Source organism: Girardinichthys multiradiatus, chromosome 12, assembly GCF_021462225.1.
Source record: "Girardinichthys multiradiatus isolate DD_20200921_A chromosome 12, DD_fGirMul_XY1, whole genome shotgun sequence".
In the NCBI taxonomy this organism is placed as follows: domain Eukaryota; kingdom Metazoa; phylum Chordata; class Actinopteri; order Cyprinodontiformes; family Goodeidae; genus Girardinichthys; species Girardinichthys multiradiatus.
In genome coordinates, this window is record NC_061805.1 from 19,464,705 (window position 1) to 19,586,600 (window position 121,896).

General features: G+C 39.3%; 1 protein-coding gene across 1 annotated transcript; it reads right to left on the bottom strand.

The window, feature by feature from the left end:
- Positions 1–50,442: 50,442 nt before the first annotated feature.
- Positions 50,443–121,342, bottom strand: tmem8b (transmembrane protein 8B). Its single transcript, XM_047382482.1, has 13 exons — positions 120,148–121,342; positions 112,807–112,996; positions 111,455–111,662; positions 107,967–108,100; positions 105,561–105,829; positions 101,609–101,991; positions 84,017–84,113; positions 83,600–83,723; positions 81,194–81,336; positions 77,565–77,743; positions 73,623–73,769; positions 64,260–64,376; positions 50,443–55,423 (listed from the first exon to the last, which is right to left on the bottom strand). The coding sequence occupies exons 1-13, from the start codon at positions 120,230–120,232 to the stop codon at positions 55,088–55,090; spliced, it is 2,412 nt and encodes an 803-aa protein (XP_047238438.1). The 5' UTR covers positions 120,233–121,342; the 3' UTR covers positions 50,443–55,087.
- Positions 121,343–121,896: the final 554 nt, after the last annotated feature.

The following is a 121,896-nucleotide window of genomic DNA, read 5'->3' on the forward strand; positions in this document are numbered from 1 at the left end:
TCATGCTTCATGTCTTTAAGGGCTATTGCCTTGGAGAGCTGCTTTTGTAATTGTTATAAATAATGTATGATCAATATGCCTGATTAAGCAGACTGGGAATCCTCTCCCTGTGGGCAACACTACATCTAGCAAAATAACAAAGATTACCTTGGAGCTTTCCGCTCTTGTCACATCATTGTCTGATAGAGAGTTCGACAGCCACTCCAGATCAAAGAGCACCTTTATGTAATTCATCTTTGCAAGTTTACTTTTATTCAGGTTGAAAGTCTTGACAATGTCGGAGGAGGTGAAATTTTTGGATGTGTAAGTCTTTCTTTCTTTCTGCATTGCATGCTAGGAATGTGTTGGTGGCGGTGTTGCTGCACGTGGTAAGTCTGACTGAAAGAGTGTACCTTTGGTTTCCTGCTGTTTCTTTTATGTCATTTTCCTAACTTTCCTTGGTTGACACTGGATTATAGTCGAGTTTGTAGTGTTTACAGCGCTGTCTGTTTGTGGGGATGGCGTCTCCATGGCGTCGCCCCTCTTAGAGGACTGGGATTAGTGTCCAGCCTGACCCGTCAGTCTCAGTTGAGACCGTTCTCCTAGCTGTCGGAGATATTGTTGGTCACAAAAATGTGGTTTATGCTTCCAGAATGAAGAAAGGAGTGGTGATATTCTTTAAAGAGGAGCGGTTTGTGACTGAACTCCTTGTTAGTGGGGTGACAACCAGTGGAGAGTACCTACAGGTGTCACCGCTTGCAGTCCCCTCCACTTGAGTTATTGTTTCAGGTGTCTTGCTGTTCATCCCTAATGAAGAGCTGGAGAAAGAGCTCCAATCTTTAAGGAGGCAGGTTTTTGTGCTTTTAAATTCCTCTACACAAACCCTGGAAGTCTCTTTCATTGTAAAACATGAAGATGGGTCCTATATGGTTAATGCGAGCTCTGGAAACATGAAGTATTTTGAGTGTGGGGATGTTGGGTATAAATGGGCTGCTTGCCCCCATAAAATCTCCGAGGCACAGGCTGAGATGCCAAACCGACATGCGGAGGCATCACACACTGTTGGTGCCCCTTTTGCTGCAGAGAAGAGGGCGTCTCCCCCTACAGTTGTTTCTGATGCCGCGGAGGGAAGCAGTGGACAGAAGAAAATACAGTCTGTTTAGTAAAGGCAATAAAAAAACTGGAATCTATGTTCCAAAATTTTCCTTGAATTGTGACATACAGGGGTTGGACAATGAAACTGAAACACCTGGTTTTAGACCACAATAATTTATTAATATGGTGTAGGGCCTCCTTTTGCGACCAATACAGCGTCAATTCGTCTTGGGAATGACATATACAAGTCCTGCACAGTGGTCAGAGGGATTTTAAGCCATTCTTCTTGCAGGATAGTGGCCAGGTCACTACGTGATACTGGTGGAGGAAAACGTTTCCTGACTCGCTCCTCCAAAACACCCCAAAGTGGCTCAATAATATTTAGATCTGGTGACTGTGCAGGCCATGGAAGATGTTCAACTTCACTTTCATGTTCATCAAACCAATCTTTCACCAGTCTTGTTGTGTGTATTGGTGCAGTGTCATCCTGATACACGGCACCGCCTTCAGGATACAATGTTTGAACCATTGGATGCACATGGTCCTCAAGAATGGTTCGGTAGTCCTTGGCAGTGACGCGCCCATCTAGCACAAGTATTGGGCCAAGGGAATGCCATGATATGGCAGCCCAAACCATCACTGATCCACCCCCATGCTTCACTCTGGGCATGCAACAGTCTGGGTGGTATGCTTCTTTGGGGCTTCCCCACTTCGTAACTCTCCCGGATGTGGGGAAAACAGTAAAGGTGGACTCATCAGAAAACAATACATGTTTCACATTGTCCACAGCCCAAGATTTGCGCTCCTTGCACCATTGAAACCGACGTTTGGCATTGGCATGAGCGACCAAAGGTTTGGCTATAGCAGCCCGGCCGTGTATATTGACCCTGTGGAGCTCCTGACGGACAGTTCTGGTGGAAACAGGAGAGTTGAGGTGCACATCTAATTCTGCTGTGATTTGGGGAGCCGTGGTTTTATGTTTTTTGGATACAATCCGGGTTAGTACCCAAACATCCCTTTCAGACAGCTTCCGCAGTTAATCCTGTTGGATGTGGTTCGTCCTTCTTGGTGGTATGCTGACATTACCCTGGATGCCGTGGCTCTTGATACATCCCAAAGACTTGCTGTCTTGGTCACAGACGCGCAAGCACCAACAATTTGTCCTCTTTTGAACTCTGGTATGTCACCCATAATGTGTGCATTTCAATATTTTGAGCAAAACTGTGCTCTTACCCTGCTTATTGAACCTTCACACTCTGCTCTTACTGGTGCAATGTGCAATCAATGAAGACTGGCTACCAGGCTGGTCCAATTTAGCCATGAAACCTCCCACACTAAAATGACAGGTGTTTCAGTTTCATTGTCCAACCCCTGTAGTTGGCACAGAATCAGATTAGATGGATGCTTCTAACTCTGTTACTTCTGAGGCAGCAGTACTGCCATCACCTGAGGTTCCAGAGGCACAGCCTGCTGCTGAAGCTGTGCAGGTAGAAAACCTGGATCCTCTGCACCTCTGAGATCTAAGATGAGAGAAGTGGGCTGTGTGAAACTGGACAATCTGATGAAGCCGTCTGTGTCTAACCTTGTTGAACATCTGGGTGTGCGCTCCAACAGGTTTATGTTAAGGCTTAAAGAAGAAGCTTGTGGTTCCCTGCCAGACCACATTAGAGTGTTTGCTGCTAACAGTACTCTGTCTGACCTGTAAGGAATATGATGATTGATTAATTAATATTCATCAAGAATCATAATTTAAAATAATAATTAGAAAAAGATTAATTTCTTAACCAAAAATCATCCCTTACGAATATAAATTAGAGATATCCTCTGGTGTTGTGATTATGGGCTCAAAGCTCTTTAATAATTACAAATTATTAACCAAAACCACAAACTGTCACTGTTTATTCAACCGCTTCACCGAAGGTGGGGGAACTTCGACCTTGTTTTGACAGATAAATCACTCTTGCACGAAATAAACACAAACGCTTCTCTTAATTATATATATGAAGATTTATTGAAGCCAAATAATCCTGATATACCATTATTCTGGTTCAAAACCTTCACCTAACTAACAAGCACCGTTCTACACAAAGGGAATAACAATGACTACCTAACAATAATAAGAGAAATATATATATATATGCATTTAGTGTCTATGAAGATCAAACCAGCAGTTTATGGACAAAATGTGTAATTTGGGTTAAATGGAAAGAAATCCTCCTGTCGTGTTGATGTCTCGATCGCAGCGATCAGCTGATGAAACGGTGGGGCCACGCCCCGTTAGCCACAACCAGCTGATCGCCCCAAATCTTGACAAAGGGTCATAAAACTCTTGAGGCGGGAACCCAGTGGAAAATTTCCAGCAATAAAACTGGAACAAAGAGTGGTTGGGCGAGGCCCAGACCGCAGCTGCCTTGAATGAAAAACTTTTAAAAGTCCAACTTCTAACTCCTGGCTGATTTGGGATCAGCCAGACAAAACATTAACCACACATGATTCAGCAGCGCTTGCGCAGCAAATAAAAATACAGCTCAGCAAAACATAATTCAATCAGTATTGCATGCAACAAGTTAATACCTTAGATTAACTACAGGTGATCCTACATCACCTTAACTGCCTCATCCTGCCCACACCTCTAAATGCACCTATCCGGTTTAATATGAAAAGAACGAAATTACTTTTAAGTTGATTTCTGCTCTCCACCGGTTGAGGATGGATCAGGTCTGAAGAAATTAAGAAAGAAAAAAACGGTAACTTCTCATCCGTCCACGAGGGGAAAAGATGAAGAACCTTTAGTCGACTGCATACACAAGGAGGAAACTCTTCTCCTTGGACATAGAACCTCTGTATGTTTTTCACCTGCGCCGGTTGTGGCGCGGTCTTCGATATGCAAATAAATCCTCTGATCTTCTCGTATCAGACAGATTTCAAGCTCTTCCGGGAATGGCCTTGTGGAGCAAAAGTTCGCCTGCGAGCTCTTGTCTCACCAGAAATGCGCCTCCTATACGCTGTCCTGCGACAGGCGGAAATGGCCCCGAGACTATGCATCTCAGCCGGTTTATACTTCCAGTGACGTCAGAGCTGCGACGTCTGTTGAGCTGCGACCAAATGGAGAGGTGAGGGTGTCGAACTGGACTGAGTTTCCTTACACCTGCCTCTAACCCAAGAGGCTGCTGGTGGTCCCTGTGCAACCCCCCTTCGAAAAACGAGTGGGTGACCTCCAGTGGCGGACAGGTTTGCCAGAAGCGATTCTGGCAAACCGTCCGGCGCCTCAGGAGGGGGAAGCAGTGCTTCGCCAACACTGTTTATAGTGGGGGTGGGAGACTGCTGACCACGACTGAGGACATTATCGGGCGGTGGAAGGAGTACTTCGAGGATCTCCTCAATCCTGCCATCACGCATTCCGTGGTGGAAACAGAGGCTGGGGACTTGAGGTTGGACTCTTTCATCACCCAGGTTGAAGTCACCGAGGTGTTTAAAAAGCTCCGCGGTGGCAAGGCTTCAGGGTTGGATGAGATCCGCCCTGAGTACCTCAAGTCTCTGGATGTTGTAGGGCTGTCATGGTTGACACGCCTCTTCAACATTGCGTGGCGGTCGGGGACAGTGCCTCCGGACTGGCAGACTGGGGTGGTGGTCCCCCTTCACAAGAAGGGGGTCCGGAGGGTGTGTTCCAACTACGGGGGGATCACACTCCTCAGCCTCCCTGGTAAGGCCTACGCCAGGGTATTGGAGAGGAGAGTCCGGCCGATAGTCGAACCTCGGCTTCAGGAGGAGCATTGTGGTTTTTGTCCCGGCCGTGGAACACTGGACCAGCTCTAGACCCTCTACAGGGTGCTCGAGGGTTCATGGGAGTTTGCCCAACCGGTTCACATGTGTTTTGTGGACCTGGAGAAGGCATTCGACTGTGTCCCTCGTGATGCCCTGTGGGGGGTGCTCCAGGAGTATGGAATCGGGGGCCCTTTATTAGGGGCCATCCGGTCCCTGTACGAGCGGAGCAGGAGTTTGGTCCGCATTGCCGGCACTAAGTCGGACCTGTTCCCGGTGCATGTTGGACTCCGGCAGGGCTGGCCTTTGTCACCGGTCCTGTTCATAACTTTTATGGACAGGATTTCTAGACGCAGCCAAGGGCCGGAGGGGGTCTGGTTTGGGGACCAGTGGATTTCGTCTCTTCTTTTTGCAGATGACATGGTCCTGCTGGCCCCCTCTAGCCAAGACCTACAGCATGCGCTGTGGCGGTTCGCAGCCGAGTGTGAAGCGGCTGGGATGAGGATCAGCTCCTCCAAGTCCGAGGCCATGGTACTCGACCGGAAAAGGGTGGCTTGTCCTCTTCAGGTTGGAGGGGAGTTCCTGCCTCAAGTGGAGGAGTTTAAGTATCTCGGGGTCTTGTCCACGAGTGAGGGAAGAATGGAGCGGGAGATCGACAGACGGATCGGTGCGGCTGCCACAGTAATGGGGGCACTGTGCCGGTCCATTGTGGTGAAGAGAGAGCTGAGTCGAAAAGCAAAGCTCTCAATTTACCGGTCGGTCTACGTTCCTACCCTCACCTATGGCCATGAACTTTGGGTCATGACCGAAAGAACGAGATCCCGGATACAAGCGGCGGAAATGAGCTTCCACCGTAGGGTGGCCGGGCTCTCCCTTAGAGATAGGGTGAGGAGCTCGGCCATCCGGGAGGGGCTCGGAGTAGAGCCGCTGCTCCTCCACATTGAAAGGAGCCAGTTGAGGTGGCTCGGGTATCTATACCGGATGCCTCCTGGACGCCTTCCTCGGGAGGTGTTCCAGGCATGTCCCACCGGGAGGAGGCCCAGGGGACGACCCAGAACACGCTGGAGGGACTATGTCTCTCGGCTGGCCTGGGAACGCCTTGGGCTCCCCCTGGAGGAGCTGGAGGAGGTGTCTGGAGAGAGGGACGTCTGGGCCTCTCTGCTGAGTCTGCTGCCCCCGCGACCCGGTCCCGGATAAGCGGAAGACGACGAGTACGAGGTTCTTGATTTATGCTCCCTGGCAGAGGTGAGGGTGTCGAACTGGACTGAGTTTCTTTACACCTGCCTCTAACCCAAGAGCCTGCTGGTGGTCCCTGTGCAACCCACCCCCCCTACGAAAAATTAGTGGGCCATAGATACAAACAGGTTTCTGTCACAAATTCTGACATTAATGCTACCTGTCCTTATTGTTCCCAAGAGGAAACATTGCATCACACTTTTATTAGGTGTTCCAGACTGAACCCTCTATTTGTTCTTTTACATTGTTTGTTTGGGGGATTTGTACAATTTCTAATTGTACTTTTTATGGTCCACAATACAAAGCAAAAAAATATGTATCTATTTTCACACTTTTTAATTTCATCTCAGGTACAGGAAAACGTTCGATATGGATAACAACAAATGGCCTCCATGCAGAAGATGCTGTTTTATTTCAGAGTTCATGTGGAATTTGAGTTTATTAAGTTTAAAAATATAGATGCTTCTGTAAGCAAGTGGGGTATTAATAATGTTTCTCTTTTTGATTTTTTTTTTTGTTTGTTTTGTGATGGTTTTATAACTGAAACGTGTAATAAAGAGCATTTTTAAATTCAATTTAAATTCTTTCTTTCTTTCTTTCTTTCTTTTCAGAAAATGCTTCTAATGGCTGTTATTAATTTACTGTTTGTACAGACTGTGAAGACAGTAAACATAAAAATGGCAAAGTATATATTTAAAAAAAAAAGTTTTTTTGCTTAATTTAAAGTAAATATTATTCATCAGAAAGTATAAACAGCAGTTAAAGTTGACCCAGTATAAACCCAACAAGATAATAAAATTGTGATAGGTTCATAAAATCAATGCCACATAAATGTTTCAAAACTGTTTAGCTTCAAAGTGCAGTAATATGACATTCTATTTTTCATTAGTATTACACTTAATACAATCACCGGTGACATCCAAAGATCTACAGTCTCTACTATTCTTCCTTTTCTTGACAGTGACAGATGTTTTATCCCAATCAGTTTTTGCAGGGCACCTTTGATATATTGCTCAAACAAAAGCTTTCTTAACCACATCAACAACAGGTTAATGTAGTTAAAAAAACTACTATAGTATTATTATCATTAAAGGGACATTAAAATAATACTATAGTATTATTTTAATGTCCCTTTAATGAAAGCTCAATTAATGAGTAATTAAATGACTACTCGAAATTCCATTTCAGGAAACAAAAAACAGTTCCAAATAGTTTTTCATTGATGTGTGTTAGGTATTATTTAGTCAACTCAGAGGTAAGAACGATACAGTCAGAGTTACTTGTGACAAGGGTAGCCCACTTTGCAGTGAAACTACAAAGTTTTGACACCCTATCTCTTTATTTATATACACAGTTCAACAGACAGTTCAGAAAGGGTGTATGTGTGTGAGACGGAAAGGAGGCTGGTTCACACAGAGATAACAATGATCTCACACACACAGGGAGGAAGGCATAGTGCAGGTGCCTTCCAACCCAAGGTTTTTACATGAGTGATAACAAGTTTTTGCACCCATCCAACAGTCCCTCCTTTTATCACAAGTAAAAACATTTAATATAAAAACGAGTAAGAAAAATACTTTGTATGAGCGAAAACCCACGGACGGTAAACAGATTATATTTTGTGGGAAATACTCATACGGCCCCGCCGCCCTCGGCGACCATTAAAAGTTAAATGTTGATTAATACTTGAAATCATAAAAATAAAAAAATAATACTTGAAATCATAAAAATAAAAGAATAATACTTGAAATCATAAAAATAAAAGAATAATACTTGAAATCATAAAAATAAAAGAATAATACTTGAAATCATAAAAATAAAAGAATAATACTTGAGATCATAAAAATAAAAGAATAATACTTGAAATCATAAAAATAAAAGAATAATACTTGAAATCATAAAAATAAAAGAATAATACTTGAAATCATAAAAATAAAAGAATAATACTTGAAATCATAAAAATAAAAGAATAATACTTGAAATCATAAAAATAAAAGAATAATACTTGAGATCATAAAAATAAAAGAATAATACTTGAAATCATAAAAATAAAAGAATAATACTTGAAATCATAAAAATAAAAGAATAATACTTGAAATCATAAAAATAAAAGAATAATACTTAATGAAAACAGTGAAACATAATAAAGGAATTTAAAAATCTGCCCTGTTTATGTCATCATTGTACTTTTTCTCATTTCACTTAAGCAACAACTTCTTTCGATTTTCTGCTGTAAGGTTATTTTATGAAATACAATGTATGAGTACACTCAGGCTTTTGATGTGATTTATTTACAACATGTCATCATAATCGTCCCCTTCATTTTCGTGCATTTCTACCTAGTTCAGTGTTGCATATGCCACCATGAACAATACCAGAAATTCTGTAGGAATGGATGTGCGTCATGTTCTTCCGTCAGTGTTCTGAGATGGGTCCCGTCTGATGTCCATCTCTTCTGGTTCGGTATCACCTCCTGTGGATCCTGCTTTAGATAGAGAAAGAGTCCTGCTACCAGAATTAAGCTCAGGCTTATCAGTCCTGTCCACATGTTACAGAGAGCCATTTTATAATTGGGCGCAGATCAGCTGTTTTCTTCACCGGTTTGAGACGCTGGGCCATCTTTGAACCCGGACTTCCTCTGCTACCCCGTCGGTTGGTTTGGCTCCTGTAACGGCAAAACTGGCTTACAGTGGCTTTTATGGATCCAGGAAGGCCTCTCTGCTATTTTCAGAACTGTGGGCGTTGTCAGGAGTATTTGAAACGGCCCTTTCCACCAAGGAGTGCTCCAATCCTTCCGGTGGAGTGTCTTAATCAGGACCAGGTCTCCAGGCCTCATTCTGTGGGATAGGAGCAGAGATTATCGGCAGACCACTGGACATTTGTTCTTCTTTTGTCTGCAACATTTTATTCATCCACTCAGCTAATGAAGGTTCCTGTTGTGCTTTCTCTATTTCATTCATGTCAGAGGGCAGAGAAAACGGTCTGCCATGTACTATTTCTTTGAGAATACAAATTCACATCAGCAACTTGGTGTCATGTGATCTCAGGCTCAGAACACAGTGGGTGGAGCCATACAATGATGTACAGTAGGTGGCAAATGGAGTAAGACCAGTTTGATTTGGAGTTATTCTCATCCATAATTAACCAGGGATAGGCATTCGGGCCATGGCCTCCCTGTTTCTTCCATTGTTTTCCTTAATCTTTAACTGAAACCCTAATGCATTAGAACTTAGTTCTATTAATTTATTTACAAAATGAGTTCCATTATCTGACCTTATAATCTGTGGGATACCATATGTGGGGAAGAAATGTGTCACTAGGTCCATCTATTACAACTAGGCAATATTTCTTCCCCCGTGTTTGCAACAAATTATGCATGATCTGCAAAAATGATTTGCATAGTCAGAAATATTTATAGTGTAGCATTAATGCTTTACCAGATGTGACATATTCCCCCCTTGACACGTGGATCTTCCCAATGTGTCACTGTAGCCGCTGTGTTGTATAAATATTTTGGGAGGATTGGTTTATCTTCTATCTGATAGATGTCATCTTTTTTCTGTGCTCCTCTCTTTAGCCAGGCCTTTATTTCTGTCTTGGTTGCTGACTGTTGGGCGTCTTTCAGCACGTCTGTGTCTATAAATAGCAGGTCTGACATTTTCTCTTTAATAGGTTGAAATGAGTTAGTTCTGTCCCTGATGATGTTTTAAAACCTCTATTTTGTCAAATCTTAGCATGGTGATGTACTGATCCGAAAACGTATTGGCTGTCTGTGTATATAGTAAGTATTTGTCCCTCATGTAATTCACATGCTCTTACTACAGCATATAATTCTGCTGTTTGGGCTGAGCATGTATTGGGTAGAGATTTAGCTTATATTATCCTATCGATGGTTGTTACTGCATAACCAACTCTATTCTTTCCATATTCATCTTTAGATGATGAGCCATCTACAAACACAACACATGAATCTGGTATAAGGGTTTGAGAAATGTCTTGTCTGGGTTTGGTGTCTTCTTCAACTTTTGCTTTATAAGAATGTGGTTTTCCATCTTCTGCAGTAGGTATTAGAGTACTTGGATTTAAAGGGCACATCTTTTTAGAGTTATGTTTGGCTGTGATAATAATAACGATGTCAGTGTGATATGCCTTGCATGTAGCGTCAGGTGCTTCTCTTAATATTCCTGACTTCAACATATCTTGTATTACTGGCTTAGTACCTTCTTCAGCTTCTGGCTTTAAGGGGTATTGACGGACTAATGGCCTTTTTTCAGATATTAGTTTAACCTTGTATGGTGGGAACCCCTTTATAAGTCCTACATCAGTTGATGATTGGGACCACAGTTCAGGTGGGACAGCAGATAGGGCAGGATGCATGTTGCTCTCAGCTAAGCCCTGTATTTGTCCCTCTGCCTCATCTAAATGTATCCTTGGATGGACTTTGACTATCCACGCCAGAATGAGCTTCCATATTCCTGTATTAGGATCCACTTTTGACAGTGTCAGTGCTATTCCTGCAGAGGTTTAAAGCCTCTGTTTTTCCAAATTCTTATTATTCTTTTTTACCATATTTTATAAAGTAAGTCCTTATTACATTTAAAAATGAGATCAATATTTTTGGTAGTTGCTATTATTATAAATAATGCTTGGTTTAGTTCTTATTAAAAATAAAAAATAAAAACTCACTCACTGATGAACACAAAAAATGAAGGGCATATTATATCTTATAATCTTAGTTTGTTTTACCCAGTTTTATAGATACAACATACACTTTCAGTCAGCTTTGTATTTAATTCAAGTAACTAAAGTTTGTTTCAATTAACTAAAGTTTTATCTATTTCAGTCCAGTCCAGTAATTCTGTTAAGGTTAATTTCATCTTATGTTAAGTTAGAGTCTAATTCAATCATTTTGAACCTGACTGGAAAAAGTCTAAACGTCTGTTAAAATCTTTTTGTTTTATCATAGAGAACTGACCTAATATTATTATGGTATGTTGAGGACTCTAATTTTTACATAACATGAAACAGACATTTATTTCACAAAAACAGAAAGTCAAACACAGACATTTGGCCACATGAAAGTTTAAATAACCTGTTTGTAAAAGAATTAGGAAAAATTCAAGACGGGTCTATGAACTTTCTTATGGTTATCAGTATTTTCAGTAGAGGTAGAACCTTTGCCATCTTTAAATGATTTTTTGAAAAAGATTCTGGAAACCTTATTAAGATATAAATTTGGCAAAGATCATCAGAACATCAGACCTTTATTAGCGCTTTTAATGTCCCTCAAAGATGCATTACAATGAAATCAGTCATTCCCATTCACACACATTCACACACTACTTACTTATTTTTCTGTCAGAGTAATTTTATTTGCAAAAATTTGAACATAATTTGACTTCTATTATTCTTAAAATGCACATTGTTTCCTCATAACCCCTTTTGTTTCCACAAGGTCTGTTTTGAACGCTTCAATTCTTTTTTTTATTCACCAAGAATCAATAAGGTGGTCTTAGTGGGTCCACCTTAAAGGTGTTATCTGTTGGGTGTCATGTTATCATTGTCAGGTCAGTGAGGTTCATAAGTCAGTCTGAACCTTGGTCATTTGTTCTGTGCACATAATGTTTCATAGATCCAGCCTATGATTAGTCAGCAAAACTTCCACCTATAGGAGAAAAATTGATTGTTAATGAATGAGCTGCATTTCCTAGGAACACTGTCTTCCTTCTGGATGAGCATCACCTGTTGAAAAACTTTCATCATTGTTTGTTTCACATATTCAATCAGATCTTTATATTATACCAGTAGGTGAAGTTGTTAGTATCTCATGTAGACTGACATATACTGTTGCATTTGGAGAGGATCTCAGATTAAATAAACATAGTTAGAGCTTCAATCCAGGTTCATTTTGTGTCTGCAGACTTTAGCCAATTTTTCTTTTTTTTTTTTTTATACATAAAGAGCAAGATTCAAAACATTTTCAAAAGGCAGATTGTGGCAGAATGTAGACAAAACTGCTTATTGATTGACAAAATAACATTCAAGCACACAATCACCATATTAAAAGGCTCTACTTCTAGAGAATCACTAAACTTCTGGGGTCCGGTTTTGGCCCGCGGACCTTGAGTTTGACACATGCAGGGTAGAGTTACAATTTTTTTTTTAGACCTTTCAGCAGAGACAGACGTCTGCTGTTTGCAGAAGTTTTATCTTTGTTTTCAGGCAGCTACATCTCTTTGTCAAGGTCGTTTCACAGAGCTGAAATTTAACTTCTCTCAAAGAGGAAAAATCAAGAATGCACACAATCTGAGCCAAATATGGAATTATTTCCCTGTAAAATGAATCTTTTGCATTTTATCATGATATTGTTGGTAGTATAACACCATAGAATGATTTTTAAAGCACCTGTTTCTCACTAATGCTTGCCTACAAAATCTTTTACTCTCAGATTACTTCTTTAACAACATTCTGTTCTCTCTTCTCTAGTCATTGTTCACTGGGTTGTCCAGTTGGACAGTTTCCATGTTGTCCACATTGTCACCTCCTCTTTTAACTTCTTTTACCACGTCCTCTAAAACCATCTCTTAGTCTTTATAATCTAAACTGGGATGGGTGGCGGTCCGCCCCCCCCCCTTTATTTGTTTTCAGTTAAGCTGAAAGTTTTTTCCTGTGCTTTTCTTAAGGCCTCAGTATTATGGCTATGTCAGTTAAAAGCTGCTCTTATTGTTGTTTTTTTAATTCATCTTTTTGTTTTAATCTGTTTATCAACTGTGAGCACTCAGGGACTGAAAAGTCCCCTTTGAAATTATAATCTGGCAAGGTTTTTTATTGTCTCTTGAATCTTTTGAATGCATAATCTCCAGTTTAAGATCCCCGTGTAGTTTTAGGATTTCAGTGATAATTAAGTTACCTGAAAATCCGTATTTTTATGCCATCGTGCACATATTTCTGTTAAATCAGAGCTTTTTCTCTGTTCTTCCCCCATTGTTCTTTGTTATTTTTCTCTTTTTAGTTTTCATTATTGCTAATTTTAGATCCCCTTGTAATTTTAAGACATCCTTTGTATCTAATTTGCCCAAAAACCCATGTTTTTTATTTTTTATTCCATCTATGACAGATCATACCTGCTCCTTTTACATAGTTCTCCATAAACTTTACCTCCCCTTCTAAGTCAATTAGTTTACTTTGTTTCTTCCCCATTATGTTTTATGTTAGTTTAATTATAGTATAAATGTCCCAGATAAAAGGTCACTGGCATGAGACTTATGGAGAGGACATTAACACGCCCTTCTACTGCGACTAATTCGCAGCGGTGTTAATTTTCTGGAATGAAATCCGACCTGAATCTCCAAAGTCACCAGTACGTAGTTTTAATCTGGGCAAAAGAAAACACAGGACTAGCAGAATCCTGCTATGATTCTATTAAAATGCTTAGTCCTCCATACACACACAACACAGTCACACAGTTAGTTTCAGGTACCTTGTAATTTTTCTAAGTTAACTTGGTGTTATTTTATGAGCTCAATTTACTCCGTTCTTTTTACTTTTATAGCGCTTATTCTATTCCCTCGCAGGGGAATAACCCTTAGTCGTTTTATTTGGCCCCCTTCTTGGCGGGGCCCTACCTTAATTTGTCACTATTCCTTTCACGGTGGAATAAAACCATCCCAATGCAGCGTCCTTACCGGCGACGCACTACCAACGACTTTTAAGTACTTTTCTTCTTTTATTTATATAGCGCTTACTCTATTCCCTCGCAGGGGAATAATCCTCAGTCGTTTTCTTTAATCCCCTTCACGGCGGAATTGTACCAAATTTGTCACTATTCCTTTCACGGTGGAATAAAACCATCCGAATGCAGCGTCCTTACCGGCGACGCACTACCAACGACTGTTAAGTACTTTTCCTATGAACTGTATTTTAAAACTGTCTCACCTCGGAGTTGACTTCTTGGTGACTCTTTGGACCCTGTGAGAGTCACCCCGTGTAGAGGAAGGCAATAACCCACTGGCCAGGTGTGAATTCACACACACCGGGACTTTCAGCCACTCCGGCTAAAGGAGGCTGTGCAGCGGTGCTTCGCTCGACGTCAGGCTTCCCCCACGGATCCCAGAGTCACTGTTAAAGCAAAGAGAAATAAGGTTATTGAATTAATCCGGCTTCGAAGGACCAATAAATGTTAGGTATTATTTAGTCAACTCAGAGGTAAGAACGATACAGTCAGAGTTACTTGTGACAAGGGTAGCCCACTTTGCAGTGAAACTACAAAGTTTTGACACCCTATCTCTTTATTTATATACACAGTTCAACAGACAGTTCAGAAAGGGTGTATGTGTGTGAGACGGAAAGGAGGCTGGTTCACACAGAGATAACAATGATCTCACACACACAGGGAGGAAGGCATAGTGCAGGTGCCTTCCAACCCAAGGTTTTTACATGAGTGATAACAAGTTTTTGCACCCATCCAACAATGTGTATAATAAATTCAACATGGCAAGAAGCCTTTTGCTGGAGAACACTCATTCTCCTCATTGTCCTCTGTCTCTGATCGTTTAAAAAAGTAAATAGGATGCTGATTACACAGAAATGATCGATCACTAGTCTTCATTGTTCGCAAAAGACATTGAATGCAAAAGACAACTTGTTTGGTTGATCTTAGCAGACACAACCCATGACTCGCACAAGATGAGTGGCGGCTTGGGTGTTTGGGTTGATAAGAAATGCAAGCCAGCTGGAGGGAGAGAGAAAACACCTTCTTTGAGCTGCAATTTACCTGTAGCATTGTTTTTTATAAATAAAGGTTTGTACTGAATTAAAAATATGGGTGCGACCATGCGACTATGTGCAGAGGCTATAGTCCTCGATGCGGTGCCAATCCTGGACCCTGCGACCTTTGCCAAATGTCTCCCCCTCTCTTTGCCCTCTTTCCAGTCTACCTACTGTCAAAAATTTAAAATAAAGGCCTCTAGTGCCGCAAAAAATATATATAAAAAAATAAAATATGGGAAAAAGTGCATCCTACATTAATTTAACATTGAATGCCTGTTTTGACTTAAAAATATAGAACAATTTGGATTTAAAGGAAAGGTTGGCAACCCTATCGACATTGGCAGGTATTCAAAGTAGTTGATGAATACTGAAGGCTTTTAACTTCCTGATTACTTAGTAGGTAATGACAAAGATTTAGTTCACTTTCTTTTTTTGTTAATACATTTAGCCAGTGGGTGCTAGCAACCCCAACATTAATGTACAACATAGTTTCCAACTCAGCAACCCTTGAATTTGTAGAGCACCACAAAGACCAACATAATTTAATTAAATAATTCATTTTGAAATATTTAAACATTCACACTGGAAGTGAAACCTTAAACATCATTATTTCCATCAAAAATATTTAGCATTCACTTTCTCTTTTAGTCTAGTTTATCGCTAAGCCCATAAGATCTCTACCACTTGCGGTTCAGTAATACTGCTGGAAATCCTTTTTTACACTCCTAATTTACTAAAATTACCTCCATTAACAAAATCACATGGCAAATTACATTTAGCCACTGCACTCCAAAGCTCACTGCTTCAAATCAGTCTCATCGTCCCTTCTACCCTCTACATCAGCAATTTCCTCTACCAGGTCATTATTACCTGCGCTTGTAGTAAATGTGAGTCTCCATTTTTCTATTTTTTTTAAAGACCTTTTGTCCCGTGCTCTCTAGACCTTCGGTGTCAGATGCTAAGCATGAAAAATTGCATTTCCTGCCTGCTGTTACTGATGCTGACAACACCAAAACTTTCTTGTTAGAAATTCACCTTATATATCTGGCTTCCTTGGATTTCAAGGTCAGAATTTTTGTCCACGCTGGGCTACTGATGTACGAAGAGCAGAATGTTATTAGGGACTCATCTACTTTTGAGGGACATGCTCTGTCCCTGCACTTCAGCTAATGTATCTGATGGGACCACCACCACAGGCGGTCAAGCGAATGAAAGAATGGCGTCTTTCTAATTTAACAGCCATTGTCTTTGACAGGCACTGACCTCTGGCAGACAGAGGTCCTTGAACACGATTACAGGGTTTGGGGAGAAATAGAAGTTGTTTAGTCTGATGTGTTGCAAAGGCACTCATGCAATCCAATAAAGCAGAGGGTTGTGGACTGTCTGGATAACTCTACAGCTTAACTGTTTAACTACCCCAGCTGCTCTGCTCATCTAGGCCCTTTTTAGGGTTTTCACTACCTCCTCTTTATTAGAGGAGAGTTGCAGGAATGAGGGGGGGATGGGAGGTGCTGTCTGTCTCAAACCTGGAGAAAAGGCATTTGAGGTTGGTGGGGAGGGCAGCATGGCTTTGGCCTCTCACCTACATGCTCCTTTAGATGGTGGGAGCAGTGTTCTTTATCCCTGCCAAGCTGAGGAGCAGACTCTTTGGGTGAATCTCTCCACCTTGTTCTCATACTTCAGCTGGGTACTTTAGTTGACACAATTGACTTATCTGTGCCTCCTTCTTTTCAGACTTGGTTCCAGTGAACACTTTCCTTTTATCATTTAGGATGTCATCCAGTTTTTTTGGTGATCCAGGGTTTTTTGTTGGGGAGGATGGCGATCTTGGATCTTGGAGTTGGGAAGAAGCTGTCCACACAGAAGATATGTAAGAGGACTGTGTCCACCTGCTTACTGACTTATTGCTGGAGGTGAAAAGGAGGTTGCTTCAGTTATGAAGCTGGAGTTCAGAAGTGTCTAGAAGTATTAGTAGTATGCTGAAGTATATAAAAAAATAAATGCCTCAAGTAGTATATTGCCCTTAGTAACATCAAGCCGGCAGTGTAAACAAAACAATGGTGGAGCTAGTGAGATGCTCACGCCACCAGGCATGGATAAGAAAAAGTTGCCAAACACCGGCTCAGAGGTCAGAAATGTACCCTGAGATATCTGCAAATCGACAAAAATACTTCTTGAAGAGCATCTTAAACTGTTGGCCACACAAGCATTGAATCTGACTCTGACACTTAAATTTGTGTTTTATTAGACCACAGGGCAGTGGTTTTTACAGTGTTATTGAATACCTGATTTCACCTGATTGGCATAAATCTGTCTGCTTAAATCGTATTATGAAATTCACATGCCGATGATCAATGAAATAATAGTGAGGCTGAAACTCCTGCTTTGGGAAAGGGTACTTTTTTTATTCACAAATGCCAAACCTTTTTATTTAACATACATTTTTCATCAGTCATTTCAGCTGTTCTTTTCTCCAGTTTCCTCTGTAGAAAAGATGTACCACAGTTATTATCCCTCACCATTTTCTGTGTGATGTACAGTTGCTTAAAATACTGTTTTGTTAGTTGTAATTGTTCTCCATAGACCCCTTCACCAACAGTGTTCTGCCCTCCAAAAAAAAAAAAGAAGTCACAAAAATAAAATATGTGCTTGTGGTCAACAAAACATGGAGTTGGAGGAATTCTAAATTTATCTATGTTTTAAGACTGAGGGAGTGTGAAAATAAATGCAAAAGCGCTGCAGATGCTTTTTCCATTTCATTCCAATAGAAAATGACAAGTGAATCACACAGTAAAAATGAAGGATGGCTGTTATGCTCTGACTGTGGTAAATCTTTCTATACTGTAAATTATTCATGGTCCTTCTTGTTTGCGATGGCTTGAAGTATATCTTAAAATACACCGGGCAGAGCACCAGATAATAATAGGGTTGGCACAGACTGACAGTCACTGAACTCTCACTTTTGGACCAAATGATGTTTCCAGTACAGTCGGACTGTGTTTGCTTGGACTGCATCCAAAAGATATCCACATAAAAATAGTACAAATATGTAAATGTGTGGAAAAAACCTTCCACCATCTACTCCAGTAGCCACTTAAGGTTTTGAGCAGTCTTTTTTTCCAACATCGACTCCTTTTAAAAAAGTGTTTATTTTGAAAAGAAAAGGACAGTAACAAGGTTAATGGTCTGACTTACTTTATGACCTAGGAGGATGATTACTTTTCGTTGTGATTTGTTATTTGTATAAATAGAAAAGCCAATAAATGGTACAGCCCTGCAGAGTGACAATGTGATTATAGCTGTGGCAACTTCAGATAAGCCAATCGTCTCGCTCTAGGTAAATGCTTTCCTGGGATTCACTTTCCTTGACCTAGAAAGTCCTGTCACTCCTACTCATCCACACTCTTAGCTTTGCTTAAGATAGTTTGAGTAACTTGCGCTCCGAGGTACTATAAGCTGCTAACAAGTAACCTGGCGTAGTCTTAACTACAGGATCCACCTTACATCCCCCAGGAGTCAGATTTCTGCTTAAGTTTGGGTACTGGAAACTCTGAGCTCTGTGCGGATTAGGAAACACTGCAGATCATCTCCGGGTGGGGTTGAAGGTGCCGAGAGTCATAAACAATGACCAGTCAGAATTTTAATGAACAGGGAAACCTTAAAACCTATTTAGCAAAGTTAGAAACAAAAAGTCTGCAAATCCTCCAAATATTTACTGATGTGCATTTATGAGGAATAAGTTAGTCTGTATAATCTAACGACCTTATCTGAGTTTTTCTTGTAAAACCTGAACACCAGTTCAGCTGAGGAAAAATAAAATTCTGTTTAATATTTAGTTGGTTTTCCTTATTGATTCTGCACCTGCAATATTCACTATGGCACTGAAAGGTTATTTTGCAAAAGACAATAAGTGCGTTTAGTTTGGTCAGGAAAGTGAATCTTTTTTAGTATTTGTATTTACCGTTAAGCCCCAGATTTGACATACACCTGGCGGATTTATATTTAAATACATTTTACCAACATGGTTCTTCTGAGTGGGAGAGTGTTAATGTTTTGGAGTGGCCCATATGGAACGCCAAAGTGTTCAAAATTAAATAAATAAATGAAATATTATAAAATAAGTACCTACATCAATAAATAATAGATAAACATATAATGTGACAATCTCGTACTCGTCATCTTCCGCTTATCCGGGACGGGGCCGCGGGGGCAGCAGACTCAGAGACACCCAGACGTCCCTCTCCCCAGACACCTCCTCCAGTTCCTCCAGGGGGAGCCCAAGGTGTTCCCAGGCCAGCTGAGAGACATAGTCCCTCCAGCGTGTCCTGGGCCGTCCCCTGGGCCTCCTCCCAGTGGGACGTGCCTGGAACACCTCCTGAGGAAGGCATCCAGGAGGTATCCGGTATAGATGCCCGAGCCACCTCAACTGGCTCCTCTTGATGTGGAGGAGCAGTGGCTCTACTCCGAGCCCCTCCTGGATGACCGAGCTCCTCACCCTATCTCTAAAGGAGTGCCCGGCCACCCTACGGAGGAAGCTCATTTCAGCCGCTTGTATCCGGGATCTCGTTCTTTCGGTCATGACCCAAAGTTCATGGCAATAGGTGAGGGTAGGAACGTAGACCGACCGGTAAATTGAGAGCTTTGCTTTTCGGCTCAGCTCTCTCTTCACCACAACGGACCGGCACAGTGCCCCCATTACTGTGGCAGCCGCACCGATCCGTCTGTCGATCTCCCGCTCCATTCTTCCCTCACTCGTGAACAAGACCCCGAGATACTTAAACTCCTCCACTTGAGGCAGGAACTCCCCTCCAACCTGAAGAGGACAAGCCACCCTTTTCCGGTCGAGAACCATGGCCTCGGACTTGGAGGAGCTGATCCTCATCCCAGCCGCTTCACACTCGGCTGCGAACCGCCACAGCGCATGCTGTAGGTCTTGGCTAGAGGGGTCCAGCAGGACCACGTCAACCGCAAAAAGAAGAGACGAAATCCACTGGTCCCCAAACCAGACCCCCTCCGGCCCTTGGCTGCGTCTAGAAATCCTGTCCATAAAAGTTATGAACAGGACCAATGTGACAATAAAATTGTGAAATAATGTAATGCATATTAAATTCTCAGGACATTATTATGAAATATGTTTCATTTTCCATTAAAAAAACAGCATTATATTACAAAATAATTTTCATATGAATTTTTTACCTAATAACTGAAATTATTGCTGAGGCTGTTTTTTTATTTATTTTCAAAAAGCCAGCTTTTATTTTATAAGGCTGATTTTTTTTTCCCATGGCCTATTTATTTCATAATGTCACTTCATTAAACCACCTTTGCTAATCCTTTTCTTCTCTCAGATGCCGATGAATCAGTTCCCCTGAAGCCAATCTCTTAGATTCTATTTGTTAATAAAACTTCAAACTATTTTGAGACCTGACTTGATTCTGCATGTCAAAAAACGTCCTAACTCTATGACACTATCTTCTATTGTGGTATTTTATTCATCTCCCCCCTAGTATCCATTATATGGTGTTCACAGCAGTTTTGTATCACTCACCTGTTTCTGTTCCATTGATCACCTCTCCTGTATTTATCTGCTTAATTGTTCGAACCATGTTTTTATTTTTTTTTCAGGCTAAAACGATGACACACTACCGGTGTCATTCTTAAACTTGAAACGTAGCTGCACAAGTTCACTTATGGGTTTTCTTAAAATTGTACATAGAGGCTCAAATATAACTATTGACCTTAAGTTTTAATAGTTGGTACTGAAGGTTCTGGATGGTTGTTTAATTTTATATGGCCAAGGCCTTTTAACTTGTATTTATTGACAGACTACATCTTGGGGTTACCAGTATGAAAACTCTTTGACAGCACTTCCTGGATTGACCAAAAGCACATAAAACAAAGTGAAGATCCAAGGTGTTGGTAAACTCTCTTGAAACCATTTCTAAACAACTGCAGACACAAATTATCTGTTCAAACACTTCATAATATGTTATGTAGAAATATCACCTCTTTCAAAGGTCTGTAAGAAACCCCAAACTGTCACCATTAGATAAAAAGGAAATGGAATATTCAGAAACAAATTTTAAAATTTGGCTTCAGTCTGGCCTGAACTATAAAGTGAAGCACACATCCACAGGATGTGAACTGTATGGCCTCGTAGGATCACAGGTTTGGTCAAAGCAAGTTGTTATTCAAACAAGTAGCAGCTCGATATTTCAAAGCAAGAGTGATGTATGCAATTGCTATTCTTCAGTTTATTTATCTGAATGCTAAACATTTTCTGTTATGTGAGACACAGTAAAGAGCTTTATCACAGTTCATGATCTTATTTAATCTTTAATTTTGAAAATAAGCTCATGAATGGATTTAGTCATGGTATGGTAATTATGGCTAAAATGACATATTGTTTTTTTTTTTGTTTGTTTGTTTTACTTTTGTGGAGTTTTGAAGAGTGTCTTTGAAACTGCTGGGAATGAGGACTATTTCCAGGTTCTCAGAACTTTACATCAAATGAATAGCTAGATGGTTGAACCAATGGGAATTGGGTGTTTGAACAGGATTACAATCCCAAAACACACATCGGAATTGGTTTTGGAATAGATAAAGCAGGAAAACGAGATGCTTCTAGAATTGCCTCCCCAGAAACCTGACCTCTAACCTGTTTAAAAACTGTGGACTTTGCCTAAAAGTCAAGTGTATGCCATTAAACCAACCATTTTAACTAGATTTGGCCGAGTTGAGTGAATATCTAGCCAGAATTTATGCCGGAACCTTTTTAATGACTACAGTATGCCTCTGGTCAAAGTACAACTTCTGAAGTTCATATAACCAAACATTGGTGGGGGTGTTTATACATATTTTTACCTGAATGCTTAATTTTGTCCCTGTAAGATTAGATAAATATTCCAAATGAATTCTAATTTGTGCCCCCTGCTTTTCATGTATGTGTTGAATAATGATTACACCTAAAAACAAGATTCAAATAAGTCCTTATAAAACAACTACAACAACAGAAACATTTATGCCCAAGATGAGGGCATATAAACTTATGAAGTGGTGCTTTGTGGTCCTTTTCTTTTGTGCATTCCAGAATGCTTTTACTACCCACATTCAATGATTGTCATTTTCTGATTTAAGACCTATGTTCTCAGTATTACTAACCAATATCCAGACGTACAACTGCTTCACTTTTCTTCAAAACAGCACAAGGTGAAATAGGAAAATTGACACATTCTCAACAGTTTTACAATTGAAATACATTTTCAGAACCATATGAACAATCCTGTGCACATCTGATGAGAAAAAGGCTTTTTATCACCATATAGTTTGAAACCCAGGTGTGTCCAACGGTCTGAGAGTATATTTGTGAATAAAGCACAAGGTCATGTGAACTTCTTGAGATTGGTTTTGCAATACTGAATGGAATTATGTAATTATGTTTTTGCCAATAAAGTTCTCCTTTTTCTTTTTCCTCAAGGTTTAAGTTGTTTTGTGAAGCAATTTAAAGGGATGGTTTCCAAGAAGGGGATGATTGGCTTTCACCCATTTATTTCTGACAGGTTGCAGAACTCACCACTAACCAGATTTGGCTCAATCTCCCTTCATCTAGAGCAGTCTCTTATGAAACTTGCAATATTTCTCATCATAAAAAGCAATATATGATGCCTCTCTGAAAAAAAAAAAGGTATGGGCTTGATTTGGTTAGTTAACAAACAAGGGATTAATATGCTGCATCATTCACACCCTGAATCTGTCTTTTAGTGAGCGCTTGCATCAATTTAATGCCTCTTGGCACAAGCTCAGACTTCTCGTTTATTGATCGTTGGAGATCTCCTATTGGTAATTGTTAATTTGGTACTGTGAACTGACTCTCATTTTGGGATTTGCCTGTTATCTGTCCTTGTTTATTCCGCCAAGTGTTGCAGGAGCAGTCGAGTCGATCGGAGCTCATTACTGAGCTGACTACATGGAGTATTACATGAAAGAGGGTGAACATGGCTTAGCTTTTACATTCAGTTCAGCTCCTTGGTTGAGAAACATGTCAAACCGGCTCATAGTGGGGCGAATTTATTAACTCAGCAGACGTGAGGCCTAATGAAGTGAATGATAGCTTTACTTTTTTTATACATGAATGCATCTGAATTCTTTTTTGTATTTCCATTGGTATATAAAAACACAAAGATGATGTTGTTGATGCTTTTATTCAGGTTGCCAATTTAATACATGTTTTATGTTTTTTCTTTAAAAGTGTTAGTTAGGAATTCCTCACCCTCATTTGAGACTGTCAACTGTATTTTGCAAAAAAGTGTTAATTAAAACCTGTAGATTAGCAGTCAGTCTGTATTTTGATAGATAGTTCAGAGAAAAGAAAGTCATGGATAAGAAGATAAGATTCGACATCCAGTTACCTCCATGTTGAGAAACGTGACTTTAGTCTCAACTTGCTTTTCAGAGCTTAGTGTGAACATTATTTATTTTTCAACCAGACTCTGCCCCAAGCACATCCCCATGCTGTCCAAAAGAGATTTCATCAAAAGAAAGTGAACAAACAAACAATAACCAGAGCTGAGGCAAAAGACCTGTTTGAAAAACGTGTTTAAACTTATAACTTTTTACTGGTTATACAGTACATTCTGCATTTATTGGCACCCCCTTGGTACAGATATATAAAGACCCTTTCATTGAAGTCAATTTTTTAGAATAACTAAACCTTTAATTATAACACATTCAGTGAGGGGAAAAGGCCATGTTAAGAAATAATTGTTTTCACCAATGCAGCAGTGAGCTTAATTATTTTTAGATGGTCTCACTTTTTTCTCAGGCCGTGATCTCTGATGGACGGTTTGAATTCTTAGTGGATTCTGTGATGTGAATTGGCTAGGTCCTGCTGCAGCAAAGTAACCACAAACCCTGACACATCCACTTCCACACTTCACAGTTGGTATGAGCTTCTTTTACTAGAATGTTGTTTTTAGTTCATGCCAAACCTGTTCTCTGTTTTGGTGAACAAATAATTTTGTTTTAGACACATCTGTCTAAAAAACATTATTTCAGTCCTGGTCTCTGGCAAACTTTCCATTTTTCTTTCATCTTAGCACACCTCCCAGGAAAGTTAAACGTGTGGAGTGTCTTCCTGATTGTCTTCTTTAAGCTTCTTGTGGTCTGCTTTCAAGGTGAACCTACATTTAGTTATTACATGTACATTGGAATGGCTGATTTAAAAATATCTTGCAACCTCTATAAATCCCTCACAGACTGATAAACTGTAATAGTCTTCTTTATGAAGGCCTCAGACAGCATTTTTAATCTCACCATGCCGTAAACTCTCACTTCAAACAGTCAGGAGTACAACAAACTAAATGTCTGAGGTTTAAACAAGGCAAACCTCCTGCAAAATGCTTAGTAAAGACATTCTAATTATGTGCGCCTGATGTGATTTACCTTTGTGTGCGTGTAATTCTTAATACAGGCATGTTAACTTAAACATAATTGTGGAGGTGTATTACTTTATTCCTGAGCAGAAATTGCATTATTTATTACAACTTAACGACATATTTAAATAGTATTTTAAGTTTACATTATTTACCTATAATACTTGAATTTGTATCGTTGAAATTGATGTTAAGGTCCCAAATGTCCAGATAGGCCTATGTCAAAAAATTGGATGTCATAATTTTTATTACATTCAGGCAGCTCTTTGAGGTCATTGAAACAACAAAAAACATTTGTGAAAGATTTAGGATGCCATCTGCTTGGGATTAGAATGTTGTTATGAGTAAATCTAAAAGGTCCAGCAAGGACATTTTGAAAGTAGTTGGTGAAAAGAAATGAAAAAAAAAAAATGAATAAAAAAACTTCCAATGTTAGCTGTCACATTTAAAGACATTAGCAGACAAAACTAAAAAAATAGATGTCATGTGTCTTAGGGAAAGATGCACGTAACAAAAAAAGAGTAAAACTGATCTTTTAAATGTAAATGTTCACCAGCTCGTTATCTGTAGGTAATATGCTGCAGCAAACCTAAAAGCTGTTCAGTGTGGGTGTAAAATTGTCTAAATGTGCTTCAAACTACTTGTATTTCAGCGCGCGTGACTCTCCCAGTAATGGCACACCCTGATGAGAGAGAGGTGATCAGCCTGTCATCATGTTGGTTTTGCATCTGTGACCGCCTCCCTATCACTGCGCCTAAATGGCACCCACAGATGGCAGCTGAGTTCCACAGCTGGTAAATGGGCTGTTCTTACAAAGCCGTGGTCCTCATCAGTACAGTTTATTGACAATACATGGACACGTTTAAATCTTACATGTTAAACCACGCTTCGACTTTAGCTTTGGCTGCACTGTGAGAACATTTGGGGTCCTTGGATATCAGAGCTAAGTGTGAAAAAAGTAGCTTTTTATATCTGCATCACTGGCACTAATTTGCTGTTCTTCTTTAAGCCAAGATATTGGCTTCATTCTGGCTGCATTTAATCAACCTCCCTTTTCCTTTCCCTTTACTTTTCAATTCACACGCACTCCTCTTCAAACTTAATGAAGCAGTCCCTATCAAATTTTGCAATGCAGTCATGAGTGAAATGTAGATGTTGAAAAGTGAACTAAGGATGCACCTCTGGGTTCCTACTGCATTATTTACAGCTGCAGATGAAGTGAAATTATCCATACTTGCTGCTTGTTCTTTCTCAGTATAAAAAGGTATATAAATGTGTGCATGTTATATACTGTCTAAAGACAGTGGAGATGGTTGTGAACTTCAGGCAGAACCCAGCCCCACCTGCCCCCATCACCCTCTGTGACTCCACAATTGACACTGTGGAATCTTTCCGCTTCCTGGGAACCATCATCTCCCAGGATCTCAAGTGGGAGCCAAACATCAGCTCCCTCATCAAGAAAGCCCAGCAGAGGATGTTCTTCCTGCGGCAGCTGAAGAAATTCAACCTGCCAAAGACTATGATGGTGCACTTCTACACAGCCATCATTGAGTCCATCCTCACCTCCTCCATCACCATCTGGTACTCCGCTGCTACAGCCAAGGATAAGGGCAGGCTGCAGCGTGTCATTCGGTCTGCTGAGAAGGTGATTGGCTGCAGTCTACTGTCGCTCCAGGAACTGTACACCTCCAGGACCCTGAAGCGGGCAGGGAAGATTCTGGCTGATCCCTCCCACCCCGGTCACAGACTCTTTGAGACTCTCCCCTCTGGCAGGAGGCTGCGGTCCATCCGGACCAAAACCTCACGCCACAAGAACAGTTTTTTCCCATCTGCCACCAGCCTGGTTAACAAAGCCCGGAAACCACCCTGACATTCCCCCTTTCCCCCACACCCCCCCTTTTTTTGCTGACAGGACACCTGTAACCTGTAACTCTATGCGTTACATTAACGCTCAGCTTGGACTCCTGCTTTACTTGCACAATGATCACCTGCACTGTTGTATTGCTCTTGCATCTTATACTGCTCTATATTTACTCTCACTCACTTAAAACTGTGCACTTATATTTATATTATATTGTAGATATGTTTGTACTGTTTAACTTGTACTGTATTGCACCAACTACGCCAAAACAAATTCCTTGTATGTCCAAAAACGTACTTGGCAATAAAGCTTTTCTGATTCTGATTCTGATTCTGTCTGCTGAGTAATGAAGGTTCTGGTCAGAATAATGGTTCCTAAACATTCTCTAGTATGTGTGTCATTTTCTGTTTTGGTTTGCACCTGAATACTTTACAAAGCAAACCAAAGAGATTAATTTTATTTTTCCTAATCAAGACTGTTTTTATTCAAATTTCTTAAAATGCTCACATTTAAGAACAAAGAATGTCACGACACAATTCCAACATTAAGGCATTTTTATTTGATTGGTATCAGATTTCCTAACGGTTGCTTGTTCATGTTGGGAATTTTTGAAACCAATTTTTAAAGAACACTTTTTGCTTTTGTGTCTGCTGCTTGCCAAACTGGGTTCTTAACCTTCCACATAATTTTGTTAATCTTTTGGATTTGGTGTTCCCTAACAGAAAAATGTGTTTGCCATCCTTTACAATTGTTATTCACAGTGAAAGAGAGATTGTATTTCCTGCCGCAGATCCCTGTCTGTCCTGTGACCTGCTATGTGAGGTGTGGCAGAGAACTATCCAGAGAGCAGCTGAAGCAAAAGTCAATCATTTTTATAAAAAGGCAGTCTATGATGCAGTCCAGCCACTGTCTGTATGTTTTGTCTGCATACAATTAACTCAAATTGCAGTTATGTTGCAAGCAAAATTCTCAACTAGTCATATTAAAACAAATAGAATACAGGCTAGCAATAGCCTAGCTCTTGATTTTACAGCTCCACATAAAAACATCGTCATAAGCGGTAAGATGCGAGTTTATCGGAACTGTAGTTGTGTGTGTCGAGGCAGATATATGTTTACAAACACAAAGCTGTGTCTCAGAAATGTCTCTTGGGACAAAACATCTGTCATTTTCAAGAAAAGGAAAGGAATCTGCAGCGCTTCTGAAAGTCACTGTTGGGTGAAATAAATGATACAGTTACAGTACTATTTTTAACCATATAGGTTATTATTCGTATTTATATGCACTTTAAATCCACTGAGTTTTCAAGCATATAAACAGCAATGGTTTATTAATGAGTTATCTGAATGGAGGGTTGCGGAAAATTCGGAAATGCCAATTTCCGAAATAATTCAGATAAGTGTCAGGGACCCAAAACATCCACATCAGTGCATTCCAAGTAAGACTTTTGAAAATTTGGATTTGACTCTTATCAGTGTCACAAAAATTATAAAAGATGCTAATTAATAAGTGCAGAAAGAGCACTGTTTCTGCACCTTAGTAAAGCTAGACCAGTTTGTAAAGTAAAAGACAATTTGTCTTGTCTGCAAACTCCAAGGATAAGATATCATCACTGCATTTTATGAGGGTGATTATTTCTAATGTGCAATCTATACAGTACATACTTCTTTATTATTTGACATGGAGTCAGGTATTCATCCATGTTATTTACAGCATCATTCAAGATTAGTTGAATTTTAGTTTGCATGTTTGCAAAGGGTTGTTAATAAATGACATGATGGCTAATCCTAAAGTAACTTATATTTTTAATTTCTAATCTCATCTTTTTAAGTCTAACCATGTATATTTAATGCTAAACATCATTTGCTGGTGACAATGAATTACAAAAAAGATAAAAAATGTGGAAAAGTAACGTCAAGTGGGGCTGAAACTCTAGTGCATTCTGTAAATTGATGTCATCTGATTTCCCCTCATAACACATTACATAAGTTTTAAAAATCTTTAATATTGTAATGATAAATTTGGGTTGTTATAACAATTTCATTTTTTTTTTTTCTTAATCTAACAAACATACGTCATGTGTTTTACTGTGCTGGTAGTGGTGGTTTAGTTTCGTTCTGCATTTTCTTTAAGATAAAACAGTTTAAGACAGTTGCCAATGTATCAAGAAGTGGACGTCCCAGCAATTTTACCAAAAAAACAAACTGCACAATGTTCAGAGAAACTGCAAGAAGAGTAACATGCCCTATGAACCATGAAAAAAAATTTGATTTAAATAAATAATCTCAAAGCTTGATGAAGACCGGGACATTTTTATTAAGTCATCATAGGTCACCACTATTAAAAGAGAATGTACTTTCTTTTTAGCATGATTGTACATGGTCATCAAAACAGAGAATACCCAGAACGAATTTATCTCTGATTTCCTGTATGCACTTGTGTAGCTACTGTTTGCAGGAACCATTAGGTTGATGTATGTAAGTCTTCATGAGTACCTCACTGAGTAATTTATATTTTAATCAATGTGCCAGGGGTTTCCAATTTTACTAGAGTTCCAGCTTTAACCCAAGCTCTGATCTTTCCTTGACATTAATCAAGATGTGTTTGACAGTTCGTTTATCGAGAAACCTTAATCCACATTGCTGTTACATCAAAAATAAAAAAACTGAAAGTTATGTAAATTGTATTGAATGGAGAAAATGAGGCATGCGTGCTAGAATGGTAAAGTCACAGTTTTATTTATTGCCCTAAAATTATTGAAAATCGATGGTTCATTGTTTTAAACCTACAATGCACATTATTATGCTTATCACTCTAAAGCAGGCACAACTTTGGAAAAGTGAGAATTTACACTCCAAAAGAGGTATAATGTATTTATCAGGTTAAAATAAAGAAACTTGTGCCATCTGGGTAACCATGACAGTAATGTTTTCTCATAGTTTTTCAATCACCTGCAACAGTGTCATGTCAGGGGTTACATCATCTCACTAAACTGCACACAAACATGTTTTAGCCTCTTTTTTTTTATATTTTCCTCCAACTTAACTTTTCTTTTTGTTGTTGCTGGCTCATTCTTTGCATAATTTTCACCTGCTCCTCCTAACCAGATGTCACACCCTGCGCAAACATCTTGGCTGCAAACCATCCACAGAGAGCTAATTTCAGGTGAACATGTGAAGATTAGGGCCTGCATACTGTGAAACTGAGCTAAATTTGTATTTCTATTTGAAAGCCAAAAACAGGGGGGACACAATGTGCTGTTTGAGAAATATGTTGCTTTAGGCGTAGAATTGGCACACTGTCAGTGAGAGCAGTTTTCTGATTCATGATTAAAAACATCTTCCAAGTTGTCAAAAACAAGGCACAAATTCGCTTCACAAACCACACTTTTCCAGTGTAAAAGCACACACCTGCTCCGTTCAACAGCCCCACAGCAACAAGCTGCACGAAACCGTCCAGATTCAAACCGGTGATTGACCCGGCCTCCTGGGCTCCCTTGTCCCTCACCTCCCACAGCAATATTCTGAGCCCCTAATTGGGAAGTCTGCAGGCCCACAGCAAAGAATGAGCCAATCAGAATGTCTTCCTCTCCACAGGAGTGGAACTGTGCACTGGCTGTGGAGCTTGTTAGAGCACAGTTACTGGTGGCTGCAGTGCACAAACACGCACACAAATACACACATTAGATTCATGGTGCGTTTGCTGAAATCCCCAACTGTCTTGGTGCCATTAGAGAGCACACAGTGAGAATTTGATGTGGCGCAGGTTTTAGGAAAGAACACAAAATCACGTCCAAATGATCTGGAGTTAATTTTATTTCCTTTGAACACAATGACTAGACGACAAGTTCAAATGCTTCCCTTGAGGCACAAAGGGAAAAAAATACAGTCCTCAGAATTTTAAAAGCATTGCCAACCGTTCAATCATCAAGACTGATGACAACTCAGGACCACAACAAAATGGATTGTAGTTACTCTGTGTTGTACTGCTGCCTAGAAACGCATTTAGATACACAAGTAGGCAAGGGAAGCTTTTCTTTTTCTTTTTCGATTAACTATCAATTTTCCCTCTTTTTGAAGGTCAAACACACCACCACATTAAAGCCTGAGGGATTGTCCAGGAATAATGGGCCTTTAACCAAGAAGCCTTTGGTGGAAAAAATACAGCAGCATGGCCATGAGTTGTTATTGCACAATAGTTAAACTGTGGATAAACCTTTCTAATGCATGCACACAAGAAAATAACTGCTGTATTATTGCACCCATTACTGAGACACCCGTAGTTGATCACTAATGAAGCATGCAAGCAGGCATTCGTTTCTAGTATCAGAGATTTCAACAGTTTCAAAATAGTTTCAAAACTACAAGAACAATCATGTAATGTGGTTCAAATAGTTTCACATGTTGCTGCCCACTGCTGTTCAGCTGGCTTAGAGCTATCCCAAGGTTCTAAGCAGGTTTTATTTTGGGGACCAAGACTCAATTTGTAACATTGGAGGCTTAAAGCATGTTTAACATGATAAGACTGGAAAGTTATTTTCCTTAGCTAAAACGTGAGATTAATTAATTTAGGGACCTGTTAAGTTTAATTTCAGCCATTAGAGTATAGAGGTTAAACATAACAGGTTTTAATATTTTAGTTAAGCAGTTTCTAGAATGGTAGGCCTAATCAGCCATACAGAAAAAATAAGCTATGTTACATTACTATGTAGATCCTCTTTTATTTCTTTGCAGGGAAGAGAGTGCAAGCCTAATATTGTGCCACAAGCAATCTTGGCTGAAAATTGTTGATCAGTTTACAAAACGATAAATGATTTCCAGCTCAAACAAGAGCTGTAAAAATCATTGAATTCACTTTAAAACTGTATTAACATAAATATTAATAATTTTCTCAGAATGTGTGCCGTCTGTCCATGGGGATTCAAGCTCTCTTGGGACCCACAGGCCATGAGGGGACCCTAAGCAGCTGCAAACTCCACTTATAGCCCTGGCTGGCTGATGAGGGCTCCTACATACCATGTTTCCTGTAGCTTACTAATTCCACTTTTTAGAAATATTTCCCTTCAAGACAACACAGTTTTAAAGTTACTGCTGATAGGCTAGAAGCTGCACTGCAGGCTGGCTACTTCAGCAGATAACCTGACTAAAAATCCAACTCATATCAGCATGTTTTACAAGTGTTCTTCTGTGAAAAGCAGAATGACACAAACATATACCAGTTTGTGCAAAAGGCTTCTTTGCTTGAAATCTACGGCTGAATCAATTGGGTGTTTATTCTATATTCTTGTATAGATAACATTATTGTAGCTGTAACTGCCAATGTGTTTTATTGATTTAGATGCAGTGGGAGTGATTGTTGCATTTCTGGTTTTAATAAAAATAAGTAGATCATGTGATACTCCTTGCTTTACATGTTTGTGCAATGGTGAAACAGTGCTATTTTCCCTCAAAGTTATCATAGTTATTCCTATACTGGCCAACACCTTCATGCAATAGTAAGTTGTTCCACAAATGTCATGAATATTCTCTAAAAATTAATAAATGTTCTTCAGTGTATCTTGTTTTTTTTAATCGTAGTGTATTAAATATATATTTCTTTGTCATTAGAATAAGTTCAGAGAAAACATCTTGTCACATGGAGGTCACCATCATGAAAGGCAGCTACAGTGACTGCCGACTTGAGATAAGAGTCTAACATGAGTGGCAGACACTGTGAAACGATCACAGCGCTGGTGACATCAGAGGCCTCTATTCAAAAGGAGACAGCCATCGTCGACAGTCTGAAACAACATTTTTCTGTCATATTAACAGGAATCTTCATCATTCACAAGGGTAAATAATTAAAAATATGGTTGGCATTCAACTTTAAATTGCTTATTATTTGTTTATGTTAATTAATGAACATAAGTGTAAAATTTAGGGGCTTATTTAATCTGATTACATATTGTTTCATGACTGCCTGAGGGGAATAAAGTTTGTTCACAAAGTTTGTTTAAAGCAATTTACCATTTTTCATTATATAATAAAGAATAATTTCCATAATTCCATAATACATAGCAGCTGGCAGGAGTCTACATGTGGTGTGATGATGGTTTTGACTGTTTAGCATAATTCATAACACTCCTAATAGCAACAGGGAGGCCATATGCCTCTCATCATGTGAAATAACTACCAAAAACCCAGGGAAGGGGGATCCGATGTGCTCAACTGCTATTATCAAGTGGGAGATCATCTGACACTGCTACAGTCTAACAGCAACATGACTGGAAAAATAGAAATGAAAGGAGGCTTCAAATGATAGCACAATAGGACATTATAACACAGATGTGGCTATAAAAGTTTATATCTTGAAATGTTTGAAAAATACCCAGATTTATTTGCAGTAGAATCCAAAGCAGTACATTTTACAGAAACTAAGGACATTGTATTTTTCCATAAGCAGGTATGCTAACTTAAAACACTTACGCTTTTTCCACTAATGCAGTTCAAAGGCTGTTCTGTTTCCCAAATGTGATTTAGCACCAGTAACCGGTGTTGCCAGGTCTTGTGAGAGAAAAAAGCAACCAGCTCTATGAAAGAAGCCCAAAACAAGCCCAATGGGCAACCACCACACTATGTAAAACAGAGGGCAATTATAAACAGTATAAATGTATGCAGTTATTATGGCATCATACTTAAGCAACAGCAAAATTATGCTAAACACTTTAACCATTAAAATTTTTGAATAACTTGAATTCTTTGAATAACTTGTACTTTTAAACTCTGATATAAAGAAAAGTGCATTTTGCGTCCATAACAGCTAAATGACTGTAAACATAGTCAATAAAAAAACTTTCTTCAAACTGTTTAAAAGAAAAGACATGCATGAGCCAATTCAAACAGGCTCAGTGTAAAACTGTCTTCCTTTGTGGTAAGAAATCACATATGTAAAAATTTGCATAAAGCCTGGCATGGATAAAAAATATGTAAAAACAGCATTTACCTGGACTACAATACATCATTGCTATTTTCCCTACTTACTGCAACGCATTCTCCCGCTGTCACTCTGTCACGCTAGCTGCTTTTCGTGCCCACAACAGTACCAAGACTGCCGTTGTCAAGGTGTGCAATAACACAAAAATACAGACTATGAAAGAACCACAATGCTGACAGTGGTATATTACTTGAGCGACTTGGTCGGGTTTTCTGGTAGAGTACCTGACTGGTTAGAGTCTTACGTGATAGACAGGGTGTTCTTTATGTATATACATAACTTTACATCAGAGATGACAAAAATCACATGCGGGGTTCCCCAAGGATTCATCTTGGGGCCCCTCATATGTAATATCTACTTGCTTCCACTAGCACAAGTAATAAAAAACAAAACAAGTTGCCATGTCTATGCAGATGACACACAGCTCTACATTACAATGTCAATCTTCCATACCACTCAGGTTTTCCGGTTCAGGTCTACTCAGCATTAAGTCTACTCCCCAATTCCCTAGAATCAGAAACACAGCATTCAGTTTTTATGCTGTGTTATTTTAAAACAAACATTCAGAAAACAACCTTAAATCAAGGTTAAAAAAGCTATTTGTTTTAAAATTGTCTTTAACTGTTCTATTTAATTGTCCCCTATTATGCCACAGGAGTGTATGTTTTTTATGTGTTTTTGTTATTTTCGTATGGTTTCATCTTGAAAAGCACTTTGAATTATCTTGTTGCTGATGTGCTCTACAAATAGATTTGCCTTGCCTTGCACAGGAATCTAGAAGAGGAGAGCTTAATACTCCCATCAACCAGTGTTTCAGAAGTTGTGGACTTTTTATGAACAGCTTTTTTTGTTTTGTTGCAAGCCTTTTGGCAAACTATTTGTATTAAGACTGTTCATTAGTCCTTACTATTAGTTTTCCTGAAGATATTGCTTTGATGTTGGCAATTAAAACTATTATAAGTAGTTCCTCCAAGATCATTAAAAGCTTAATCAGTAGTACACTGCCAAGGATAGGTATACCTTTCAGCCATAACGTTATGACCTATCATAGCTGAATTGAATAACATGGATTATCTGATTCACATGACAGCTGTTAGAGCTGGAAGTATATTGCAAGCAAGCATTATGTCTTTAAAGTTAGGTGAGGTTGAGGTTTCTTTCAAACACATTCACTTATTGATTAAGGCACATACTGACAATTAACATGTCCTTCTTCCATGTTCAAAAAGGAGTAGGTAGATGTATAAACGTATATATTCCTACCCTATTACAACTTCAGTTATATAACCACTACTTAACTATTTGCATAATTTAGTTTTCTTTTTTGCTACATAAGAGGTATTTTATCCTGGTACTGATTTTGTAAAAACCATCTTGCTGAAAGACTTTTCTTCAGTGCCCAACATATTTCAGGTCCTTTGTTTTTGTCAGTAAATAAACTGAAATTGCAGGATGATCCTTCATTTGTTTACAGTTTTGCATTTTCCAATGAAAACTGGTTAAACACATATATAGCTTGGCTAATACTTCTTTGATAATTAAGAATACTTTTTGCAGGGTACGCCTTGAGAACTTGCATATAGCAAAGTATATAGCGTGGATGTTCGAACACCATTTTTAGTACTGTCGTGTGATGGCACTGTTTTGATTTTTGTAACTAAACAGTGGAGAAAACTTGCCTTTATCTTTAGTGTTTCATCAGAGGCAGTGGCCACCAGATTTATAGAAGCTTGTTTTCAAAGCAACTAACAACTGGTTAACAACTTGAGGCAGCCCAGCTTTAAATTGTGAGGAGGTGGCTGTCTTTCTGTCGGAGTTGAAGTTCAAAATGATATAAAATGAGTGATAAAAAGGACACTTGGTAAAACACAGCAGTGAAAAAACACAGATCTTAACTGAGCCATTAAGGAGTGTTTTTTTTTTTTTACTACAGTCATTTTGCAAATATGCTCTGAAAGCATGACAGTCTTTAGTAAGTCTGTTATCAATTTAAATGTCCATGCTTTAGGAGACCCAAAGCATTTTTTTGTTTTTCCGAAGGCCTCAAAGAGCTCTTTAGAGCATACTGCCAACATGCTTTTCAAGAGCAGTGACAGATGTCATTGGTTTTAAATGTGTAAGGACTAACTATCACTCCATAAGAGATGTGTGGCTTCACTTCAATTTCCGCCTGCTTCAACTTTGATATGCACCCTGTTTGGTTCTGATCCATGTTTGGGCTAGTTAACTCTTACAAAATTTGGTAGATCATGAGCCCTAATTAGGACAAATAATCCTGAGGAACCTCCTGATGGTACATTTAATGTGTTGGAGTTACATAAACATGTTTTTTTAGACAATGAGTATGTTATAGAAAATTACTTTAAAATGCATCATTCTGAAAACCTATACATTTTGAAAATATGAGAGAAACAATTGGCCTTTCCATCTGTTTTTAAAGTAGACAAAGCCACCATATTGAAACAAAAACAGCCTTCTGAAAAACATCCACTAAAACAAGAAGGTACTACTGTACCATAAGATACTATGGATGACGATGTGTTGTCTGGAACTGCACAGTCTGCAATTCTTTTACTGTGATCAAACAACACAATATTTTCTTGACAAAAATACAAATCAATTTCTTATGCTCATATGTGCTGGCACAGAAACCTTAATTGATTGGTTTGACTGGAGTCTAATTGTATATCAGTAATTTTATCTGACCTTCCATCTTTCACATGTGTACCAATAGCTTTAAGAGGCTTTTTACAACCAAACAATGGAGTTTAGGTGGTATGACAGATGGTGTCTTTGGGATACCATTTGACAATCAAATTACAGTATTGTAGTTAAACCCTCATAAGTAAAACATAGTGTGATATAAAGTTGGATATTCTGGTGGCAGTTGTTTGGAAGACTGTGCTGATGCATGCCTGTTTACATCAGAGTGGTCATCCATTGGGTGGTGTTTTGTTAGAACTCAGGGCTACTCCTCTCGGAGAGCATTTCTCCTGCCTATCTTATTCTAACTCGATAGTCTTCATACAGATTGTCACTTTATGAACTGAAACTTGAACTGGAGGCTTGGCTGCCACTACTTCTCTTTGTTTGACATTGTTTCATGCACTGATGCCCAAGTTTGGGTTTCCAAATGAATCTTAGTCATTACAGCAACTTTCAGATAAAATCTCAGCTGTCTTTTGCGCGCCTTTTTTCTATTGTTTTTTTCCCATATATTTCTTTAATTCAACTACCATGAACTAGAGGCCTGAATACAATTGAGAAGGAAAAGCATTAAAAATAATAATAGATGCCCCATCCATTGTCAAAGATGGTGCAAAACATATCCCTGTCACATATACATTGGTTAGGGTGTAACAGTACCCGAGAATCATGGTTCAATACTTTACTTTGAATTTGAAGTCATGTTTTTTTTTTATATAAATAAAAGATAAAGGGTTATGGGATGGATGGATGGATGGATGGATGGATGGATGGATGATACAATAAACCTACTTGAGAATGGCCAATGCTGTAGTTTAGGATTTCTTTTAAAGACTGTGCAGAGATTTGATTGTAAAAAAAAAAGGTTTAAATCACTTTGGATTTTTGTGTAGAAAACATACTTGAATGCACCATAAATGTGCAGCTGTTGCGTATTCCCCTCTAGGCCGAGGGACTTGTCATGACAGTACAAGTGTGTTGTTGCAACAAATGTTTTGCAGCTTTGTGAACTGGTTAAATTCTGTAGGCAGATCTATGGACTTCAGCAGATTTTTCCCCACTACAAGTGATGCTTACATTCATCTTGACATTTCAGGTGAGTAATTTAGTTAAGTGCAGAGCAAGCTACACACCTTATGGCTGTTAAAAAATTGTGCACACTGACATAAAGCTTTGGTCCACCTTTCTTTCTCCACTGTAGCTGCAAGAGAAACTTTAATGTTCCCAAATAGCAGTTTGCAATAGACATTGCAAAAGAATAATGTATCTTTTTCACTATTATTAATATTCTAGTTGTTATTTCTATGTTGACAGTGAGCTGTGATGATTAAAGCCTGGGTCCTTCTGCATCATCTGCCAAATCTGAGATTGGAGTACAAGAACAACTGCCTTTAGTTCACAAGTTGTAGCTTCTTTTGATTTTAAACTCCATGCATCATCAGCACACAATCAACCCCCTCAGCTTTTTACTGTGTTAGAAGCACCTCATCATTTTGTTGATTGTGACAGATGCCTGTGTGGGGGCTATGCGTTGCATAAAACCGCGGAAGACTTTATTAAATTGTGCAGCTCAGACAGCCAATCCCTCTAAACACGGCATCTGAAATGTAGCATGACCTTTCTGGTCTCATCAGACACCCTCGGCTGTCTGCCTGATGTGTTTGGGTCCACTGTGTGCTGACAGGATTCTATAGGAGGGGTAGAGCAGAGCGGAGAGGAGAAATGAAGCCAAATATTCAGAGCTACCCATTTTTGACAGTTTTCTCTATTTTCAATGTCTTCATGCTAAAACCTAAAGTGACACTGACACACTGATCTGTATGTAAAAGAATGACTTCAGTCAAAAACAGTAAATCTGTAGAACACCCTATAAAGAGTTGTGTGTTTTCTAGCATAGCTGGAGATTTAATATCAATTTTAAGATGACTTAAAAGTTTAAGTAAAATAATCAAGCAAATACTTTAAAATTTTTATTTATTTATTTATTCATATTAAACCTGGGTCATCATGGTAAATTGAAAGTGATGTCTTAGGCCTTCAGAAAGAGGATCCTGGTAATAGATTTTAACAGGTCTAAAAGAATTTTCATTGTATGGAAAATTATTTGCAAATGAAGGATATTCAAAACTACCTCCAACAGGTCTGGCCATCTAAACAAGTTTACCCCAAGAGCAGAACACAAAATGCTAGAAGAACCCTCCAAAAACCCCAAAATGTCCTCATGGGACAACCTGAAAACACTTGCTATTGATATAAAAGTGCATGGCTGTGTAATCTGAAAGCAAAATATTGCTGTGTTCAAAGAAAAAAACCTTTGCCCACTTAAGAAAAACATGAAAGTAGGATGAAAGTTTACAAGAGAAAACGTAGACAAAGACCTGTGAAATAATTTTCCAGATATGTCTAAAATTAAAATTTTCGGACACCGAAATAGTTAAATAAAAGAAATAGTAAATGGGAAGTGTCTGGCTTCAAGAAGTGTCTCACTGAAGTTGTTTTAACAAAAAGGGTTAATACTAGCTCTGTCCAAAGTAGGAATAAACGTTTCTTTTAAAAGAACTGAGCACACAAACAAATATAGTCCATATACTGTAGATGGAGGCGATACTCTGCTTGCAAGTTTCGTAAAGAGAATAAACAGGCCCGAATTCTTAAAGATGATTAGAGTTTGTTTGTTTCTTACCTGCACATATAAACACAAGTGTTTCACCATCGTGGTCTTCCAGGTTGTTTTGTTTTTTTGTTTTTTTTTGCTACCGGTTGGTCTATGTTCCTACCCTCACCTTTTGCCATGAACTTTGGGTCATGACCGAAAGAACAAGATCCCGGATACAAGCGGCCGAAATGAGCTTACCCTGTAGGGTGGCCGGGCACTCCCTTAGAGATAGGGTGAGGAGCTCGGCCATCCAGGAGGGGCTCGGAGTAGAGCCGCTGCTCCTCCACATTGAGAGGAGCCAGTTGTGGCTTGGGCATCTATACTGGATGCCGCCTGGACGCCGTCCTCGGGAGGTGTTCCAGGCACGTCCCACCGGGAGGAGGCACAGGGGACGGCCCAGGACACGCTGGAGGACACGCTGTCTAATTTTAAGGCTAGGCTTAAAACATTCCTTTTTGATAAAGCTTATAGTTAGAGTGGCTTAGGTTATCCTGAGCTATCTCTGTGGTTATGCTGCTATAGGCTTAGGCTGCTGGAGGACATAATGACCACTTTCACTTTCTACGCTACATTCTCACACTACTTTCCAATTTTGCATTATTTGCTGTTATTTCAGTTTTTAACTTTATGTTCTCTCTCTTTTCTCTTCCTTGAAGCTACACCTGGCCTGAATCTGTGTCTACCTGTGACACCTTTGTGGAGAGGGGCATCGTCCAAGCTTTTGCTGGCAACAACTGAATGCTCACCCTCTACCGATGATCCACATAGCCCTGTCATTCAGTGTTTAACCCTTTCTATCTCCTAGATATAGCAATTGACTGAGCTTCTACTGTAACTAATTATATGTGCTCTCTTTCAGACTCTAACCTTGAAAACTGGCTCAGAGTTTATCTGTTCTTTCTTTCTAGATGAAATGACTAAAGGAGCTACATCCATTAACATTTACATTTCCTTCCCATAGAAAGTACTCCTGGATCAATGCTTCTTTGTTCTCTTTGTGTCTCTGCTCTGTTCTCTCAAACCCCCAGTCGGTCGTGGCAGATGGCCGCTCACACTGAGCCTGGTTCTGCTGGAGGTTTCTTCCTGTTAAAAGGGAGTTGTTCCTCTCCGCTGTCGCTACATGCATGCTCAGTATGAAGGATTGCTGCAAAGTCAACGCCAGTGACTGTCCACTGTCTCTACATGCTCATCCAAGAGGAGGGAATGCTACAAATCTCTGACTCGATGCAATCTGCTGGGTTTCCTTAGATAGAAAAACTTTTTATCCAATTTGAATAAATAACTGAGTTTATTTAAACTGAAACTGCACTGCTCAATGGTTAGGATTAATTGAAATGTATGTACCTGACTTTGTGAAGTGCCTTGAGACGACATGTGTTGTGAATTGGCGCAAAGTGTGTGTGTGTGTTTGTGTGTGTGTGTGTGTGTGTGTGTGTGTGTGTGTGTGTGTGTGTGTGTGTGTGTGTGTGTGTGTGTGTGTGTGTGTGTGTGCGCGTGTGTGTGTGTGTGTCCATGGCTGTCCCAAAGACCAGGGTTAAGAAGCACTTTTAAACACTGTCACGATCTACAAAGATCTGGAGCATCGTTTTGTTTTGGATCTAAGTTATTATCAAGATGTTCTGCTGAGTGCAACATTAAATAAATTGTTCATTTTGGTTTGAGGTGGTATTCTGTTGAGAGGCTATAAGCCATTACCATTTTACCATCTTGAAATTAGACAGCTAGTTGGTCTAGATATGCTTAATAAATTTGATTCTGCAATGGATTTTTCCCAATATAAACCCACAGGTTGCTATGTAAATGATTGTCCAATGCAACAATGTTTAAAAGGTTCATAAAATAGTTTTGTCATTAACCACCATTGCATCTTCGGGACCTCTTTTCTTTTAAAATTGTAGAGGTTGGCTTTAAACTTCGCTGTAATGTGACTGGCTATTTTCTTCAACTTCAAAGAAAAACAAATCTGTGTAATAATTTTCCACTATACCTATAAGACAAGATTGTAACTATTGAAGTAAATCATGTTGAAGGATTAGCTAATTATAAAGCATTAGCATTAAAAGCTAATACAGGTCCTTCTCAAAATATTAGCATATTGTGATAAAGTTCATTATTTTCCATAATGTCATGATCAAAATTTAACATTCATATATTTTAGATTCATTGCACACTAACTGAAATATTTCAGGTCTTTTATTGTCTTAATACGGATGATTTTGGCATACAGCTCATGAAAACCCAAAATTCCTATCTCACAAAATTAGCATATTTCATCCGACCAATAAAAGAAAAGTGTTTTTAATACAAAAAACGTCAACCTTCAAATAATCATGTACAGTTATACACTCAATACTTGGTCGGGAATCCTTTTGCAGAAATGACTGCTTCAATGCGGCGTGGCATGGAGGCAATCAGCCTGTGGCACTGCTGAGGTCTTATGGAGGCCCAGGATGCTTCGATAGCGGCCTTTAGCTCATCCAGAGTGTTGGGTCTTGAGTGTCTCAACGTTCTCTTCACAATATCCCACAGATTCTCTATGGGGTTCAGGTCAGGAGAGTTGGCAGGCCAATTGAGCACAGTGATACCATGGTCAGTAAACCATTTACCAGTGGTTTTGGCACTGTGAGCAGGTGCCAGGTCGTGCTGAAAAATGAAATCTTCATCTCCATAAAGCTTTTCAGCAGATGGAAGCATGAAGTGCTCCAAAATCTCCTGATAGCTAGCTGCATTGACCCTGCCCTTGATAAAACACAGTGGACCAACACCAGCAGCTGACACGGCACCCCAGACCATCACTGACTGTGGGTACTTGACACTGGACTTCTGGCATTTTGGCATTTCCTTCTCCCCAGTCTTCCTCCAGACTCTGGCAACTTGATTTCCCAATGACATGCAGAATTTGCTTTCATCCGAAAAAAGTACTTTGGACCACTGAGCAACAGTCCAGTGCTGCTTCTCTGTAGCCCAGGTCAGGCGCTTCTGCTGCTGTTTCTGGTTCAAAAGTGGCTTGACCTGGGGAATGCGGCACCTGTAGCCCATTTCCTGCACACACCTGTGCACGGTGGCTCTGGATGTTTCTACTCCAGACTCAGTCCACTGCTTCCGCAGGTCCCCCAAGGTCTGGAATGTGTCCTTCTCCACAATCTTCCTCAGGGTCCGGTCACCTCTTCTCGTTGTGCAGAGTTTTCTGCCACACTTTTTCCTTCCCACAGACTTCCCACTGAGGTGCCTTGATACAGCACTCTGGGAACAGCCTATTCGTTCAGAAATTTCTTTCTGTGTTTTACCCTCTTGCTTGAGGGTGTCAATAGTGGCCTTATGGACAGCAGTCAGGTTGGCAGTCTTACCCATGATTGGGGTTTTGAGTGATGATCCAGGCTGGGAGTTTTAAAGGCCTCAGGAATCTTTTGCAGGTGTTTAGAGTTAACTCGTTGATTCAGATGATTAGGTTCATAGCTCGTTTAGAGACCCTTTTAATAATATGCTAATTTTGTGAGATAGGAATTTTGGGTTTTCATGAGCTGTATGCCAAAATAATCCGTATTAAGACAATAAAAGACCTGAAATATTTCAGTTAGTGTGCAATGAATCTAAAATATATGAATGTTAAATTTTCATCATGACATTATGGAAAATAATGAACTTTATCACAATATGCTAATATTTTGAGAAGGACCAGTATGAGCACATTCTATAACTGTGTCCACTATTATGGAACATCAATAGCTAGCTGTGGTAAATAATAAATTGCCAGCAGGCACAAAAACCACCATCCCTGGATCTGTCCATTATTATGGCTAAAGGCTACAAATTCAGCAAAAGTCCAGAAGATCACCATAGTAAAATAATAATAATTAAACTTTTAATACAGGTGGAAAAATTATAATTAAAAGAAGAAGCTAGGATTTGTGTATATGTTATATCGATTGCGGGTTATTTTGGGAAAATGGCTGGTATAAAACTGAAGACTGTAAAACTAAGCAGAATAATATTCTTTTGAGAAGCCTGAATCTCATCAAACAGTTTTTTCTCTGTTAAACGTGATGTTCACTGATGCCCCTCATTAGGTTTCTTTATTTAACCTGCAGGAGTGAGATAAAACCCAAGAGTCCTTACTTCCCGCTCAGCCTCTTAGCTGTTTGCTTTTCTTGTACATTTTTCCAGTCGAGCTTCTCGGTTTCCCCTATCTACAGGAGCTTCAGCAGTTAGTTATAATAAATTTATGGCTGCTGTTGTTTTTTGTTTTTTTTGTTGCTTCATAAACACAGAAGAATCTCTCATTGATTTTTGACACACAGCTTTACACTTTCCTGAGGCCAACAGTGCAAGTTGTTGTTTAAATATTAAATTTATTGTGTAATAAATTGATTAGGAAATTAAATTTCCTTTCCCCTTAACAGTTGAGCTGAAACTCAAACCTTGACATCTCAATAGAAAAATCAACAGATTTGTAAAAAATAAAAAGGTTAGTTTACTTGTAATTGCACTGATCTTCTTACCTTGTGATTAAGTCCTAATTAACTTTTTCCATATTTATGGACAAACATTTGCACCCTGGTGTGCATCTGGTCAGTCAAAATGAGCCCATATTTCCTGGTTGCTATGCAATCATCCAGAACAAACAGTGGACTTGATGACTCTCACCAGATGGTTGCCTAAAACATTACAGATTGACCAGCATGTTTAATAATGAGAAACAGATATTGGGAATCAAATGTGTTCTTTGGCTTCAAATTCATCACAGTCTGGGTAAAATGATTGGGTGAAAACTTCCACTTGCTCTCAATAGAGCAGATTCTGCAGTTTATTTTTGTTATACCCATCTTTGGAATAAATCATTAATATCTTGTAACATATGTGTGTGTTCCACTGATGCTTTGCAAATGAAAAATTGTGAATATTTGTTTTACTTTAATTTGCAGATATCCTTGCAACCCCAAATTGAGAAAATATGGCCAATACAAAAGCAGTAGGCAATCAATAAAAATGAAAATAAAAACTGAAGATGGAGGGCATGTGGTCTGTGCCTTTTGGTAATTATGTTCTAAATGGATGGCATTACACAAGCCTTTAATAACTTAAAGCTAAAAAACAAAAAGAACAGACACATTTTGAAACCTGTTTGAGATTTGTCTCCTCTGAGAGTTGGTTCCACAGGAGTGGATCCTGACAAATAAAATTCAATTCAATTCAAATTCAATTCTAAAATACTTTATTAATCCCAAAGGGAAATTAAATGTTGTTGTAGCTCATTGTGAGGGTTTCCTCAAAGAGCCATTGTAGATGCTGATTTCTGTGGGCAGGAAGGATCTCCTGTAGCGCTCCGTCTTACAGCAGATCTGAAGAAGCCTCTGACTGAAGACACTCTGTTGTTGTAGGACAGTCTCATGAAGAGGATGCTCAGGGTTCTCCATAATGTTCTTCATTTTATGAAGAATTCTTCTTTCCACAATGATCTCCAGAGGTTCCAGAGGAGTCCCCAGAACAGAGCCGGCCTTCTTTATCAGCTTGTTGAGCTTTTTTAAGTCCCTGGCTCTGATGCTGCTTCCCCAGCAGATGATGGTAGAAGAGATCACACTCTCCACAACAGACTTATAGAAGATATGCAGCATCTTGCTGCAAACACCAAAGGACCTAAGCTTCCTCAAGAAGTAAAGTCTGCTCTGTCCATTCTTGTAGATGGCTTCACAGTTGCATCTCCACTCCAGTCTGTTGTTCAGGTGAACACCGAGGTATTTATACTCCTCCATCACCTCCACTTCATCTCCCATGATAGTAATAGTTTTTGACTTATTCCTGTTTCTCTTCAAATCTACAATCATCTCCTTTGTTTTAGTCACGTTCAAAATGAGATGATTGTTTCCACACCATGCCACAAAGCGGTCCACTACCTTCCTGTACTCAGCTTCTTGTCCATCTCTGATCCACCCCACGACTGCAGAATCATCCGAGTATTTCTGCAGATGACAGGAGTCTCTCTGGTACTAGAAGTCTGAGGTGTACAGAGTGAAAAGGAATGGTGAGAGTACAGTCCCCTGTGGTGCTCCAGTGCTGCTGACTACCTGGTTAGACTCACAACCCTTCAGTCTCACAAACTATGGTCTGTTTGTCAGGTAGTCTTTGATCCAGGAGATTGTTGAGGCCTCCACCTGAGTCTTCTGGAGTTTTTGACAAAGCAAATCAGGTTGGATTGTATTAAATGCACTGGAGAAATCAAAGAACATGATCCTCACAGTGCTGCTGGCTTTGTCCAGATGACAGTGGGTTTGTTGAAGAAGGTGTATGATGGCATCTTCAACTCCAACTCCACAGCAATAAGCAAACTGAAGGCGGTCCTGATGGTTTACTGTTTGCTTACTCAGGTGGGCCAACAGGAGTCTCTCTAGGACCTTCATGATGTGAGATGTCAGGGCAACAGGTCTATAGTCATTGAGGACTGATGGGTGAGTTTTGTTTGGTACCGGAACAAGACAGGAGGTTTTCTACAACACTGGAACCTTCTTCTGGGCCAGGCTAAGGTTGAAGAGGTGCTGCAGAATCCCACAGAGCTGCTCTGCACAGGCCTTCAGGACTCTAGGGCTGACATGATCTGGACCTGCAGCCTTATTCCGATTCAGTCTCTCCAGTTGCATCTTCACTTGACTTCTTGAGACACACAGGGGGAAGGGGGAAGCAAAGGAAAGGAAGCATCAGCATCTTCTGATATGGTTGAAGGCAAACATGTAGAAGCAGAAGGGTCTAGTGCTGAGGTGGAAGATAAAAAATGTGAGGTGTTACTGGACAGCTGTGGGTCCTGTGGGTAAAAGGAGAGTGTAATGTCTGTTTGGCTGTGAGCAGGAGAGGAGGATATGAAGCTTGTTTCTGAACTGAACCTATTGAAGAATGTGTTCAGTTCAATGGCTCTGTCCAGACGTCCATCGGTCTGATCATCCTTCTGCTTGAAGCCTGTGATCTTCTTCATCCCTGTCCACACATCTCTGATATTGTTTTGCTGGAGCTTACTCTCCAGCTTCTTCTTGTACACCTCCTTGCTGTCTCTTATCTTGACTTTAAGTTGCTTCTGTAAACTCCTCAATAATTCTCTGTCTCCCTCTCTGAAGGCTCTTTTTTTCTTGTTAAGCAGGTCCTTCAGGTCACTGGTGATCCAAGGTTTGTTATTGGGGAAGCATCTCACGGTTCTGGTAGGGATGATGTTATCCACACAGAAGTTTATATAGTCGGTTACACACTCAGTCATGGCATTTATGTCCTCTCCATGTGGCTGGCACAGTGCGTCCCAGTCTGTAGCCTCAAAGCAACCTTGCAGAGCTTCTTCAGCTTCTTGTGACCATTTTCTCACAGTCCTCTTTATTACAGGTTGCCTCTGAACAAGGGGCTTATATTTCGCGCAGAGAAAAACAAGATTGTGATCTGATTTGCCTAGAGGAGGTTGTGCTGTAGAGATGTATGAGTCCTTGACATTTGCATAAAACAAATGGTAGAGCTGCTGACAAACTGTTGAAACATTGGACGTCTAGCAGAGTGTGAAGCATCATCAGATATTGCCACAAACACCATGGGGTGTTGTGTCTGTAGCTTATTCACAACTGAGCTGATGGCATCACATGCAGTGTCGGCAACAGCTAAACGTGGAACGTAAACTAATGAGACAATAACACTGGTGAACTCTCTGGGTAAATAATATGGACGAAAACTTACTGCCAACAGTTCAATATCTGGACTGCAGAGATGACACTTCACAGTTACATGTCCTGAATTACACCATCTGTTGTTCACAAGTACTGCCAGTCCACCTCCTTTACATTTGCCGCTCCTCTTTAAATCTCTGTCTGCTCATATGGTTAAAAAGCCCGGCAGAGAGACGCTGGAGTCGGGGATATGATCCTGCAGCCATGTCTCAGTAAAACACATAATACTGCATGCCCGGTACTCTGGCTGGGTTCTTTGTAGGGCTTGGAGTTCATCCAACTTGTTTCGGAACAATCTCACATTGCCCATAATAATCGACAGAAGAGATGGTTTTAACTTCCTCCTCTCTCTTCTCTTAGCTCCTGCTCTGCATCCACGGCGTCTCCTTTTCAACTCATCAGGTTGTAGTTGAAGTATTATTTGAGCTTTTGAGATATGAATCAGCTGCTCCCGGTTGTAAGAAACAACCCCATTGCCATGGCAATGCATCATAACAAATGTCCAAAAATATTAAGTATTAAGAAAAATCCTCCAAGCTGCACAGCATCCGACACCGCAGTGGACAGTCGTCCAAAACAAATCAACTGTATTGACCACAAGAGGAATAGTTCCCAAAAAAGAATAAATCAGAATCAAAAGTAACAGAGCTACTCCAACCTGCTGCCACCTTGAGCGGCGCAATTCTAGAATCAAAAAAGTTCAGTCTACCACTCTGAGTTTAGACACCAAAAGAATGCAGTCTGACAACAAAGATGCCATGTAATATGCTCTGAATAAGTATTTGCCCCCTTACAAAATTTTTCTCTTTTATCCTATTAAAAAAATTGTCACACTTAAATTATTCAGATTATCAAACTAATTACAATATGAGACAAAGATAACCTCAATCAGTTTTATTGGTTAGTTAGTTTTATTTTTCAGACCAAGGTAGTCCATTGTGAAAATATTATTGCGCCCAGTAACTATGGTTAACCACATTTTGTGGAAAGCTTAGATGAATTTTATTAACCTGGTCCATTAGTCTGATTATGGCCACTCCTGCAGAGTTAAGAACTTGTGTGGCAACAGGAAGTAGGCTAAAAGATCTAGAAAGCCAGACACCATGCCCTGATCTAGAGAAATTCTAAAATACATGAGGAAACAAAGTCATTAATATATATCTGCCTGGAAGGGTTACAAAGCCATTTCTTGGTTTTGAGACTAGCAATGAGCACTATTATCTATAAATGGAGAAAATATAGAATAGTGGTAAGACTTCCCCGAAGTGTCCAGCCTACCAAAAAAGTGCATCTATGACTAATTAATAAACTTAACATCTACAGCACTGCAGGGCTCAATTGTCTCAGTCAGTGTTCATGGTTTAACAATGAAAGATACTGGGAAAAATGGCATTTACCAATATTGCTGCAGACCATATTTGCCAATAAATACCTTGATGAACTTCAAGACCTTTGAACAAATATTCTGTGCACTGACAAAAATGACAAAAAGCAACTGAGATCCTAATGTTTTATCAAACTTCAGGAGCATCTACAGCCACATGGGATTACTGAAAAATTGTGTCACAGCACAGAAACAGAATTTTTTAATGATTTGCTTTTAACTACAGACTTGGGAGATTCAGCAGTTTTAATCTTGCTTGAGTTTTTTTTATTTTTATTTAGGGTGTCTATTGCTCTACCAAAAGTATATCTCGAGAGGAAATCCTAATTGTGTGATTAACGTTATTATGTCAAGATTGGATCCAGCATCAAAGTAGGAAAGCCACAATGTAATAGTAACCCGTATTTGTATGACCTTCAACCATTTGGATTATCTGTGTGTGTGTGTGTGTGTGTGTGTGTGTGTGTGTGTGTGTGTGTGTTAAGCAGGTATATGTGAGCGAATTTGCCACCTGGAGTTGTACAGTTGTTAGAGTAACTAAAACGGTTGAAGGCCTGCAACTTACAACACCCAAGAGTAGCAAAGGACAGGTGGACTCCGCTCCGGTTGGTCGCAACAGCCCAAGGCAGGCAAACATAGGGCATCATCCCTGGGCAGCCATATGTCCCACACAGAGGTAGGTCATGAATGAAGCACAGGAGCAGAAACCTCCAGGCCAGAGAGGCACAGCTACAGGCCCTGCCGCAGCAGCCAGAACTCGGAAGTACCAAGGTACAGTGGGCATATTACCATTCCCAGTGGGTTAGTTAGCCCCTAGGAGGTCAGGAGGAAGGGATACTCACCAGCCCCTGCTGAGAGACTTTATTTTTTATCATTAAATAATTCAAACATTTGTGATATTAGAAACAGAAACTATGCTCAGTCAGTGTCTCATATAATGTAACTGAACCTCTCTGGTCTTGGCCAGATTAGATCCTAAAACAAAAAATATAAAAAAAAATTATTTTTGTTGAGACTTCACCAAAACTCTGAACACAAATGAGGCTCAACAAATGCTTTATCACTGAACTACCCTTATTAGCACTGTAAATAAATTTTATATGGAAATCTGGGTTAGAGCAGCAGCTTAGAAACCTAACAAATTGGCACCTAACACAGGAATTTAAAAGCCCTTTGTAGTGAGTCCAGGCTGTCTATTTGTCAGGGTGGTGGTTTTCGGAGATGACCCCAGAATGCAGACGGACAGGGAGGGATGTGGGGAGTAAAATGCTTCAATCTCAAAAGGAAAAATACCCTCTGACTGGTAGGTGGAAACAGAGACAGGCATTAACATGGGCAGGGCTGATGTGGAAAACAAACGTGGATGGGCTTGCCTTGACAAACGGGCATGGTTAGATAACCAGTCGATGACATGAACTGTATGTATCCGCAAGGAGTTGCCAGAACAGCAGTGTACAGTCACCGGCCACTTTATTAGGTACACCTGTCCAATTGCTTGTTAACGCAAATTTCTAATTAGCCAATCATATGGCAGCAACTCAATGCATTTAGGCATGTAGACATGGTCAAGACGATCTGCTGCAGTTCAAACCGAGCATCAGAATGGGGAAGAAAGGTGATTTAAGTGACTTTGAACGTGGCATGGTTGTTGGTGCCAGAGGCGCTGGTTTGAGTATTTCAGAAACCGCTGATCTACTGGGATTTTCACTCACCACCATCTCTAGGGTTTACAGAAAATTGTCCGAAAAAGAGAAAATATCCAGTCAGTGGCAGTTCTATGGGGGCAAATGCCTTGTTGATGCCAGAGGTCAGAGGAGAATGGCCAGACTGGTTCGAGCTGATAGAAGGGCAACAGTAACCCAAATTACCACTCGTTACAACCAAGGCATGCAGAAGAGCATTTCTGAATGCACAGCATGTCGAACCTTGAGGAGGATGGGCTACAACAGCAGAAGACCACACCGGGTGCCACTCTTGTCAGCTAAGAACAGGAAACTGAGGCTACAATTCGCACAGGCTCACCAAAATTGGACAATAGAAGATTGGAAAAACGTTGCCTGGTCTGATGAGTCTCGATTTCTGCTGCGACATTCGGATGGTAGGGTTAGAATTTGGCGTCAACAACATGAAAGCATGGATCCATCCTGCCTTGTATCAATATTTCAGGCTGGTGGTGGTGTAATGGTGTAGGGGATATTTTCTTGGCACACTTTGTTATGTCAATATGGACCAAACTCTCTGAGAAATGTTTCCAGTACCTTGTTGAATCTATGCCACAAAGGATTAAGGCAGTTCTGAAGGCTAAAGGGGGTCCAACCTGATACTAGCAAGGTGTACCTAATAAGGTGGCCGGTGAGCTTATATAAAGGGCAAGACAGGTGAAAACAGATAAACTGATTGGCATGAAACAGATGGACTGGATGAGGCTGATTGCTTTGGTAGAGACACAGAGTGAAAACAAAACACGGCTGGAACAAAATAGAAGTCAAAAGACATGATCTAAAATTTGGAAAATCCTACAGAACATAAACTATAATGCATCATGGACTGAATAAAATAATCATTAACCTGATGAATGAACTAAAGCGCCACCTGGAAAACAATCATGACAAGAGGAAAAACCCAAAACAGAGCAAACACCTTCAAATAATGACACTATTATTAACCACAGCATCAAAGAACAGCTAGAGACAAGAACGGTCAATTAATAACAAAACATTCTTGCCACATTCAGGTAGACAATGTAATTTTTGCTGTAGTTCTGACAGGTAGTGTGTCATCAGGAAACTTTATATTGCCAAGCCATGCAGTAATTGTGTAAAACAGAAAGGCAGTGATTGGAAGCAGCTGAAAGTCTCACTCTTCTACATATAATCACTCCACTACAAATTTACTCATGCTGGTTCATAAAGCACTACAGAAATGTAGCTTTTATTTTTATTTGCTATATTTGCAGGATGCAGTCAGTCCCACCACTTAAACTCTATAAGTCTATCTACAGTTAGTTTTCTCACAAAATCTTTGTATGGTACTATACAGTCACTAAAAGCAAATGCTCCACATGTGTTTGGGATGAAGTTCAAAACACTGATGTACAGTCTGTTGCTCAGTCAAACACAGAAAAAACAAGTTGCTGCTTCAGCTAATTATCACATGTTCAGAGAGAGAGGGTTAGTACTGACAGTGGACGCACAAAAAGTACAAAACATTTGTCCCTAATTAAAAAACTTCATGCTTACAAAATACATGTGGTTATCTGGTTTCAGCTTCTGACTCACTGCTAGGCATAGCAATAATCATGTTGTGTACAACTTGCTCAGCCTTGCTTTGAGACACACATGGAATTTGTTTTACAAACCTGGGGCAAAACATAAAATATGACCTCTTCAACATTTTATTGTACAAATCTCGTTTCCTCTAGAATCTTTAGGGAAAGTAAGAATCCTCACAATATTATTTTCCAAAAAATGGTTACACCTGACAGGGTCAAAAAATCCTGTCATAATCTCTTTTTATTGACTGTGGTCCCAGTAACTACACATAGACAATGCTGAAACGATTGCACTTAAAATATGAACAGCTTGCTTGCTGTGGCCTGAACTGTGGTCTTACAACTTCCTTCTGCTGCGCAAGAACCTAAATAGTGCACACCTGCTTGTGAGTAATCAAATGTCTTGAGCGGGATTGCTGCAGAGGCTCATGAGGATTTGAACTCTGAGTCAATCCAACAAGGTCATGCATTAACTAAGAAAACAGCTAAGTGATATGCTAACTCTCCAAGTGGTCAGGGGTGTGAATCGCAATCTGTGTAAATGACAGATAGCCTTGAAATTTTTACCATTTAAAAAAAACTGTCGAAAACGCAACCCCTGGCCTATGAGTCAGAGTACATTAGAAAGCTATTTTGCAATAGGCAATCCTGTGATTCTGTCCAACTGACACGTCATCGTCCATCTGTGGTAGTGTTGCTACATTATAGAGAGACTTGCTTCCAAAGACTCAAATTATGTGAAGTCAACTGAAATGTAATTTTTTCATCCTTCAAGATTTTTCTGGCTTTATAATATGTTGGATTTTTGCACTCTATAGCTGGATTTGCTCAGTAAATTAATCCATGATCATAAAGCATGATTTCTGGAGCAATATTCCTTCTACAATAAATTGGACAAACATGCGGAAGCTATGGCACTAAGTACCAAGAACCATATCAAATAAATCTATACAAACTTGTGTTTTGGTGACATGTATGGTATCACATTTGAGATCTAAAGCCCATCAGTAGCAGCTCAAATCAGCAAAGTTACCCAAAGAAAATAAGCAAACACAAAACGTCCAGATGAAAAGTCTCTTGTGATGTTGGGTGTGCTGTTTTGAAATAATATTTGTGTTATGTTAGAAAGGAACCCATGAATACAAAGAGGGTGTTAGCTTTGATTTCATGTGAGGTTTATTTCAAGGAATATCAGCTGTTTGAAATTGTAATATCTGAAACCTTGTCATTTGGGTCTGATTTGTCTCATTAGGCACAGTTACAGGCCTTTTCTTCATGCTAAGAGGTACACCGTCCATTTGGAATACTGAGTTTCATACAACAGGAATTTCCATTACTTGGCCTTTTATGGACGGCACTGAGAAGTACACTGAAATATATACAGCTTCATGAAGTTTTAAACTGGTTTAAACATTTAAAATTATTTTATGCATTGCCCCGCACTTTTCTCTTTTTATTATTGACATGATGATTTCGGGCACACATCTTTAATCATGAGCTTGCTCTGAAAAAATAGGAGAGGGCTAATTTACATTTATTTTTGATGGGCATCTGAAAGCAAGATTGTGTGGGATGTACCTTTTTCTGGTTAATGTAAAATCCTCAGTAAATTAAAATATCACAATTGACATCAAGGTATTATTCATCTAAATTTTATGAAAAGCATAAAGCTTTTTGCATTACTCATGCGGCCTCTTTCTTATTTAGTGCTAAAGTCATACAATCCCCTAGAATCTTTGAACAGATAGAGAAAAGCAGTAAATATAGGGACTTTGTTTGGCCTCCTTTGACCTCATTCTGTCATGTTTTTAAAGCTGAAAAGGCAAACACAGGGCGAAATCTGGTGTAATTAGCTGCAGCAGTGTTGGCTTTGGAGTATTCCTGCAACCTATTTTATGAAAAAATCCTGTGCTTACAAATCGAAAAGAAATAGGGTGCTATAAATCTGGGTTATTAGTATGCATGTATGTGACTTATTCATAGCTTTGGTTTCAAAAACTGGCTAAATTATTAAAAATATGCCTAACATTTTTTTTTATTACAAATTTTATAGTGCTTATAGGAATAGATTGACATTTTGGCAAATGTGCTCGTCTACTTTATTGTCAAGGAAAATCGATACCAATTCTGCATTTTTTGTTTGTTAAATTTGAAACTATGGGAACCATAACTCTAAAGATTTTCATTTGTGCAGACTGAACAGATACAGTCAAGCTGAAATGTTTCTCCTCATTTTAAGTCTTTTGTTCTCAGCTAATTGTTTTTTTCTTCCAGCTAAAGCTTTATGTTAACATAAAGGAGAGCAATAGCAATCCGTCCACGACGAGAGAGGGAGTGAAGCACATTTTCCTAAATGTCAACCTATACCTTTAACAGCCATCGTTTCCACCATGTGTGACATCAAGCCCAGGTACAGTAACCATTTACCTTGCACCATAGGATATGCATTGCTAAAATAATAAATCTTTTCATCCTTTCTGAAATATTCACGTAAAAACTATCCGGTGTGCACAAGAAATGATGGATCACACCTAAGGGGAATATAGCAGAGACTCATAAAAGTCTCACAACTCTGCTTTTTCTTCCAAAGGAAGACAAAAAAACACGTATCAACAGCCTTCTTTAAAACTGCCTTCAGACTGCTGCTTGTGTAGGAGAATTATTTATCTCCACTCCTGCTCTATTCCTGGGAGGATGCTGCTGACAGCATCTCATCCCACTGTCTAAAGAACCACTGGCTTCCATTAGGGTCTAGAAAGGCAATATCATGTCTTTGTGAGAGATTTCATCTGGTGTACAGCATTTAAAAGCTTTGAGAGCAGCAAAGTAATACTGAGGCAAAGAAAGAAAACATTTATTGTTCATGAATGTGGCGTCACAGAGGTCCTGTCAGAAAAGAGTGGAGAGGTGAGGTTTCTATTTGAGGTCTCTTAAAGGGATAGCCTGTTGTTTTTGAAGATGGGTTTTGAGGAGTAGATAAGAGTAGCCAGCATCTTAAGTGGACAAAAATAAGATTGTCGGTTTGGAGAATCGGGGAGGAATTCTCAAGAGGGAGCCAAATCTTCAAAATTTTAAAAGTGGTTCCTTGAACATTTTTAATTCTAATTTTACACCCAGTCAGTTTTGCATCTGACAGATGTTTAACCCTTATGCCGGCCCTTTAAACATTTAGTTGAACTTTTATTTGATGACCATTTTGGCTGTGTAACAGCTTGTGGCATTAAATTTGCAGAAATTCTTCTTTTTAGCAAAAGTGTTTAAAATAAATATATTTTATTTAAATAGGCCTTTCATACTTTTAATGTACTTTGCTCCATCTAAACACTTTATTTGAAATATTGTTTATTTCAAACATAAAAGTTAGCTATTCTCCAAAATATAAAAGGTGCATTGAGCTTCTGTGGTGATGAGAGATTAAATACACGAAAAAGCAGCAGCAGGAAAATTGTTTGACTCCATTAGTATTTCTTATGTGGTGCCAGATACTCCCTCTGGACATGTTCATGGCACCAAAAATGCCCTGTGGAACCAACGAACCCACATTTTTAGTCTGAGGTCATTCAGAATGCTGTGAACCTCAGGTAAGATACTGGCAAAAATACCCCATCAATCTCATTTAAAACTATCCTTTTAAGTATTCCTCCCTCTTCTCTTTCAAGAACTTTGGGATTTCTTTCCTTCACGAACAATCAACACATTGTGTTAAAGTGATACATTGGAAAAGACAGTCTACCATTCCACATGACTCCTAGGTTTTACATTTGTGATGCCCATTGTTGTTATAAAAATGTACAGACTAACATTTTTGTGTCTCAGTGCAAAAGAGATATCTTAAAGAATTTCAGAAAAGCCGTGCCCTTGGTGAATGTCCGCCCGTGTCCACCATTCACCTGTGACCCCCACCCTCCCACATGACAGCAGGCCTGCTTACAAGACCAGCAATAAATAACCAAAAGAAGCAGATTTACAGTCACCGTCAGATAGCAGCAGTGTTTCAGCTTTGACTTTAAATACATATTCACAAACAACAGTGTGTCACTATACACCCACATTTCATCAGAACTTTATCTATAGATAATTATTACATACTGATCATAATTACCATGTCCATTACAACAGAAACAATTTTCAGTGTCACATCAGGATTTACGTATTTACATAGTTTGTTTTTTCGTTCTTTTTTAAAGTTCTGTGGCTTAATTTCCATGTGTGAATTTCTGCACTAAAAGAAGGCAATGACGTGTCTCTAAGGTAAAAAGTTGTGAATGTGGAGTTTATCAGCTGGTACAGATGCTGTTGATGGTTATGATGCCCGGGTCCACCAGGCCCAGTTCCTCGTGTTCGTTCACACACAGCTGATAGCCGCACCCCCGCTTGCGCTTCAGCGGGGTCACTTTGGCATCTGGCTTGGCGCGAGGAGGCAAAAGGAAGCCCACGCTCCCTGCGATCAGCATGTGCCAGATGCTGTGAATGTAGAAGTAGTTCTCCTCCGTCTCCACGAAGGCGTACAGAGCCACAGCGGATGTGGCGATCATGGTGCCAGGGAACAGGAAGAAGACCCAACGCTTCCAGGTGGGCGGGTAGCAGCGTCGGCGGCGGATGGTCCGCACCGTCTGATAGCACAACAAAAACGCATTAATGCAGCTATAAACTATATTTAAACTATATTCTGAAAATACTGAGTGATACTTTGTTCTTTTATTTTTTTTATTTTTATTAAATCAAATATTTGAATATACAAAAGAAAAAATCTCCACTAAGACCTTTGTCCATCTAAAAACTGAAATAAAAGTATCTCTCTCTCTTAACTACATGTTGCAATTCCCAAAATATCAAAAAAGAGGTAATAGCTAAACGTATTTTACTCTCTGGGCTGAACATTAGCTTAAATTTGTTGGCATTCATAAATTGATTTTTATCTTTGTATAATTATTACACTTTAATACAACTAAATTATAACTTATGTTTGGCCCTCAAAACAGAATGATCATGATAATAAAATGGATATTAAATTTAGGAAACCCCAATGACAGTCTGTATGATTTTTCCAACATATTTGTATACATCGGTATTTAAAATCACTTTTAACAATCCTGAAATAACCGAGGAATATGAATAAAAATATAGATAAATAAAAAGGGACACAATACTTTTTAAAAGGTCTGTAAAAGGTACGTTTACATAAATAATTGAAAAACGTCTGCAGTTTCTGCTAAGGTATAAATTAGAACTCCCTCACATTGATTCCCATTAAAAGTACACCTAAGCGTATCATACCAGGTGCACAATTAGATCATCTCTCTTTTTGATGGATGTTTGTCTTGTTTAAACATTGGACATTTTTATTTTAGGTGTGCAAGGAGGAAACTCTTGCTCTCTACGAAAAACATTAAGGCCAGACTGAAGTTTGAAAGAAAGGACTTAGACAATGGCCAGGACTTCTGGAATAATGCTTATATGATTATAATTATATTACTGGATATAATGCTCATATGTTCTCTTCTGTTTCCCATTTTGAAGAGAAATTGGCCTCTGCTTTGCATTATACTTAGACATTCAGACACGGTCATTGGAGTTGGAAGTTACACATGATTGGAGTGGGATTTCAGTTAAAGACCGGTTCTAAGTCTAAGAAACTGAAGAATTGTGTTTTTTAATAATCTCCACTTGCATTACTCTGAGGAGTTTGTATGCCTCACCAAGTGTATCAGACTGATCAGCAGATGGATTTGATTTGTTAGTTAGTCTCTTATCTATCCTATCATCTATGCTCATGTTGTTTGGCAGTAACTGGATATGGTGCCTCTGTTTGTTTTAATCAACAGATTGTGCTCATTTGTTCCCAGCACAATCACAGCACAAAAACACTTCAACATTTCATTTCACTTCGTCTCTATTTTCATCAGGTCCTGAACACTGATTACTTGCATTTTTTAAAGATCTTCCATAGAATGTTACCACAAAAAACTGCTATATTGTCAAGGGTAATGTGCGCTCTTCATTAGACGCAAAAATAATTACAAATACTCTTGCAGGAAATGGCTGTGATTAAGTTATTATGCAGAATGCAGTTTAGATTGAAGACTAATAATCTGTGTGAAGTGCAGTGAGAAACAAAATGTATTTTTGCTGTTCACTTCCCTTCAGCGCTGCATATATTTGTTGTTAAAGCAAACAATTCTAAACTGGGATAGTCTTTTCACGCTCTAGTCAGAGACTTCATTTAGTTTGGAAAAATAGGTATATTTTGGAAATGACTGATCAGAACCGCTCCCCTTCCTCTTACTGCTAATGACACCCCAACCCAGCAGCAGCAGCAGACGCTCTGTGCCCTCCGCTTCACTGATCTAATTTGGTAGTGTCTGGGAGCATTCAGAATGCCAAGCTTTGCAGAAACATGACAAGCTGAAATAAAAGGGTTCTTGTAGAGAATGTGTGGCGCTCAATCCGGGAGGCGCAGCACGGAGGAAAGGCTGTTGAAATGCAGACATTCTCAGCCGAACATCCTATAAATTATTAACTGTCAAGTAATCAAAGCAGTTGCCCAGGTTTATCTTTAAAAACTGCAACATTAGCAGCAGATCCAAGTACATTTTTTTTATAGAAAAAGTTGCTATAAGGAGTTTAGTCTTGTAGCGAGTTCTCAATTGCCAGAAAGATTAGAAATGCTGTCTGAATTTAGATTTTCATTATGTTAAGCTAGTCACAATTTACAAAAAGCTAATGCTTGCAGTTTGTATTTGTGAAATGACAAGACATCTATAAGAGATTACAAATCTACCAGGGCCTAAAGAAAGTCAGCCGAATATCGGAATCTACTACTGTTTTGCTGAATCAGTTTTAAATCCACCTTTTAAGACTGATTTTAAAGCCCACAACCCTTCGCAGTATATAGTTTTTGACTGCATGTCATAGCAACTATCACCTACTTTAACTGGCTTTAATGTCAATGTAATTTCATTTATAAGTTTAATTTTATAGGGAAGGGTGAACAGTGCCTTTTAACCGTGACATTTATAGCCCAGGCTAATATGGAAGGTGTGCCCCTAATTAGCATTTTTGTTAAACACAACAATAAAACATTATTATACAAAGTTTTCAATATATATGCTTTAAGTTTCATTTAAAACAATTCCAATCAGTTTTTAGTTTTTATTCACATACAAGTACAGTATGTACACATGGATTTAAAACAATACTGTACTTTTATATTGAATTGGCTCCTAAGCAGTGTCTCTTGCTCTACCATCCAAATAGATATGCTGGAGGTGCAGGGTGCAAACATACAATGTTGCCAAATTAGTAAGCTTGTCGCTATATTCAGCAAGTATCCAGACACCTCTGGCAACCCGATTACAAAAGAGCAACTAGTGAATTCTGGTGTATTTTTAGAGTCTGCAATAAACACACATATTTTCTTATCAAGCAGCAACAGGTGCTGCCATGGGCTCCTACCTTATTCCAACCGCTCACAGGTGGCCAAGGCTTCATGCAGCAAATCTGCTTTAGCACCACCAAGAGCAAAGTAAACCTTTGGATTTTACAGACTGCAGTTGTGCAGCACCATCAAAGATGGTATGTTTCTGTGCTTTCCATGTCTCTTAGTTTTTTTTTTTTAAATGATCCCGGTGGACTCATAATTAGCTGATCTGCCAAATCAGGTGATGAGTGGGACGAATACAACTGGTAGGCTTAACCAGCGTACCTTCACATCGAAGCAGACGTTCTGCTAAAATGCAAACTACTAGATTTTACACACAAAGCTATCGGTCACCTGGTGATTTCACCACCAAGTGTAAAATGCTGCACACTTACGCTGTCACGATTGTTTTTTTGTGACTTGTAAGTTTCTTTGTGGATTATTAGGTCAAAGACCAGACTAGACCTACAAATAAATTAATAAGAAAAAAAACTCCAAAATATTTCTTTTTGGTGGGAAAAAAGATGTAAGGGTTGAAATGTCAGTTAAAAAATGTCTAAAAATAAATGGTAAATGGACTGAACTTATATAGCGCCTCTCCAGTCATACTGACCACTCATGACTCATTACACTAAAGCCACATTCACCTAGACGCACTCACCTACGCGCACACCTTCATACACTGATACGCAGATCGGTAGGCAATTTGAGGATAAGTGCCTTGCCCAGGGGGACTTATCCAGGGCTACTTTTCTCACTGAGCCACAGTAACCCCGTAAAAATAGGAAAATTCATTTATAGTTACTTTTACATTTTCAGGGCCTGATCTTCAAAAGGTTTGCGTGTACAAACCCACATGCGAACCTGTTTGCAAAGCTGATCTACAAACAAGGTGCTGATCAGATTCCGTGTGTAAAATCAGCGGAAAAGAGCACGCAAACCTTTTAGCGTGTTTGCTTTCATGAATATGCAAAACAAATGACGATGACCCAAACACGAATCAAAAATTTAGGGGAGGGGGATATGCAAAAGTAATCCCTTTCCACCAAGAGCACGATTTATCAAACCTGAAACGGATTGCGGGTGACGTTTTTGCGTCTCGATTTAGCACATTTAAAATGCAGGTGCTAACCAGGACGGAAAAATGTCTCCTGTCACTTTGGCCAGAATGAGGCAAAGATAGTATGACAGATGACAGAGAGAGAAAATCTATGTACATGTGTGAACAGATTTTGATTGTCTATAATAAAAATAGATGAGAATAGAGAATTCTATAGGATTGTCTGAGGTTTGATTTGGAGCCAATCACAAACGAAAGCCATGAAATATCTCATATGATAAAACTCCTAGCAACACTTTTTTTCTTGCATCTGGATCATTCCAGCGCTCATCATCTTCTGCTGAAGCACAAACCTGATCATGCAGAGGTGCGCACATAACTGATCATTCACCAGAGAAGCGCGCACAACCAAACTATAATTCCACATCATGCAAAGGACCCACATGCATATGTTGATAATATAATTAATAGGAAAAAAAAGACACTATAAGGCAGATTAAAACCATAATTTGCAAACTGGATTCTAAAATTGCTTTTTAGCAGGTGAAAAATAACCATTTTATGGCAATTTTTCCATGTGGTGACAAAGACAGTGTATGCTTTAACCTTGTCATTAAAAAAAAACACAGTGCAGTATTGACAGTAACATTGTGTCATTGCAGAGCTGTTGGAGCTTGCAACTGAATGTAGGCCAGGGGAGGGTTTATACAGTACAATCTGGGAAAATAATGCATTTTTATGTACATAAATATTCAATTTACATTCTTGCAGGACAGTTATGTGACGTTATGTTTTAAAATTAGCAAAGCAATAATATACAGATAGCCAAAACCTACAACTTACAATTTTTATGTTGCTAATATTACGGTCAGTCAGTCAGTCATTTTCTACCGCTTATTCCCTAGTGGGTCGCGGGGGAGCTGGTGCCTATCTCCAGCAGTCTATGGGCGAGAGGCGGGGTACACCCTCGACAGGTTGCCAGTCCATCGCAGGGCAACACACAAACAACCATGCACACACTCATTCATACACCTAAGGACAATTTAGAGTGCCCATTTAACCTAACAGGCATGTCTTTGGACTGTGGGAGGAAGCCAGAGTACCCGGTGAGAACCCATGCATGCACAGGGAGAACATGCAAACTCCATGCAGAAAGACCCCCGGCCAGAAATCCAACCCAGGACCTTGCTACAAGGCAACAGTGCTACCAGTGCTGCCCCATGTGCACACTGATGGCGGAGGGTGTGTGCTACTCTGGACACAGCCCTCCTACGCAATAGCCTGTAATCTAATATTTTAATTAAAGGCAAAGCAGGATGTAGTCTTTGCCTCACTGGGTCTTTCCGGACCACAAACATAAACCATCTGCTTGCAGAACAACTTCAAACTCGGCATTCTACATGCGCAATTACGCACTCAGAGGCACCTGCGAAATAAACAGAAAGGAGAAATAAACATGTCAGGGCAGAGGCTGCCTGACTAACCTGCTGCTGTAAAAAGCGACGAGAAAGGTTAACAAACTGTAACAGTCCAGAAGGAGCAGGAATGGAACAGAAGGAAAAAAAAATCAGCAACCGGATCATTTATAATGATGCAGCGCAAAAACCCCGGCATGTTTGAAGCTACACAGCAAAGAGGATCTGTTTGCTTCTCTTCTTGTTCCGCTGGGGGCAGTAGCAGCCAGCGAGTAGCACATGCAATTTCTTCATTTAAATAGGACACTCTGCAGCTGTTTTGCACCTATTATTCAGTGCATGTGCAATTTTTGAAAATCGAATGCAGCACGCCCACTTATTGCACATACAATTGTTTTTGCACAAGCAATTTAGCACCCCCTATTTGTGATGTTTGAAGATCAGGACCTAAGGTTGGCATTTACTACATAGTGTTTGCCTCTCTCCGGCAGTATGTGTTACAATAACATGCACATGGCCAATTGTACAAATTAGGTGATGATGTAATTTACCAACTTCTGTTTGGAACACCTTCCTACTGTTGGGTCCATGACAGGATCAAATAATAATATACTTAAGAAATTTGACTGAATTATATATTGTTTGCTGTAAGTTGTAAAGTAGCCTATATGATAATGATTCAGTTTTATGTTTAGAGCTGAGGTAATGGGACTTTGTGTAGAAACAGATTATTGCTAAAATGCATATGCCCAATGGGCAGTGTTTTTGAGATGCAAGCTAAGAATCACTCACAATAAAAAAAAAGTATTAAAATACTTATCCATGTTGAAAATCATCTACACGTATTCACTTTTAATGTTTTTGTTAATTTGTTTTGTGATAAAAATTATATGATAGATATCACTTTAATGCGTTGTTTTGGATTATAATGCTTTCTCCTTTTCGTGCACAAGCATTTGCTGGGAGGATTTAAAGGCTATTATATCTTTCAAGGGATCATTCAGCTTACAGTAAAATAATTCTGATAAATAAAACTCACATTTTATTCACACACACATTTTTTTTCTCCAAGGAAACAACAAACTTGTTTTCAGACTCACATCTATGGGGTTGGTGTTAAAAGCTCTATTTTTTCCAAGAACCATCCTTGAAAGACTATTATTTTTATCTTCTCAGTTCAGGGAGCACATTATGACTGGAAGAGTCAGTGAAAGTACACGCAGTTATAATGGAACTACAAGCCATGACTAATACCTCACAAGCAGAAAAACTTTTAGAGCCTCTTCCATGCTAATATAAACTAGCTCCGTCAGTCAGAAACTCTCCAGTTTTTATCCACACACACATGTTACAGCGCTCGATTGGCCTACAGGACAGATTTAATTTTACACATTCTGGCACAAGGAAAATTAGTAAATACAGTACAAAAAAACCTTGGTATTATATTTGATCAGGACATGTCATATAAATCCCATATTAAACAGTTTTCTAAGATTTGCTTCTTTCACCTCCGGAATATTGCCAAAATCAGAAATAAGTTGTTCAGGAGTGATGATGAAAAACTAGTTCATGCATTTGTTACTTCAAGGCTGCACTACTGTAATTATTTACAAGAAGTATGTCCACAAAATGCAGTTAAAAGCCTTCAGCTGATCCAAAACTCTGCAGCGAGGGTTCTGATTAAAATTAATATAAAAAGATCTATTCTATTTTAGCTTCTTGTCATTGGCTCTTAAATCCAGAAAATAAATTAAAATTCTCTGTCTCAGATATAAAACCCTTGATAATCTAGCTCCATCATACATCAGAGATCTGATTGTTCCATATGTTCCTAACAGGGCACCTCGTTCTCAGACTGCAGGTTTACTGGTGGTTCCTAGAGTCTCTAGAAGCAGAATGGGAGGCAGATCTTTTAGTTATCAGGCTCCTCTCCTGTGGAACCAGCTCCCAGTTTTAGTCCGTGAGGCAGACATCCTGTCTACTTTTAAAGCTAGGCTTAAAACTTTTCTTTATAAGAAAGCTTCTATTTAGACTGGCTTAGGTTATCCTGAGCCATCCCTAGTTATGCTGCTAAAGGCTTAGGCTGCTGGAGGACATAATGACCACCTGCTATCACTCTGCTACATTCTCCTACTACTCATCAATTTTGCATTATTTGCTGGTATTTCAGCTTTTAGCTTTATGTTCTCTCTCCATTTCTTCGCTTCCTAGAAGTTACATCTGGTCTGCCTCAATGTTTAGCTGTTACACATTCCTGGAGGGGGAAGTCATTTGAGCTACTGCTACCAACAACTTAATATTATCTTTCTACAGATGATACACTTGGCCCTGTCTTTCAGTGTTTAACCCTGTCTCTACTAGACATAGCTATTGGCTGACCTTTTACTGTGATTAACTATGTGTGCTTTGTTTTATACTCTAGACTTGAAAACTGGTTCAGAGTTCATCTGCCTTGCTGTTTTTCTCTCCTAGATGAAGCCATTGAAGAGGCTACAACTCCCTTTAACATTTTACTTTTTCTTTCACATAAAGAGTACTCCTGGGTTAGTGCTACTGTGTTCTTTATGCGTCTTTGCTCTGTTCTCTCAAACCCCCAGGTGGTCATGGCAGATTGCCGTGCACACTGAAGCTGGTTCTTCTGGAGGTTTCTTCCTGTTTAAGGGGAGTTTAAGGGGATTGCTGCAAAGTCAACGACACAATGCAAGCGACTGCCCAATGTCTCTACCTGCTTATCCAGGAGAAGTGAATGCTGCAAGTCAGTGACTTGATGTAATCTGCTGGGTTTCCTTAGATAGAACACTATTAAACCGATTTCAATAATAGACTGAATGTAACTGTGTTGTGTGATAACTACTTGTTGTGAATTGGCACTATATAAATTAACTGAATTAAATTGAATTAGAAGGACAGTGCAGAAGACATGTTTCGTCTGCATCTTTGAACTAGCTCGGCTGTCGATGTTAAGCACAGATGTGTTAACATAATTGTCTTTCATCCCCTGGGAAAACCTCTTGGTAAAGCAGTGACAACTTCACAAACTGTGGGTTTATGTGTAGATAACGTTGAACCAGAAAGAGAGGATTCAAACTGTGTGGCTTTCTGAATTTCTTTTAAACAAATAATTTTACATGAAGGATTAGTGAAATAGTTTAATGCAGCTTGTGTAATCCCTTACGTAAAGACACCTTCTCTTTTCTCAAACTGTATCCTGCTTAGGATAAAGTGTAAAATATGATTTTTTTCCCCTCTACTTACCTAATGTGGCCTCTTTTCTCACCTAGCAAGTGCAGCGCCTGTGAGTGGGCAGCAAAGCCTCGGTGACCCGTCCCCCCCTTGTCTTGTGTCATGATGTATGTTTGGATGGGTTGTACTGGAATTATAATTTCCCCTCGGGAATCAATAAAGTATCTTTGAATTGAATTTGAATTTTCATCCATCTGATCACAAAAATTTTAGTACCTTCTCCCAAATATAATAAAACATAATAGGGAAATTAACTCTGTTTAATGAGAAATGCTCTAAACCTGAGCAGTACATATGAGAAATCCCCTTACCCATGCCACAGCCATTATGCCCAGCGCAAACAGACTAGGTCCCAGCAGGTTCCACAGACCGTGACGGTCCAGCTGCAGAGCCATGGACAGAGACATCGCCCCCAGCAGATACAGCACCTTTACAGTAAAAAAAAAAAAGCACACACACACAAACATGGATCAATACCTGTCCTCAATAAACACTGTCCAAATCATCACATCCCCAATAAATACAAGGATGATTGTGTGGTGAGGCAACAGCCTTGCTCTCATGTTATTGATTTGTTTGAAATGTACTTTTTTTTTGTAATTTGGGCAAGAAAATTGCTTTAACTGAATTTCTTTCCTGCCTCAATGAGTTTGTGGAAATAGATAAAACTGAGAAGTACAACTCCACTGTGCTGTATTACACTGTACTAATACCTAAAATACTATGGGATTTATTTTATGTTTCATAATGCTTAATACATTTCACTAAATATATTTTTCCCCATGTTTCTACACAGAAACCTGTAAAAGGCCCTTCATTTTTTAAAACAGTGACAAATAAAGAGATGTGCTGCCATCTGTGTTGTGGTTGGACAGTGTATCCTTGGAGGGTTGGGTTTTTTGTTTTGGAAAATTTGCTCACCTTTTTTAGTAATTTAATCTCTTGTGTAAAATGGTGTCTCTGGTAATTTTTCATTTCTTTCTATCAAGTTGTTTTCTGTCGAGTGTTAATTACAGTTCTGGCTTAAATAACCTCATAATGGGTAAAAATGTAATTAATTTTGGGCTTTTAATAATGTCTTTCAACATTTCTTTTTCCAGTGTGGAATTATTATAAATCATACGACTTTAGTGATTTCTAGGAGAGAGCATTAGATGCACAATTTGAGTTGCACAGAAGCCACATACTATTTGTTGCCATCAACAAAGTCCTGTCCTAAATCTGGATGGATATATTTATTCTCTTTGTCTCAGAAATGTTACGCTTACCTTAACTGCCTTCCTGACAAGGACCTGGCTTTTAATTATAGCCCATATACTTAATAGCCAATCCAATAAGATTAATGTTCAAACTGTAAAAGGAAACAAAATTGTTTCAAATGACAAAAGCAATCCACAAACCTCTGAGGCCCATGCATATCATAAAACTAGAAGCTCAAGTGCCAGTATCGACAGTGGGGTGAGCGTTATATCCCCATGGTAATCTGAAAATGTAAAGCTTTCAACATTGAAAAAACCAAAAGCTTTCTGGCGAACAGTTTTATGGTCAGACGAGATAAATGTTGGGGTGTTGGAATGGAACATTTCACAGAGTCAAAACCTAACTGTCAGGCATGGAGGTGGTAGCATTATTATTATTTAGAAGGTCTGTTTGGCTGCCAGTAGTGGTAATGGTCCATTGCACAAAGTAGGTCCATTATACAAGAATTACATTATAGAACTATAAATTATTACCATCAGCTTTAACCAATACCTAGAGGTTTGAAACTCTGACACAATGATGCCAAACACACATGAAAACTGGCTTTAGAATGGATAAAACAAGCTAAGATGGAACTTAAGATATGGTCCCAACCTCAATCCAATTGAGAACATATAGACTGTGCTTAAATGCCAGGTTTGTAATAGAGAGCCAACTAGCTTAAACATGCTCTGCACACTGGCCCAGTATGTGTAAACTGTATGTCAGCACGCATGCATAATTTCAGCCATGTGCTGATTAATTTACTGTTCTGAAATTGTGCATTATTTTTTTCTGCTAAAATCTCATTGGAATTATGTGTTATATCATAAATCTGGAAAAAAAAGAAAGTTCAAAATGAATGAGATTTACTGTATGTGAAAGTTACATAAACCTTCAATTGAAACTAGCCCTTTATAGATTCATTGAGGTATTTTGCATAATATTTTACTTTTTACAATAATTATTTTGATAATTTTTCATTTACTTGTGGTTGTTTTGTGTCTTACTATGGTATTTCTTTTTTCTCATAGAAAATCTAAATGGCTAGCCACTTAACAAGAATAACTGATTTTCACAGTGTGTGATAAAATACCTTATTAGGTATTAGGTATATATCATCAGTTTGATGTATCTGTGAGGCATTGAGGTCTTTATAGTGCTTTTATTAAGCTGAGATCAAACCCCAAAGCTCATTTTAAAGAACTCAAAAAAGTACAAATACATAAGGCTATAAGAGTTAAAGACGTAACAGAACAATAAAATAAAATACTAACACTACACTGCTTGCCATAGATAGTAAAAGTAATTTTTTTATTCCTGTTTTCTCCAAATCACAATTTAAGGTAAAGCCACAGGATAACAAAGAGATAAAGATAGAGTAGGGAGGCAGAAAAATCAATAAGTTGTATACAGAGGCTTCAGAAACACTTCAGTCTGTGGACGATGTGAGGAGAAACCTGGGAGTTCGGAGCTGGCTGGGGATGACCTGCCTGCAGGAGAATAGGACTAATTGACACAGACCAAGGAGAAGAGGAATTGTGTGGTGCAGCCTGAGGACTCTATACAGTCCCGATCATCGGTCATACTGCGCTGCTGGATCACAAAGAAGCACCCAAAAATACATGCATTGAACATACAAGCGTGAATGCCCTGATGCCCAAAGGCAGGGCTTTTTCTATTGTAATGGATCATTATCTGTCACTGTGACAGACGAGCTGACGCAAACTCCTGTCCTCCCTGGTGTTAGTCTATATTTATCAGCAGCCCATATCTTCATGCTTACCAATGTATTGTAATATGTCTTGATGCATGTATATGTAAATTGAATATAGGAAATAGACGTGCTAAACTAGGATGACTTACTGGCTAAGACATGTTCCAAAGCCGGTTAAAAAGTGGGAACACGGAAAACACAGGTTTTTATGCTAATCACATTATTTATTAAAGGTAGGGTCATGGAGCTAATTAAGAATGTAATAATTTTGGGTACCGTCTGTGTGTAACCCCTGCTAGGTTGCTGCTCTGATTTTATTGGTTTTGTATGCTCTTTTGATCTTCTTCCATTACTGGCTGCTACTATGACTGTTAAGAATTCAGCTGATTTGTTAAGCTCTTTCAGAATTGGCACACTGAAATGTCAGAAAAATCTCTTGAGTTGTATTGTACACATTTTATTCCTTTGAATCACAAAGATATTAATTTTTATCACAAATTCTACAGTACGCTTCTATAATTTATAACCTTTTGTACTGTTGTAAGCCTTTAGCTTTCAAGTATTTTTTAAGGTTTAACAAAGGCCTTTCAGAAATTTTATTTTGAATTTGGCTGCTTTTTAATTTTCTATCCAGTCCATTTTTGAATGTATGATCACTTTGCCTTTTCATATCTTCACAGTTTTGGTCTTTTCAGGAACTAAAACAAGTTGTCTGCCTCGGGGTATTTCATAACAACCACGTGAATTCATGCCCATCTTGGAAATGTTTCATAACTAGGTTTGGTAACTGATGCTTTAAATAATGCTTTAAATTCATATTCATTTAATTTGCTTATATTCTGATCACAGTGAAATGCTGAATTTGAATACTAATGTTAAAATAATTAATATGAAATACATGCAGCATAGCGAGTAAACATAATAATAAGAAAATCTAAATAATTATTAACTTGTAAGTAAGCTACATTCAAATATTTTGATGCTGTGTGACAATTAATTTAATCTTGCTAAGTTTTGTCAGCATGATTTACACATTTCTGTATCCAGTCTAAATTCTATCATCGATTAATTTTTCTCCATTGATTACTAGGAGCGTATTTGTTTTGTTTTGGTCTTAGAAGAAAGCGTCACACCTAGCAATGGGGTCAATCACACCTCACTAAGATAGAAATTTCTGCTGTGTCCTTGCTTAGAGTCGCTCTCAGCAGCAAAGTGAATCACTCTTAAGCTTGGAGTCTTTGCCAGGACTTTTTAGGCTAAGATAGGAGCTTCCTGAGAGGACTCTGAGAATCTGAATACTGGCCCAGATCATCTGGCTAATTTTCTCGAATTATTCATGAACCATTGTATCAAAAGGTCAGCAAATGTAGTAGTCAAAACAACCTTTTTAATGACTTCAACAAATATCACAATTATGTTTCTATAAATTAATAATAGTGACTAGTAACCTTTAGCAAATTGAGATTAATAAATGACCCAGAGCTCTTTCTGTTTGCAGACTGGTAAGATATTCTGCTGACAAATTTGTGGGAACTTTTAGGGCTGTCTGCATTTTGAATAAGCTGAACACACATAGACGCAATCAGAAAACGCAAAGTCCTTTACCCTCTACTGCTGCAGCAGTCCTAGACATTGATACACAGACACCCAAACACACACATTGTCTCTAAGTACACAAACGTGCATAGTTCCTCTTGCCAGTCCTGACATGTGCGATTTGATTAGTGGCTGCATACTGCAGAACTAAGCAAAAATGAAAACCCGAGAGGACAGCAGATGTTCATACTCTCCCTCGCTCACACAACCCCACCCCCGCACTTCTCTGTCTCATTTATAGACAGAGACACGCATTTACACTCACACACTTTCCCCTCCGACTGCTCTATATTGGTGTGCATCCAAGGGGTGACCCAGGGAGAAGGTGCACCTGTTAGTGTTTATTCTCTACAATATGTCAACAAGCTGAAAATTTAGTGCCACACTTCTGAGATTCTATCACCACTAATCTTTTAATTTTTAATCAAGAACGGAGGCATATGTGAGATTTGTTCATACACAGCTCTGGAGACCTCTAATCTCTTTTTATGGCTTTTTCTTGTCGCGTCACCCACTGACATCTCAGTTTATTCACTACAAGAGAACATGACAGTGGAATGCATTGTGATCCAGACCAACCTGATGTCCATAGAACTGGCCATATTTAACAATCTGACCCAAACACTTTGGGTTATTATGATAAACAACTACTTGTCTGTTTTGGTAAATTCCTGAGCCAATTAGAGCATCTAAAACTGATGTGATCAGGTGTCTTTATGAATATGTATATGTGCAGATTTTCTGTTTGAAATGATACACGCTATACAAATTGTGTAAAGCATAAAAATAGTAAAGATATGGCATGGTTTGGTTACCGGTATCAGGCTACACTGCGGTTTTCAACAAAACGTTTTGTCACGTCCTTCATATGGTTTCATGTAATTTAAATGAAATGCAAGAGAAAGTGCCACAGTGGCCACAGTTTTCTCCGCCTACATGAAGCATAGATTCATGTAGCTGTTCCCCTCCCCCACCGTTTGCTGCGCACAGCCTGGCATCAAGCTGTAAGAAGACTCAAACACATGTTCATTCCTTTACAAGAAATATATATTTATTTAATTTTAAAATACTTCTGGTCATTAAACCATGGACAGTGATGGCTGGGGATTTTTTTGTTTCTGAGGCAGCTATTAAAGCTAGCAAGGTACGTTACTGGAGGCTCTACCTGCTATATTTCTGTGACTATTTAAAGAGCAGATAAGAAAAAGGTACAATATTCTACACAGCAAGCACTTGAAAAATACAAATAACATTAGCGGTGGCTATTTTCACTTTAGTCTATGAGTAAAACAACAATATTTTTTACAGTAATAGCCTCAACACTATATTGCCAGATGCATGATTGTTGACGCAAGTATTTCAAAGTATATAAATATTTCTACCTCTTCAGAAAAGTTTATACTTTTCACAAAACCCTGCTGTATCCATTAAATGTGTTGCTAAATGCTGCAAAGAGTATCTTTTAGTCAATGCTAATCATCACATGACTGCAAAAGCTTAACAAATTAAATTATGATACAAAAAAAGGTGATGCTTCATGCTTAATTTTTGCTTTCTTTTGTTAAAAGCTTCCACAACAGTTTCACTTTAGAAAATCTGAATTTTCTGAAAATATCAATCAGGTTTCATTATTTTTAAGTTCTGTTTGACAACAAAAAAGCATAATCAACATATTGTCTAGAAGCAGTTGGAACATTTCTGGCCTTTTTTGTTTATGAATAAAACCCATTAAGATGTTCTTATGCATTTTTGTCATAGATGCCTAAGCCTAGTGTAGATTCGATGAGCATCAGCAGAAAAAAGCTATTTTAAGACATGGGATGCATAAAATTAATAGTGTCATCAATCTCTTAGACCAGGGACCAGCAACTTTTTCAGTTGCCATTTTTGCGCTTGCACCAACCAAATAAAAGTTGTCTAGAGCCACAAAATCTTTTTAAATCTTGCAAAAAAATAACTTAGTTTTACAGATACACATCATAAAAAACTTGTTTTTATTGGGAAACCAATATAAATTGTATTTCTTCTTTACATGAAGAAAAGGTTTTACAAGAAAAAATTCATTTCTTTTGTAAAATGAGGCCAGCAGTGTTCCCTGCAAAAAAAAAAAAAGAAAACTTAAGAAAAGTAAGAAATACAGTATAAAGCATGAACTGAAATGATAAGATAACTGATATGAAAGGAAATAAAACAATCTCACAACCCATTAGGATCAATCTGGATTAAATTGTCTATGCTCATTGCATAAAAATAGAGCCACTACTCAAACCAGCCTTGCCTTTATATTGTTTATATAATCAAACACATTGCTTATTATAATGAATTATTGTCCCAGGTTCTGAAGAGCCACTTTGAGAAGACTAAAGAACCACCTGTGGCTCTGGAGCCTCATGTGGCAGATCCTTGTCTTAGTTGCATAATATTGTCATTAAAATATAGGTCCCTTTTATGGTAATTTTCCTCCTGTCAGATGAAAAAGTGGAAGGGATGAAACGTGTAGGTGCAGTTTTACTGTACTAAACTGGTTCAGATCTTATTTACCAGAATAGAACCATATCTTTTGATAACTAAACATCTGAGCATCAAGGATCATGTGTGGGGTTCCTCAAGGCTCCACTCTTGCCCCATGTTTATTTATGATCTACATGATCCCCCTAGCTCACATTATGGAGTACAACAAAATAGCAAATTTTCTATACTTATGAAATATAGCTTTGTATTTCTGTGTTACCTTTGACTATAGTCCACCACAGTCATGGAGTCATTGTCCAAAATATTCACAATTGAATGGCTCAAAATTTCTTCAAGGTCAATGTAGAAAAGACAGACGTTATGGCATTTGGTCCCAAAACTCAGAAATCAGAACTCAACTAGGCCCACTGAGGCTAAAGACCACAGACCTTGCAACAATTGTAGGTGCAATAATGAACCTTGACGTGTCAAAAAATATAAAGTCTAGTAATAAATATTGCCTGTGTAGAACTAACAGATTACCAGAGACTTGCTCTCCTGCCTGGAGGAGAACTAAATTACAGGACGGAGCATTTATTTTCTAGCCTTGTCAGCTTTGGACCCAACTCCCTGAAATCCTGAGATGTACAGTGACTGTTGCCTCCTTCAAGTCAGGACTAATAATCATTACAGTTTACTGCAGCTAACCACTCAGGGTTTAAGTTTATTTTATCAGATCATTTTGATAATTTATTTGGTATTTATTGGTTTTAAAAATGCAATTTTCTCTTTTTTATGTGGTGTTTCAGTTTTACTATTATTGATTTTAGTGTATTCTGTTTTTAGTGTAATTTTCTTATCTCGTTTACTTTATTTTGCTGTTAAGAACTTTGAATTACCTTGCATCTAAATGGTGCTATGCAAATGAACTTGCTTTTTCCCTTGGAATGCTGTTTGCACAGAACTGAACTTAAGGTTGTCTGATGCATATAACGACGTCAAAGAACTTTTATTACAAGAATTGACATTGTTACTGCAATTTGTATCAGTCTAACCTGCATGATGTTGGGGTATAAAACATAGCAGAAGTTAAAAGTGTGATTTTTCTAAATTTTTAGCTTGCAGATTACAGGGTGTAATAAATGACCCTCCTTTGGCTTCTAACTCACAAAGGTTTTACTGCACTAACATATACGAACTAGAGTAATTTATTTCTTCATTAATGGTGTCAGTAGTCATTTTTATAAATGTGTTCTCTGTCTGATAGCACTCAAACCCATTTAATGAAATATCCTGTTGGGTCTCATTTTATTTGCTTAATTATGAGAGTAATAGAACAAGTTGTTCCCCCAAATACACCTCTTCTATTATAAACACATACATTTTAATAATTATTTTATATAAAAGACAATGCAGCATATTGATGCTGAAAAACATGCTGTGCTTAAGCTCATATTGACAAAAGTAAAACAAGTCATCTGGGTCATAAGAAAAAACTTTTTATGCCAAAAAAAAAAAAAAAAGATGTACATTAACGCTATCTCTCCTCATCTGCATTCGTTTTTAAAATAAGCATGCAGATTTTGTCCTTACTTTCCAAGATGTCTCACCAGAAATGGAAACAAATATGGAAAATACCAAAATAGTTTACCAAAGCTGCTTCAATATTCAGCATGAGAACCTCATTGCTTATTTGAGGGAATGTAATATATATATATATATATATATATATATATATATTAATTAGAACTGCTTAAAAGTGAGCATGATAGGAACGGTGGTAGATGAACACCAGTTTTAATTTAGTTTCTATGAATTATGATTCATACATTAACCAAATATGTACACTACCAGTCAAAAGTTTTAGAAACACTTTCTCACTTAATGGGTCTCTCTGTTTTCATGACTATTTATATTGTAGATTTTTACCAAAGGCAACAAAACTATGAATTAACACACATGGAATGATGTGGTGAATTAAAAGTGTGAAATAACTCTAAACATTTTTTATATTTTAGAATCTTCAAAATAGCCACCCTTTGCTTTGAATGCTGCTTTGCTCTTAATAATATTTCAGTCATCACAGCAAAGATGACTTTAAGAATCTAAAATATAAAACATATTTAAAGTTATTTTACAATTTTTTGTTTGCTGCATAATTCCATATGTATTTATTCACTGTTTTGATGCCTTCAGTGAGAATCTACGTACAATGTAAATAATCATAAATATAAAGAAAACCATTTATTGAGAAAGTGTGTTTTAAACTTTTGTTTGGTAGTGTATATAATTAAGAGAAGACAACACTAAATAATTTTATGCCATGATTTCCTTAACTTTGATTTACCCTATTCCTCCCATTGTCTGACAGAAGGTTTCACTTTTAGCTGTCAATGTATATCTTATCTCAACTAACTTCAGTTTGATCGGATTATTATACAAAATTAGTAACAATTTATAACTAATACTTTGCAGTGTCATCAACAGAGTTCTGCTTTATTTTATAAGAAAAACTAACCATTTTCAGTTTACTGGCATTCTCAACATAACATGTAAAGGTTTATGAAAAAAAGAAAAATATGTATTAAATATGTATTAATTAATATGGAAACTCTTGTTTCTTGTTCTATTGTTTGTTTCTCATATAATTAGAAAAACAGTAAAAACATACCTGTTTGATGATGGATTTTAGCCTTGCCATAGCAATAACTGTGACCCACACTGACATAAGGGACCCAAGGAAGTCACAAAACTGCAGGACGTCATACTCCATAATGCAAAAGACCACAATACCAGGTTGGTCACACGCATGGTAAAACTGTGGGAAGAGACAAAGAAGGCATTGCACCATCAACCGGTTGGTTTTTGTTTTCCTAAGGGTTGAATTCTAGATTTATTTGTAGTTGCAGTTTAAAATGTATAACATGCAGAATTTTATAAATCTAACTTTCTTGATTGACCAAACATCTAACATGCACAGTCCCCTTTTACAAAATGAAAACACAGCATGTGTTTGGTGGTAATTCAAAAACCAAAACATAAACTGCTTTTTTTAAAACTCCTCTTAATTTCCTGCAACACTTTTGTGTTGTAAAAGTAAGGGAAATTTGACTGTAATTTATCAACTTTTGTCAGCTTTTTAAAATAATTCTCCAGAGCACAGAAAAGAAAGAGCTGGAATGAATTATCTATTTAACCATATGGTTTCTGTTTCTTAGAATAAACCCTTACAGAGCCTTTTAAAAGTATTCATACCCCCTTGAACATTTCTCACATTTTGTCATGTTACAACCATAAACTTGTATGTATCTGACAGGGATTTCATGTAGCAAATTAAGACCAAGAAAGCTTTAATTGTGTAGTGGATTGAAAGTGTTACAAGGATTTCAAAATATTTTTATTAAACCAAATCTGAAAAGTGTGGTATGCATTTGTATCTCGCACCTTAGAACTAATAATTTACAGAACCACATTTCCTGGCATTTACTGTAGAGCTGTAGGGTATGTCTACCACTGTTGTACATCTAGAGACTGAAAGTTTTGTTCATTCTTCATTGCACAAATGTCCCGGCTTAGACTGGAAGGAGAACCTCTGTCAATATAGATTTTCAAGTCTCACCACAAATTCTAATTAGGATTTAGGTTTAAACTTTGACTAGGCCATTCTAACAAATTAATATGCTTTGATCTAAACTATACTATTGTGTCTCTGGCTGCGTAAGGTCATCGTCCTGCTGGAGGGTGAACCTTCACCCCATTCTGAAATCTGCAGTCTCTACAGATTTGCTTCCAGAGTTACATTGTATTTAGCATAATTTATTTTCCAATCACTTTACTATAGCTGCTAAAGAGCACGTTCTTCCACCTGTTTGATGTGTTTGGTGTTTGATATGCCCTCTACATGGCTTGAGGCAAACTTTAAAGTTACATAATTTGACTTACTTTCCAGTAAGGTTTTCTTCTTAACGCTGTTTTCACCTAATCTGTGGAGGGCATGAGGCAATCTGTTGACTGGACAACTGTTAGTCATGCTGCATGACTAACAGTTTTCTGTCAACAGATTCTCTCATCTGAGCTGTGCATCCGTGAAAACTAACTATGGGGCTCATGGCCAATTGCAGGGTTTGGGTTTTCCTGGCTTGTCGGGTTAGCCAGACGGCCACTCTTGGTAATTTTTTGCTGTTGTGCTATATTCTTTCAATGATCTAACCCTGCTTTAAGTTTTTTCCACAACTGTCTCCCTGACCTATCTGTTAACTTGTTCTTTAACAAATCTGAGACCTTCACAGAACAGCTGCATTTATACTGAGATTAAATTAAATGCAGGTAGACTATTTACTAAATAGTTGACTTCCAAATCTAATTGTTTGGAGTGGATTCTGTTTAGGAATACCATCATTAGGGTGGTTGAAAACAAATACATAGCACATTATTAAATTGTTTTATTAGTAAGAACATTGCAACCATGTACCATGTACAATTATCCACTATTTTTAATTATCCTAATTAAATATGTTGAAGTTTGTGGTACTAAAAAAGTTTCTAACAGGTATGATGTCATCCATGTGTCACAGTTAGCAACCAGTAATTTTCTCAACTGTACAGACAAACCTTTAACAAAAACATTTAAAAAAATCATTTTACTGTTTATAATCCTGTGTATTTGCACTTAAATGGTGCCACATTTGTAAGGAAAATACATTTGTGGGTTGAGAAGCAGTGCTGATAAGGTTCCAGTGAACATGTTGCTAACATCAATGCAATCAGGCCTGACAGCAAAGCATAGTCATGGCAAGCCTCCTAGCAGCCCTATGAGACTGGGTATGTATAGGTTGTTCTGGATTCTCATGGTAGAGAACCATCTGACATCCAGAAAACTTTGTTGGCAAATCACTAGAAGACTGCCAACAGTTCCTAAGTGCTGACAGGTTCTTGTGGTGTTATTTGTTTGGGCTACTGTTTGTCTCTGATGTTTCTCGCTAGAAGGAACTTGTGCTTCCATTTGAAGATGGTACTAGGGCTCTCTCCAAATAATGCTGGAACACCAGCTTAAGGTTGCCCTGTGTCAAGAGTTCCAACAAGATCAGTCAAACTTAGTGTGCTTGGAGCAAACACCCACTGACTTCTCTTCACATGTGCTGTTAATCAGGCTCAATCAGGCTCCCGATTGTCAGCACCTGGAGCACCAGAAGCTCAATACAAGAGCTAACAGCAGTTGTTTTTGCATTGATAGAGAAGCAATTTTTTTTATGGCCGCAAACTACATACTCAACCCTGCAGCTCATGCCACATATATAACCCTCGCCTGCTTACCTCAAGGATGGTAAAAGCCTGGCCCTAGAGCCCTGTTGCTGAATTCCGACATGTCTTTCTGATGTTAGAAAGAGTGATGCTTAGGACTTAACTTGATTTAGTGCAAAACGTTAGGTGCACACAACAAGGTCTTGTATGGAAATCTGATTCTGAATATATAACAGATGTGAATAAACTGTATAAATAGCATTAAGTGATATGCAAATAATAAAATTCTACATAATGTAATTTGTTTTACCCACTGAGCTATTTATAAAAAACATTTGCTTTTCTAGATGCGGTCACGCTTTTAAAATGGATATCATCTCTAAAATTGATCCTTATTTTAAAACAGACCACTTTGTGACTATTTTGTATTTGGTTTACCATCGTAAGCACTTGCATAACATAGTTATCATCACTGCCTTTGAGCCCAGCTTTCATTAGTTGTCAATCAGTAGAACACCATGAGTCCATTGTTAGAAACTGTGTAAAATTGCCTGCATGCGTCACTCATGTTTATGTGCACCCAAAAACAAACAAACTAAGAACACAGTCTGTTATGTTAATGTTAATCGTCACACTAACACCAAATTACCTTGTTTTCCTTGTGTTGTTGTGGCTGAATATGAATCAGCAGTGGAACTTCCTAGGAATTAAGTCATACATGATGCAAAGATATACACTTCAGTCCACATAACATGTTTTCAGCAATGACTGTATATCTCATGTTCCTGTGTACATTTATAAATTGTATTGTGGCTTTTTGTGTTGCTTTTGGAGTAATGCCTTCTTCCTCTTTAAGTGGGCCATCACCCCTGTCAGTCAGGACATGTTTCACTGTAGATAGTGACAATCACTTCTCAGCTTCAGCCAAAATCTTCACAAGATCTTTTGTTTTTGCTCTGGGGCTGATCAATTTTGCTCGAAAACACATTCATCTCTGGGACACAGACCCCATCTTCTTCCTGAACAGCATGATGGCTGAACATTCTTATGGCGATTATACTTGTATTTAATTGTTTCAAAATGTAAGAATGGTCATAAGGTCAGACAAGGAAACAGTGGGTTTGAGAGCATTTTAGAGCATGTAATAATTACAAAAAATCTCTAAGAAACTCCCTCTCTCAATATTCTCAGCTTTAGCAGATTGAAATAATTTTGGTAATGCTCACTGACCCAAAATAGGAGAAGTCAGACGGATTTTATGTCAGAACATTGAATAAAACTAAAGGTTATGTGTCTTTTTATGCACTGTATGTAAACGTGTGGTTTCACTTGTACTTTCAGCCATCAGTGTAATCATTTAGAAGTCACTCACAGTGGAAAAGAACATGGTGAAGATGTAGACTGAAGCCTCCAGCAGGTAGTGACTTCTAATGGCAATGGCCACAGGCGGGACGAACATCAGGTTGCTGAGACAGAGCAGGAGGGTGGAGAGAAGCTGGAAGCTGTAAGAGTATGCTTCGGAGTTGTCGGTGCAGCCCCAGCCATTCCAGCCTATTAGACAAACACATTGTCAGATATGTAGCCTGACTGCGGAAGGGAGATATCTAATGGAGCTTCTGTGTCGTTAATTTGTGTTAAACTCTACATGAACTTTGGGAAAGTCTTCTTAAATTTTTTTGTGGATGGCAAATAAAAAAGATTTAATGAAAGATGAAACTGGCTGTTTCAAAGTCTTCTTTGAATTTTGTGTATCATTTAAAACGTATGAAAAATGTATGTATTGACAAGAGCAGCAGCAGCTCTTTTTTAGGAACATCAGAAATGTGTGAAGTTTTTTATCTTGCACAATAGAACCTCCTGGAGTGAGTTCCCTTCTATTTTCAACTATCTCTGCTTTACTACAATAGATCATCCTCAAGGGGCAGATTAAAAGAGAAAATTTGGAAAACCAGCTCTATCTTGTTTTTCTGTCTGGCCAAGATATGAAAATCCACAGTACTTCTGGTTTTTAGGTCAAATTATAAAAAATGTAACTCCCTGAATGTACACTGTACTCACCAATACAGTGCCTTACAAAAGTATTCACATTCCATATATTTTTCACATTGTATCGTGTTACAACCAAAAACATCTATACATTTCATTGGGATAGGACAACACAAAGCACTGCATGATTTAGAAGCGTAAGTAAAAGGATACATGCTGAAATCATTCCATGCAGAAAAAAAATAATGTATTGTTTTGTCCACATTGCCAACTCTAGTGTAACATGGAAAGGGGTATAATAGTTTTGCAAGGCACTGTAATACTGAGGTTTTGCTGAGTTAAGACAAGCCAAGGGCAAGTGTTGATTGCTGAGGCTTCGCTGTGAAGCAAAGGCACCCATGAAGTATGACAATGTATTCAACAGAAGAGAAACGGGCTTGGATAAAACAAGATCAAAGGCCGGATTTTAAAAAAGCCTCTAAGGACAGGCTTTGTTTGGCTTCATAAGCTCATATTTTATTGAAAAGCTGTTCGTAATTAAGAGTCTGTTTTATTGTCTTATCAACAGATCATGTGAAGAGATTTATACAAGGACCCTTGCACAGTGGTACCTACCTTTTAATTGCAGTACTGATGTTTGACTTGTGCAACAAGTCATTTGCTGAAATACCTGGCCTTCTTGGCGACACTGTCAGGGGTGCTGCATAGTGCCCCTCCCGGGGACTCCATTATTCTGCTGGTGGACTTCAACACCCATGTGGGAAAGGACAGTGACACCTGGAGAGGCGTGACCGGGAGGAATGGCCTCCCCGATCTGAATTCGAGTGGTGTTTTGTTACTGGACTTCCGTGCTAGTCACGGATTGTCCATAATGAACACCATGTTCAAACATAAGGGTGTCCATCAGTGCACTTGGCACCAGGACACCCTAGGCAGGAGATCATGATCGACTTTGTTGTCGTATCATCAGATCTTCGGCCGCATGATTTGGACACTCGGGTGAAGAGAGGTGCTGAGCTGTCCACTGATCACCATCTGGTGGTGAGTTGGATCTGCTGGAAGAGAAAAAGCCAGACAGACTTGGCAGGCCCAAGCGCATAGTGAGGGTCTGCTGGGAACATCTGGCGTAGCCCTCAGCCAGGGATGTATTCAACTCCCACCTCCGGGAAAGCTTTGACCAGATTCCGGGGGAGGTTGAAGACATAGAGTCCGAGTGGACCATGTTCTCCGCATCTATTGTCGGTCCTGCTGCCAGTAGCTGTGGCTGTACGTTCTGTGGTGCCTGTCACGGGGGCAATCCCCAAACCTGGTGGTCAACACTGGCAGTAAGGGATGCTGTCAAGCTGAAGAAGGAGTCCTACTGGCTGTTGTTGGCTTGTGGGACTCCTGAGATGGCTGATGGGTTCCGTGAGGCCAAGCGTGCCATGGCTCGGGCTGTGGCAGTGGCAGAGGCAAAAACCCGGGCTTGGGAGGAGTTTGGTGAGGCCATGAAGAAGGACTACTGGTTGGCCTCGAAGCGATTCTGGCAGACCGTCCGGCGCCTCAGGAGGGGGAAGCAGGGCTTCGCCAACACTGTTTACAGTGGGGGTGGAGAGCTGCTGACCTCGACTGGGGATATTATCGGGCGGTTGAAGGAGTACTTCGAGGATCTCCTCAATCCTGCCATCACACATTCCCTGGTGGAAACAAAGGCTGGGGACTCAGGGTTAAACTGTTTCATCACCCAGGCCATCCAGTGTTTGTACAAGCGGAGCAGAAGTTTGGTCCTCATTGCCTGCACTAAGTCGGGCCTGTTCCTGGTGCATGTTGGACTCCGGCAGGGCTGCCATTTGTCACCGGTCCTGTTCATAACTTTTATGGACAGGATGAAGATCAGCTCCTCCAAGTCCGAGGCCATGGTTCTAGACCAGAAAAGGGTGGCTTGTCCTCTTCAGGTTGGAAGGGAGTTCCTGCCTCAAGTGGAGGAGTTCAAGTATCTTGGGGTCTTGTTCACGAGTGAGGGAAGAATGGAGCGGAATATAAACAGAAGGATCAGTGCGGCTGCAGCAGTAATGGGGACACTGTGCCGGTCCGTTGTGGTGAAAAGAGAGCTGAGCCGAAATGTGAATCTCTCGATTTACCGGTCGGTCTACGTTCCTGCCTTCACCTATGGCCATGAACGTTGGGTCATGACCGAAAGAACAAGATTCCGGATACAAGCGGCTGACATTAGCTTACTCCGTAGGGTGGCCGGGCACTCCCTTAGAGATAGGATGAGGAGCTCGGCCATCCAGGAGGGGCTCGAAGTAGAGCCGCTGCTCCTCCATATTGATAGGAGCCAGTTGAGGTGGCTCAGGCATCTATACCGGATGCCTCCTGGACGCCTTCCTCGGGAGGTGTTCCAGGCACGTCCCAACAGGAGGAGGCCCAGGGGACGGCCCAGGACATGCTGGAGGGACTATGTCTCTCAGTTGGCCTGGAAACACCTTGGGCTTCCCCCGGAGGAGCTGGAGGAGGTGTCTGGGGAGAGGGACGTCTGGGTGTCTCCGCTGAGTCTGCTGCCCCCACGACCCGTTCCTGGATGAAGCGGAAGATGACAAGTACGAGTACGACTTGTACAACCGCATGTGCCATTTTTTTCCATTTGCTGGCATTTTCCATCATATATTTTACAATTGATCAGAAATTAATTGCAATAGTTATGACCTCATTTTGTCTGAAATTATTTAAATCATTATTGGTCATGCATTTCCTCATTATTTACTATAATAAATAAATAAAGAGGGATTTCTTGACAATATGCTTTAATTATTTCCCTACTTGTAGTAAAACAACTAATTATATGTTTGCTGCTGACTGAGTTGGATATTAACATCAAATCCTTAGAAGAAGTTAGTATATGACTTAATTTGAATTTAGCTCACAGTAGACACAAAATCAAAGCAAGTGAACAGAAAAAAAGAGTCGCTCAAGTCAGTCTGACAAATACACAGACAATACTCTGTGCTGCAATGGCTCCTGCACATAAATTCTTACCTGCTTTGCATTCACATGCAGCATAAAGGTAGTTGTTGGTTCGTAGGAGCTTGCACTGTCCATACGTCCCACAGTCATTGATGCATGGAGTCAGGTACGCACGCATATACACTTCTGCTGTTACATTGGTGCACGCTTTAAACCTGAGAAGGAAAAAACACAAGCAGGCAAGGAGAAATTCAGCTGTTACCAATCACAAATAATAGTTCACAATTATTTTCATTTTTCCACATTCTTTCATTTCACAATTTGTTATTAAACCATATTTTACAAAATACGATTTAATGTAAGGCAAAAAATTATAATTTCATGTAATGTTGTGTCTCTCTAACTCTGCTAGTATTGAAAACAGATATGTTGTGGCATGTAAGCTGCTAACTTAAAAAAAAAAAAATACTGACAAATGTTTTTCATTACATTTTGCTTTGACATAATGACATAAAATAAACTATTATGTAAAATATACTATCAGTCCATCTGCAAATTCTGTAAATTAACAAGCTCACACTGCAATTAGCGTATCAGCTAAACAGCTAAAACATCTAATATGCTAAACAGCTGGTTGCCTAACATGTTAGCTGCTAATGTGCTAGATTACGACGCTATGGTAAACAGTTTGGTCATGTTAGCCTCATTGTTGCTGGTACAATATTATGTAAACCTTCATGTTTTACTACAGTTCATTGTTTTTTATAACCATCTTGAGCAACATATGCTGGAAATCAAAAGATTATTTGAGGGTTTGGATATTGGAACATTTTACTTTATAAGGCATGAGCAATTAACTTCATAAATAATTTTTTTTCTTCATTTTTGTTTCTAACAACCAAGCAATAAACATGTACACAATTTAACCTCTGTTAAGCATTTTGATTGATTACTTAAATCTTAGAGTGAAGCACCTTCAGATATTTTTGTTTCTGTTCTTCTGTTCATAAAAGATTCAACTGACCTTTTTTTATTTGCGATTCAGATATATAAAAATAAATATAATGGTATTGACCCACTTACACTGTCAGTTTTCAGCTGAAGCAAGCCTGGACTAATTTAGCATGTTTTAAAGTGTGAAATGTAACACAGAGCAATGTGAATGCTGTCACCATTTTCAAACCTCAGTTACATTTCAAAGGAAAATGAGCACATGTCTCACACCATCTGTTATTATCTACCTCAAATCTAACTGGAACTCCCGAGAGGTGCTGATAAAATTATGTTTCATTAATTTCTGTTCATGTTTTTTAAAGTATTAAAGATTTGGTAAAAGGCTCAATCTGCGGCAACACTGAAAAACTTAGAAATATGATTTCATTGGATGACTTTATAGCATTATTTGTTCCCCTTCTCTCAGTGACATCTCTCACACTGACTTAAAATAAACCCTCAGAGAATAAATGTGTGTATTTATTGAATACATCTGCAGAGCACAAACGATTGGAGGGAGCATTCGATAGCACAAGATATGATCTATTCCACAAAAGATAAGAGCTGTGACCTTTACAAAAGCATAAAATGCTGACAGTTTGGTCTGCTAAATGTGCTATTGCTGGTAAAAATGCAGGCTGCACCTTTTAATCTAAAATTCACCCTGTAACAAAAATGTAATTAAAATAGTAACGACAGTTTGCCTTTAACATTTTGGAGACTATGTAAAATGTACGTATGTTTGAATTCTTATGTTTAAATTTCTTAATGTACAACAGAGAAATGCTCTTCCATGTTACGTGCATCTAAATGCCAAACTAAGCTGCTGGAGAATAGCATGGTTTCCATATCACAGTGCTAAATTATTAAATTTGGTAAACCAACTAGCGATTGTTTGAAGACGTGCTATAAAAATACTTTACTTCCTGTGTTGTGATTGTCTTCCTGCAGAAGAGAGCAAACATTGTCTCACCGAGGCTGCTATGGGGTGTTGGGACCAAGGCTGTGAACTGATTATGAGAACGTCAAAAATGTATGAGCAACAGTCAACAAGCTCGCTTCAGTAAATTTTTGCTTGTAAATCCAGTTATGTATTGTTTTTTAAGACTTTCTGGGTAAATACTCCAGAGAGTACACCTTACAGACTTCTTTCCACTTTAAAGGCCCCGTTAGATATTTTAGGAAATGTGTTTATTCACCTCCCTGCTGAGAGCTGGAACAGATGATACCTTGCTCCTGTGTTGTCAGAAGAATACTGATTTATGTACAGAGCAGTTCAGGCCTATTTTTCCAGTCTCATTGTTGAACTCAACTGCAGATGCTGGCAAAAACCTTAAGCCCACAGCTATAAAAATGATATTAAGTGTCTATGTCAAGTCAAGCAAATAAACACATCTAAAGATGTCGAACCATCTCTGTAAAGATGTGATTTTTGTTACATGTGGTTGAATTAAGTTATGCAGTGAAACACTATTGCATTCTTACCCGTGTTCGGTGGCACATAAAGAGCGCAGACTGAGGTACCAGGTTCCTGTTTGTGGGTAGGGAATTCGCAGTTTGGTAATATTAGAGGATATGTTCACAGAGAGGAAAAACCCAGCAACAGATTCTGGAAAAAAACAACAATGATTTAAAAACTGATTCAGTTTCACTGATACAGAAAAATTAAATCAAATAACCTGAAGTTTCATTTTATAGCAATCTAATAAATTTTTCATGTAAAAAATTCAGATGTTTTTGCTTTGATTATTTTTGATGGACAGATGGAATGGTGAATGAACAAATGAATGTACAAATTGATTGAGATACGATATGATATGATAGGATACGATACGATATGATATATTTTTCAAACTCTATTCTATACTTCTCTAGACCTGGACACTGGTAAATCCAACATACCTGATTCACATTTCAGGGATGAATTTTCTCTCAAGAAGAGAGGCATTCCGTGATTAAGGCAGCCGAACACTGTCAGATTCGCTCCCTTCAGCATAGACTGCAGGAAGAAGAAACAGAAGAAAATGCCAATCATCTGTACAACCATCAACCATCTGCTGCCATCCTGCAAGTGAGCTCACACTATTCATGATTACCTCAGGACTCTGCTCTCCTTAGCCATGAAACAGTATACTTTAAAACTAACAAATCAAGTGAAACCGCTTTACATTTGTCTGCCAAAGGCACCTAGATGAAGATGTTGGCAGTTTATCTCCTTACAGCATCAATTATACAATAACATGCTCATGCATTAAAAGGAAATTCAGAAGAATTATTCAGGCGTTGGGAGCTGCATATGCTGATATACAATAGCTCATGCTGTAGAAAGGGAAATGGAGGCAATCTAGTTTAGTGTCAGCACATGAAAAACAGTAAAAAATAGAAATGTATTTATAAATTGTCAAAGGGTATTCAAGTACTGTATTTGACACTTCAAAACTCCACTTAGTCATACTCTTTCTGCCATTCCCAGTAAATAAAGTAATAAATTGGTTTATAACCAATGTAAAACTGTCCAACTAAGTTAGTGAAATGGAAAGTTTCCTCAAAATCACTAGTCATTTTGTCTGAGATAAAAAAAAAAAAAAAGAAAATAATAGAACCGGTTTTCTGCCATTAAAGGCATTTACTTTTTGTCCAAAGGGAAATAAGGATGTCTTAGGGATTTATAAGATTCCCATGCCTCCTCATAGCAGAAAATAAGCATAATGTATATGCAGGGAGCTGGCAATGGTGTTGATTAATGCAATGACAAACGCTTTGCCACCTGCTGAGATTTCAGACTTCCTAAACCCACCATCTGGCCTGCACACTCTTGGTGGTTTAACTAAATCAAGTCCGCTGGCATTTTAAGATGTTTTTTCCCCTTCTCCCTGTTCAATTTCAGCTCTACCCTAAAACTTGAACTAAAAGAGCCTGCCAGACACTGGCCATATAGGAGGAAGGGGGTAACAGTTTCTTGATTTTTGATACAAACTTAAATATCTTATGAGCATTTAATGGATTGCAACAATTTACAGCAGCACACACCAGAAATTGTTCACAGCAGATGTAAAGCTGCCAGAATAAGAGTCAACTCCTCTAAGTCAAAGGTTATAATTCTCAACCAGAAAAAGATGGAATGCCTCCTACGGCTACGGGGTCAATTAGTGCTTTAGACACCATAATTTAAAACTATCCTGTGTCTTGTTCACAAGTAATGATAGGATGAGGCATGAAGTGACGCTTGGATGGATGGATGGATGGATGGATGGATGGATGGATGGATGGATGGATGGATGGAGTTCCAAAGCAAATGATCACTAGAGAATAAATTCTGCTAATATTCTCTGAGCCTGATAACCACAGATCCTATCCAAATTACCTGTGTATTCTGCCATACTGAGATATTTTTCTGTGTTTACATCACCCTTCCACATGCAAACTGAGTTTTCAATGGAAAAAAACAGATTATTTTCATGTCTGGACAGGTTATCTGACTTTCTTAATGATAACAGGGGACTTACTTTGGCTTTTTTGTTAAAAAGCTGAACAGTGGAGTGTTTTTATGGGTTCTTTTTTCTGTTGTGGTAACAGTATCAGAGCCAGTGACTTAAAAAATCCTAACAAACTGATAGAGAAGGCTGACTCTGTTCTGGAGCTCTGGAGATAGTTGTACAAAGAAGGATGGCTCATGAAATAAAGAACATTATGGACAACCCTCGGCATCCTTTTCACAACAGTGTGTCTTCAGTCAGAGGCTTCTTTTAATGGGATAGAAAGAGATAAATAAGGCTCCGCCATCACCTTCAATGCATTTAATACAGTAGCTTACATAATTTCATCATCAAAAAGGCAATGCTGGCTCAAATGTTTTGGACATATCAAAGTATTCCTTTGCATGAGTGATGCAGCTCTCACAAGCCACATATATCACAGAATATGCAACAACTGCTACTCAAAGGAATTACCCGATAATAAAAACTTTTTATCTCATCTAACCACTATGCAGGTGCTCTGTCTGCTCAGATGAAGATTCAGTTACCTGGCACCTCCTTCTAAATAAATGGGCTCATAATTATCTGATTAGTTGGTATCCTTAAATACTGAAAAAAGCTAAAGTAAGACTACAATGTCAAGGTAAAGGTATTGCCCTTACATGGTAGAACACTGAATTCCACAACCAGGATCCCAATAGACTTGCTTTATTCAAATCGGAAGTGCATTGAAGGTGGGACAGAAAGACAGAAAAGGACTTCATGTTCTGCAAAACTTACTTAATTACTACTACATTTTCTCGTGGTTAGAACTTTGTAACATGGATTTATAATACACCAAAGAAAATGGTGAGATAGGAGGCTGTGTGACAGCAGCTTAGCAGATTGCCCAGATGAGTAGTGTAGCTGGAACCAGACAGTCATCATTTATTGTTAAAATACAAATAAGTGCTGTAAAAAATATTTAACAGAGATTGTATGTCTGCGGAGATATCACTGTTATGAGTATTTCTTTTAAAAGCAGTATTGAGTCAAGTCATTTTACATGTTTAAATATTATCAATGACATTATGTTTGGTGACTCTTTAGGAAGGACATATAATTAAATAAATTCGTACTCGTACTGGTACTCGTACTCGTACTGGTACTCGTACTCATACTCGTACTCGTACTCGTCGTCTTCCGCTTTATCCGGGACCGGGTCGCGGGGGCAGCAGACTCAGCAGAGAAGCCCAGACGTCCCCAGACACCTCCTCCAGCTCCTCCAGGTGGAGCCCAAGGCGTTCTCAGGCCAGCCAAGAGACATAGTCCCTCCAGCGTGTCCTGGGCCGTCCCCTGGGCCTCCTCCCGGTGGGACGTGCCTGGAACACCTCCCGAGGAAGGCGTCCAGGAGGCATCCGGTATAGATGCCCGGGCCACCTCAACTGGCTCCTCTCGATGTGGAGGAGTAGCGGCTCTACTCCGAGCCCCTCCCGGATGGCCGAGCTCCTCACCCTATCTCTAAGGGAGTGCCCGGCCACCCTACGGAGGAAGCTCATTTCCGCCGCTTGTATCCGGGATCTCGTTCTTTCGGTCATGACCCAAAGTTCATGGCCATAGGTGAGGGTAGGAACGTAGACCGACCGGTAAATCGAGAGCTTCGCTTTTCGGCTCAGCTCTCTCTTCACCACAACGGACCGGCACAGCACCCCCATTACTGTGGCAGCCACACCGATCCGTCTGTCGATCTCCCGCTCCATTCTTCCCTCACTCGTGAACAAGACCCCGAGATACTTAAACTCCTCCACTTGAGGCAGGAACTCTCCTCCAACCTGAAGAGGACAAGCCACCCTTTTCTGGTCGAGGACCATGGCCTCGGACTTGGAGGAGCTGATCTTCATTACAGCCGCTTCACACGCGGCTGCGAACCGCCCCAGTGCATGCTGTAGGTCTTGGCTAGAGGGGGCCAGCAGGACCACATCTTCTGCAAAAAGAAGAGACGAAATTCACTGGTCCCCAAACCAGACCCCCTCCGGCCCTTGGCTGCACCTAGAAATCCTGTCCATAAAAGTTATGAACAGGACCGGTGATAAAGGGAAGCCCTGCCGGAGTCCAACATGCACCGGGAACATGTCCGACTTAGTGCCGGCAATGCGAACCAAACTCCTGCTCCGCTTGTACAGAGATTGGATGGCACCTAGTAAAGGGCCCCCAATTCCATACTCCTGGAGCACCCCCCACAGGGCATCACGAGGGACACAGTCAAATGCTTTTTCCAGGTCCACAAAACACATGTGGACCGGTTGGGCAAACTCCCATGAACCCTCGAGTACCCTGTAGAGGGTATAGAGCTGGTCCAGTGTTCTACGGCTGGGACCAAAACCACACTGCTCCTCCTTACCAGGGAGGCTGAGGAGTGTGATCCCCCTGTAGTTGGAACACACCCTCCGGTCACCCTTCTTATGTAGGGGGGCCACCACCCCAGTCTGCCAATCCAAAGGCACTGTCCCCGTCTGCCACGCAATGTTGAAGAGGCATGTCAACCATGACAGCCCCACAACATCCAAAGACTTGAGGTACTCAGGGCGGATCTCATCCACCCCCGAAGCCCTGCCACCGCGGAGCTTTTTAACCACCTCGGTGACTTCAGCCTGGGTGATGAAAGAGTCCAACCCCGAGTCCCCAGCCTCTGTTTCAACCAGGGAATGCGTGATGGCAGGGATGAGGAGATCCTCGAAGTATTCCTTCCACCGGCCGATAATGTCCCCAGTCGAGGTCAGCAGCTCCCCACCCCCACTGTGAACAGTGTTGGCGAAGCACCGCTTCCCCCTCCTGAGGCGCCGGACGGTTTGCCAGAATCGCTTCAGGGCCAACCAGTAGTCCTTCTCCATGGCCTCACCAAACTCCTCCCAGGTCCGAGTTTTTGCCTCTGCCACCGCCCGGGCCGCGGCACGCTTGGTACCCGTCAGCCGCCTCAGGAGTCCCACAAGCCAACCACAGCCGATAGGACTCCTTCTTCAGCTTGACAGCGTCCCTTACTGCCGGTGTCCACCACTGGGTTCGGGGATTGCCGCCACGACAGGCACCACAGACCTTACGGCTGCAGGTACGGGAAGCAGCATCGACAATAGATGCGGAGAACATGGTCCACTCGGACTCTATGTCTCCAATATCCCCCGGAATCTGGTCAAAGCTCTCCCGGAGGTGAGAGTTGAATACATCCCTGGCCGAGGGGTCCGCCAGACGTTCCCAGCAGACCCACACTATGCGCTTGGGCCTGCCAAGTCTGTCGGGCTTTCTCCTCCCCCAGCGGATCCAACTCACCACCAGGTGGTGATCAGTGGACAGCTCAGCCCCTCTCTTCACCCGAGTGTCCAAAACATGCGGCCAAAGGTCTGATGATACGACAACGAAGTCGATCATTGACCTCCTGCCTAGGGTATCCTGGTGCCAAGTGCACTGATGGACACTCTTATGTTTGAACATGATGTTCATTATGGACAATCCGTGACTAGCACAGAAGTCCAATAACAAAACACCGCTCGGATTCAGATCGGGAAGGCCATTCCTCCCGATCACGCCTCTCCAGGTGTCACTGTCGTTTCCCACATGGGCGTTGAAGTCCCCCAGCAGAATAATGGAGTCCCCAGGAGGGGCACTATCCAGCACCCCCGACAGGGACGCCAAGAAGGCCGGGTACTCCGCACTACCACTCGGCCCGTAGGCTGAAATGATAGTCAGAGACCCGAAGGCGCAGGGATGCGACCCTCTCATCCACTGGGGTAAACCCCAACACGAGACGGCTGAGCTTGGGGGCGACAAGCAAACCCACCCCAGCCTGCCGCCTCTCCCCGTGGGCCACTCCAGAGTAGAAGAGAGTCCAGCCCCTCTCAAGAAGATGGGTTCCAGAGCCCACGCTGTGCGTGGAGGCGAGCCCTACTATGTCGATATCTCTCAACCTCCCGCACAAGCTCAGGCTCCTTTCCCCCTAGCGAGGTGACATTCCACGTCCCTAGAGCCAGCCTAAGCATCCAGGTATCGGGCCGCCGAGGTCTCCACCTTCGTCCGCCGCCCAATCCTCTTTGCACCAGTCCCTCACGGATCCCCCTGCAGGTGGTGGGCCCACTGGGGGATGGTCTCGCGTCTCTCGTTGGGGCTTGGCCCGGCCGGGTCCCGCGAGGAGCAACCCAGCCACCAGGCGCTCTCCGACGAGTCCCGACCCCAGGCCTGGCTCCAGGGTGGGACCCCGGCTCCACCGTACCGGGCGACGTCACGTGACTCGATTTTGTAGTCGTCATGAGGGGTTCTTGAACCGCTCTTTGTCTGACCCATCACCTAGAGCCTGTTTGCCATGGGAGACCCTACCAGGGGCATTTAAGCCCCAGACAACATAGCCTCTAGGATCATTCGAGCACTCAAACCCCTCCATCACGTTAAGGTGGCGGTTCAAGGGGGGGTTAATTAAATAAATTAAAAACTATTATCCAATCATCATCCACTTCATTATGTTGCTGATTTGGAACACATTCTGAAATCCGACTGAGAAAACATGACTCTGACTAAACTCTCATTATTTTCTATAATTTAGTGTGCATTCAATTTATGCCATCACTAATCACAAGGGAAATACAAGCATTGTTATTGGCCCACTCTGTCTGTAGTTTAGCCTGCAACTGGAAAGGTAATAAATATGTAATTTAGCTCACAAGAAGGCAAATGAAAACTTGACACATTTAAAACATTTGCTCTTCCAGCTATGGCAGTGTAGCTACAAAAATTACAGATGCAAGACAACTCTGGTATCAGACTGGTGTAGGGACAGACCAAGGGTCAGACTGATAGATGGACAGATAGGTGGACAAACAGATGTATGGATGAATGGATATAAAAGGAAGGGCTGGAGAGATGGGTGGATAAACAGATGGACGGCCAGATGGCAGGACAAATGAAGGGACAAACAGAATGATAGACAGACAGATGGATGGACGATTTACTGAGGATTCAATTATATACAATCTCCCATCAAATAAAACCTAAGGAAATTTTTTCACTCCACCCAAATAAAGCTGTGATACCAAATGAAGTGTGAAACAAAGGAATTTGACTGATCCAAGGAAGCTGTAATGTAACAAACAAATAAATGGTGTTGGATTAATTTATTTTCAAGAGGAAGCTGCACCTACACCAACCCTCCTTGCACCTCACTGAAAGAGTTTGGCTTGAGGCATCTTTCAGAGTCAGAGGATTTCTCAGGGCTGATCTGCTGTTCCACCCTCATATCTGCAGGATAGTGTTGGGCGATCCCTTCTCTTGACTTGCCATAAACATCCTGGTTCACCGGTAAACAGCAAGAATTAAGGAAGCAAGATCATCTCAAGATGAAGCTGATTATTTTGCAAGTTTCAGATCTATTATCTCCACTCCCTCTCCTCGAGTGAGACCAGGAAACTGTTTTGCTGAAACTCCGCTCTGCAGATCCGCGTGGCGCTTAAATTAAGATTTTTTTCGATAACTTCTGAGGCTCCGTTTGTCTTCCAGGTTTATCTACCTTCAACACGCCGTATCTGTGCTATCCGTATACAAAGGCCAGCACTTTTCAGGGGATTTAAAACACCTCATAAAAGAGCTTTGTTGCCGGGCCATTATGATTTGCTTTTGATTACCATGATTTCTTGTTCTGGTTTAAGCCCTATCATAAAATCAGGTCTGTAATTTTAATGGGAGTTTTTTTATTTGTGCTTTACGGCCTGTGAATGTAAAACACTCTGTAGCATTGTTGTAAAACATAGCAAAATTAATAACATTTAACAGTGTGATTTATATTCCGGATCCATTTTGCATCAGTTAGTTATGATGGCTGAATGTGAGTGGCAAAGGCATAATTCACTCTGGAGTGCCATCTACTAACAAATTACTAATGAAGGTTTCAGGATGAGAGGAAAACAGTAGGAAATTTCATGAATAAAGCAAAAGAAGAGTAAGTTTTAATGCATACATAAGAGGAAAATAGATGAATGAATTCATGTAATCTGGTTTTTAAAAATTCCAGCCTGATATAACCAGGACATAAAAAGGCTGAAATGTGTCCTTTATTCGACATATTGTGGTCCTCCAGATAAATTACCTAGATTATAACGGTCTCTTTTGATATTTAATCAAAAGTAGCCAACCCTCTTAACTCTGATGCACCTAAATACAATCCAATGCAACCAACTGCCTTCAGAAGTTGCTTAATTAATAAATACAGGCCACTTCTCACTGAAAATATAGCTGTTCTGTTAAGGCTTCACTAATGTTGTTAGTCAACATAAGTGAAAAAACAGGATCATGAAGACCAAAGAATACAGTATAACGGTGAGTGATGAAGTTGTGGAAAGGTTTAAAACAGGGTTAAATTATAAAAGAATATCCAATTCTTTAAAAAGCATAATCCGAAAATGGAGAGAGCATGGTACCACTTCAAACGAGAGATAACCTGTAATGGCCGTTTAAAACCTGAAAGGGTGGTGGACATCAGAATAGAATAGAATAGAATAGAATAGAATAGAATAGAATAGAATAGAATAGAATAGAATAGAATAGAAATATCCCTTATTTTTGCACATCAGGGAAATTCAGGCGTGTCAGCAGCAAAGTAAAAGTATTAGTCAAAGAAAGCATGCACTCACAAAGGCAACAAAATGTAAAAATGAAAAAATAAGAGAAGACTCTACAGTAAGGGAGAAATTTACAGCATAAGAAAAACAAATACTGTCCAGATATTAAAGTGTGGTTCAACCTCCAGCGGAACAACATTGCAAAACACAGCCACACTGAAATAGAATAGTTTAGATCAAAGCATATTCATGTGTCAGAATGGCTCAGTAAACGTTTTGACTAAATCCAAATGAGAATGTGTGGCAAGACTTGAAAATTACTGTTCACAGACACACTACAACAAACCTGACAGAGCTTGGGTTATTTTGCAAAAAAAGAGTGAGGAAGATTTTCAGCACTAATAGCAGCAAAAGGCAGTTGTACAAAGAATCGTCTTTGACGTAGTGAAATTAAAAGCATGCCACACTTCAGATTTTTACTTGTAAATAATTTTGAAAAACTATTATTCCTCTCCCACTACACAATTATTTGCAATTTCGTGTTGGTCAATCACATAACATCATTGTAAAATACACTAAAGTTTGATTGCAACGTAACAAAATGGGGAAAGGTTAATGAATGCTTTTGCAAGGCATTGTAAGACTGTCTATTTTCATCAGGAAAGTCTGCCTTATCTAATGAATTATTTGATTATAATTTAAGCAGACATCAACAGCTCTGAGCCTTTCTATGTTGCTGAATAACAGTAATATGACTTTCTAGGCCTTTGATTCAACATTGTTTTTTAGAAAAAGAATGAATAGATGAAAATCTTTCCAGTTCTTATTTGTTTTTTATTCATATATTCATGAATGAAAATCCTTATTGTTGTTCTTGTATTCATGTAATTCAAACTTTCTCTTTGCCACTCACCTTGGGAATCCATAACACAGACTGCAGTGGCTCTCATTGAGAAAAACAGTTTCTCAAAATCAACCAAAATTGTCACCAAAGCAAAGCCAAATAAGATTTTGAAAGAGATTTTCCAAAGGAGGAGGGGGGGGCACTTCAGAGAACAAATGTCCACTGCTCCAGCTGAGGCATGCTTTACACCTCTTTATCTGGGCCTTTGTATTGCACTTGGTGATGTAAGCTTTGGATGCAGCTGTTCAACCATGGAATCTAATTTCATGAAACTCTCTACACACTGTTCGGCTAAACTGAAGACCACATAAAGTTTGAAGATCTTTATCCATAGACTTCAGACAGTTGGCAACCTTTACACACTATGTACCTCCAGTGATCCTACTTTGTCATTATATGTGGCCTACCACCTGGTGGCAGAGTGTTGTATCATATCCACTATGTTATAATTCCACCAACAGCTGATGGTGGAATATTTAAAATTGAGGAAATTTCAGACCCAGACATATTGCACAGGTGGCATCTTATAACTGTACACATCAACATTCACTAAACTACTGGAAGTAAAACAGTCTTTAACAAATGTAGAAGCAGTCTGCGTGCCTATGTGCTAGATTTTACTCATCAGTGGGCATGAAAGTCATTCAGTGACATCTGAATTTAATCATTTGGATTGGTGAGTGAATATATTGGCAATATAGTGCATCTGCAGACTTCCTAGATTCTACACTGTATAACATACTTCCTAAAGTTTGGGCAGAAAGGTAAACTTCTAATGATATTCAGGATAATAAGACATGATGTTTCTTTATGGAGGTGGGTGACCCTCATAGAAGGACAATCATCAATGCAGTACTCCCTCAGTCACGCTTTTACTTTGAGAGGCCAGAGAGAGGCTATTACTCACTGTAGGGTACGTCCCCTGGGTAAAATTCTCTGTTCGAATCATAAAGATGAGATAAATTATTCTTTATTGTACCACAAGGAAAACTGTCAGGAAACTTGGTAAAACTGAGATTAAACTATCAGGCTACAATTTCCTTTACGGTGTGTGCAGACGAAACCAATCAAAAAGCTTTACTTCACTTTACTGAAAAAAAGATCAAAAAGGCATAATTTTAGATTTTACTTTTATTCTCCCAGGGAATTGTAGTCCAACCAGGATACAAAAAATATTGACTGCTAAGGATGTTAGAATCATTACTGTATTACAAGTGAACAATTCAGTACAGTTCAATAAGACTGAGATTTATATTTTGACAGACTAATTGCCATATCTTGATTCTTTTCTTTTTCAGCCATTCTGCAATCATTAATTTACTGCTTGCCCTGGGATCATCCTGTCAATGACTCAGTTTAAGCCAAGCTTCAGCAGTGGAGCAAATGGCCGCAAATTTGACTCTAAAACAATTGGGTATACAGAGGGGATCATGTTCAACTCAAGGACTGCAAGGTGCCCAGGTCCTGGGGCCCCAAAGAGAACCTACATCTCCAACCCCCCACCTCCATGCTTGACAGTTGGTTTGACCTGTCTGTGCTTTTGATATGTTATGTTTGCATTTTGCCAGTGGGGCTTCAGTGCATTATGACCACACACCTTTACTTTGGTCTCATCTGTGCAAAGAACAGTGTTCAAGAATTACTGTGGTTCATTCAGCCATGATCTTTTTAGAGAGTAGAGGCTTTTTCCTGGTGACTATTCCAAAGACACCATACATGTTCTGTCTTTTTCTGATTAGACCACCACGAACCATACAGACTAAATATGCTTAACAATGCCTTTGAAAGGAAGAAAAGTGTACTTAGTTTTTCTTATGACTTATTGCCAGTCAAGGAAACATTCTTTTACTTATGTTTATACATCTAATCAAGCTCTCTTGGACTTTAACATTTACAGCTTGTTTCCGTGTAACTAAAAGGCCCATCTGGTTTAGTTTTTTTGCTCATCAGCTTGTATTTATTTGTTATGGCTAAGCACTTTTCAAAAAAATATAATTAAATACATATATACGTGCATACATTTATGAAGAGAAGAATGAAAATAGCATTTAAATTAAGGATTGTTCAAAGCTTGTGGGTTCATTTCTAAAAAGACTCCATGTTGCATTTGCATTTTTTTTGTTTTATTATAACAATATGCTGTTACAATCATTAAGTATTGATTTTTTTTTCTGTATGTTTTGTTCATTTCCTTGTTGATTATTTTTTATTTATGTTAAAAAACACAATAATCTAACAACCTGTTTGTACTTTGCTTGTTAAACAGAAATGATTAAAGTTAAAATGAGGCTGAAGCAGATTGAACTCAAAGAAGTGAATGCAGACATTAACATAACAGCATCACAGGTACACATTTTAGATGTGAAATAAATATAAAAAAAGACTTTCAATAATACAGATTATTTTAGATCTATATTTCAGGCCTCTGCTTAAAAGATGGTTATGTCAAGGGACCTCCTGATTAAATAAATTAAAGATATTAATAAATTAGAACATTTAGGAAAAAAATTGTAATTTCTGTTCACTGTGCTTTTGTTCATGTGTGATTTCTTCCATTTTTTTAAGTCTCTTGTGTTATTTCATTAATAAGGTGTCATACTTCTTTGTTTGCTTATTCGTTTCAAGATCATCTTTGTGGCCCCCATTATCAGGGCATGGAGAAAGGAATGAAAAGGACAACAACATAGTTTAAATAAATGCTCTCATTACACGGCATTTTATTTCCTTTTCTGCATAGCTTTCCTAAAGAGTAGTTTAATAGATGGCTGTAAAGCGATTAAATCAATAGTCTGCCACCTGAGGAATCCGTGGAAATAAGAGTCATATGTATTCCTTCAACACTCTAGGACAGAGATGGATGTAAATTACACAACAACTTGAGTTATTGTCTCCTAAAATCCTCCAAATCTGTCTAATGTTCCCCACCAGCAGTGGCTGACTAAACTCTGAGCTTGTGACAAGCAAGTGACAGATAATCACAGACGGGGAAGAAATATGTTAATAGAATATATACCATGAGGCTGCCTGTGAAAATACACCATAAGGTTTAGAAAACTATCACACCAAACAGGTTTCATTACAACATTCTGTCACTGTGACATCTGCAGAAGTAAAATTCGTCTACCAACTCACTCCTGCACATATTGAAGACCTCGTGTGATCTATCCTTTTGTCCTTAGTGCAACAGGAACACACCAAGACTGTTTATCCAAGGCCAAAAGATAACACACAAAGGTTCTCAAGACAGACCACTAGGACCAAGCATTATTATGGTTCAGTATCTGTTTAATGATGGTTCTGTATCTGTATATTTCTGTGTATTCTGCTTCCAAAGAGACAATTTTTTACATTTCTACTTTATTTTTAAATTTTTCAAAGTTTTTTCAGACTTTGGCTGCTTTTGTAAAAACTTATCTGTGGTGTATCTGACAGTGTTTTTTTTTTTTGTTTGTTAACCTCTTTAACTCTGACCTATGAAACACTCAGTCATATAAAGGCTCCTAAACTCCAGGAAAGAGCAAATGTTGTGTCTACAACAGACAACTTGGCAAAGAAGCAATTTTTGATTGCACCTTTACTGAATGTTTTTGGCTGCCTGTCAAATCACAATTTATTCCCAATTTTAGCAGTCTGAAACATGTTTTTCACCTTTAATAATAGTGCTCAAATACTTGTAGTACTAAGAAGGTCAATCTTAATGAGCTATCAGCTAAACATAAAAATAAAAACAGCAAAAGATTGACTAAGAAATAATGCATACCGGTCCTCTGTCAGGGTTTTGCAGTGAAGCCTGAAAAACTGTCGGTCCAGTTCATTTAAAAAATTTATAATAAATCCCATCATATTTTAATATGTAAATCATAAGGACAAGACAGAAAACACGAAGCCTAGTCTGCAAGATGATCTCCCTGCAACTGGCAAAGTCAACTACACAGTCACTAAAATAACTTACAAATGAATGACAGTCAATTATTTTTCATTTCCTCTTAAGCTCTGTTTGTGTTTGTCTCTGACATTTTGAGAAAGAGGCCTGTTTGCCTTTTTGGCAGAGGTTAGACGAAAAGATTGATTATCAATTTCATCTCTGTGTATGTAGTGGAGATGAAGGATGTGTTTAGCCTTGCCTATCACAAATTCTGACTGCAGAGAGAAGCAGCATGGAGGCTGCAGTGGCATTTCAACAACTTCAAACCTGCCATTTATACATGCAAAGTTGCAGATGCAGATCATTTTTACTCAGCGAAATCATTAATTTCACTTAGTATTTTGTTATCCACCAACAGGTGATGAGTTACTGTATACTTTTTTTAAGCCGAAAATGTCCTTGAACAATACATTTTCTGCATGCACAGATGTGAATCCGATATCAGTCAAACTCCTGGGAGGAAAGCAAAAAGGGGGATATTTCTGAAATGTCAGGACATTCCTTTGAACCAAACAATCGAAAGACATCCGTTTTATGCCTAATCCTTTGCGCATTTCAGTACTTGCAGGCTTGATCTATATTATGATTGAAAGTTTAAAACTCTGTGTGCCAGCTACTCTGGCTCCCTGCAGATCTTCAGAGCCACTGCAGGTGCATTCTAATGTCCTTCCTATCTGACAGATGGCTTACCTTAGACTTATCAGATCTGGTGGATTTTTGCATTTTGTTTGTTCTCAATTACAGACATATGTCACAGCTCCAAACACTGGAGCCCCTTTTGCCGTGGTATTTTTCTATTGTCAGAGCAAGACTATCTTTACACCTGCATCCAGACATCTCTCGTGCAAAGGGCACATCTCATAAAAACATGGCACACTTCCTTTTTGACACAAAACTTCCAATGCATCAATAAATAAATGGCTTATTCGTCACCAATAGGGAAACTGTTACTTATGTAAAAAAGTTACTGTACATATCAGAGGGAAATAATTCATCCACGCTTATACAATTATTACATTATATGCATGCAATTGATATATCCACATGTATGCAGTTACATGGGTGGATGCCGAAACGTGCAAAAAGCAGTAGAAAACACCTTTTTGTAGCACTAGTGGCCTTTATTTTTTATTTATTTTTTCCAAAGTAGTCAGACAAGACGTGGGGTGGAGAGAGAAGGAAGACACGCAGCATAGGTCTCCATGGTCGAGACTCAAACGCGAGATGGCTGCGTCGACGACCTCCACATATGGGTCGCACGCTCTACCACTATGAGAGATTGCGCATTTGGTGACTGAGAGGACTTTCTGTTCAAGATGATGGTTAGCTCATCAACCAATGTAGATTTCCTATAGGTCATTCCTGTTGGAACTGTGCATCCGGCCTTGGAGTGTGGCAGGGTGAGGAGCCGTGTGCTGCCCATTCCCATGCAATGCTCTGTTGCTGAGAGCCCTAGACTGTGGTCTTTAGCAACAGAAGCATTGGACAGGGTGCTGCTAGATCAACTGGGACTATACCAGTCAGCCCTGCGTCAAATAATATTAGCTCCATAGGATAGAATTAATATAGGATAGATTTCATTCAATCGATGTGCAAATTATGTCATGTGCAAATGCATCTTACCACTACTGTTGTCTGGTGGCCTGGTTCAACACTCAAGTCATTCATTCTGATGAATAGTCTGGTTCGAAACAGACTACAAGCAGGCATGGTTTTTACTAGGTGTAATCTTGGTGTAGAAATTCATTTAACTGTCTTAATATCAATACCTTTGATGCCCAGGGGGATTAATACTAAAATCCTTTACACCCCCAAACATGATTTTGTCTTCACTACATCATTACAAGTTCAAGTGGTTCAAGGAAATGATATTCCTGTTTTTTGCTGATTAAACTAAGTTTTAGAGCATTCTAACCAGCCCCTAAACACCTCTGTGTTAAACCCAGACATTTGAAATGTCTAAGCCTCACCCTTTTCCCAGCACACTTCTACATTCATGTACAATAATAGTGTTTTATTTACAACAATGGCACTTTTGGACCTTGATGTGTCTTTACATCATGTAGGAGCAACTCAACTTACATTTCATTACATTACTTTCTTCTTTCTGCATTTAAACATGTTTATTCTATTGGGCAGAAAGGAGATTCACTGATCATATTTACCCTTTTCTGCATATTTAAATGGGGTGTGCCAAGGTCACTGGCATTATCCCTGGTTTGTAAAGATAACGTTTTTTTCAAATCACTAATTGAATCAGTTACAAAGGGATGCATCATTCCATTATCTTGTAATCCAGAGCATCACTTTTTTATTTGGAAATGTCATTCCTTGGGTCAAATGTTGCTCTTAAAGTTTTGAGGAATTTCTCATTAGCTTAGAGATTGGAGCTCCTCGTTAACGATTTGGGGTTCCTTCATTTGGAGTCTCTTGAACACAAGGAAAACAAATGTAAAAGAATGCAATTAACTATAGTCCTCACTATACATAACAAATATTCATTAATTGTCTGAGTTTTAACTCTTTTTAAATGTCAGCTTTAGCATTTAAAGTATCCCTGATTTATGAAAAAAATATTGTTTTTTTATCCCTCCCATTCATCCATCAAGTGTCCCTTTTCCATGGGCTCTACTTTGGCCGGCCCCACTCCACTCAGCTCATTTTTTATTATTGGCTTTCCTGGCCAACTACTGGCTTTTTTTGTACCTGCTCAGAAGCGCGTCCTATTGGGGTTGACCAGGGCCGAAATGTGGTGTGAACAGATTGCTGTTCACTGATTGGCTATTTATGTGATCAGCCGTTTCAGTCTGACTGCAATAATCAGTGGCAGCTCCATGGGGCGGGGAGAAATGAGAAGGTGTTCGCCATAGTAGCGGAGAGAATGACAAGCCACAGATTTTATTGCACACCACAGCAGAGCTGGGAAAAGCTCAAATGAATCAAAAAAAGAGCCACTACAAAATTATTAAGGACCACAATGGCCGAAGCGGGTCAAACCAAAACCCGTGGCTGTGGTTCAAAATCTTGGACACCATTTAAGGGAGGGTGGTCTAAACTTCAAAACCTCATAGTTTTAAGAGGAATTTAAAAGCGACAGTGAGGGTTTATTTTACTTTGCACTGCAACATGATGCTTACGGCTGGAGGTGAGGCTTGAAGTGACACCTCCTGCTGTCAATGGAAACATAACAGGTTTCGTGCCGATTAGAGTGAGGTAGAGCAAAGTGGAGCCGTGTGATAATGGAAATGTGAATAGAGTAGAGACAAATACTTTCTTGTCCCTGCAGGGTCATTGGGGGGCTGGCACCCATTTCCAGCAACCATTGGGCGAGAGGCAGGGTACACCCTGGACAGGTTGTTAGTCCTTCACAGGGCAACACAGAGAGCACAGGGCAAACAACCATGCACCCACACACTCAGACCCAGAGGCAATTTAGAGAGACAAATTACCTTACAGTCATGTTTGGTAATTTAAAACTGCATCCAGCCTGGGAAATGGAATATTTTATTGTCATCCACTTGTGGAAAACAATAAAACAATACATTTTAAAGAGATTTGAACATCAGGAGCAAAAAAAGAAATCAAATTACAATAGTAATGTTTTCAAAAAGTGTATCTGGAAAGGAGTCACTAGCACAAGAAGGCATAAAGGACAAAAATTGCTCTAATGGGTTAAAAAGCATGAGAGTGATTTGAGAAACAAATTATGAAAAATTAAAATGAACCTCAAAATACTCAACCTGGCCAAATGTCCTGCTATTTAAACCACTCTGTCGGGGGAGGACTGTGGTCGGACCACAGCGCAGACAAGAGCTCGGTAGCCGCATCTTAGTACTTCCTTGTTTATTCAAAAAAAATCCAAAACGTAACAAAAACACTGCAGGGATGAATCATAAGTACAGTCCAAAACTTATATGAACTCTGCAGGTCACTTAAGGCAAAAACGTAGCAAAAACGTAGCATAGTCTCCAAACGAAGCATAGACAAAGCATAGACATGGTAGGGAACGGGGTAGTAACAGAGCGAACCAGCGAGGAACTAAGCAAACAGAACAACTAATATACACAGAGCACAGAGAGGGGAACAAAAGGCAGGTAATCAAAAAAACAGGGAACAGGTGTGACATGGACGCAGGGAGACAGAGGGAGCGGGTGAACCTAATAAGACTAAGACATGAGGAAAGGGACTGATTAACAAAACAGTGAAACAGACCTAAACGAAAACTACAGACCAAGATAAAACAGAATCAAGAATAAACATGAACTAAAGGAAACTGAGAACTGGAGGTAGCACAACATCCTAAGATCTAAGGACTAGCAAAAGAAACCATAAAGTCCAAAAATGTCACTCCATGACACACTCCATCCAAAGTTATGCAAAAAAACCACAAAATGTCAGGGTACCCAGGAGGTTAGAATAATAATCAAAAAGTGAAATGTTTTTCTCTATCTCTTAACATATTCTGCATCTGAGAGAACAACTGTGACCATATAAAAGAAAAAGTGCAAATTGCACCCACTTGCTAGACTTTGAGGTTGGGAGGCTCCTGTGTGTATCTAGGAGCATACCAATTTAACAATTCAGCAATGTAAAATGTCTTATTTTGTAACTTACCAGGTTTAACTTTAGCTCCATATTAAGGACCCCTCCACTGTCTAAAACAGGCATCAAGTTGATGGCGAACACGGCAGCCCGATCTGGTGGAATGGATATGTTTGGACCAAAGAAGACGTAGAAGTGCACAGAGAAAGTGTCTAGCTCGTTACGCAGGGTTGGGCGGATGGGCCAGCATTTGTTTGTGTCTGCTGTGGGGGCGAGGTAAATGATGCTGTCCTCTGCGGTGTGCAGATGGCTAGCGTTCTGAGAGAGGGAAGGCAGCGCTGCCATCAGGAGCGTGTCAGACAGGGAGAATCCCATCGCTGTTCCAAAAGACTGTGGCATGTTCATGGACGAGCTGGACTGTAATTGCTCCTTCGATGAACTGGGTTTGGAGCAATCTGATCAGGAAAACAGAAAATTTCAACGAAGATACATTATCGTGCTTTGTAAAAACATTCAACTTTTTCAAATCTTTGTCACATTACAACCACTAATTTCAAAAGTTTTATGTGATAGAACACAAAGGAGAGCATAATTGTGAAGAGAAAGGAAACTTGTATATAATTTTCATATTTTTGTTTTACAAATAGCAATCTAAAAAAATTTTTTTTGTCTGTTTTGAAGCCAATCCCCTTTACTCTGATACCCCAAACACTTTAAGCATGCGGAGCATTGTTGAATCCATTATCTAAAGATGGAAAAAATTCAGTGTGCACAGTTGAAGAAGACATAACTCAAAACAGCTATAGTTGTTGAAAAAAGGTGGTTCTGCAAAGTATTCACTAACCATGCATTATTTTCCTTCCACTTTACAATTATGCACCACTTTGTGTTGGTCCACCACATAAAATACAATATATTGCCAAAAGTATTTGTCTACTTTTACATTGTACATGAACTTTGATGACATCCTATTCTTAATCTATAAAAAGGTACAGTTTGTTGATGGATCCACCATTGCCAGCAAAAGCAACCTTAACTATTCTGTAAACATCCTCCGCAATGATTAGGAGTGTGTTCATAGTTAGATGAGAAAACCAGAATTGTAGCCTCTGCTCTAATTCATCCCAAAGGTATTCAAGGTTGAGGTCAGGACTCTGTGCAGGCCAGGCAGGTTTCTCCACACCACAGATTATACACCTGCAGCCATGGAAGTGATTGGAACACTGACATTTGTTAATTTGGTGGTGTGACCCAATACTTTTGGCATTATAATGTATCAATGAAGAACAGTAAAGTAGTGGTTGTAGTGTAAAAATTGTGGAAGAAAATCAAAGTTATGAATGGTTTTCAGATTCCTACATAAGTTCAACCTTGAGAGAAATATTTATTGCCTTTAACTTTTTAACGCCCCTTGCTACATCCTGTGTAATAAAACAATTAATTTAATTTTGTCAAACAAAAATGGAAAAAAAGCCAAAAAACTATTTGTGCTGTGAAAAAACCGAGTCCTCCAAACTATTTCAAACTATTGCCTTTAGCTGGCTTCAAGGGCCACAGACTGCTTCTTAATGAGACATAGATTCACTGTAATTGCAAATAGTATGCTATCTTTCAACACAAAGCAACTCACTGCAAAATGGCCATTGATGACAAATGGCTGAGAAGCATCAAATACCAGCATTTGTCAAAGGATTTTCTAGCTCAGCCTCGTTTGCATGCTGTTGTCTCTGAAGGAGCGTGAAAGATTTTGACGTGCATTAGAACAGCTCAAGCACACCTAAAAATACCAAATAACGCATGCTCCCCACAATGATGAAGACCATTATACAGAGTAGTGGGAGACTGGACAAAGAAATGTTGGAACCATATGTTTCATAACATTAATAATTCAGAGAAGTTTCTTTATTTGGCTTGCATACATAGCATAACACATGAACTCTTTTCGCTGTCCGATCACCCAAGGCGAGACACCTGCAGTGAAAAAGCTCCACACAACAATGATAAATAATAAATCACAACCTACTTTTTCTGCACAGTCTAGCCAGCAACTTTGCTTTTAAACTGGAACGAATTCAAATAAGGTTGCACATTTTGGACGCTCATAACAACAAAAATTAATATTATCAAGCAAAGCGTGGGGAGGTGACAACACCAGATGGTCTCCCTTCTGAACCTGAGGTGTTCTTCAATTCAAATCAGCAAAAGGTCAAGTAAGATCTGGCTGCCAGGCAGTAGGAGAGACAGTGTGTGAATAATTAGTGTCTGTGTTGCCATGGTCACAAAGTGCACGGCACGTCGTGGAACAGAGGGGGAGAATTGCTACATGGAAGCGGACTTCCCACAGATTTGTGAGCCATCCCTTGAAGAAGCTGCACGAACAATATCTTAAACTCCATAACAGCATGTAGTAGCCAGCCGTGGATTCATCATCCTTTTCACGGCCCCTGCTGAATCACCCTACACTGTTCTTGAACAAGCCTCTTTATCGTCTGAAGGAATCTCTCCTTCAGTTTTCCAACTAAAACGTGCCTAAAATCACCCCACAAATTCCTTGCCTCATTGTGCAGAATGAAGCCATCCAAAACACTTCTTAGTAGAAAAACAAAACTATAAATTTCCAAGTTGTAACCAGCAATCTGAGACACTAACTGTACAATTCTAAAAGCAAAATGCTGTTTGATTAAAAATTAAGGATTTTTTTTTTGTTAAAAAAAAATTGTACAAAAGCAACATACCTAATGATATACCTAAAGATTTTAATTCTAGAGATGCACCAGTCAGGTTCTTTTGGTCAATCCCAATTTTCCATTTACAATTTTTTCTTTCTAGGGACATATACAAACTAATTGAATTAGTTTTTCCTAATTTGGGAAACAGTGACAATGGGCAAAATATAACAGTAATAGTATCCTGAAAACATCTTGAAAGAAGTAGTAGAGCAACAAAAGAAAATGATTGCATTTATGTAGCAAAGCACACATTCTCAATCTCTTCCAGATTGTTACTAAACTCATAACAACTGAGTCCATGTAAGACTTATTTTTACGTTTGTTCGGGGTTTTTTTGCATTTATTGAACAGCAAAAATTATCTGATTTGGTTTCAGTATCTGAACTGGAGACTATCAATGAGTTGCTGTTTGATTGACATCAATTTTTTCTAAATGTAACACAAACAATACATTTCAAGGAAGTTAGGACAGGAAACATTTGCCACCGAGTTGAGTAACATTTTACAACTTATCCCACTTCTGGTCACTTCCTTGTGTACGAATGAAGTGACCTGTGTATGTTTTATAACAAAATATACACAGACACACATCTCACACTGGAGCCTTTTTATATGTACACAAGCTTTTTCTGCTCTGTCATTATTTTCTATGTGCAGAGCCTGCTGTGCCTTTTGGAGGACAAGTGAATATTAAGTAAACAGAAAATTTCATCTGGAAGTAACAACTTGTTTTAGTTTATTTGAAAATACAAGAATGTGCACATAATTATATATTTCTGTTTGTCTGATTGCAGAACTCTGAAGCAAATTAATCATAAATTGTGTTCAGTTTACTCAATCTTTTTTGCTAAATATTTTTTTTCCTTAATGATTTTTCTAGATAACTACTTTATACATTTTGAGTAACAATATTTTTTAAGTAATTCTACTCTTGAGTACAGTTTTCTTGTTCTTGTTTTCTTACTTCTAGGTATGAATCCAATAAAAGATTCTTTCATTTCAGTTCACCTTTATGTACCATGATGTACAACAATGAACAGGTTCAGTATGGTGGTTTAGGTAGCGATAGTAGGTGCTCAACCAGACATGTATAGCCTTAGATTCACATATTTCTTTTTAATTTATTTATTGTCATTGTTAATTGATAAAACCAAGAAAATGATCAAATAAATCCTTCTAACTCTTCAAACAGACTCATCTTGTGCTCCACCAATACTGAAAAAATTTGAGGTGGTAAAAAAAGAAGGGGAAAAAAACGTTGCCTATTCATATTTATTTATGCTCATTATGCTCACCTGTGACTTGCACGCCTATGCGAAAGTAGACGTCGGAGTTACTCAGATACCTCTCCACGAGGATGTAGTACCATTGCTCCCAGGCAGGTACGAGGGTGACTAATTCACACAGATCCCACTCCCTGCAGTCAAGGGCACTCGAGTTGTGCACCGGCGGCGCCCGTGCTCTCATCTTCAGCACCACGGGACAGGTGTCGTTGCTTTTGTGTTTGGTGCTGCAGTTTACCAGCTGAACCTTCACCTTCGATATATAATTGGGAATGAAAACCCTGCACAGACACAGTTTATGCGTTATATCAAACAGAAGTGTGGAAAAAAAACATCTACATCTGCTGACAGAACTTAATATAGATCAAGACCAATTAGACAAACGGAGAAGCTATATCACTGTTGCCAGTAGATTAATGATATTATAGCCACCTTTTAACAACCTTATTTTAATCTGAATTATTATTGATCCAAAGAATTATATATATATATATATACACACACACACAGTACAGACCAAAGGTTTGGACACACCTTCTCATTCAAAGAGTTTTCTTTATTTTCATAACTATGAATATTGTAGCTTCACACTGAAGGCATCAAAACTATGAATTAACACATGTGGAATTATATACTGAACAAAAAAGTGTGAAACAACTGAAAATATGTCTTATATTCTAGGTTCTTCAAAGTATCCACCTTTTGCTTTGATTACTGCTCCGCACACTCTTGGCATTCTGTTGATGAGCTTCAAGAGGTAGTCACCTGAAATGGTTTTCCAACAGTCTTGAAGGAGTTCCCAGAGATGCTTAGCACTTGTTGGCCCTTTTGCCTTCACTCTGCGGTCCAGCTCAACCCAAACCATCTCGATTGGGTTCAGGTCCGGTGACTGTGGAGGCCAGGTCATCTGGCGCAGCACCCCATCACTCTCCTTCTTGGTCAAATAGCCCTTACACAGCCTGGAGGTGTGTTTGGGGTCATTGTCCTGTTGAAAAATAAATGATGGTCCAACTAAACGCAAACCGGATGGAATAGCATGCCGCTGCAAGATGCTGTGGTAGCCAAGCTGGTTCAGTATGCCTTCAATTTTGAATAAATCCCCAACAGTGTCACCAGCAAAGCACCCCCACACCATCACACCTCCTCCTCCATGCTTCACGGTGGGAACCAGGCATGTAGAGTCCATCCGTTCACCTCTTCTGCACCACACAAAGACACGGTGGTTGGAACCAAAGATCTCAAACTTGGACTCATCAGACCAAAGCACAGATTTCCACTGGTCTAATGTCCATTCCTTGTGTTCTTTAGCCCAAACAAGCCTCTTCTGCTTGTTGCCTGTCCTCAGCAGTGGTTTCCTAGCAGCTATTTTACCATGAAGGCCTGATTCACACAGTCTCCTCTTAACAGTTGTTCTAGAGATGTGTCTGCTGCTAGAACTCTGTGTGGCATTAACCTGTTCTCTAATCTGAGCTGCTGTTAACCTGCGATTTCTGAGGCTGGTGACTCGGATGAACTTATCATCCGCAGCAGAGGTGACTCTTGGTCTTCCTTTCCTGGGGCGGTCCTCATGTGAGCCAGTTTCTTTGTAGCGCTTGATGGTTTTTGCGACTGCACTTGGGGACACTTTCTAAGTTTTCCCAATTGTTCGGACTGACTGACCTTCATTTCTTAAAGTAATGATGGCCCCTCGTTTTTCTTTACTTAGCTGTTTTTTTCTTGCCATAATACAAATCCTAACAGTCTATTCAGTAGAACTATCAGCTGTGTACTGTCTCCACCTCCTGCACAACACAACTGATGGTCCCAACCCCATTTATAAGGCTTGAAATCCCACTTATTAAACCTGACAGGGCACACCTGTGAAGTGAAAACCATTTCAGGTGACTACCTCTTGAAGTTCATCAACAGAATACCAAGAGTGTGTGGAGCTGTAATCAAAGCAAAAGGTGGCTACTTTGAAGAACCTAGAATATAAGACATATTTTCAGTTGTTTCACACTTTTTTGTTCAGTATATAATTCCACATGTGTTAATTCATAGTTTTGATTTATACAAGCTTTTTGACTATAAAAACGGTGATAATGAGTTCTTTCACAATTGAGCAGTTCTATTAAGGCTTGAAAACCTTAAAAAGGTATTTTTTAAGTCTATAATAATTTTACAATGTAAAATGTAAAAATACATGGACAAATATCCATTGTAAGACAGTAATAACTATATTTACTCTTTAAATAATAATTTATATAATAAGCAAATCATTTTCCTGTTTTACACACCACACCTAAGCCTTTGCTTTCAGTAAAAACAGGATGAAGCAAATTATTGTGAACTTTGATGATTTGCTTGCAGTACTTGAAGCAGGAAAACACAATCCATCCTCACTCCTGCTTTTTTAAGATCACATAAAAAAACACTTACTTGTAAAGTGCTGATCTGTTATGGATTGGGATCATCTGGTCAATGAAGTATCCAGGATAAAGCACTGAAATTCCAATCAGTTTCTGGACAATGAGCTGAGGTTGGAACAGATACTGGCATTCCTCAGACAGACCCTGAAACGACATCACACCAGCAGTTTCAGTCGGTATTTCAAGGGATTTCTCATTAATATTCCTCTAAACCTGGTAAAGAGAAGATTAGGTATCATTCAGAGAGGCCAAAAATTCTCTAATGGACTGTGTGCATTAAGCCTGTCAGCCTCCTGGATTAATATGACTCCTCTCCGCCACACAGCGTAGCATGCACACCCACTATTTCATTTGTGTTGCTCTGAACCATTAATGCTATGAGATGAGCCAAGCAGGGGGAATGACTTAAAAGCCAGGAGACTGTGTGTTGTTTTCACACACAATCCGCTCAGAAATGTGCTTGGAAAAATAAAAGAAGAACCTGAATTCAAAAGGACAGGTGTGAATGCAAAATGAGGTCCAACATCCCCGTCATCTGATCACTAACCCCCTTGTGCATAAGCAACAATTACTGTGGCGTATCATTACTCTAGGAGATGCCAGGGTGACCTCTTGATTTATTACAGCCTGTCCTCTCAACCAGCAGTCTTCTGGAGCAAGCTGGGTTTTAATTAAGACTCATTCAATATGGATTTTTCATGTCAGGTTGTTCTGCTTTGTATTGGGTTTAAAAGCTTTAAATTTGACCATCTACACTGTAACATAGATACAGACAGAGAGTTGTTAATTTTATGCAGAATTTCCAGGGGGGGTCCAAGAAATCCTGCCAAATTGCAATATTTTATTCAGACATGCTCACGGAGGCTGTGTGTTTTTCAGGGTCAACTCTAGGGTATACAGTGAGTTTCCAGTCTGTTTGTCAATGTTACCTTAGCAGTCTCATGCAACAGAGCTGCAATGAATGCAACCTTAAAGATCTTTGTTAAACTCACTGCTCATTTGTGAGTCTGTTGTTTGTGGTGTACTTATGTTGCTTGACTGCTGACAGGACTTCAGAACTGCGATGGCTTAAATACAAAACACCTGTTAATTAATTAGTGTGTGGAAATCTTATACTTCAGCAGCACTTTAAAGATGTTTCTTCCAGTTGGTGGTGTGAACAAATTTTGCACATTATTCCACCACCTAAATATTTATAAGCGGGTCTTCCTGTGTCTTCCTGTTATTAATGGGGCATTAATGTTTCAGGTTTTTACAGGCTTGTTCATCCACTGGAAGACAGGCGGCACACGTCTGATTGCTGATTGAAGTTTTATGATAGAGCCTAAGGATACACCACTCCAGACAGCTTTTTTAAATTGACATATTTTCCTCCAATTGTGGAAGTCTACATGGTTTCTGGGGTTTCTATCATAAAAATTGTAATGCCTATGTCATACCAGTAAGTGGTGATGGAGCAGATATAACTTTAATCAAAGCTCAGAAGAAAAACATAATGAGCATCTATCTGTAAGGCATAGTGATAGGAGCAGTGTTGCCAGGTGTACGATAATTATCGTATTTGTACAATAATTTTGCTCTCTGTACGATGTACGATCAATAATCCTAAAAAAGGCTAAATGTACGATAATTTGACCATTCTGTTAACGTGTGGTTGTAATCAGTTGTCATCAGTCTATTGCCAAAGTCTGTCGGAGTGTTTTTGTGAACCTTGAAGGCATCTGTGTCCGGATTCGGGAACAGATGCTGGAAATTTCAGCCAACCGTGCTTCTCTAAATGTGACCTACGAGTGACGTGTATGCGTTGGCCTCAGAACAACGGCCATGATTGGCTGAATAGTCCACTGCGCCCGCCCATGATTGAGGAAAAGAAAAAAAGAAGAAGCAGAGCCAGGTGTCCATTCCTGACGCCACAAAGCTGCGAGTACCTATTAGACGCTATTCAACACATCAACAGACTTGTTATTTTGGTTATAACGAGTGTACGATAATTTCCCTCAAAATAGGATAATTTTATGTCTCTAATACGATAATCCAACATTTCTCACCTGGTAAAACTGGATAGGAGGTTCTTTTCGTTTTAAAGATTTGTCTCCTTTGGTTTGGCTCCCTTAGAAGAGCTGGTTCTTCGCATTTAGCCTGATTTACCTATTATAAAATAATGTATGTTGGTTTTTATTCAGCCCTTTCAATAAACCATATTTTCTACGCACTTTTATTTAAAAGACATACTAGACTTACTAACCTACACAGTTTACAGCATTTGGGTCTCTGTCACTCTGTGTACCTGGTCTGTACCACCACACTTAAGCATTAACTTCTACAGCTTACATTTTAAGTTTGATGGAAAAAATCACAGCTTTTCAAAATATCCACTTTGGAAAGTATTTTAAAAATCTCAGGTTTTCTTACCTAAAACTCACATGTGGATTCATGATTCAAAACAGCATAACAGCATAAAAAAAAATGTGCTTTTAATCAAACGCTTTTGATCTAAAAATATTATTATGATTAGCAATACACATTTTTGACTTTAAGAAAAATGATGATGTTGATAAATCAGTAATTATATTAATATGAAACAGTTTGTGAAGTCATGTTTAAACAAGTCAAGTAATTCACAGAAACAGTCCTCTGAATTGTCTGATTTCCAACTGCAGGTAACTTCTGTAAGTTGAGGAAACAACAGCTAAAACCCCTTTTATTCTGTCCCTAACATGCAGTCTGCATCCTCCCTGGTCTGCTTGCATTTCTTGTATTTCCTTTTCTAAGCTGAAAGCAACTTGTTTGCTTAAAACTGAAAAGCAGAATTTTTGTATTTTCAAGTATACAGTATAAAACTGGAAGTTTTCCACATTTTTAGTCACAGTGCCTTTCATCCCCAATGCCCCCCCACCCCCCCACCCCAAGAAAACCAATTCCTTTGTACATTTAATGTTGATGGCAACTTCTGATGAAATTTTTGATTGTTGTGTACTCCAGGTGCACTTTTGCCAGCCAGTAAAAACCACAAAAGAAGTACAACAGAGCACTGTGCTGGTCACAAATAAATTGCTGGAATGGAAATCAGCATGCGTTTATGCAGCCAAATAGGAGAACACGATGAGATGAAGTAAAACTCTCTGATACTGTTCTGCTTCTTTTGGCTCTGCACCACGAGCTGGAAAACAAATCCTGATACCCACTGACATTTTTTTTTATCCATAAAAGAGAGTTAAGTAAGCATGAAGAAAATAGCAGTTGATCTCATTAAAATTATGTTACCAGTCACCACTGATGATTAATGAGCAACATAACAGTGATTCAAGCATTTCATTTGCTGCCCTAAAAAGCAAAGACTGTATGGGAGATTTCCACATTTCAGCCACGTTAACTGAAAGGCTGCAGCGATTGCAATATTGGCCTGCCGGGTCAATATCAAGGCAGATTTATTCACAGCATGTGTTTGTCAGTGTAGCTCCGGGTAGTCAGTTAGCTTCGATAAATGCTTGGGCTCACCTTGACTGAGATCTTGCCCTCATCCTTGGGTAAATGTGCGGCTAAGAACCAGTCTCCAGGGAGAGGGCTAGTCACGTTGAACGCTCCGGTTGTTCGGTTTGGAAGAGTCCAGGTCAGGGTCACAGCAAAGGACCCCGGGACGACCGTATCCCGAGGGAATCTGGTATAAAGGGGGTTGATCACCGGTGGGGCTCCTGACCTGAAATATCTATTAATCGCAAAGCTACATTTCAAAATTTTCATTAACAACACAGGGAACAGCCATGTATTAAAAAGTGTGTTTTTTTTTTACTGTCTGTTTTTGCTTTGTTCTCACACAATATATATATATTTTTCAAACAAAGATAACCTGAGTAATTACAAATCACAGTTTTACTGGCAATGAGGCTTTTAGATCAATGTGAAATAATTAGTCCCACTCTTCTTTGCTGAATGGTTTTGCTTCAGCCACATGAACAACCTGTCTAAGGTTGAATCACAGCATTTCAACCTCTTTTAGGTCTAGACTTTAACAAGGCCACTCCAAAACTTTCATTTTGTCTTTAAGGGTGATTCAGATTCAGGACTCGCTTGCTGGTGTGATTTGGATCATTACTGAGCTGCAATAACCATCAGGGTTTTCTGGTAGACCAGAAAATATGGTTCCAATAATTCCAGCAAGTCGTCCAGGTCCTGAAACAGCCCCAGATCCTCACACCTTCAACGTCATTTTTGACTGTTGGGATGATGTTGTTTTCTAAAATGCTGTGTTTAGTAAATTTACACTTACCCACACCTTCCAAAACACAAGTTCAGGTTTTAGAGAGATTGATATATATGATGAAATTGACAGTGGAACAGAAAACATGTTTTATTTTTGCTAATACACAGATTAGCAAGGGAGGCAACTACATTTTCCCATAGGCTAGGTAGGCTTGGATAGCTTTTTTGGCAAATAAAATTTGTTTGTTGATCTCAAGCATCTAAAGGGGACATTGAAGCAAAACAGAACAAAGTCTGAAAGGGGGCAAATTCCTGTTTTATGTTACTGTAGGGCTACTGGATGTGTGAGCACAGATGGTGTCTTTATAAAATATGAATAATTCAAACTGAACATCAATGTCTATCATTTTTAATTAAGGATCACAAGCGCATGCAAGAAATATAAGCTCTCACCATAAACTATAATAGAAATAGATAAGCAACATTAAAGCCTAATGCTAATGTCTGTACAGCAGCTCCTTTATGATTCTGGGCTGCTGGTAACAGTTGACCTTGCTCAGATTTAACCAGTCCCCCGCCCACAGGTAAAAGGCTTATGATTATCCAATCATTCCTCTCAGAACGAAAAGACTCTGAAGTCATCGTCTTACACTGTCACATTGCGGTTTGGGCAGTTGTCCCCGAATGTGCCCCCTTGCTCCTTGAAGGTGATGAGGTTCCAGACGGCCATCATTGTGTCTTCAGGCACATTGAAGTGGAACAGCTCCACACTGGCGAAGGAATTGAAAGCATTCAGCTTACGAGGCGTACGGGTGAAGTAATCAGTCACAAAAAGGCAATCTGGGGTAAACAAAAACAAATAAACAAACATTAGTAACACACAATATTTTTTTGTACTGATTAGATTATATTTAGTTAATTTATATATCTCTTTCCTATTGTTTCTGATTGTTCTAAATTTGGTTTTACCTTTAATTTCTCAATTTCAAGAATTTGGACACAACATGCAAAATGGGACACTGGAACCAAAAAAAAACGGCTTATATTGCATGTCCATTGAAAAGCTTCTGCATCTAGATGCCTTAACGCTTGAAGATTTTTTTACTCAAAAAAAAAAGAAACTACTGTCCGTACTAGCAGTAATAGTGTGTGGATTTCTTGTCAATGAAACAAAGATGAAAATGTTTAGCTATTTTGCACTCGAAGAGTGTTTTAATGTTAGGTACAGCAGAGAAGTACTTTCCAGACTTATGAACCAAAGATCGTAGGTTTGAGATGTTCCTAAATCCTGAAATGGTTACGAGAAAACAGCTGCTCGCCTGAACCTTGCAATCACAATCAGAATAATAATTAAAAGGTTCAACAACTCACACAGTGAGAAACAAGGCTAAATGAGGACATAGGTTCATTTAGTCAACAATAATCATTAAGGAGGATGGTAAGGAGGCAAATTTATTCTTATACTAACTATTTTTTAATCTGATTTTTTTTTTCTTGTTTTTTTGACACCCTAGTTTAAATGTATTTCATTTGGTCCCATTATATTACCGTCCTTTGAAAAAAGAAAATGTAAAAGCAGTGAAACAATAAAGTGTCAAGAAACATGAAATGTTTAAATTATTTTCCAAGCTTCAAAATATCAAAATGTTCCATCATCGTATGCCTACAGTTGAAAGTCTTTTATATGAGATGCAGAAAGTTCTTGAGAAAGTTCGCTTGAGAAAGTTCTCAAGCAACAGGAGTTTTCTTTGCCTACATAGAGAGCTACCCTTGCCAGAACTGATGAGGTGCACCAATGATCAGCTGGATGAAAGAAGGCAACTAGATTTTACCCTCACTTACTAAATATTTCCATTTATGAAAAACACAGATGGCCATACTGTGGGAACTAAAATAAATTTGTAATAAGGTAGTGCTATAGTTAAGACCACCTAACCTGAGACTGAGTCTAGACTAAAAAGCAAATCATTGTGAGGCCACTTTTTACCTTTCTGTAATGACAATACTGTAATTATTGCTGCAAACATTTAAAGAAAATCTGCCTGTGGCAGCAAGCTAACCTAAAAATAGAGCTCCAGACCATGGTTGGACTGGTGCACCTAACTTTTCACTTAGATTAACCCAAGCTTGTGTGCAAGCAGACCCTTAAATACATGCCACTTATCTAATAAATCTGACAATCTAGTTACAAGTTAAACAGACAAACCACACAACTGTGCAGACTGCATACATCCATCTAAATGTTAACTGATAATAAATTTGCAGGCAGAGTGAACGGAAGCGACAGTGGGAGGCGCAGGAAGTAACTCACTTAGCCTTTTCCTTTCTGCCTGTTGTTCAGACAGAAAAAACATCCCATCTCATTTTCTCATCCTCAGCATGTCCGCACACAGGTGGCATTGTTGAAACTTTTAAAATAAAAAACTTTACTTGCTGCATTTGAATATAGCTAGGAGTGCACGGTGGCGCAGTTGGTAGCACTGTTGCCTTACAGCAAGAAGATCCTGGGTTCGACTCCCAGCCAGGGGTCTTTCTGCATGGAGTTGGCATGTGTGCAAGCGTGGGTTCTCACCGGCTTCTCACTCTGGGTTCCTCCCACAGTCCAAAAAAAAAAAAAAACATGACTGTTAGATTAATTGGTCTCTCTAAATTGCCCTTAGGTGTGAATGAGTGTGTGCATGATTCTTTGTCCTGAATGTCTCTGTGTTGCCCTGCAATGGATTGACAACCTGTCCAAGGTGTACCCTGCCTCTCGCCTGTAGACAGCTTCCCCGTGACCCACTATGGAATAAGCGGTATAGAAGATGAATGAATGTCTCAACTAGAACAACTTTATAAGTTAATAAGGTCATGTGTGATAAAACTACAAATGGCAAGTAACAAGAGCCAAGTAGCTGACTCCAGGTTCTACCTATGCAGATGGTCAGACTAATTAACCACTGATTATCTGTTAGTTGTACCCCCATTGTGTTACTCTATAAAGTGCAGAAAGACAAAAAGGGGTAATATTCTACAGGATAAGCATAAGTCATATTGTACAAAAGACATATTTATAGAGATTTAATATTTATTTCAATACCTTATTTTGTTTTGTTTAGCTTGTACACTTCCAACAAGTAGGTTCTTTTTCATTGTAAAGTATCTCTTCCTGAGAAGAAGATACAGCATGAGCATTTAAATTGCTACATTGTTCGGGTTCCTCCCTCTCTGCTGTGCTTCAGCTCTGCCTCCAACACCCCTTTCACTCAGGGGAGGCTGTCAGGAATGCACAGGGAGCTTTAGTAGGTGAAGAGAATGACCCAATTAGGAGACTCTTTTTTTGTTCATTTCTACTCAGCCTAGGTAAATTCTTGCTAAGCACATTTGCTACAGTTCTAGGAGCCAGACGAAATTGGTCCTAACACAGTATTATTACTATAAGAGCACAATGACAGTTTCAGTTTTTTCTGGGGGTTTTTTTTGTTTATTTACCATGACAATGATCATACTTGGCATAAATGCCATTAGAATTTGAGCGAAATCTGATATTTGGAAATTTCTTGAAAAACATTATTTTTAAACTTGCCTGAGTGTACAGATAATGGCAACAAAATGCCGTTACTTTCCTTTGAAAAGGGGAATGATCTTGTGGCATTAGGTTTAAGGGAATTTGACCCGATTTAATGGGGATAGTGGATATTTAAATAGGATTTATTGACAACTCTTTCTGTACTTACCAGAAGTTTTAAGACTGAATGACTCTGGTCAGTCTGTGAGACTGATTTTGACACTTTTGGCTTTGTGACAAACTAAGATCCAAAAATGCAGTTGCATAATGTGTCAGAACTGCAGGTGAATCTCAATAAATAGATTTTTTTCCCCCAATTGATTCAATTCAAAGAGTTAAATCTATTCACAGTTAAGCCCAAAATTATTCATACCTCTGGCAGATGTGTATTTAAGTCATCCTTTAATTGTAAGTATAATAATAATGTTTTGAAGTGGTTTAGCCTAAGTCCTGATGTGAATATGACAGAGAACCTATGGAGAGCGTTAAAGATTAGGGTGATAGAAAGAAGGCCTTCCAACCTCAAACACTTGGAGCTCATCACATCACAAGATGAATCGTCAAAATACAGTCGAAACATGCAAAACGCTGTAATTAGCTGTAGGCCATGATCATCAAAATGAACAGACATAAACACTTAAAATATATCACTCTGAGTGTGATGTATTTAGAAAACAAGTTTCGCTTTTTCAACAGAATTAGTGAAATACATTAACTTTTAATGATATTCTAATTGATGGAGATATACATGCATAATCCTCAAAAACACAACTGTGACATATGTTGTCTCTCCCACATAAGTATAAAACAACAAGCTCCTCCTTGAACCTAAAAACTTATTTCAGCAAGTTAAATCAGCCAAGATTTGTGATCACGGATTTGAACGGCCCTTAAAACAGCAGATGAATATGCTTAACTAGCATCCTGCAAATGGCAAATCCTAGGATTACATCCACAGAAGCTTCTGCACATAAAAAGCACAACATGCGGCAGTTGTAATCTGCCACGTTACCTACATGAACCGGACTCACGCCGAACACACCCTGCAGATGGGCAAACTCTACGGTTAACTACATGTGAGTCAGTTAATTGCCACACTAGCACATAAAGCATATGTGTTATCATAAACATACACAGCAGCACAGGTAGCAGATTTCCATGGGAACGACGAGGAGGCATCTTGATTTCTCATCTGTGGTGAATGTTTTCCATTTAAAACATCTTCTCTTTGCGTTTGCGCATGTCTCTTCATACACCCTGCGCTTGCAATACCTGTGGCAACATCTCTCCACCTTTGACAACTGCACAGTGCAATTCATAGAAAAATTCAGATTTTACATGTTTTAGGGATGGAATGAAAAAAGAAACCCTGTTTGCTTTAGTCAAGGTAATACAGTAACCAAGCTCAATGTACTAATGTTCGCATTTGTGGCTAGATATTTTTACAAGTGTTCCTTTGTCCTTTATTGTGTAAGAAGATAGTGAAGAAAAGTGACCCTGTATGCTAAACAGAAGCCGATGTGTAGATGCATAAAGTAAAAGGTTTCCCTGAATGTGCTGTGTTATCTGTAAAAAAAGAAAATAAAAATGGCCTTTCTCTGCTTTTCCCACCCTCTCGCTCTACAACCAATTCTCAAAGCATTCGCTGATTCTCACCTGCAGTAACCGAAGGCAACCTTGAATACTAAAGATGCAGAATAAGGAAGCGGTAGAGCAATCTTTGTCTCAAACGCTAAAGCCTAATCCCAAATAAAGCTCCAAAATGTATACTTTTCACTCATGCCAGCCTTTTCTGGACATTCTGCATTAAGTGTGAGATTCTCCACAGTCAAATTGCATTTTGATTTCATGGGGAAAAAAATGTCTGGGTTAAAGACAAAAGTGCAAAAGGAATACACTACTTAATTACAGACATACAGAAAAGGTTTCTGTATGTCATCACAAATAAAACATCTACAAGTAAAAAACAATTCTGTGGCAGTGATCAAAAATGTAATAGAAATATGTTTGAAAGAAGAATGTCGCCAATCGTGCCACATCTTGAACAAATCTGGTGATGGACAATGATAACACACCCGAAAAGAGACTTTTAAATGAAAACAACTAACTCATCACCAACTCAAGCAAGTCTCCCATCCATCAGAGATAGCACAAACTGAGAATAAAACTTAAAAAAATGTCCTACAAAAGTATTCATACCATTTAAACTTGTTCACTTTTGGTCATATTACAGTCACTAAATTCAAAGTATTTTATTGGGACTTTATGTGATAAGCCAACAATTTAATAAGAACAACAGGGCTGTACACTTAGAGAGGACGGGGAAGGAGAGAATTAAGCAGAGAAGCAGCCAAAGGCTGTTTGTAACTCAGGAGGAGCTGTACATACAGACAGCTCAGGAGAAATAATCTGTCAACAGTGCATTTCACAGATCTGACTTTAAAGAGTGGTAAGCAAAAGGACATTGATGAAGGAAAACCATAAGACAGAGGATTGCCCTGAGCTAAACAGAGGGCTGTCCTGGAAGAAAACCTGTTAGAGGATGCAACCTTCTAGCAGGACAACAACCCAAATGACACAACCAGATTTACAATCAAATGGTTCAGATCAAAGCACATTCACAGGTTAGAATTAAGAATATTTGGCATGACTTGAAAATTTATGTTCACAGGCACTGTCCATCCAATCTGACTGCGTGTAAGCAAAAACAAATGATGTTATTTTGGATGCTGCAGTAAAAATCTAAAAATGAAGATGGAAATTTATTTCTGCAGCTCAGATGTGTGCCTATATGTCTAGCCACCAGCATATTTACAGTCTGTCTATGTGAAGTTATCACAAGGGAATTATATCTCAGTAAATATTAAGTAATTTGAGACATTACATATGCAGCAGCGGCAACCTTCTGTTAAACTTGGCCTATCAAGACATAGCGAAGTGAAAACAAAAACACATACAAATTTTATTTTGAAATAATAAGTTGAGATTTCTATTTTGAATATATTCCAAGTGAAAACAGATTTGGAAAATTCTAATCCAAACAAACAGTGCAAGCCTCAGTGACACTGAGGAACCATTTAACGCAGAGCTGTAAATATGCCAAAAACATCTCCATATGCTGGTTTTGTTTGCCAGCTTAATGAAGGCATCTCATCAGAAGATAAAAGCATCCAAGCATTCAGAGGCTTTCTTGCGGCATGCTTCTGAATTTTGCTAATCTTTTCAAGGAGCACCTCCCTACCACTGTTTTTTACTCTGGAAGAGTGGCTTAATACAGACATAATCCAGCTTTTTGTCATCTCAACATGAGATTTATGTATATATACCTCACACAGCTGTCTGCAAACTTTAATATTTCAACAGCTGAATATAAAAAAGGCTACTTTTATGGATTTTAAGCTTGTGTGTGTGTGTGTGTGTGTGTGTGTGTGTGTGTGTGTGTGTGTGTGTGTGTGTGTGTATCTGAGGGGGTGGGGGGTGGTTTTGTAAATGTGGACTTCACCCTGCTGCTCACACCCACCAAGAGCAATCAGCTTGAAGATAACTCACAGTCGAAATGATTTCTAGACCTTCTGCTCCAAAAGCCGACATTCACATTTAGACTGCAGACACAAGTAATTCTACCCTATTTATTACTTATAAACTTAGGAAAAATGAGAATGAAGAGGCTGTTTTCAACTTTCTGTCTTCAGCAAAGTTAGAAGAAACTGATGGAGCAAAACAGCAACAAGTCTGAAACACTCTCAGACAGATGCCAAAAAAAGTACAGTTTGTCCTGTATTTTGTTGTTGTCCCAGAATCCAGAACAGAGGTTTTAATGTGTTTTGCAATTACATGTTGGTGGCTGAGCATCCAAAGAACAATAAAAGCATTTATAGTTAGACAATTAACTAACTCATTATATTCTATAGCGATTTTTGCTTGTACTGGGAGATAAAGTGAAAGACTAATTAGAAAAGTCCCACTTTATTCTGTTAAGTTGGGAAATTTTGGGAAATTATTAGTTTGGAAAAAAAATAAATTATGGTAACGGTCAAATTTGCATCATATTAGGCTATTTTGCACTGTATAATAAACAAATGAAAAACACAATGAAAGTTAACAACAGAGACGTCCAGTCAGAAGCGTTTCCCAGCGTGTCAGTTTCATAACGAATACATTTTTAGTAGCGTTTGCCAGAGTGAACCATAACTGGCAGCTATCTTTTCCTCACCCATGTTAATGAAAACTATTTTATTATGAGCGACCAGCTGTAAAGGCAGCGGCTAAGGATGGATGCTCAGTGGACTAAACCAGAACCGGGATGCGGCGCTCCTGTCGCAGCCGCCGCTTGCTGCTGGTCCTGCTGCTCCTGCTCGGAGGATTTCAGCACCACCAACAAAAGGAACAGCTCCGCGAATCAAAGCGGGAGCAGCAGCCCACACAAACAAACACATCCACTCACCTCCAACAGCGCAGAAAAAGGTGTAAATTAGCAAGAGGAGCCTCGGAGGGCTACATCCCGAGCCCCGACGCTCCAGCTGCAACATCGTTAAATGCCGAACGCGTTATGAGGGGGGCTCCAGCCCGGCTGCAGGTCTCAGGCGCTCTGCTGGTCTACATTTTTTCTGATTATCTGCCAGCGACCAGCTGTTTGTGCATGACGTCATTCCGACGACGACGAGGACGGCGCCTCCTCTTTCGCTTTGATTTGACAACCTCAATATGTCGAGCGATTTCATTGGATTGACGGCGTGTCTGTCCGCCGCACGCTGCGGACGTGGACTGCAGCACACGGTTTGTCACCGCCGGAGCGTCCGCCGGGACACCGCACACAGGAGACAAGAGGTGATTACAGAGGCTGCAGCCTTCCCCACAAGGACGGGATGCAGCCTCTTCCTCAGGGACTCGACACAGAAAGTTAACGGAGATAGCGGACATGTCCTTGCAAAGCCCTGTAATGGTGTAAACATTTCTGTCTCGGTGATTTAGCCTCAACTTTACGGTCTTGTTTTATTATGTTTTTTTCCCCGTGTGATTGGAAAATGTCTGTAAAGTTGTTTTTTAGCGATCGTTCATACAATCTTATTAGTAAGTTTTTGGGTAAACTAAATAACAAAACCTCTTATGATGTAACATTAAAAACTAAAATGTATTGTAGTATTATTTTTTTACTTGTGTTTGGCCAGTAAACACTGCTTTGCCAAAGGGCTTTGAAAAAACAATTTTTTTTGTACTTTCACAAACAAAATCAAGGTCTCATAAATCTGAAATGTTAAAGACTCTCTGTCTCAATATAGAGTAACGCAGTTGAAGGGACTAGAGTTGCTAAATTGGAGCGTGGAAGAAAGAAAGAAAGAAAGAAAGAAAGAAAGAAAGAAATTCTTTGTCATTAGAACATTTGAACAAACTCAGCGCTTTGTGTTTTATGTAAAGGATTATTGCCATTGTTATAGGTGACCTATTATACTTCCTTTTAAACATTTAGGATAGGTCTATGGCAGGGGTCCCTAACTAAAATAGCAGGAGGTCCACTACCCCCATTATCTAAACACTTTGGGGCCCGAACATTTTAAATCAACTGACAAAAATATTTTCTTTCATTTTTATTTAACATTTAATTAACACTAGAGTTTTTGTTTTTTGTCTGATCAATTATTATTGTATAAATATTAAACACACTTTGAATGGCACCGGCAAGTTGGGTCTGTGTGACTTGGTATTATTCTGCTCTCCTTGTTGTGCTTGTGGCAGGCATGGTAGTTTGCTTGACCTTTTCCTTAAGTTGCTGTCCTTTTCCATCTAAACGTGTTTCTGCCACAGCTTCCATAAACTCTGATCATTTCCCAATCAGTGATTCAGGCAATCAGGCTTTTTGTGTTTTCTTAAAATCCACTGTACTCACAGTGAACACTCGTATGCTCACTCATACTGTCCCCTCAGTTCATTTATTCTCCTTGTCCGACCGTCAGACCCAGGCGGATGGGTTTGGTTGTTCCTATGTTTCATATAGTCTCTTTTTAGATTTCCACTCTTTATGAGTCCAACTGATTCAGAACATATAAGGCAGACTGACCTTCCACACTACGGAAGTTAAAAGAAAAGCGTATGCTTCTGTCCATTCATCTTTAAATGTGTGATTTTCATAAACCACTTTACGTATTTTTGAACAAAGCCATCTTCTTTTACTCACTTATCTGTGCAACACCAAGTC

Bases quoted from the DNA above. Each gene is read 5' to 3' on its own strand.
- tmem8b (XM_047382482.1), bottom strand. From the start codon at position 120,232: ATGTTGCAGCTGGAGCGTCGGGGCTCGGGATGTAGCCCTCCGAGGCTC. The intron at 77,744-81,193 runs GTAAGAATTTAT...TTTGTCTAATAG, and splicing joins TGCATGTGAATGCAAAGCAG to GCTGGAATGGCTGGGGCTGC. The intron at 55,424-64,259 runs GTAAGGGGATTT...TTGTGCTATCAG, and splicing joins GCATAATGGCTGTGGCATGG to ACGGTGCGGACCATCCGCCG.